Raw genomic sequence first — 144,179 nt, forward strand, 5'->3', positions numbered from 1 at the left:
CTCCCCTCTGAGAGGAAGTGGCCAAAGCTGTCATTGTGTCCATTACCTCCTAAGCATCTGTGCAGTGCTATGTATCTGGACTGGTGGTCAGTGCTCTAGAATAAAGTGACAAAGTGTCTTGAGATGGTGTGGCCATCCTCTGAGCTCTCCAGTGTAGCAGCAGCTCTGGTTTGTTCCTCATCTGCTGCTGTACCTGTTGGAGAGATGTGATTTCAGAGAAACAGCTGTTCCTTTAACCAAGCCCTGGTGCCGCCCCTTGGTCAGGTGCTTCCAGTGGTGTGAAAGGACCGTACAGACAACACAGGCCACGCTGTCTCAGGAATGTTGGGTGCAGTGATCGCTTTACTCATTCTCCACAGCTTCCACACCACTTTTGCCCTCAGCGTCAGGTGTTCCTACTGTGACCCATCCAATCTCCATGGTCTTTTCCCCTCATCAGATTCACCATGGCACTGAAAGGCACTCCACCTAAAGTTCGTTGATGATCTCTGGCATTTTGAGCGTGCTTCTCCTACAAGTACAGACATATCCAGTGTCACCTCTGTTTTGTGGCTTTTCTGTGGGCGACACTCTGAGGCACTGTAAACGTGCAACATAATGTTGCATAGATGGCTATGCAGCCATCACAATGCAGCAATCGCCCATGACTGAGCAAGGGGTTCGAGTTCGTGTGAACTGGGTGCCTCATTGTGGACGTTGGTATCTGGTGTTACCTCATACACCAATCTACCACCTGGCCTCATATTTCATGGGAGCCTTTTAATTTCTTCTGAGCTTCCAGTTTGCAATTCTAAATTCCACTCACCTTTCTAGAATGCAGCAGGTCATTAAGTCTCTTCCTGCACATGATCCAGGTTCTTGCAGCAGCCCCTGGTGTCTGTGGCTTCCAGCCATGCCTGCTTGGTGAGACTTGCTGGCCTCCTTCTCTCATCTGCTGGAAACAGAACATCTCTGCTTTCTCTACCTGCAGAAGCATCTTCGGAGATGCATCACTGATTCATGGAGCGACACTTCCTTGTGCTGAAGTCAATCCTCCACCGCCTCTTTCTGCGAATGTCTTCAGCCTGCCTGTCTGCTGCACGTGGCTTTAAAAGTGGTATCTCTGTCTGAGCTGCCTCCACCCACCCCCCCACCCCCCACCCCCTCCACCCCCTCCCCCCCTCCCCCCCATTAATGGGCTGACTCCCCCACGTGCCAGCTTTCAATTGGCTTTTACTTGTAAAATCGCACGGAACTTCCTGCCACCCACACTCGTGTGCTCCCAACCTGCATATCCCCCGACATCAAGTCATTGTCTGATCTCAGGCTAATGAATTTGTAACAAATTTTTTCATCCACTCATTTAACTGAAACATCAAGCTGACTAAATTAAACAGGTTAAACTAACCCTAACTCTTGGAAAGTGAAGACAGCAGGATTTGTTGTGAGGACTTTGACTGATGGCATTATACAGTGTAACACCTCACCTTAAGCATCAACTAAAATGTGTGAGCACAGCAAGATCCAATAATGTTGCAGTCCTGCCATAACATTACAATCATTCTTTAGGAGAATAAATTCATTTGGCTGTGATTATCTTTCCATTGTTCCACTTAAATCTGGTTCGGATATATTATTGATAGAATAAAATCTAATTACAGATATTTACCAGTTTATGTGACCAGTCTGCAACATACATTACAGATATGACTAGTTTACTGGTTTATAAGGTGAACAATTAGAGATCCAATTAGTATTACTGGGTGGTAATGTGACTGTTTATTGATATGATTGATTGATTAGTTTATAATATAACCAGTTTGTTATCGGTTATCCATTGATAAGCCAACCGGATGATAATTTCCTGATGTCCCAGTGCTGATTCCAGTTATAACTTTGTGATCATGTGTTTATGGAAGGTCACTGCTCCAAACCAATTCTGGTCAATTCTGCCTTAAAGTGTGTTGAGTATGAATTTATCAATGAATAAACTACTGAACTAAATTGGGAGATGAGCGGGACACAGCCTGCTTGATCAGCACCCCATCCACTACCATTCACTCCCTCCACCACCAGCGCACAGTAGCAGCAGTGTGTACAATCTACAAGTTACACTGCAGGAATTCACCAAGGCTCCTTCGACAGCACCTTCCAAATCCACGACCACTACCATCTAGAAGGACCAGAGCAGCAGATACATGTGAACACCACCACCTGGAAGTTCCTCTCCAAGTCACTCACCATCCTGACTTGGAAATATATCACCGTCCCTTCACTGTCGCTGGGTCAAAATCCTGGAACTCCCTTCCTAACAGCACTGTGGGTGTACCTACACCACTTGGACTGCAGCGGTTCGCGGAGGAAGCTCACCACCACCTTCTCAAGGGCAATTAGGGACGGGCAATAAATGCTGGCCTAGCCAGCGATGCTAACGAATAAAGAAAACAATGTAATCTTAAAACCCATGCATTGTGTTCCTGAGACTTCCACATGTGCCCTACTCATGTGTGTCCCTGCAAAGGCCCTTCCCACTACCCCCTCCACCTCACACCCCACATTCTCTGCCCCCTGCACCAGTTTGCTGATGTGATTTCTAGGCCTTATTGCCATTCATCATCATGGATCTAAACAATGTACTTGGTTCCCATGAAAACAGAGCCAGTGAGGTGCCCATTTCCTCAGGAGATGGGAGCAGAAATAGAAAGAAGACTTAGTCATTGCATTAACCTCTTTTACAGGAAACAAGGACTCGTGTGTCAGTCGCTGTGAGGATCATGTGAACCACAATTACAACTGTCAATGCAATCCTGCATGTGAGACACATGGAGACTGCTGCTCCGATTACAACCTGTGTCATGGTGTGTAAAGAACCAGTTATATTCTGAAAGCTAACAGGATTGTTCAAATACAGAAACATTGAATAGTAATAGTGGCTACAGCTCTCTCCCTGATCACTGTCTCAGACTGAATCTGACAGTCAACAACTTCAACTTCTATATGATCCTGAACTGAACTTCTGACCTCAGTCTTTCCATCACTGAGACCACATGTTTCCAGTAACATCGCCCGACTCTGGCCCTACCTCAGCTGAACGGAAACCCTCATTCACGCCTTTGCTACCTCCAGGCTCAATGGTTCCAACACACTGCTGGCTGGCCTCCCACATTCTACCTTCCGTAAACCTGCCAACCGTATTGTAACTCGCACTAATTCCCATTTATCCATCATCCCCCCTGCTCACGGAACTATTTCCTTTCCCAGTCTGGCAATTCCTCAATTTTAAAACTATCCTTTCTGTTTTCAAATACCTCCATGGCTTCATCCCTCCCCATCTCAGTAAACTCCTTCAATCTCACAATCCTCTGAAATCTTAGAGCTCTTCCATTTCCAGCCTCTGCACACACGAACACACACTGGGGCACCTTCACCCTCCCCTTCACTGGGGCATGCCTGATTGGCCAGTTGAGGCCACCCCATCTCTCTCTCTCTCACACCCAATTTCAACCCCTTACTACTTCAGTCTCTCCCTCTCTCGGCACCCTTTCTCTCTCTCTCTCTCTCTTTCTTTTTCTCTATCACTGTTTCTCTCTCCTTATCTCAGTCTCTCCCTATCATGGCCTCTTTAACGAAACTTTTGTTCACTTGTTCCAATATCTCCTGATGTAGTTTGATATTAACTGTTCTCTAACTGCACTCCTGTGAAGTGCCTGAGGATGCTTTTCCATTATAATGTTCTTCTATCTGGGACAGAGAGTCTCCCAGGTGTAGGAGCAGAGAGATCACATGATCAGACTGAAGCACTGACCATGATTCAGAATCACAACTAAACTTGCTTTTTTTCAGTCATTACAGTGGATTCGTCATGCAAGGGAAGGTGCAATGAAGCTTATAATCCCAGCAACCCCTGTCACTGCAACGCCAAGTGCAGCCAATACCACAACTGCTGCCAGGATTATTCCTCTCAGTGTGGGGGTAAGAGTGAACCACTCCGTTTTTGATTCCCTCCTTCTTGCATCATCCATCTTGCTGTCTCCCCGTTACTCCTCTTTCTCTCTCTGCCTCTCAGAATTCACCAAGGCTTCTTAGACAGCACCTTCCTAACCCATAACCACTACCATCTAGAAGGACAAGGGCAGCAGACACATGGGAACACCACACCTGGAAGTTCCCCTCCATTTCACTCACCATCCTGATTTGGAAATATATCACCGTTCCTTCACTGTCACTGGGTCAAAATCCTGGTACTCCCTCCCTAACAGCACTGTGGGTGTACCTACACCACATGGACTGCAGTGGTTCAAGAAGGCAGCTCACCACCACCTTCCCAAGGGCAATTAGGGATGGGCAATAAATGCTGGCCCAGCCAATGAAGCCCACATCCCATGAATGAATAAAAAATGTCACTTGCTCTGCCTCTCTTTCTCCCTGTCTCTCTCTGCCTAAAGTACTGTGAACAGTGAGGAGGATAGTGTAGGTAGTGTAGCAGTGTTTGAAAAAGGACATAGACAAGTTGGTGGCAGAAGAAATTTAATGTAGAGAAATGTGAAATAATTCATTTTAATAGGAAGTATAACATAAAGGGTTAACAGATGGGATATGCTAATGTATGACATAGATGATGATGTATCACTAAGATCAGTTGGTCATGTGTTGACACGAGAGAGAGAGAGAGAGAGAGAAAGGTTGGAACACCATTCTCAGAAGCTACAGGCATTCTCTGTAACCTGTTTAGATGTAGTATTAATAAACAAGTGTTAAGCAAGTACCAGGGTATGACTACAGTCTGTCCAGTAACGGAGTACCACATCTAGAGTCCACAAATAAAAAGGCCCATCTCAGAACAGGAAGAATGCGGAGGGGCAATATAAAATAAAGCATACAATTCTAAAGGATGAGCAAGAGCAGAGGGATGTGGATGTATGTGTACATGAATCATTGAAGGTGGTAGGGCAGGTTAAGAGCATGGTTAGTAAAGCATACAGTCTTTATTAACCGAGGCATAGAGTACAAAAGCATGGAAATTATGATGAATCTGTATAAAATGCTGGCTCAGCCTCAGCTGGATTATTGCGTCCAGTTCTGGGCACCACACTTTAGGGAGGATTTGAAGGCCTTAGAGAGAATGCAGAAAAGGTTCACAAGAATGGTTCCAGGGATGAGGAACTTCAGTTACGGAGATAGATTGGAGAAGTTGGAACTGTTTTTCTCGAGAAGAAAGGTTGAGAGGAGATTTGATAGAGGTGTTCAAAATCATGATGGGTCTGGACAGAAAAGGTGGGAGAAACTGTTCCCATTGGTGGAAGGATTGAGAATGGAAGGGCACAGGATTAAGGTAATTGGCAAAAGAACAACGGTGACATGAAGGAAAACTGTTTCACACAGCGAGTGATTAAGGTCTGGAATCTGCTGCCTGAGAATGTGATGGAGGCAGATTCAATCAAGGCATTCAAGAGGGAACGGGATTGCTATCTGAAAAGGAAGAATGTGCAGGGCTACAGTGAGAAGGCATGGAATGACACCAGTTCATTACTTCTTCAGTGAGCCAGCACAGACATGATGGGCCAAATGGCCTCCTTATGTGCCTTTCTCTTTCACTATTTCTTTCTTCCTCTGCCTAATTCTCTCCCTTTTATTTGCAGTCCCTCTCTTCTCTATAACTCACTCCCTCCCTCTCTCACTCTCTCTCCTACATCACTGTTTCTCACTGACTATGATTACAATCGCTCTCTCTCTCTCTGCGGATATTTGGAATTTCCATCGATCCCCAAATCTCCCTAACTCGGCCTCTATCCATCTTGTTCTCTTTCACTTTCTCTCTCTCTGACTATGTTTGCGGTTTCTTGTCTTGCTGCCTCTTTCTCTCTCTTTGTCACTGTCTTTCCTCCTCTTTCTCCCCTCTCCTTCACACATACTTTCACTCTATCTCCCTCTTGCTTTCACTCTATTTCTCTCTGTCTCTCCCACTCTGGAGACTCTTGTCTTAGTTTTTCTCTCCCTCTGCTGTCTCTCTCTCTCTCTCTTTCTCCCTCTCTTGTTCTCTCTTTCTGACCCCTTTCTCCGTTCCTTGCTGTACCTCTCTCTGTTTATCTGTGTGTCTGCCTCTCTTTCAGTCTGTCTCTCTCTGACTGAGTTTGCAGTCACAAGAACAAAAGAGGATCAGGAGTAGACCATATGGTCCTTTGAGCTGCTCTGCCATTAAAGGCAATCATGGATGATCTTCAACTTCAATTCCACTTTCCTGCTGGCTCCCCAAATCACGCTGATTCCCTAAGAGACCAAAAATATCCCAGTCTTAAATATATTCAGCAATGGGCCATCCACAACCCTCTGGGATAGAAAGTTCCAAAGATTTACAACCCTATGAGTGAAGAAATTTCTCCTCATTTCAGTCCTAAATGATCAGCCCCTTATCCTGAGACTGTGCCCCCATGTTCCAGATCCCCAGTCAGAGGAAACAACCTCTGTGCTCTACGCTGTCAACCACCTTCCGAATCCCAAATGTTTCAATCAGATCACCTCTCATTCTTCTAAACACCAGAGAATATAGACCCAATTTACTCAGCCTCCATTATAGGACATCCCTCTCATCCCAGGGATCAATCTGGTGAATATTCACTGTAATGTCTCCAGTGCAAGTATATCCTTCCTTAAGTATGGAGATCAAAATTACACACAGTATTCCAGATGTGATCTGACCAAAGTCCTGTACAATTGTAGCAAGTCTTATTTATTCCTGTGCTCCAATCGCCTTGCAATAAAGGCCAACATGCCCTTTGCCTCCCTACTTGCCTTCTGTACCTGCATTCCACTATCAGCACACCCAAGTGCCTTTGAACAACAACATTTACAAGTTTCTCACCTTTAAAAATATTCTGCTTTTCTATTCTTATGACCAAATGAATAATCTGACATTTCCCTAAATTATTCCCCATTTGTCATCTTATTGCCCACTCGCCTAACCTGTCTCTATCTCTTTGCAGCCTCTCTGTGTCCTCCTCACAGCTTACCTTCCCACCTAACTTTGTATCATCAGCAAACTTAGACACATTACTAGGCTGCAAAGAGATAGAGACAGGTTAGGTGAGTGGGCAACAAGATGACAAATGGGGAACAATATAGGGAAATGTCAGATTATTCCTTTGGTCATAAGAATAGAAAAGCAGAATATTTTTAAAGGTGAGAAACTTGTAAATGTTGTTGTTCAAAGGCACTTGGGTGTGCTGATGGTGGAATGCAGGTACAGAAGGCAAGTAGGGAGGCAAAGGGCATGTTGGCCTTTATTGCAAGGCGATTGGAGCACAGGAATAAACAAGTCTTGCTACAATTGTACAACTCTTCAAAGTTGTTAACATAGATAGTAAATAGCTGAGGGCCCAGTACTGACTCTGTGGTACACACAGCCTTGAGGATTGATCACGTGGCTCAGGTAACGATCCAGACATGATTACCTTTGATGTTCTGCATTTTAATTTAGACCCTAACTCCTTAAACTCTCTTAACAGAACATTATTCCGGGCCCTACCGATGTCATTGATTCCCATGTGGACCACGATAACTGGATCCTCCCCTCCAAGTTCCTCTCCAGCTGTGAGGAGGTGTCCTTAACCCTGGCACTGGACAGGCAACACAACCTTCAGAGTTCCTGGTCACAGCTACTGAGAACAGTATCTATTCCCCCGACTATACTGTCTCTTATCACTACCACATCCCTCTTTGCTTCCCCCACTTGAATGGCATCCTTCCCATGGTGCCATGGTCAGTCCACTCATCCAGGTTAGACCTGTAGCTGTTGGAGAAAGTCAGGGGCTGAGGCTCCTCCATCTCTACATGCAGATTCCCCATACCTGCCTGATTTGTAGTCACATCCTCCATTGACTAACTTTAAAGTTCTACCTAAGGTCACTTTCTGCTTTCAGGTCACTGAAAGTGGCAACGCAGATGGATAAGGTAGTCAGGAAGGCATATGGCATGCTTGCCTTTATCGGCAGGGGTATTGAGTATAAAAGCTGGGAAGTCATGCTGCAGCTGTATAGAACCTTGGTTAGGCCACACTTGGAATATTGCGTGCAATTCTGGTCGCCACATTACCAGAAGGATATGGAGGCGTTGGAGAAGGTGCAGAGGAGGTTTACCAGGATGCTGCCTGGTCTGAAGGTTATTAGACATGAGGAGAGGTTGGAGAAACTCGGATTGTTCTCACTGGAGCGATGGAGATTGAGGGGTGACTTGATAGAAGTTTACAAAATTATGAGTGGCATGGACAGAGTAGATAGTCAGAAGCTTTTTCCCAGGGTGGAAGAGTCAATTACTAGGGGACATAGATTTAAGGTGAGAGGAGAAAACTATAGAGGAGATGTGCGGGGCAAGTTTTTTACGCAGAGGGTAGTGAGTGTCTGGAATTCGCTGCCAGAGGAGGTGGTGGAAGCAGGTACGATAGTGGTGTTTAAGAGGCAGCTTAACAAGTACATGAATAGGATGGGAATAGAGGGATACGGACCCCGGAAATGCAAAATGTTTTAGTTGACAGGCAATATGATTGGCGCAGGCTTGGAGAGCCGAAGGGCCTGTTCCTGTGCTGTACTTTTCTTTGTTCTTTGTTCTTGTTCTAACCTAAGGGGTTTGATTACCTCCTGGAACAAAGTGCCCAGGTAACTCTCACCCTTCCTGATGTCCCGCAATATCCACAACTCAGACTCCAGTTTAACAACCCTGAAGCAAAGTCACCGGAGCTGCAGATATGGCTGTCCGGGATTGCAGTCCGGGATTCCCACGTGCTGCAATCACAGCACACCACCAACCTTGTTATAATCAAAGCAAAGTACTATGGATGCTGGAAATCTGTAATAAAAGCAGAATGTGTTGGAAAAGCTCAGCAAGTCTGACAGTATCTGTGGAGAGAGAAATGGAGTTAACGTTTCGAGTCCAATATGACTTCTTCGATACGTCCTTGCTATGTCTGTTGAACATTATTTACTTAATTAGTCAATTTGTTATTAATTTACACATCTAAAGCAATAGGAAGTCACACTCTCCTAGCTTGGTGGCAAATGAAGACTCATCAACTGCTGGAGGCTGAGAAAGATAGAGAAAGGAGGATCTCTTTTCCCCTCTCTCTCTCTCACCCTCTCGCTCTGTGGCTCAGTGTCACTTACTCCCTCTTTCCCCCTCTGTCTTATGCTCTCTGGATCACTCTCTCACTGACTGGGTTTGCAGTATAGAACATGGACAGTTCCTGGTGATGAGGATGTGAATTTGATTAACTTACAGGAAGCGATTCTGGAGCCAGTTTCACTGATCAGGAAATTCTCATCATTTCCGAGCAGCTTTACTCCCTGGACACCAACAGAGCAACAGAGAATGAGATTCATCTCAATCTTCAAGACTCCATTTCCAACTCCCAGACTGGAGCTAAGATCGATTACGCCCATCAGCGGTAGGTGCAGTCTTGAACTTGAGCTCATCCAAAACTCTGCTGTCCTAAGGTGAGACTGTGGAGGGATTTTATGACAAGAATGAGAGTTTTAAATCTGAGGCTTTGCCAGACTGGGAGCCAATGTAGGTCAGCTGACATTATATTATGATTTTCTAAGTGCCCTGTTAACACCTCCTTAATAATAGATTGCAGTGTTTTCCTGATGTTAGTCTAACTGGCCTGTTTTCTGTCTTGCTGCTTCCTTGAACAGTGATGTTGCAATCTACTCCGATCCACTGGGATCATTCCAGCATAATCACGATCACTGGAGTTCTCTCCTGGAATTCCTGGGTATAGGACATCAGCGGCAGGAAATCTATTAGCTTTCAGTCCCATCAATTTCTCCAGTACTTTTCCTTTACTAATTTTAATTATGTCATTAATAACACTAATAATTACATTATTAATAATGATTACATGAGGTTTCTCACTCTCGTTAGACCCTTGGTTCCCCATTAATTCTCCTATGTTTTTGTGTTTGTTTCTGTGATCAAGGACTCAAAGCATTTTCCATTAGAAGTCCTCCTGTCTCAGTATCTAAGGGACTCACATTTATTTTTTCCACTTTTTATTTTTTTACATACTTGTAAAAGTTTTACAATTTAAAAAAATATTTCTAATGTACTTTCATATTCCATTTTTCCTTCATCAAATTTTTGGTCAAACTTTGCTTATATCAAAACTCTACCAATCCTCAGACTTGCTATTCTTCCTGGTAATATCATAAACCTCTTCCTTTAACCTGACTTAACTCCTTTAGTTAGCCACAGAAGAGTCTCTTCTCCCTTGGAGTCTGTATTTTTCAACGGGATCATCGAGTTATAGAATGGTTACAGCACAGAGAAGGCCATTCAGCCCATTGTGTCTGTACTGCCTCTGTGGAGAAAAACAGAGTTAATGTTTCAAGTTGAATATGATTCTCCTTTGAAACTTATCTTGTAATAAGCGCTTCATACATTCAGATAAAACACCTTTTAATTTGAACTTTAACATTGCAATACTAAACCCTGAGGTTCTGATGCACTATTACTGTTAAATGTTTTGCCTGTCCTTGTCACTCTTTTCGTATTGTTACCTAATCGCTACACGGCTCAGTGGTCTTGACTTTTCTTTTCACTTGAATCCTCACCCTCCACTGTTTAGTTTAAAACACTATCTACTGCCTCAGTTATAACAGCACCAGGACACTATTCCTGCCCAATTTAATTGGAGTCCGTCCCAACAGAATAGCTCCCTCTTTCCTCAGTGTTGGTGCCAATGCCCCTTGAATCAAACCCCTATCTTCACACACCACTCTGAGCCACATATTCAGCTCAGTGATCTCTTTGTCCCTATGCAAATTTGCATGTGGCTCTGATAACAATCCAAACCTTTGAGGTTCAGCTTGTTTATTTGGATCTAGCTATCACAGCAGAACTTCATTCCTAGTTGTACTCATGTCATTGGTTCCAACAGGGCCCATGACGACTGGGTCTTCACTGTCCCACTCCAACCATGAGCAGGTTTCTTTAACCCTTGCACCAGGCAGGCACTCCCATTCATGGCTACAAGGACCAGTATCTATTCCCCAACTATAATCTCTCCAATTATGAGCACATTCCTTTTCACAGCCCCCACTCAATTGGTCTGAGAATCAAAGACTGGCTGCTAAACAATAGGAGGCCATTTGGTCCAGTATGTCCACCGAGAGCCACTCCTGCCTTTTCCCCACAGCCCTGTAAATCTTTCCTTTTCAGAGAATGATCCAATTCCCTTCTGAATTATTGAGTTTGCCTTCACCGCACTCCCAGACAGTGCATTCCAGATCCTAACCATTCATTTTTCCTCATGCTGCCATTGGGTTTTTTTTTGCCAATCACCTTAAATCTGTGCTCTCTGCTTCTCGATCCTTCCACCAATGGGAACAATTTATCTCTCTCTACTTGTTTGTCCTGACCCCTCATGATTTTGAATACCTCTATCAAATCTACTCTCAACCATCTCTCTCTTCAATGAGGAAAACAACCCAATCTTTTCCAATCTATCTACATAACTAATGTTCTGCAGCGTTCCTCATTCTTGTGAATTACCCTCTATAATGTCTTCACATCCTTCCTAAAGTGTGGTGCCCAAGGCTGGACACAATACTCCAGTTGGGGGTGAACCAGTGTTTTATACAAGTTTAGCATAATTTCCTTGTTTTTGTACTCTATGCTTCTATAGCCCAAGATGCTGTCTATGCTTTATTAACCACCCTCTCAACTGTTCTGCCACCTTTAATATTTTGTTCACATATAGCCCCAGGTCCCTTTATTTTATATTGTCTCTCCTCATTCTTCCTACAAAAAAGAATCACTTCACACTTCTCTGCATTAAATTCCATCCTCCACTTGCTTAGTGTTTCCACCAACCTGTTCATGTCTTTCTGACGTTTAACACTATCCTCATAGTTCACAATGCATCCAAATTTTATGTCATCTGCAAATTTTGAAATTGTGCCCTGTACAATGAGGTCTAGAAAATTAATACATTTCAGGAAGAGCAGGCATCATAACACTGACCCCTGGGGAACTCCACTATAAACCTTCCAACCATTCAAAAAACAACCATTAACTACTCTCTATTTCCTGTCACTCAGCCAATTTTACATCCATGTTGCTACTGTCAGTTTTATCCCATTAGCTCTAACATTGTTCACAAGTCTTTTGTGTGGCACTTTATCGAAAACCTTTTAGAATCACAGAATTATTATAGTGCAGAAGGAGGTCATTTGGCCCATCTTGTCTACACCAGCTCTCTGAATGAACAATCTATTCAGTGCCATTCTCCTTCCTTCTCAAATAACCATCTAATTCCCTTTTGAATGCCACAATTGAACCTGTATCCAGCACATTCTCAGGCAGTGCTTTCCAGACCTTAACCACTCACTGTTTTTCATGTCACCATTGATTCTTTTGACAATTACCTTAAATCTGTGCCCTCTCCTCCTTGATCCTTTCACGAGTGGGGAAGTTTTTCCTCTCTACTCTGTCCAGGCCCCTCATGATTTTGAACATCCATATTAAATCTCCCTGAGCCTTCTTTTCTCCAACAAAAATAGTCCCAACTTCTCCATCCTTTCTACGTAACTGAAATTCCTCATCCCTGAAACCATTTTCATGAATCTTTTCTGCACTCTCTCCAATACGTTCACATCCTTCCTGAAATGTGGCACCCAGAACTATACACGAAAATCAGCTGAGGTCCTATACAAGTTCAGCATAACTGCCTTGCTCTTGTACTCTATGCCACTACTAATAAAGCCCAGGATACTGTAGCTTTATTAACTGCTCTCTCCACCTGTCCTGCCATCTTCAATGACTTATTCAATTATACACCCAGGTCCCTCTGCTCCTGCACCTCCTTTGTACCCTTTATTTTATATTATCTCTCCATGTTCTTCCTGCCAAATTGAATAACTTCACATTTTTCCACATTAAATCTTATCTTCCACCTATCTGCCCACTCCACCAACTTGTCTATGTCCTTTTGAAGTTCTACACTGTCCTCCTCACAGTTAACAATGCTTCCAAGATTTGTATCACCAAAGATTTTGAAATTGTCCCCTGCACACCAAGATCTAGATCATTAATATATATCAAGAAAAGCGAGGGTCCCAATACTGATCCCTGGGAACTCCACTACAAACCATCCTCCGCCAGAAAAACATCTATTAACCATCACTCGCTGTTTCCGGTCACTCAGCCAGTTTCATATCCATGTTGCTACTATCCCTTTTAATCCATGAGTTAGAACTTTTCTAACAAGTCTGTTGTGTGGCACTGTATCAAATGTTTTTTGGAAGTCCATATACACCACATCAACAGCTTTACCCTCATCAATCCTGTTACCTTCTCAAAAAATGCTAGCAAGTTAGTTAAACATGATTTTCCCTCAAAAAATCTATGCTTAATTAACTCACATTTGTCTATATGATTATTAATTTTGTCCCAGAATTATTGTTTCCAGAAGTTTCCCCACCACCAAAGTTCAACTGACTGGTTTGTAGTTGCTGGGCTTATCCTTACGCCCTTAGTTGAACAAGGGTGTAACATTCACAATTCTCCAATCCTCTGGCACCACCCCTGTGTCTAAGGAAGACTGGAAAATTATGGCCAGTGCCTCTGCAATTTCAAAATACACTTCCCTCAGTATTCTGGATATATCTCATCCAGTCCTGATTCCTTATCAACTCTTAAGTGCAGACAACCTATCCAATACCTCCTCCTTATCAATTTTAAACCCTTCCTGTGTATTAATTACTTCCTCTTTCATGGTGACCTGTGCAACATCCTCTTCCTTGGTAAAGACAGATGTAGAATATTCATTTAACACCTCAGCTATTCCCTCTACTTCCATGCATAAATCCTCTTTTTGGTCCATAATCAGCCCTACTCCTCCCTTTACCACCATTTTACTATTTATGTACCTATAGAAAGCATTAAGCATTGGGGATTCCCCTTTATGTTAGCTGCCAGTCTCTCTGCATACTCTCTCTTTGCTTCTCTTATTTGCTTTCTCATCTTCCCTCTGAGCCTTCTATACCCAGTTTGGTTTTCAATTATATTTTCTACCTGACAACTGTCATAAGAACACTGTTTCTATCTTAATTTCTATCTTCTTTGCCATCCAGGGAGCTCTGGATTTGTTTGCTCTACCTTTCCCTTTTGAGGGATTATACCTGGACTGTGCCTGAACTATCTCTACTGCTCAAATATCATTTTTCCTGCCAACCTTTGACTCCAGTTTATTCGGCCCAGATGCATTCTTAGCCCATTGAAGTTGACTTTCCCCAATTATTCTTACTCTGGATTGTTCTTTGTCCTTTTCCACAGTCATCCTAAACCTTATGATATAATAATCACTGTCCCTTAAATGTTCTCCTACTGACATTTGATCCACTTTGCCCACCTCATTCCCAAGAACCAGGTCTAGGAGGGCCCTGTGTTTCATTGGACTGGACATATGCTATAGAAAAGTTTCCTGAACACACCCTAGGAACTCTTGCCCCTTCTGCCCTTTACACCATTACTATCCCAGTCTATATTTAGATGATTAAAGTTGCCCATTATAATTACTCCATTGATTTTGCATCTCTCTGTCATTTCCCTGCAGATTTGTTCCTCTACATCCTTCCCACTATTTGGTGGCCTATAGGCTACACCGAGCAATGTAATTGCACCCTTTTTGTTTCTTAGCTCTGGCCAAATTGATTCTGTGCTTACCCCTCTGGGACATCCTATTTCTCCAGCACTACAATGTTCCCCTTAATCAATACCACAACCCCTCCTCCTTTCCTTCCTTTCCTATCTTCCCTGAACACCCTGTACCAGGAATATTTAACACCCAGTTCTATCCTTTTTTGAGCCAGGTCTCCTTGATAGCCACATCATATTTCCACATAGAAATTTTTTTCCTTAACTCACCAATCATATTAACCACACTCTGTACATTCAGATGATGCACAGTGACCCTAATTTAGACTTTATTACTTTCTCCATTACTCTAACCCACACCCATTAACTTCCTGTTTTTTATTCTAATACTATACTATCTGTATCTCCCAGCATATTGTGCACCTTGGTATTCCTCTGGTATTTTTTCCTGCTTCCCAAATTCTTGCCATGTTAGCTTAAACCCTTCCCAACAGCACCAGCAAAACACCCCGTGTGGAACTCAGTTCCGGCTCTGTTCAGGTGCAGCCTGTACAGGTGCAGGTCCCATCTCCCTCAGAGCCAGTCCCAATGTCCCAAAAATCTAAAGCCCTGCCTCTTGCACCAACTTTCCAGCTCAATCCCACGTGGCACTGGGAGTAATCTGGAGATTACTACTTCTGAGGCCCTGCTTGCTCATTTCCTACCTAGCTCCCTAAATTCTGACTGCAGGACCATAATCCCTCTTTCTGCCTTTGTTGTAGGTACTGATGTGAACCACAACTGCTGGCTGTTCACCCTCCCCCTCCTCAGGGGGCTCTGCAGCCCCTCAGTGACATCCTTAACCCTGGCACCCAGGAGGCAACACACCAGCCTGGATTCATGTTTGTGGCCACAGAAACACTTCTCTATTCCCTTAACTATCGAATCTCCTATCACTATTGCTGTTCCAGTTTCTATGTGCCCTCTTTATGGCTGAGCCACCCATGATGCCATGCGCTCCCCAGATGAAACTCTTTCGAGTTATCAACAGTCACAGATTGCAACTCTTTCGAGTACAATCACAGTTCTTGGTTTCCGGGAGTGGGACATGAACCCACAACCCTCTGATTCAAAGGCGAGGGTGCTATGAACTGAGCCACAGCTGACACCTCTAAATACCAATTAAACTCTTTCGAGTTATCAACAGTCATAGATTGCAACTCTTTCGAGTACAATCAAAGTTCTTGGTTTCCGGGAGTGGGACATGAACCCACAACCCTCTGATTCAAAGGCGAGGGTGCTATGAACTGAGCCACAGCTGACACCTCAGCTCCCCAGATGAACCATCGCTCTCATCAGTATTCAGAACTGAATACTGGTTGGGGGGTGGGATGCACTCAGGAGGCTCCTGTGCTACTGGTCTGTTCCTTTTTGACTATCTGGTGATCACCCATTCCTGGAGCCTCATCAACTTTAAGCACAAACATCTTATTCCAATAACCTCTCATTTATCAATTTAAAACCAATCAAATGTCAGAATTACCTCTTTTTCACAATGATCTGGGCAGCATCTTCTTCCTTGGTAAATACAGATGGAAATATAATGTGGGATTTAAGCACATGGATTGCAAAAAGGTTTAAAAACAAGGTTCCTTATTCCACCTGCATAAGCTCTCAAGGCAAAGCGTAACTTCAAGAAACAAGCTGTTTGCAGGGAATATTCACTGCCGATGCTCCAGATCTCTGTCCTATTTGGGACTTTGGCTCCTCAATACAGTGACTCACTAGACGGCTACAGTCTTACCCTTTCCCTCTCCATGAGGCTCCTGGTCCCTCCTTCTCCTCCAGCCAGTCCTTCTCAGGCTCAAGCCCCGCCTCCAGCTTTTTTAGTCCCCACCCTGGCCTTAGGCTCCATGTCCAGTTTTCTTCAGGATTTCGGCCCAGGCGGACTGAATCCCCTGCCTGGCATCTTCCAAGGCCGATGAACCTCCACTGGCGGGGACCTAATTCCCTGCATTGAAAACCAGATATCGGAAAGCCGAGGGCCCACTCACCTCCATCATTACACAATGTTCACTTAGGGAGCTAGGTAGGAAATAACTCAGCTAATGCCCCGCCTCCATTCGTAAATCTGATTTTGGCCCCTTATTGACCCCACTCCTCCTTTTACCAACCATTATGGTTTATTTGCCTCTAGAAGACTTTCCTTGTGTTAGCTGCCAGTCTCTTCTCATACTCCCTCTTTGTTCCTCTTATTTGCTTTTACAGTTCCCCTCTGAATATTCTATATTCTACCTGGTTCTCAATTGTATTTTCAGCCTGACATCTGTCATAAGCACATTTTTTTCTGCTCCATTTTAATTTCTATCTCTTTCATCATCCAAGAAGCTCTGGGTTTGTTTGCCCTATGTTTCCCCTTCGAAGGAACGTACCTTGACTGTCTGAAATATCTCTTCTGAACAATGTGCTGCTTTTAAAGACCAGTTTTTCCTGCCAACCTTGGACTCCAATTTATCTGGCCCAGATCCATTCTTACTCCATTGAATTTGGCTTAATTATTCTTAAACTGGATTGTTCTTTGTGACTTTCCACAGTCCAGCTGAACCGCTATGATACAGTGACCATTGTCCCCTAAATATTACCCCACTGACACTTCATCCACTTGGCCCGCCTCATTCCCAGGAACCAGGTCCAGCAGGGCTTCCATTCTCATTGGAGAGGAAACACACCTTAGAAAATTCTCCTGAACACAATCTAGGAACTCTTCAACCCTCTGCCCTTAACGCTACTACTATCCCAACCTATATGCACGTTACACCTACTCCACAATTCTTGCACCAGCCTGTAATTTCCTTGCAAATTTGTTCCTCTACATCTTTTCAACTAGTTGGTGGCCTGTAGACTATACCAAGCAATGTAATTGTGCCAGTTGTACTCCTTAGTTCTAGCCAAATAGATACTATCCTTGACACCTATGGGACATCCTCTCTCTCCCCTAAATCATCATCATCTACAAGATACATTGCAACTCGCCAAGGCTTCTTCATCAGCATCTTCCAAACCCGCAACTACCATCTAGAAGGACAGTAGACAAATGGGAACTCCACCGCCTGGAAGTTCCCCTCCAAGCCACTCACCATCCTGACATGGAAATGTATCGGCCGTTCCTTCACTGTCACTGGGTCAAATCCTGGAACTCCCTTCCTAACAGCACTGTGGATGTACCTACACCACATGGACTGCAGCGGTTCAAGAAGGCAGCTCACCGCCACCTTCTCAAGGGAAAATAGGGCTGGGCAATAAATGTTGGCCCAGCCAGTGATACCCACATCCCATGAAAGTTTTTTTTTTCATTCTCCTTAATCAATTCTGCCGCCCCTTTGCTTTTTTTCCTTTCCTATCTTTCCTGAACACCCTGTATTCAGGAATATTTAATGCCCAGCTCTACCTTTCTTTGAGCCAGGTCACCATTATCACCACAATGTCACATTTGCAGGTGGCTATCTGTGCCTGCAGCTCATCAACCTTAGTTATCACACTCCATTACATTCACATATACGCACAGTAATCTTAATTTACATTTTACTACTTTCCCAGTGACTCCAATCTCACCTACTATTTTACTGTTTCTACTCTGTTGCTATCTATCTCTCCAGTATTCTTTGCACCTTGATATTCCTCTCTAGTATTCCCTCCTGGTCCCCACACTCCTGTCCAGTTCGTTTAAATTCTCCCAGTAGCACTAGGAAATTGTTCCCAGATCTGTTGCAACCAGTCCCAACTGTACAGGTCCCAACCCTCCTGCACAATCTTTCCAAACATGTATTCACCCATTTCTATATTCACTTCCACGTGCCACCACTCTCACTGTGTTCCCTCTCCTGGTCTCTCTCTTTATACTGCCGCCACTCTCACTGTGTTCCCTCTCCTGGTCTCTCTCTTTATAGTGCCGCCACTCTCACTGTGTTCCCTCTAAAGTCTCTCTCTTTATACTGCCGCCACTCTCACTGTGTTTCCTCTCCTGGTCTCTCTCTCTTTATACTGCCGCCACTCTCACTGTGTTCACTCTACTGGTCTCTCTCTCTTTATACTGCCGCCACTCTCACTGTGTTCCCTCTATAGTCTCTCTCTTTATACTGCCGCCACTCTCACTGTGTTCCCTCTATAGTCTCTCTCTTTATACTGCCGCCACTCTCACTGTGTTCCCTCTCCTGGTCTCTCTCTCTTTATACTGCCGCCACTCTCTCTGTGTTCCCTCTCCTGGTCTCTCTCTTTATACTGCCGCCACTCTCACTGTGTTCCCTCTATAGTCTCTCTCTTTATACTGCCGCCACTCTCTCTGTGTTCCCTCTCCTGGTCTCTCTCTTTATACTGCCGCCACTCTCACTGTGTTCCCTCTCCTGGTCTCTCTCTTTATACTGCCGCCACTCTCACTGTGTTCCCTCTCCTGGTCTCTCTCTTTATACTGCCACCTCTCTCACTGTGTTCCCTCTACTGGTCTCTCTCTTTATACTGCCACCTCTCTCACTGTGTTCCCTCTACTGGCCTCTCTCTTTATATTGCCGCCACTCTCACTGTGTTCCCTCTAAAGTCTCTCTCTTTATACTGCCGCCACTCTCTCTGTGTTCCCTCTCCTGGTCTCTCTCTTTATACTGCCGCCACTCTCTCTGTGTTCCCTCTCCTGGTCTCTCTCTTTATACTGCTGCCACTCTCACTGTGTTCCCTCTCCTGGTCTCTCTCTTTATACTGCCACCTCTCTCACTGTGTTCCCTCTACTGGTCTCTCTCTTTATACTGCCACCTCTCTCACTGTGTTCCCTCTACTGGCCTCTCTCTTTATACTGCCGCCACTCTCACTGTGTTCCCTCTCCTGGTCTCTCTCTTTATACTGCCACTACTCTCACTGTGTTCCCTCTACTGGTCTCTCTCTTTATACTGCCACCTCTCTCACTGTGCTCCCTCTACTGGCCTCTCTCTTTATACTGCCGCCACTCTCTCTGTGTTCCTTCTATTGTCACTCTCTTTATACTGCCGCCACTCTCTCTGTGTTCCTTCTATTGTCACTCTCTTTAAACTTCCTCCACTCTCTCTGTGTTCCCTCTATAGTCACTCTCTTTATACTGCCACCACTCTCACTGTGTTCCTTCTCCTGGTCTCTCTTTTTATACTGACACCTCTCTCATTGTGTTCCTGCTATTTTTCTCAGTCTTTATACTGTTGCCACTCTCAATGTATTCCTGCTACTGGTCTCTCTCTTTATACTTTTACGACTCACTGGGAATAGTGCGCTGTAATATCAAGACCCACTGTTCCCCGAGCAGCGACAAATGTGAAAAGTTTCACCAAACCACCAGATTTCACCAATTCTACCTAATTGTTTAATTTAGGTTAACAGAATACAAGCACCAGGTTTGTAAACGTAATAAGTAAATAGCTGTTTATTGAACAAATTGACTTTAACCAGTGGCAAAAGAAACAATATGAAAAGCTAACTTTTAATTATATAACCTAATCTCTACCCCTTTCTTAAATCCTTGTATACCCTCACACACAAGACACATAAGACACACAAAACATGGATTTTACGGGTGGGATAAAAACGTTCAATAGCACCAATCCAGGCTACAGGATTCGATGGGTTTAGGTGGATTGATGTCTTCCGAATTCCTTTTAGTTCTTTGTTCATGACATGAGATGGCTTTCTAGCACTTTCAATTTTGAGTTCACTGGTTGAGAACTTGCTTTTCAATGTCTCTAACAGTAGTTTTCCCCTTTTCCTTTTTACAGGGGTTTTCTCAGGGCAGGAGCAGGTTACAGAGATATGAGGAAAAGAGATTTTTAGGTGTTTTCTCTTTGCAGGCCAGGAGCTATTCTGCTCCACTGCTGCCACACAAACCCTGGTCAGGAGCAAATTAAAATGCTGTTTTCAGGCAGCTCCCTTGGTCCAGGACTCCTTTCTGGCACCATCCTCTCTTTCATGGCACACTCTATTCCAGGATTGCAACATTGTATATATCCGTAATCCTGTTCCAGAAGACATGTCTTTCAAACTGCAGCCATTGTAGTTTTAAATCCAAAGCCCAACAGAAATAGAGAAAAATAAAATAGGATATGTTCTTTACATGCCTCCACCCTTCAAAAACGTGTTTCATCACAACGTACATAACACATGGACAACAAAGCATGAGACTTACATCCATTCATCCTTCCTCCCCACTGCAATCTTCAGCATTTCTTGCCCCTTTAACTTATTTCAGTATTTTACACCCAGGACAATGCATCCGTGATCACATTATCTTTACCGGCAATGTGAACAATCTTTACATTGAATGGTTGAAACAATAGACTCCATGTAAACAGCTTCACATTTTTGAGTTTGAAACTTATCAATAAACGCCAGCCCCTTATGGTCAGTGTAGATTAGTGTTTCTTTGTTATCGTGTCGGACATAAACTTCAAAGTGTTGCGGAGACAGCAACAATGCTAGAGTTTCCTTTTCTACTGTAGAGCACTTCCTCTGATATTGGTTTAGTTTCTTGGGAAAGTACCTACCGGCTTCTCTATCCCTTTCCTTTGCTTTTGGAGTTTGCTCTTTTTTCTTGATCTTTACTCTTGTCCTGTTCTGCATCATTACTATTGGATTTAACCCAGTTTTCTTTGTGTTTTTGTTCCCTGCCTCTGCTTCTTGAGTTTGCATGTTTTTCTCTTTCTTTACTTTTTCTTTTACTCTATCTTTACTTCTAGATTTTCCCCTATCTTTGTCATTACTCAGTTCTCTGTCTCAGCTTTTAGATTTTGATCTGGCCGTTTCTTCTCGCTCTCTGCTTTTACTTCGCTCTCTACTTTTAGATTTTGATTTGGCCCGTTTTGCTCTGTCTTTGCTTTTACTCTGTTTACGATCTCTACTTCTGAATTTCACCTTTTTACCATCACTCTGCCCCCGATCACCTGTGCTGGATTTTCACTTAACTTGTTTCTCCAACTCTTTTCCAATAGTCTGCTCTTGTGCTGCTTTACATCTTTCTAGAAAGACTCACGGGGCGTGGACATGTAATCCCACATGGAGGATTCATCTTTCTGCTTTAGGAACTTTTCCTTAACCACTTTTAATGGACCTCCGATTTCATGACTATAGATCAATTCAAATGGACTGAATCCGGTGGATTCATTGGGAGAATCTCTGGGAGCAAATAGTCAGAAATCTAATCCCTTGTCCCAATCCTTTGGGTATTCGTGGCAATAGGTCTTAATCATGGTTTTGAGAGTCTGATGGTATCTCTCTAAAGCTCCCTGTGTCTGTGGATGATAGGCAGTAGGCTTTAGTTGTTTGATACCCAAACTGTTGATTATATCCTGAAAAATTTTAGACATGAAATTAGAACCTTGCTCAGGTTGTATTTCAATTGGTGGCCATAACAAGTGAAAAACTGAGTTAACTTTTCCACTATGACCTTAGCTGTAATTGACCTTAAAAGAATATCTTCTGGAAATTGGGTGGTCATATCCATGATTGTCAGGGTATCCTGATGTCCTGCTTTTGTTCTAGGTAATGGTCCTACACAATCTACTAATACCCGACTGAACAATTCTTCAAAGACTGGTATGGGTAGTTAAGGTGCTGGCTTGATTACATGTTGAAGTTTACCTACTACCTGACATGAATGACACATTTTACAAAATTGCACTACATCTTTATGAAGTCTTGGCCAAGTAAATGCCTGTTTATCGATACTTGGGTTTTCCGTATTCCTACATGCCCTGCCATGAGAATCTCATGTGCTACTTGCAATATCTCCTTACGATATTTGGGTGGTATCACTATCTGATGAACAACCATCCATTCCTCATCTGCAGCTCAGTGAGGGTGTCTCCACTTCCTCATCAGAACTTAGTCTTTAAAGTAATAGCACTCTAGAATTTCAGCCTCAGCTTCAGTGTGAGCTGACTGTGCTAACTTGTTTAACTCTGGATCTACTTTCTGAGCCTCAATTAATGAAGACCTGCCAAACGCTTCCTTTGAATTATCCTCATCCTTAAAGAAAGTTTCGGCTACTCTAACATCTGCTCGTGGCATTCCCTTGACCTCTGGTAACTTACTTTGTTTAGCCATTGCTCTGGTCACCACACATGATGGAAAAATACCAGGAACCTGTTCTTGTAACTGTTCCATCTCTTTAGCCTCTCTTGGACTTTCTGTAATTATGGGTGAAGCTATAACCTTCACTCCTGACAAATTCCCAGGAGCAAATCAACTCCATCCACGGGTAATTTATTAACCACTCCTACAACCACAATATAGACAACAATCCAATTGCACCTTGAACAATGGAGCTGGGATATACACTCCACTTATCCCATTTACCAATACTTTAGCTTTTATTGAACTCTCTGGAGAGAAAACTTGGTCCTTCTCCAGCAAAAGAGTTTGAGTAGCTGCTGTGTCCCTTAATATAATTATGGATTTAGCTGCATCATTTGATGAAAAAAGGGTTATCTTCCCTTTAGACAAAATTTTAAGGGTGGGATAAAACAGTTCAACAGCACCAGACCCGGAGCACAGGATTCGATGGGTTGATTTTGATCAATGTCTTCTAAATTCCTTTCAGTTCTTGTTGATGACACCGCTTGCTCATGGAAAGAATGTGACTGCCTCCTAGATCAAAATGTCCAGGCAACTTCCTGATGTCCTGTTTCGCAGTAGGAGAGGTCATGCCAAGTGCCCAGCCTGACAGCTTTCTCTATGTGACAGTGGTGACCCCCCCACTTAATGGGCCTCCTGGGCCCAATGGAGGCCCCCGCCCCAAGTATAAGCTGCCCCAAGTCTCCCCACCCTCCTTGGCCTTTCTACCCTGATCTCCACCACCTTCGTCCTCCAAACCACCCCATCCTCCTCATCAAGTCCTGCCAGCCTGGCCCCAGTGGGACCCCTACACTCACCTATGGTCCCAGCTCCAGTGCAGCACATCTTCCTGCAATACCAACTGCTCCTGATGGAATGGGAGAGTGTCGGCCTCAGAGGTGGGACTTCCTGTTGCTAAGGGGTGGGGATCCCACCCCAAGCCAATTAGCCTTTTAGCTTGGGGCAGGGGGAGGCAGGTGAAGAAATTCATAAGAACATAAGAAATGGAACCATGAGTAGGCCATTTGGCCCATCTAGTCAGCTCAAACATTCACTAAGGCCATGGCTGATCTGATTGAGGCCTCAGCTCTGCCTACCTGCCTACCCCCGTAACCTTTGAGTTCCTTGCCAATCTAGAATCTGTCTGACACAGCTTTGAATATATTCAATGACCCAGTCTCCACTGTTCTCTGGAGTAGAGAATTCCAAATTCCTTCTCATCTCTGTCTTAAATGGGAGATCCCTTATACTTAAAGTATTCCCCCTCATTCTAGATTTTCCCACAAGGGGAAAAATCCTCTCAACATCCACACCCTGTCAAACCCCCGCAGAATTTTATGTTTCAATAAGATCACCTCTCATTCTCCTAAACTCCAATGAGTATAGGCCCAACCTGCTCAACCTTTCCCCATAAGACAAACTCTTCATCCCAGGAATCAGCCGAGTGAACCTTCCCTGAGCTGCTTTCAGTGCGTGTCTGTCCCTCCTTAGGAGAGCAAAACTATATCGTTCTCCAGAGCTGTTTTCACCAATGCCCTGTAGAGCTGTAGCAAGACTTCCCTACTTTTATACTCATCCCCCTTGCAATAAAGGCCAACATTCCATTTGCTTTCCTAATTATTTGCTATACGGGTAGCACAGTGGTATTGTCACTGGACTGGTAATCTAGAGACCCAGGGTAACGCTTCGAGGACCAGGGTTTGAATCCCACCACAGCAGATGGTGAAATTTGAATTCATCTGATGGTGACCATAAAAACCCACCTGGTTCGCTAACGTCCTTTAGGCCTACATGTGACTCCAGGCCCACAGCAATGTGGTTGACTCTTAAAGTGCCTTCTGAACAAGGGTTCAGCTTGCACCCCACCCCCACACACACACAGGCAGTGCTCCTGCTCGTGTTTCAGGGTGAATTGTATTCCATGTCCCTTATCCTGGATTTGTGGGACTCAGCTCTTCCTGAATCGAATGATACCTGACATTCATGGCATCCTGACGAGCCCCACTCTGGGCTTGGCTACCTCCCTATGTAGATAGGGCAATGCAGTGTCCTGAATCCTCCTCCTTCACCTCATCCCCACTTCCAGTGATTTATCTGATCTCAGCATCCTTAAGGTCGGAACCTCTCTGGAGGGTCATATTGGAACAGAGACCTGGCTCAAAGAAGGGCAAGGCTGGGAATTAAATATTCCTGGATACAAGGTGTTCAGGAAATATAGAGAAGGAAGAAAAGGAGGAAGAGTGGCAGTATTGATTAAGTCAAACGTTGCAGTGCTGGAGAGATAAGATGTCTCAGGGATCAAGGATGGAATTAATTTGGCCAGAGCTAAGGAACAAAAAGGTGAAATGACGTTGCTTGGTGTAGCTGTAGGTCACCAACTAGTGGGAAACATATAGAGGAACAAATTTGCAAAAAATTACAGAGAAGCACAAGTATGGCAAAGTAATTATAAGGGACTTTATCCTAATATAGACTGGGATAACGGGAAAAGGCAAGGGGGAGGCTAGGATAATGGGAAAAGGCAGGGAATAGACTGCGATAATGGAAAAAGACAGGGTAGTGGGACTAGCTGAGTACCTCTTGCAGAGGTACAAGAGCAGGGAATTTATGATTAACTTATCTAAGACACTGGTTGGACCTCAGCTGGAGTATTGTATACAGTTCTGGGCGCCACACTATAGAAAGGGTGTGAACGCATTGGAGAGAGTGCAGAAGAGGTTTACAAAAATGGTTCCAGGGATGAGACAGTTCAGTTATGAGGAAAGATTGGAGAAGTTGGGACTGTTTTCCTTGGAGAGGAGAAGGCTAAGAGAAGACTTGATAGAAGTTTTCAAAATCATGAGGAGTCTGGACAGAGTAGATAGGGAGAAACTGTCCCCACTTGTAAATGGATCGAGAGCCAGGGGGCACAGTTTTAAAGTGTTTTACAAAAGAAGCAAACGTGAGCTGAGAAAAAACTTAGGGTTTGGAATGCACTGCCTGGAAGTGTGGTGGAGGCAGGTTCAATTGAGGCATTCAAGAGAGCATTGGATGATTATTTAAATAGAAACAATGTGCAGGGTTACGGGGAAAAGGCAGGAGATTGGCACTAAGTTAAAACACTCAGAGAGCCGGTGCAGACATGATGGGCCAAATGGCCTCCTTCTACACCGTAACAATTCTGTGATTCTGTGATTCAGACAGCTGGCATGGATATAATGGGCCAAATGGTCCCCTTCTGTCTAGCAACTATTTTATAATAAAAGCAAAATACTGCAGCTGCTGGAAATCTAGAACAAAAACAAAAATACCTGGAAAAATTCAGTAGGTCTGACAGCATCTGCGGAGAGGGATACAGTTGACGTTTCGAGTCCGTATGACCTTTCATCAGAACTAAGACATATAGAAATGAAATTAAATATAAGCTGGTAGAAGGGGGTGGGACAGGAGAGCTCGATAGGGAGCCAGTGACAGGTGGAAGCCAAGAAGAGACTGCCAAAGATGTCATAGACAAAAGGACAAAGGAGTGTTGACGGTGGTGGCATTATCTAAAGGTTATGCTAATGGGAACATTAAGGGTAGCAAGCAGGACAAGCTAGTGGCAGATGGCCCTAGTGCGGGTGGGGTGGGGGGAAGGGATCAAAATGGGCTAAAAGGTGGAGATGAAACAATAGATCGAAATAAATTTAAAAATAGGAGGGAAAAGAAAAAAGTATAGTGTTAAAAAAAATTATAAATTATTGGAAAAAGGGGGATTGGAAAGGCGGTGGGGATGGAGGAGAGAGTTCATGATCTGAAACTGTTGAACTCAATATTCAGTCCGGAAGGCTGTAAAGTGCCTAGTTGGAAGATGAGGTGCTGTTCCTCCAGTTTGCGTTGAGCTTCACTGGAACAATGCAGCAGGCCAAGGACGGACATGTGTGCATGAGAGCAGGGTGAAGTGTTGAAATGGCAAGCGACAGGGAGGTCTGGGTCACACTTGCGGACAGACCGCAGGTGTATTTTATAATGTTTTGGCTTGATTTTCGAGGAGCACATTAAAGATGTAGAATTATTAGAGAAGCTTCAGAGGAGAATTCCGGGACCGATTTCTGAGCTATGAGGGATATACTAGGAGTGAGGACTATCTACCTTAGGACTTTATTGTTTGGAAAAGAGGAGGATGAGGCTGAGATCCTTCAGATTTCCCAGAGTTTGGAGTACTCGATACATGGAAATCCATCTTTTCAGCTTAGGATCCAAGTGCTTGGAACACAGTTTAAAATTGATAGGAAAACACAAAATCTCAGCAACCTGTTAGAAGCAGGGAGCGAAGCATGTGACATCCTGGCCTTTCTCAACTGGAGGATAGAGTGCAAAAGCAAGGCAGTTATGTTAACCTTGTATAAAACACTGTTTCAGCCTCAACTGGAATATTGGATCCAGTTCTGGGCCACACACTTTAGGAAGAATGTGAAGGCATTAGAGAGAGTGCACAAAAGATTCATGAGAATGGCTCCAGGGAGGAGGAACTTTAGTTACATAGATTGGAGAAGTTGGAACAACTCTCCTCAGATATGAGAAGGTTGAGAGGAGATTTGATAAAGATATTGAAACTTATGAGGGGTCTGGACAGAGTAGATAGGGAGATGCTGTTCCCATTGATGGAAGGATCAAGAACCAGAGGGCACAGATAATTGGCAAAGTTAGTGACATGAGGAGAAACCTTTTCACCAAATAAATGGTTAGGATCTGGAATGCACTGACTCAGGGTGGTGAAGACATGTTCAATTGAGCCATTCAAGAGGAATTGGATTATTATCTGAAAAGGAAGAATGTGCAGGGTTATGGGGAGAAGGTGTGGGAGGGGCACTAGGCAAATTGTTCCTTCAGAGAGCCAGCACAGACATGATGGGCTGAATGGCCACTTTCTGTGCTGTAACAATTGTATGATTCTATTATTCTGTGATTACCAAAGGCCTAACACTGTGGAACTACAAGATACACTATAACCACCCTAAGCAGGAGCATGGGTATTAACCTCTACAAATTTCATTAAAACTTACAGAACTATCAGATTTAGCTCACAGAAAGTCCTCCTTTCTAATTTCACAGCTCCTCTTGCTTTTCCCATTTAGGCTTTACTCCTATGTGAATGAGGAGGTCCTGTTCTCAAGGCCAACATTCGCTAGATTCATTGCCCTCTTAAACAACTACCACCGAATGACAGACATCGTAGAAAAGTTCACAATGGAACAACTGGAAGAACAAGACATGTTTGTCACAGAGATTATGAAGACCTCTATCATGGACAAACTGTTTCGGGTCCTCCAGTCAAAGAGTAAGTGTCCTACATCATCACATTCTTTCAGCAGTGATGTAACTTTCTCTTCTCAAACTGTGACTCTGTCCTCATTAGCACAGTCAGAATATGGTGTATGAAACAGGCAGGTTAGATTCAACAGAGCTTCCAGCTGCACTTTCTACAGAGCTGATATTCCATTGTTCCCAATGGTCAAATCAGCACAGTGATGATTTTCAGGTTTGACTCCTGCTCTGTTAGTTGTCCTCAGTTGGCCAGGATGTCAACAGAGCAGCTATGACATGTGGCCGAGAAGGAAAACTCCAGCCTGAGAACCCACTCCACCACTGCCCCAAAGACATACACATGCCCAGGCTATATGTACAGATACTAAGCAGCGAGGAGGATAGTAACAGGGGAGCATGGATAGATTGATGAAATGGGCGGGCACATGAAAATGAAATTTAATGCAGAGAAACTTAAACTGATACATTTTGGTAGACAGAATAAGGAGATGTAATATAAAGGTTACAGTTTTAAAGATGTAAATATACACTGTTACAATCCTTTGCCAGGACGTGGGGGAGATCTGATTAGGGACCAGTAAAGTTTTGTTTAGGTAAAGGTTGAGATTCCAGGCACCTGCTTTTGAAATAAAGCCCACAAGATTCCACCGGTTTTAAACAAAAAAAACTTTACCCTCAAGTTCAGAAAGATAGAACAACCTAGAGTATCTTATACTGTAACATTCAGGGTAAGTGTGAGGTACACGTGAATTAACTGTGGTCGAACACACCACACTACAGATCAACCAAGACACAGTCCGTAGATTTCTCAAGAACCCATCCAGGCATCAAGTAAACACCAAGTCACCCATCTCATTGAAACTCTGTCTCACGAGGAATTCCCAGCCTTACTTTCAAAGGTCTCCCCTTGGAATTCTCTCCAAAAGTCACTCCCACTCAGACAGCTTTAACAATGGCCCACCTCACAGGGTTCCAGTCTCGCATTCCCAGATTCCTTTTCCCTAGATTCCTAATTCTGCATTTCAGCTTCTACTTCCTGGCATAATTTCAACTCTTTGCTAGACATAACTTCACTGAGCTGGTACTACCCCTGAGTTTCTCCAAACTCCTGCCTCCAGCTGTATATGACTATCAGGGCTTCCCCTGAACCCCCTGTGATTGCCAGGGCTTCCCCTGAGCCCTCTCTGATTGGCAGGGCTTTCCCTGAGCCCTCTCTGATTGGCAGGGCTTTCCCTGAGCCCTCTCTGATTGGCAGGGCTTTCCCTGAACCCTCTCTGATTGGCAGGGCTTTCCCTGAGCCCTCTCTGATTGGCAGGGCTTTCCCTGAGCCCTCTCTGATTGGCAGGGCTTTCCCTGAGCCCTCTCTGATTGGCAGGGCTTTCCCTGAGCCCTCTCTGATTGGCAGGGCTTTCCCTGAGCCCTCTCTGATTGGCAGGGCTTTCCCTGAGCCCTCTCTGATTGGCAGGGCTTTCCCTGAGCCCACTCTGATTGGCAGGGCTTTCCCTGAGCCCTCTCTGATTGGCAGGGCTTTCCCTGAGCCCTCTCTGATTGGCAGGGCTTTCCCTGAGCCCTCTCTGATTGGCAGGGCTTTCCCTGAGCCCACTCTGATTGGCAGGGCTTTCCCTGAGCCCACTCTGATTGGCAGGGCTTTCCCTGAGCCCTCTCTGATTGGCAGGGCTTTCCCTGAGCCCTCTCTGATTGGCAGGGCTTTCCCTGAGCCCTCTCTGATTGGCAGGGCTTTCCCTGAGCCCACTCTGATTGGCAGGGCTTTCCCTGAGCCCTCTCTGATTGGCAGGGCTTTCCCTGAGCCCTCTCTGATTGGCAGGGCTTTCCCTGAGCCCTCTCTGATTGGCAGGGCTTTCCCTGAGCCCTCTCTGATTGGCAGGGCTTTCCCTGAGCCCTCTCTGATTGGCAGGGCTTTCCCTGAGCCCTCTCTGATTGGCAGGGCTTTCCCTGAGCCCTGCTTGCAACACTTCTGGCCGACTCTCCCAAAAATGACTGCCTCAAGAAGAGGTGTTCACTGACCCTTGAACTGATCTGGGCATCTATCAAAACAATCCAAGAGGGTCCCACCCTTGTTAACTAGTCAGGAACCAATGTAACAAGCATTGGAACATCTTGTACCTTAAATGTTACAACCGCCACAGACTTTTAATTTAGCATGCAGGGACACAAAGATCGATAGATTTCATGACAACACAAATTGTTGAAGATGGCAGGACAAGTTAATAAAACTGTTAAAAGGGCAAACAGGATTCTGGGATTGATAAACAGAATCATAGAAAAGCAAGGAAGACATGCTAAACCTTTCCAAGTTACTGCTTAGGCACAGCTGGAATGTTGTGACCAATTCTGAGGTAAAGACATTAAGAATGCCAAGGCCTTAGAATGATGGAATCATAGATGGTTACAGCACAGAGGGAGGTCCTTTGAGCCATTGTGTTCATGCCAACTCTCTGTGAGAAACAACAGAGGCACAATTACACTACTGGGTGTAGTCTATAGGCCACAAAGTAGTGGGAAAGATATTAAGGAACCAATTTGCAAGGAAATTATAGAGAGGTGTAAAAACTGCAGAGTAGTTATAAAAGGAACTTTATTTAAATGTAGGCTGAGATAGTAATAGCAATATTCAGGCTTGGGCTGGTAAGTAGCAAGTAACATTCACATCACACAAGTGTCAGGCAATGACCATCTCCAACAAGAGAGGATCCAACCATCTCCCCTTGACATTCAATGGCATTACCATCACTGAATACCCCCACTATTGACAAAATGGGGGTTACCATCAACCAGAAACTGAACTGGACCAACCATATAAATACTAAGGCTATAAGACCAAGTCAGAGGCTGAGAAATCTGTAGCAGTAATTCACCTCCTGACTCCCTAAAGCCTGTCCACCATCTAAAAGGCACAAGTCAAGAGTGTGATGGAATACTTTCCACTTGCCTGGATGAGTGCAGCTCCTACAACAATCAAGAAGTTTCAACATCAGTCAAAACAAAACATTCACTCCCTCCACCACCAACACACAGTGTCATGCAGACAGTGAGATATACAGGATACACTGCAGGAACTCACCCAAGACTCCTTAGACAGCACCTTCCAAACCCACGAACATTACCACCTAGAAGGACAAGGGCAGCAGACATGTGAGAACAAAGAACAAAGAAAAGTACAGCACAGGAACAGGCCCTTCAGCCCTCCAAGCCTGCGCCGATCATATTGCCTGTCAAACTAAAACATTTTGCACTTCCGGGGTCCGTATCCCTCTATTCCCATCCTATTCATGTATTTGTCAAGCTGCCTCTTAAGCACCACTATCATACCTGCTTCCACCACCTCCTCTGGCAGCGAATTCCAGACACTCAATACCCTCTGCATAAAAAACTTGCCCCGCACATCTCCTCTATAGTTTTCTCCTCTCACCTTAAATCTATGTCCCCTAGTAATTGACTCTTCCACCCTGGGAAAAAGCTTCTGACTATCTACTCTGTCCATGCCACTCATAATTTTGTAAACTTCTATCAAGTCACCCCTCAATCTCCGTCGCTCTAGTGAGAACAATCCGAGTTTCTCCAACCTCTCCTCATTGTTAATAACCTCCAGACCAGGCAGCATCCTGGTAAACCTCCTCTGCACCCTCTCCAATGCCTCCATATCCTTCTGGTAATGTGGCGACCAGAATTGCACGCAATATTCCAAGTGTGGCCTAACCAAGGTTCTATACAGCTGCAGCATGACTTCCTAGCTTTTATACTCAATACCCCTGCCAATGAAGGCAAGCATGCCATATGCCTTCCTGACTACCTTATCCACCTGCATTGCCACTTTCAGTGACCTGTGGACCTGTATACCCAGATCCCTCTGCCCATCGATGCACTTAAGGGTTCTGCCATTTACTGTATAATTCCTACCTGTATTAGACCTTCCAAAATGCATTACCTCACATTTGTCCAGATTAAACTCCACCTGCCATTTCTCCGCCCAAGTCTCCAACCGATCTATATCCCGTTGTATCCTTTGACAATCCTCTTCACTATCTGCAACTCCTCCAACCTTAGTGTCATCTGCAAACTTACTAATTAGCCCAGTTACATTTTCCTCCAAATCATTTACCTATACTAAAAACAGCAAAGGTCCCAGCACTGATCCCTGCGGAACACCACTAGTCACAGCTCTCCTTTCAGAAAAACACCCTTCCACTGCTACCCTCTGTCTTCTATGACCAAGCCAATTCTGTATCCATCTTGCCAGCTCACCTCTGATCCTGTGCGACTTTACCTTCTGTACCAGTCTGCCATGAGGGACCTTGTCAAAGGCCTTACTGAAATCCATGTAGATAACATCCATTGCCCTTCCATCGTCGATCATCTTTGTCACTTCCTCAAAAAACTCGATCAAGTTAGTGAGACATGACCTCCCCTTCACAAAACCATGCTGCCTCTCAATAATACGCCCATTTGCTTCCAAATGGTAATAAATCCTGTCATGAAGAATCTTCTCCAATAATTTCCCTACCACTAACGTAAGGCTCACTGGCCTGTAATTTCCTACATTATTCCTGCTACCCTTCTTAAACAATGGAACAACATTCGCCATTCTCCAGTCCTCTGGGACCTCACCCATAGCCAGTGAGGATACAAAGATTTCTGTCAAGGCCCCAGCAATCTCCTCCCTTGCCTCCCTCAGTACTCAGGGGTAGATCCCATCTGGCCCTGGTGACTTATCCACCTTAATATTCTTCAAGATGCCTAACACCTCCTCTTTTTTGATCTCAACATGATCCAGACTATCTACACACTCTTCCCTAGACAAATCGACTGCTAAGTCCTTCTCTTTGGTGAATACTGATGAGAAGTATTCATTTAGTATCTCTCCCATTTCTTCTGGCTCCACACACAGATTCCCACCACTGTCCCTGAGTGGGCCTACCCTTTCCCTGGCTACCCTCTTGCTTTTTACATATGTTACATCTAGGAGGGGAACTTGCAGGTGGAACACCCACCACCCGCAAGTTCCCCTCCAAGTCACTCACCACCCTGGCTTGTAAACATTTCACCGTCCCTTCACTGCTCTGGTCCAAATCCTGGAACTCCCTTCCTAACAGCACAGTGGCTGTACCTAAACTACAAGGGCAATTAAGGGTGAGCAACAAATTCTAGCCTAGCCAGCAATGTTCACATCCTCTGAAACAATAAATAAAAGCATAAAGGACAGGGATTGGGAAGGATCTAAAGAGTGTTCAGGAGAATTTTCTACATCAGCGTGTCTCCAGCCCAACAAGGAATGAGGCATTGCTAGATCTGCTTCAGGAGAATGAGATGGAACAAGTGGACCAAGTGCCAGTTGGGGAACATTTAGGGGCAATGATCACATGTTATGGTACTATGATCATAAGTTTTATATATTGATATAGAAAAGGACAAGGGAGCAATCCAGAGTAAAAATAATTAACTGGGGGAGAGCCAATTTGAGGGTGTGAGAACAGATCAGGCCCAAGAGATTGGCAGGAAAAACTGGACTGGAACAATGGGCTGACTTTAAAGAGGAGATACAAAACCAAAACAAAAATACCTGGAAAAACTCAGCAGGTCTAACAGCATCTACGGAGAGGAATACAGTTAATGTTTCGAGTCCGAATGACTCTTCATCAGAACTAAAGAAAAATAGAAATGAGGTGGAATATAAGCTGGTTTAAGGGGGGGTGGGACAGGTAGGGCTGGATAGCGGGCCAGTGATAGGTGGAGGTAGACAAAAGGACAAAGAGGTGTTGACGGTAGTGATACTAGCTAAGAAACGTGCTAATGGTGACATTAAGGGTAGAAAGCAGGACGAGCAAGGTACAGATAGCCCTAGTGGGGGTGGGGTGGGGGGAAGTGATCGAAATAGACTAAAAGGTAGAGATAAAACAATGGATGGAAATACATTTAAAAATAATGGTAATAGGTGGGAAAAGAAAAACATATATAAGTTACTGGAAAAAAGGGGGATCGGAAAGAGGGTGGGGATGGAGGAGAGAGTTCATGATCTGAGGTTGTTGAACTCAGTGTTAAGTCTGGAAGGCTGTAAAGTGCCTAATTGGAAGATGAAGTGCTGTTCCTCCAGTTTGCGTTGAGCTTCACTAGAACATTGCAGTAGGCCAAGGACGGACATGTGGGCATGAGAGCAGGGCGGTGTGTTGAAATGGCAAGCAACAGGGAGGTCGATAATACAAGTCAGAACCAGGTTGCATACAGAAAATTCAGAGGGGAAATTGAAAAAGGAAATAAAAGCATCAAAGAGAAAGTATGAGAAGAGACTGGCCGATAACACAAAAGGAAATCAAAAGTCTTTTACAGGCATATAAAAGGGCGGTAAAAGGAGGAGTGGGGCTAATTAGGGACCAAAAAGAGGATCAACATGTAGAGGCAGAGGTATGGCCTACAAGTACTACATTAGTATTTTGCATCTGTCTTTACCCAAATGCTGCCAAAGTCATAGTGAAGATGAGATAGTTGAGACACTGGATGGGTTGAAAATTGGTAAAGAGGAAGTCTTGGAAAGGCTGCCTGTACTTAAAGTCGATAAGTCACCGAGACTGGATAAGATGGATTCGAGATACTGAGGTCAGTAAGAATGGAAATTGCAGAGGCGCTGGTCATAATCTTCCAGCTCCTTAGATATCTCCTTAGGTGCTGCCAGAGGACTGGAGAATTACAAATGTTACACCCTTGTTCAAAAGAAGAAAGTAAGGATAAGCCCAGTAACTACAGACCAGTCAATTTAACCTCAGTGCTGGGGAATTTTAGAGATGATAATCAGGACAAAATTAACAGTCACTCAGATCTATGTGGAATATTTAAAGCCAGCATGGATTTTTTAAGGGAAAATTGTGTTTAACTAAACTTGCTTAAGTTTTTTGATGAGTTTTTTGAGCATTGATAAGGGTAATGCTGTTGATGTGGTCTACATGCATTTCCAAAAAGCATTTGATATGGTGCTGTACAACAGACCTGTCAGCACAGTTAGAGCTCATGGAATAAAAGAGACAGAAGCAACATGGATACGAAATTGGCTCCGTGACAAGTTTGCGGTTGTTTTTTAACTGAAAGAAGGTTTATAGCCGTGTTCCCCAGGATTCGGTACTAAGACCATTGCTTTTCTCGACCATTATTAATGACTTAGACTTGGGTGTGTGGTGAATAATTTCAAAATTTGCAGATGACACAAAACTTGAAAGAAATCCCGACCAGAAAATGTTGACATCATTTGCATTCGACAGCATTCAATAGGCACCATTTGTGCTCATTTGTGATCATCTGCACTCGAAAACAATCATTTAACCATCATTTCACTTCCCAAGTAGCGATTAACCAACACCATTAGCCATCAACTGACATCCAATGAAGCCACACAGTGCTCAAACAAAATAATCTGCAATCATTCAGCATCATTTAATTACCTTCAAATCAGTCAGAAACAATTCAACTGACATCAAAAGTGATCAGGGATGGCTCGTGAGGAACAATTCAAAGTTCTACCTTCACAATAAAATGTGACCAAGGCCAGGATTTTCTGCTCCTGTTTGTGGCGGGTGTCAGAGTGGGTGGGAGTGGGAAATATCAGCAGATCACAAAAATCAGTTTCAGGGTGTTGTAAAACCAGTTTGCGATTGTCCGCAATGGCGGGTCATCTTCCTGCTGCCATATGGCAGGAACCGAATTTCAATGCTTTAACATCTTATTAAAAGCCCAAATGCACTTTGTTCAAGACTTTGAGGTTTGCTTCTCCACCTGTCTTTGGGCAGCACTCGCAGTCATCAGCATCAGGCTTCACAGGCAGCACCACATCACCTTCAAGGAGGCCCCCGGGCAGGTCACTACCTACCAGAGCAACCAGAAGACGAGGTGGCTTTTCAATGTAGCTGCAGTGCTAGGGCATGCTTGGGGAGGGGGTGATGGTATTCCAGGGTGTTGGTTGGGGCACATGTTGATCTATGCAAGTGGCCTCAAGTGGCCTCAAGATGGTGAGGGCCGTGTGTGAGAGAGTGAGTGGCAATGTCCCTTGAGCTGGCAGTGAGTGAGATGCCAGTGAATGTGTGATGGGCTTATGAGGGTTTTTTTTAATTCATTCACAGGATGTGGGCTTCGCTGGCTGGGCCAGCATTTATTGCCCATCCCTAGTTGCCCTTGAGAAGATGGTGGTGAGCTGCCTTCTTAAACAGCTGCAGGCATGTGGCATAGGTACACCCACAGTGCTGTTAGGGAGGGAGTTCTAGGATTTTGACCCAGCGACAGTGAAGGAATGGCGATATATTTCCAAGTCAGGATGGTGAGTTACTTGGAGGGGAACTTCTAGGTGGTGGTGTTCCCACCTGTCTGCTGCCCTTGTCCTTCTAGATGGTAGAGGATACAAGTCCGGAAGGATGCTTGACTAATTTCCTAATTGACTAATTACTAGGTGCATCTTGTTTATGGTAGACACTGCTATTACTGTGTGCTGATGGTGAGGGAGTGAATGTTTAAGGTTTTGAATGGGGTGCCACTCAAGCAGGCTGCTTTGTCCTGGATGATGTCGAGCTTCACTCATTCAGCCAAGTGGAGAGGATTCCCAGCCTCTGACCTGCTCTTATAGCCACAATATTTATATGACTGAAACAGTTAAACTTCTGGTCAATGGTAACCACCAGGATGTTGATGCTGTTGAAAACCAATGGGATGTGGTCAGATTTTCTCCTGTTGTAAATGGTCATTATGTTACTTGCCACTTATCAGCCCAAGCTTGTCCAGGTCCTGCTGCATATGGGCACGGACAACTTCAGTATGTGAGGAGTTGCAAATGGTGCTGAACATTGTGCAATCATCATCGAACATCCCCACTTCTCACCTTATGATGGAGAGAAGGTCATTGATGAAGCAGCTGAAGATGGTTGGGCCTAGGACGCTACCCTGAGGAACTCCTGCAGTGATGTCCTGGAGCTGAGATGACTGACCTCCAACAACCACAACCATCTTCCTTTGTGCTAGGTATGACTCCAACCAGCGGAGAGTTTTCCCCCCGACTCCCATTGACTCCAGTTTTGCTAGGGCCCCTTGATGCCATACTCGGTCAAATGCTGCCTTGATGTCAAGGGCAGTCACTCTCACCCCACCTCGGGAGTTCAGCTCTTTTGTCCATGTTTGAACCAAGGCTGTATTGAGGTCAGAAGCTGAGTGACCCTGGTGGATCCCAAACAGAGCATCAGTGAGCAGGTTATTGTTTGATAGCACTGTTGGTGTCCCCATCCAGCAGTTTACTGAGTGTGTGAGTTTAGAGCGATGAAATAGTTGCCTGACCCTGGTGGCACGGATGGGATCATTCATCCTCTTTCTGCACTGGATGGTCAACCTCTTCTGTGCAGCGTTGGCACTGACCAACACTGCCACCGCTTCCCAAGCCAGAGTGGTGAGACTGCTGGACATCCTGCAGCTAGGGCAGGGGTGGAGGACATCATGGTGAGTTTCTAAAAGGCATTCCAGGGATGGGTCACTGAGCTCCTCTTGGCCTTCAGGGCCATGTGTTCACTGGAGCAGTCCTGGGCTGCAAGCATTGAGAATTGTGGGCAGCTGCAGTTTAGATATGGCACCGTGAGGTAACGGTGTGGCGGGCGATTCAGAGACAGCGTGTTTCCTGTGGCTGCATAATTAATGAGGTGGGAAGCGGACGATACGGCACAAAACCCCGCCCTTGCAGCTGGCCGGAAAAACATCTTTTTTCATGACCGCCACGTCACTTAGTGTAATTCAGGAAAGGTTTTACCTTAAGTTGCAGACATCAGTTAACATCAACAATATCATGCAATAGATTTTTCCAAGTCCCAGCTGATGCACTCTGTCATGTAGGCATTGTGTAGATTGCACTCGTCCACTGAGGCACACCACAATTTCCGGGTTTTGGCGCAAGTGAGATCACTGGCAGTGCTATTGTGGCCGTCAATTGCAGCAAACATCTCAACGTTCACCAGGGAAAGAAAATCCAGGCCATTAACAAAGATACAGCCACAAAACTCTCCTATCTTCTACATACAGGTCTGCACACAGTCAACCACTAGGACCCGACCAATAGGATTGGACCAATGGGTCTGGACACAGTCAACTAATGGGAGTGGACCAATGGGTTTGGACACAGTCATCCAATAGGAATGGACCAATAGGACTGGACCAATGGATCTGGGCACAGTCAACCAATGGGAGTGGACCAATGGATTTCGACACAGTCATCCAATAGGAATGGGCCAATAGGAGTGGACCAATGGGTCTGAGCACAGTTACCAATAGGACTGTTAACTGCGGCAATAGCGGTGAGGATTTCATTACTGTTTACACATCTAGATCTTGTCAAAGGCTATAGTGCCAAGACCTAGTGTGCTACCCGGACAGTGCCATGGAACTTGCTTTATTCTGTGACACAGCCGCTCCTGGTCTAATTCACAAAGGATTGTCAGCAGCAATATGAGCATGGAAACAATTCAACTTTCCCAGGACATAGGCACAATAGACAACAAAAACATAATCCTTTCAGTCCCCAGAGAACTTCTTCACTGTTAAAGCTCAATAGAAAAGCTTTATACCATATGAGCACATCTCAGAAACATGCACAGGGATCATGGATTCCTCACAATGTTTGAACCAAAGCCACCTGACTTTAACTCGCTTTGTGTTTGAGAGATGCAAGACCATAAGACATAGGAGCAGAAATTAGGCCATTCGGCCCATTGAGTCTGCTCCGCCATTCAATCATGGTTGATAAGTTTCTCAACCCCATTCTCCCACCTTCTCCCCATAAGCTTTGATCCCCTTACCAATCAAGAACCTATCTATCTCGGTCTTAAGTACACTCAAAAACCTGGCCTCCACAGCCTTCTGTGGCAATGAATTCCATAAATTCACCACTCTCTGGCTAAAGAAGTTTCTCCTCATCTCTATTCTAAAAAGTCTTCCCTTTACTCTGAGGCTGTGCCCTCGGGTCCTAGTCTCTCTTACTAATGGAAACATCTTCCCCACGTCCACTCTATCAAGGCCTTTCAGTATTCTGTAAGTTTCAATCAGATCCCCCCTCATCCTTCTAAACTCCATCGAGTATAGACCCAGAGTCCTCAAACGTTCCTCATATGTTAAGCCTTTCATTCCTAGGATCATTCTCGTGAACCTCCTCTGGACCCTCTCCAGAGCCAGCACATCCTTCCTGAGATACGGGGCCCAAAATTGCTCACAATATTCTAAGTGTGGTCTGACAGAGCCTTATAAAGCCTCAGTAGCACATCCCTACTTTTATATACTAGTCCTCAAAAGACATTCAAAACCATGAGGGTCAGGTCAAAGTAGATAGAGCAAAACTGTTGCCATTGGTGGAAAGATCAAGAGCCAGAGGGCACAGATTTAAGATGAATGAAAAAGAACAAATGCTGACATGAGGGAAAACGTTCTTATGCATGTGTGGTAAGGATCTGAGAATGTGGTGGAGGCTGATTCAATCACGGTTTTAATGAGGAATTGAACAATTAGCTGAAGAGAGAGAATTCTCAGGACCACGGGGTAAATTGGATTGGGACGAACTGAGTGACTCTTGCAGAGGGCCAACATAGACAAGGTGGGACTAAGGGCCCCTTTTTCTGCTGTATTTATTCGATGATTCTATTATATTTAAAGAAACAGGCTCCCAACTTGCAGGTGAGATTATTTCTATTGCAGAGTTTGAAATCTCTCTGGAGTGTGAGTTGCTGAATTTGTCAGATTGCAATGCAGGATCCCAAAGATTCATCCAATACTGTAATCATATCTCAGGCTCTGTCGCTCTCTCAGTCATTTACACCAGCAGTTATACACTGTTACACACAATCTGACAACATATCACATCGTCTTTGTCTTTTGGAAATCTTTAGTGGTTTGTATTTCATATGTCTTGTTCCTGTTCACAGGGATGTACAAGTCCATCAGTGAGTTTGAGGAGGACCTGAAGGAGATGTGGTTCGGTCTATACTCCAGATCCAGCAACATCCTCGATTCCAGTGGCTTCGAGCATGTCTTTTCAGGCATGTAATGGTTTTGAAAAGTCTGACCAAACTCACAGACATTGCGCAAGGGAATTAGCAGCACCCGCGATCAGAAATCCCCACCACACCCCTAAATGTGTGTATTAACTGGGTCAATGCTGTAACATCCCTGAACCTTGTAATGGTGGCTTTCACCATTAGAGTCACCATCACACACTCACCATTAGTTTCCCCTTTCACTGGTTCATCATCAAAATCTCACTGACAGTCTCTTTATGATGGGCTCACCATCACACACTGACCATCAAACTCTCGCCATTAGTTTCACTGACACACATTCACCAAGAAACTCTCACTACCGCACTCTCACTGTCACACTCCACCAATAAACTCTCACTACCGCAATCTCAATGTCACACTCCACCAATAAACTCTCACTACCGCACTCTCACTGTCACACTCCACCAATAAACTCTCACTACCCACTCTCACTATCACACTCCACCAATAAACTCTCACTACCCCACTCTCACTGTCACACTCCACCAATAAACTCTCACTACAGCAATCTCAATGTCACACTCCACCAATAAACTCTCACTACCCCACTCACTGTCACACTCCACCAATAAACTCTCACTACCCCACTCTCACTGTCACACTCCACCAATAAGCTCTCACTACCCCACTCTCACTGTCACACTCCACCAATAAACTCTCACTACTGCACTCTCACTGTCACACTCCACTAATAAACTCTCACTACCGCACTCTCACTGTCACACTCCATCAATAAGCTCTCATTGGCTCTAGGAAGATAACACACCATCCTGGATTCATGCCTGTGCCTACAGAAACACCTTCCTATTCCAGTAATATCAAACCTCCATCACTATTGCTCTTCCAGTCTTCCTTGTACCCCACTGTGCAGCTGGGCTGCCCGTGGTGCCATGGACTTGGCTCTGGCTGCACCCCCCAGATGAACTATCACTCTCATCACTATTCAGAACTGAATGCTGGTTGGGGAGTGGGATGCACTTAGGGGATCCTGAATGACCTGCCAGTTTCTTCTTGATTGTTTGGTGGTCACTTCTCTCCCTGCATACTCTTAAGCTGCAGGGTGACCACGTCTATAAATGTGCTGCCCATGTAGCCCTCAGTCCCACTGATGCTCAGCTGTGACTCCAGCTGCTGCTCAAGTTCCGAAACCTGGAAATCAAGCGACTGCAACTGAGGACAATTCCTGCACAAATGGCTATCCAGGATATGGGAAGTACCCTACAGTTCTCTCATATCCCAATACTGGTGCCAGTGTCCCATACATACTACAGGAATAACCCTGTGATTATAAGCTTTGAAGTCCTGCCTTTTAATTTAGCTAATACTTCCTCAGCAAATTCTCCTCCTTGTTTTTGCCTATGTCATTTGCACCAACATGGACCATGATAGCCAAATCTTTCTCTTCCTTTCCAGGATCCTTTCCAGCACACTGAGACATTACTTACTCTGGCAACACACAGACAAAACACTCAGGCTCTCGATTGTGACTACAGAACATGTAATCTATTCCATCTCCAACAAGAGAGAATCTAACCATCTCCACTTGACATTCAATGGCATTACCATCGCAGAATCCCCCATTATCAACATCCTGGGGGTTACCCAGAGACTGAACTGGACCAGCTATATTAATACTGTGGCTACAAGAACACATAGAAAGCTGGGAATTCTGCAGTGAGTAACTCACCTCCTGGCTCCCCAAAGCCTGAGCACCATCTAAAAGGCACAAGTCAGGAGTGTGATGGAATACTCCCCATTTGCCTAGATGAGTGCAGCTCCCACAACACTCAAGAAGCTTGACACCATCCAGGACAAAGCAGCCCGCTTGATTGGCACCACATCCACAAACATTCATTCCCTCCATTACCAACACACAGTGGCAGCAGTGTGTACCATCTACAAGATGCGCTGCAGCAACTGACCAAGGCTCCTTAGACAGTACCTTCCAAACCCACGACCTCTACAAGGGCAGCAAACACATGGGAACACCATCACTTGGAAGCTCCCCTCCAAGCCACTCACCATCCTAACTTGGAAATATATCACCGTTCCTTCAATGTTGCTGGGTCAAAATCCTGGAACTCCCTCCCTAACAGCACAGTTGGTGTACCTGCACCACATAGACTGCAGCAGTTCAAGAAGGCAGCTCACCACCATCTTCTTGAGGACAGTTAGGGATGGGTAATAAATGCTGGCCCAAGCAGCGACACCCACATCCTAGGAAAGAATAAAAAAGAAAATTTCTCTTAATTGTTAAATCATTGATTCTGCTCCTCCTGCCCTCCAGTGTCCTGATCAATGTTGTCCTCCACAGCCTTGCTTCTTATTCTCACAGGTATCAAGCACATTGTATCTCTTTCAAATTCCCCTCCTACCCTAGAGTGTCTCTAACTGACACTCCAATTAGAGAGTCACAATCAGCAAATCTCCTGCAATGGCTTCTCTTCCTGCTAGTCACCTATCAATGACTGCATTTACATTGACTGATTATGTTTTATAAAACTGCTCTACAGTATTGTATGAAACAAGAAGATGGTACATACAGAAAACAGAAAGTGCTCCAAATACTGGGAAGGTCTGGCAGTATCTGTAAAGAGGGAAACAGAGCTAACATTTCAGGTCAATGACCTTTCATCAGATTTGGGAAAAATTGGAGATGTAACAGGTTCGAAGCAAATCCAGGGAAAGGGAAAGTGGGGGAGAGGAAAGAACGAAAGGGAAGTTCTCTGATGCAATAGAAAACAGGAATGATTAAATAACAAAAGAGACGATAGAGAAAAGAAAAGGAGATGGTAATGGGACAGGTAAAGACACAGATAATGGGTCCGGGGAGGTATAAATGGCAACAGCAGAATCGTTACCAGCATCTTCTACCCCCCAAAAAAATTGTGTAGAAGTTATGATGTGAATTATTGGACCCAGTGTTGAGTCCTGAAGGCTTTAAGGTGCTCCATCTTCAGCTTCTGTTGAGCTTTGTTGGAACAGTGCAGGGGACGAAGGACAGAGAGGTCAGAGTGGGAGTGGAGCAGAGAATTCAAATTACAAGTGATTGGAAGCTCAGGGCTACACTTGTGGACTGAAGAGGAGTCCTGCAAAGCAGCCACCCATAAGCAGCGAATACAGTATAAATTGTATATTCCTACACTCCTTCACCTGGCAAAGACAAGACTCCTGACTGGCTACTAAAGTTAGTCAGGCTCATATTTAAACTTCTGAGAGTTCATTGATTTTCTTTGTAATGTGACTGATTGTCAGGGCTGAAATGTAAATTTGTAAAGACAGCAAGGATTTCTGCTCCAACCTCACACTCACTCTCTGAACCCTCAGGGCTTCCCACATCCTCCATCACTCACGACTGACCAGCTGCTGATTGGTTGGTTTGAGTTCTGTTGCTATAGCTAATCCTGGGATTAATTTACTCTAAACAGGTGAAGTGAAGAAAGGGAAAGTGTCTGGATTCCACAGCTGGATCCATTTCTACCTGGCAGAAAAGAATGGCGAGTTGAATTATTACAGTTACAACTACAATGGACCGGTAAGTGTCTGGTAGAGACAGTGACAAAGACTGAGATGTAACACCATTTTACCACAATCCACCATCTTCACATTGCTCTCTCATCCCCACATCCCCTCCTCTCCCTTAACTGCCCCTGTGTGTATACTCACAACACTCAGCTCCAGCTCCACAGCCCATTTACTAACCTTTTCAATTCCTCTTATTGGCTGTTTGGCAGCCCGACCAGTCTCCAAGATTCCTGTGCTCCTCCAATTCTGGCACCTTCCATATTTCCGCTCCCCCCCCCCAACCTCCCCACCAACCCCCACCAACCCCCCCCACCACCCCCTGCCCCCCCACGTCACTCCACCCCACCACCAACCCCCCCACCTCTCTCCAACGCCCCCACCACCCCCTGCCCCCCACACCACACCCCACCCCCCAGCCTCCCACCCCCCCACCTCCCCGCGCCCCACCCCCCCACATCCCCCCACCTCCACCCCCCCCGCCACCCCACCGCCCCCTCCACCCCCCTATCCCCCCACCCCCCCACCACCCCACCGTTCCCCCACCACCCCCCAACCGGCCCCCTGCTCCACTATTGGCAGCCATACCTTCAGCTTTTTAGAGCCAAAGCTCAAATCCCAAGAATCCAATTGGTCGAATCAGTCATGTGGTTTTCTCAGGGGAAGGTGAGGCTTTCTCATATGAAAGGGAGAAGGTCTGAAACCCAGCCTATTGGGCGGAGCCTGTTTAAGTTGTGGCACTAATCCCTCCACCACCTCATGAAGGATGGAAAAATGAGTTCTGATATTCATCGGCCTGTGCTTTTAACTGGGACCATGTGGTCAAAATGCACTGCACCTTGGGCCTATGTCAGAGTGCCCATGGTTTGTGGACTGTGTCATTTGTGTGGCCTAGGCATAGCCCATCCCCCTCACTGATAGGATGATAGATCAGGAAATGGGGGGGGGGAAGACAGTTTGGAGATTTAACCCCAGCTTCTTACCAAAGTCCTGAAAACGGGTGCCTTCCATCACACTGACTGGAAACAGAGGTGACATGTGGTTAATACACTTTTCATCCTCCTGCCCAGGACCGGCCAGTTACAGAGCCTGGTCTGTGGGGACTCCCCGGGGTAACGCGAAAGGGGAATGGCCTAACCTCATGTTCTCTACACAAAGGTGCAGAGAGTCTGAGTGCTTAATTCTGGGAATTTGGTAAGTCATGAAATTCAATGCAGTGAGGAAGGAAGTACTGTTTTGTTCTTTTACAAAAAAAGAATTGGTTCAAGAGAGGGAACCAGAGACCTGACAGGTGAAGCCCGGAAGCATTGATTAGGTGAGCAGGTAGGTGATTGTTGGTGAGTTTTAAGTTTTCTTTCCCCACTCTAAATTGGGACAGTAGTTTAAACTGGTATTGGGGAGATATAAGTATTGCATTAAATTTATAGTGTAACTAGTAAAATTCCAAAATATAACCATAGATAATCCTTGAGTGATATTTATAAACTTGAAACATAATTAGTTAAACAAAATGATGATGTGTTGCAGCTGTAACATGTGGGAGCTGGTGGACACCATGTGATGCACGGGAACCACATCTGCAGGAAACACCTGCAGTTTGAGGAGTTGATGAGCTGGACCCTGAGCTTTGGATATTACAATGAAGCAGGGACACTTTGTTCTTGGAGGCAGTCACATCTTTTAGGCTAAGTACTTCAGGTTTGGTCCGTGATCAGGGACAGATGGATGTGACTGCAAGTGATGCAAGTATGGGCACCCAGAAGGTAGCAATGGAGGAGCCTCAGCCCCTGACATTGTCCAACAGATTTGATGTTCTTGAAACCTGTGTGCACGAGAGCAGGGACTACAGGGAGGATGAGCAAGCTGACCATAGCACAGTGATTCAATGGGTGTAAAAAGGAATGTAGTTATAGTACAGGACAGTATAATTCCGGTACGTTTTATGCAGCCAAGAGCGTAAACCCTGAACCATTTTGCTTCCCCAGTGCCAGGGTTAAGCACATCCCCTTGGGGCTGGAGAGGAAGTTGGAGTGGGAGGGGAAGGATCCAGTTGCTGTGGGCCTTGTGGATCCCAACGACATAGATAGGACTAAGAAATAGGTTCTGCTGAGGGAGTATGAGCAGCTAGGGTCAAAGTTGAAAAGCAGAACCACAGAAGTAAAAATCTCTGGATTACTACCTGAGCCACAAGCAAACTGGCATAGTGTTAATAAGATCAGAGAGTTGAATGCTTCGCTCAAAGATCGGTATGAGAGGAATGGGTTTCAATTCATGGGGCACTAGTACCAGTACTGGGGAAAGAGGGAGCTGTACTATTGGGATGGTCCACACCTGAACCATGTTGGCACCAGTGTCCTGATGAATCGCATAGCTATGGCTGTCGAGGGAGTTTTAAACTAAATGGCGGGGAGGAGGGTTCACATGAGGGGAAATGTGGGAAGTTAGCGAGAAAGGAAAAGAACAAAGAACAAAGAAAAGTACAGCACAGGAACAGGCCCTTCGGTCCTCCAAGCCTGCGCCAATCATATTGCCTGTCAAACTAAAACATTTTGCACTTCCGGGGTCCGTATCTCTCTATTCCCATCCTATTCATGTATTTGTCAAGTTGCCTCTTAAACACCACTATCGTACCTGCTTCCACCACCTCCTCTGGCAGCGAATTCCAGACACTCACTACCCTCTGCGTAAAAAACTTGCCCCGCACATCTCCTCTATAGTTTTTTCCTCTCACCTTAAATCTATGTCCCCTAGTAATTGACTATTCCACCCTGGGGAAAAAGCTTCTCATTATCTACTCTGTCCATGCCACTCATAATTTTGTAAACTTCTATCAAGTCGCCCCTCAATCTCCGGCGCTCTAGTGAGAACAATCCAAGTTTCTCCAACCTCTCCTCATAGCTAATAACCTCCAGACGAGGCAGCATCCTGGTAAACCTCCTCTGCACCCTCTCCAACACCTCCGTATCATTCTGGTAATGTGGCGACCAGAATTGCATGCAATATTCCAAGTGTGGTCTAACCAAGGTTCTATACAGCTGCAGCATGACTTCCCAGCTTTTATACTCAATACCCCTGCCAATGAAGGCAAGCATGCCATATGCCTTCCTTACTACCTTATCCACCTTCATTGCCACTTTCAGTGACCTGTGGACCTGTACACCCATATCCCTCTGCCCATCAATGCACTTAAGGGTTCTGCCATTTACTGTATAATTCCTACCTGTATTAGACCTTCCAAAATGCATTACCTCACATTTGTCCAGATTAAACTCCATCTGCCATTTCTCCGCCCATCTATATCCCGTTGTATCCTTTGACAATCCTCTTCACCATCTGCAACTCCTCCAACCTTAGTGTCATCTGCAAACTTACTAATTAGCCCAGTTACATTTTCCTCCAAATCATTTACATATACTACAAACAGCAAAGGTCCCAGCACTGATCCCTGCGGAACTCCACTAGTCACAGCTCTCCATTCAGAAAAGCACCCTTCCACTGCTACCCCTGTCTTCTATGACCAAGCCAATTCTGTATCCATCTTGCCAGCTCACCTCTGATCCTGTGCAACTTTACCTTCTGTACCAGTCTGCCATGAGGGACCTTGTCAAAGGCCTTACTGAAATCCATGTAGATAACATCCACTGCCCTTCCATCGTCGATCATCTTTGTCACTTCCTCGAAAAACTCAATCAAGTTAGTGAAACACGACCTCCCCTTTACAAAACCATGCTGCCTCTCACTAATACGCCCATTTGCTTCCAGATGGTAGTAAATCCTGTCACGAAGAATCTTCTCCAATAATTTCCCTACCGCTGACATAAGGCTCACCAGCCTGTAATTTCCTGGATTATCCCTGCTACTCTTCTTAAACAATGGAACAACATTGGCCATTCTCCAGTCCTCTGGGACCTCACCCGTAGCCAGTGAGGATACAAAGATTTCTGTCAAGGCCCCAGCAATCTCCTCCCTTGCCTCCCTCAGTACTCTGGGGTAGATCCCACCTGGCCCTGGTGACTTATCCACCTTAATATTCTTCAAGATGCCTAACACCTCCTCTTTTTTGATCTCAACATGATCCAGGCTATCTACACACTCTTCCCTAGACAAATCGACCGCTAAGTCCTACTCTTTGGTGAATACTGATGAGAAGTACTCATTTAGTATCTCTCCCATTTCATCTGGCTCCACACACAGATTCCCACCCTGAGTGGGCCTACCCTTTCCCTGGCTACCATCCTGCTTTTTACATATGTGAAAAAGGGGTTGGGATTGTCCTTAATCCTGGTTTCCAATGACTTTTCATGACCCCTTTTAGCCCTCCTGACTAAAAAGGCAATGGTGCAGGGTGGCGATGTGGGTAATGATAACCAGAGTGTGACACAAAGGGACAGAGTGCAAAAACAAAACAATGCACAAGCAAATAAGGTCAGAGAGGGGGAATATTGTAAAAAGACAGAATCAAAATCTCCTTCTCTGAATGTAAGCAGCATTCACAACACGATGGGTGAATTGATAGCACAATCAGAGATAAATGAATATGATATGATAGTCATGACAGAGATGTGGTTACAAGGTAACCAAGGCTGGGACCTGAATATTCAAAGGTATTTAAAATTATGCAAGGACAGGAGGAAAGGAAAAGGATGTGGGGTAGCTCTGTTAAGAAAGGATGAGATCAATACAATAGTGAAAAATTATTTTGGTTCAGAGGATCGAGATGTAGAATCAGTTTGGGTGAAGATAAGAAATAGCAAAGGAAAAAGTCACTGGTGGAAGTGGAAGTAGTTAATAGGCCCCCAGCCAGTATCTATTCTGTAAGGCACAGTGTTAATAAAGAAATAATGGAGGGTTGTAAGATAGGTTTGGCAATAATCAGAGATGGGGGACTTTAATCTTCATATAGATGGACAAAACAAAGGTAGTGTGGAGGGAAAGCTCAGATTGCATTGGGATGTCTACCTAGAACAATACATTCTGAAACCAACCAGACCTGGTAATGTGTAATGAGACAGGATTCATTAAGGACCTCATAGTAAAAGGATATTCTAGGCAAGAATGCTCATAACACAATAGAATTTTGTATTCGGTTTGAGGGTGAGAAATGTCGGACTGAAATTTAAAATGCAATTGTAAGGGTATAAAGATGGAGTTGGCCAAGGTGAACTAGGAAAATATGTTAAAAGGTTGGATGATAGAGAAGCTGTAACAAACATTTAAAGAGATTATTCATAACTCTCAACAAAGGTATATTCCATTGAGAAAGAAAGACACTATGAGAGGGATATACCATCCTTGGCAACTAAGGAAGTTAAGGATGGTATCAAATTAAAATAAATGATATACAATGTGGCAAAGATTATTGATAGCTCAGAAAGAAAATTGGGAAAATTTTCAAAACCAGCAAAGGATGACTAAAAAAAATAAATAAAGAGGGAGGAATTAGAGTATGAGAGAAAATGAGCAAGAAATAGAAAGACAGGCAGTAAAAACTTCGACAAGTGTATAAAAAGGGAAAGAATAGCTAAGGTGAACATTTGTCGCTTAGAGGGAATGAATAATGGGAAATGAGGAAATGGCAGAGGCTTTGAACAAGTATTTTGTGTCTGATTTCACACAGGAAGCACAAAAATATCCCAATAATAGTAGAAAATCAAGAAGCAAAAGGGAGGGAGGAACTTAAAACAATCACAATCACAAGAGGAAAAACTACTCGGAAAACCAATGGGACTAAAGGCTGCCAAGACCCCTGGACCAGGCAGCCTGCATTCTAGAGTCTTAAAAGGAGTGGCTGGAGAGATCGTGAATACACTGGTTGTAATCTTCTAAAATTCCCTAAATTCTAGAAAGGTCACAGTGGATTCGGAAACTGCAAATTTAACACCTCTGTTCAAGAAAGGACGGAGACAGAAGCTGGAAACTATAGGCCAGTTAGCCTAACATCTGTCATTGGGAAAATGCTAGAATCCATTATTAAGGAAGTAGTAGCAGGACGTTTAGAAAATCATAATACAATCAGGCAGAGTCAACATGGTTTTGTAAAAGGGAAATTGTGTTTGACAATCGATTAGAGTTCTTTGAGGATGTAATAAGCAAGGTGGATGAGGGGAAGTCTGTGAATGTGATGTCCTTGGATTTCCAGAATGCATTTGATAAAGGTGTCACATCAAAGGTTACTAAGCAGGATAAGATTACATGGTATAGGGGTAACGTATTAGCTTTGATAAAGGATTGGTTAGCTAACAGGAAGCAGAGAGTAGGGATAAAGGGTTCTTTTTCAGGTAGGCAAGCTGTAACTAGTGGAGTATCACATGGATCAGTGCTGGGACCTCAACTATTGACAATCAATATCAATGACTTGATGGAGGGGACTGACTGTATTGCAGCCAAATTTGCTGATGATACACAGATAGATGGGGAATCAAGTTGCAAGGAAGATAGAAAAAGTCTGAGAGGGGATATAGATTGGTTAGATCGGGATATAGATCGGTTCGATCGGGATATAGATATAGATATAGATCGGTTAGATCGGGATATAGATCGGGATATAGATTGGTTAAGTGAGGAGGCAAAGAATTGGCAGATGGAGTATAGTGTGGGAAAATGTGAGATTGTCCACTTTGACAGGACAGTTAGCAAATCAGAGTATTATTTAATTGGGGAGAGAAGGCAAAATGGTGCTGAGGGATCAGGATGCCCTTGTAGATGAATCACAAAAAAATAGCATTGCAGGTACAGCAAGTAATTAGAAAGGCCTTTTTTGCAAAGGGGATGGTGTATAAAAGTAGGGAAGTCTTGCTACAACTGTACAGGACATTGGTGAGACCACTATAGGACTATTGGTTATCTGATCTTGTTATCTGTAACTTAATTGATTGCAGCCACCCCAACTTGCCGTTTAATAAATTCTCTTTGGTTCAGCCAAGACTTTAACCAACTAAGGCAAAGGCAGAACTCTCTGGTATAGTAAATTTTAAAATAAGTTTACTAAGACAATGACTCTCTACAACTTCATGTAGGAGATCATTTTGTTGAAGCATAACCCTCAAGAACTCCTTCTTTGGCAGGTGTTCTCTAGGAAATCTGCCTCAGGGGATCTTCCGAACATTTACTTTATCCCCAAAATGACAATCACCTCATGCCAGAACTGGGCCTGTTGATACATGACAGTTGATCAATTTTGTCACTAGATTAATTTAATTGAATCCCCAACTTCTTACGCCACCAACTTTAGACAGGAATGCAATAGAACTGTTTGATACTATCTCTTCATCTGATTCTATATAATCTTTTATTTAGACAGTTTCAATTTTTTTCTTTTTTAAAACTCTTTTTATCGTTAATTTTTTAAAATGAAAAAAAATTAATAACTGTCATAATGAGTAACCGTACAAAAAAAAGCTCGCAGAACGACAGTGATTCAATACGCTTATATTTTGAAGAGAAAGAGAAAAAAAGGAAAAGAGAAGTAGGAGGAAAAAGAAAAATGGAAAAAGAAAAAAACCCCTCCCCAACCCCCCCCAAAAAATAAATAATAAGAAAATCACCAACAATCATAGGTCAGATATAGTCTCACCTGATATAATACATACAACCTAATTAGGGTCAGTTATTTAAAGTAGAGAGCTGTAGTTCCTCAAAGTAATCTAAGCCACATAAAATCCATCAGCGGAGCCTCTTAGAGTTACTTTATTTCTAAAGTTTAAAGGGCAGAATTTTCCCAGATTTGCACAAAGTGCAGTAGCGGGTGGTTAAAACCACGTATTACCTACCGGCCGTCATGGCGGGTTTTCACGCTGTATCATCCCAAACCCGCCTCATTATTTATGCAGTCCCAGGAAATACACCGCTTCCATGGCGAGTGGGCCGGCCATCACCCCACCACCACATCACGCCAGGCGCCATGTTTAAAGTCCAGCCACAAACACAACGCTCATTGCTTCCAGCTCACCACTGCTGCACAGAAGGTGTGTCCAACAAAGGAGAACAGACCACAGTCCCCCACTTCAACCATGGTCCCTCGAACGACTGCTGGATGCCATGGAAGCCCACCGGGATGTCCTGTACCCCCAGCTCTGGCTGCAGGATGGGCAGCAACATGACCAATCCAGCTAGGAGGGAGGCAGCGGCAGTGGTGGCCAGTGCCAACACCCTTCAGAAGAGGAACAGCCACCCAATGCCACAAGAGGATGAATGATCTCCTCCATTCCACCAGGCTAAGTCACTCTTCATCACTCTCAACTCACACACTCACAAACCTATCACACATCCACAGGGATCTCACTCACTGCCAGTGCAAGGAACATCACCATTCACTCTTTCACACACACCGTTATTGTCTTTATCCTGTCCATGACACCACTCACCACCCACACAGGCCAGTCACATTTATCAGTTGGCCTGACAGGCATCTTGCTTACACTCTCTCCATCTCTATTCATGCAGGACAAGCTGGCACACAACAAGAGGGAGAGGTCACAGACCGGTGGAAGAATGACCGAAATCAAGGTCCTCACGGACTTTGAAAACAGCCATCCAGCTGGCCGGCGATGACCGGGACCGGTCCTGTGCTGACGGTGAGGTCAGCGCTGCTCTACCAAGTGAGGATCCAGCAGTGCAACATCCATCAAACAACCATGCTGTGAGTGATGTGTCCTCTTACACAGGCCACTGCCAGGCACTAATTATCTCCTCTTGCTTTCTCAGGCCCGTCGCCAAACAGCCAACAGAGTCCATGACCCAGGGCCTCCAATCAAGCACCAAAGAAACCTCTGAAGAGAATTCTGAAGATACCCTCCCTGAAGTCCAATCACAGCATTCACCCACACTCTCCACCAGCGCAGAGACACACACCTCAGTGGGACCTAGCTTTAGGGTAGCCCCAGGATCGCAACCTGGTGACTACATTTGGCACTTCTGAATCTAACAAATGATCTGGGAGAATTGAATTAAAATTTACTGAGTTCTTCTTATATACTTCCTTTGGTCCTTTATCATCCATAACCTTATTAGAGGCTTTTTTGAGATGTGAAGGCAGACCCTTTAATCCTCTTGCAATGCCAATAGCTTCCCGGTACTTACATTTTGCCTTTTCTAATATTGCGATCTCATTGAAAGGGTGTATTACATATGCACATCGCACTTTCTGATCCACAGCAGGCAGCAGCAGGGACTTCCCATATCCCCAGCACTCGGAGGACTGCTGGAGGCCAAAACATTGCTGAGTCCGAGTTACATGATCAGCCTCTGGACTCAGTGATGTCTCAGTTGCTGGAGCTGCAAAGGCAAGCTCGGGAACATCAGGAAGGGATGTCCGCTGCACTCCTCAGATTGTAAGGCACGATGGGGGACTCTGTCCACCTTCACCCTGAGGTGATAGCGCCAGCATGCCAACGCACCAAGGTCAACAAGGGTAGGATGGCAGCCGCCATGGAGACCTTGGTCCTGCACTGCTGCACGGGCTGAACTCCATCGTTGATGCCATAGTTGGCCTTCAACAGTGTGTATGCGAGAGGGTTGCTGGGCAGCTCAATCTCACTCCGGCTACCCCTTCCCCTCAAGCAGTCAGCCAGGGGCCCATGAGCACCCATAGGGAGCAGGATCAGCAGGTGCACATTCCGGGCCCATCCAACCAAGTGACTCTGAGAGTATCCAGTCCATCGACTCCCCTCTTCCTGTCACCTCAGCAGCTCCAGCTCCACAGGCCGAGGAGGGTGCCACTGCCACACAGCAGGACCCTGAAAGCAGGCCGGAGTCTTCCAGATCTTGGCCCTCCAGAGGACATCTGCCAAAGTCATCAGAGACAGGGTGTCGCAGTCAGCAGGCTGCTCCACCTCCGCTGTGGATATCCGGGGAGCAACAAGACGGGGTTAGGACAAATAAGGAGAATTAGTTCCACAGCCTGGGCATGGGTCTTAATCATTTGTAAATACTGTTCATTATTGTCAATAAACTTCCAAGAATGTCTCCCTGCCTACGTCTCCTTGTTCTGATGAGCAGTGTTCTTGTCACTCAGATGTGAAACCTTTCTGCACAAGATAAAGGCAGGTGTCTCAGTCCAGGGCCTCTTCCCTGTGCTTTGTGCAGCCTTCAGATCACAGAGATGGCCCAGCCTCACACTCCCTGGAGATGTCACTGGTGCCTGCATCTCGGCATTTGATGAAGAGCAACATCTGGGACAGTATATTTTATTATTTTGAGTCAAACACCAGAAATAACTCTGGAGCTGATTCCCCTGTTAAGAAGTAGACAGTGTTGTGACAGGAGCCATTAGACGTATTTGGAAGAATTTGTACAGAAGCAGATTTTGCAGTTCTTTTCCAATTGACTCAATGGTTTGACGGTTTGTCCTGTCTTCACAGTGGACTGACTATCCAGATGTCCTGGCGTTGCAGTTTAACTGGAATGGATACTTCAAGCAAGTGGGCTCAGAATTCATTGGCTCCAGTCCAGAGTTTGATTTTGCTATTTATACTCTTTGCTTCATTGCAAAGCCAAATTCTCCGTAAGTATTGGTCAATTCCTGGTCAGAACTTTGAGTATGACCAGATATTTTCAATCAGTGCATATGAGAAGACACCAGGTCAAGGTGAGATTTAATAAGTGTTCAAAATTACACAGGACTTTGAACTGGAATGCATTGAATCATGGAATGGTCCATAGCAAAGAAGGAGGCCATTTAGCCCTTCATGACCATGGCAGCTCTCTGCAGGAGCAATTCACTGAATACTACTCCCCAACCCTTTCTCCACAGCCCTGCAATTTTTTCCCTTCAGGTGTTTATGCAATTCCCTTTTGGATGCCCCGAGTGTCTTCCAGATCCTAACCACTCGCTGCATGAAAAATGTTTTCTTCATGTCACATTTGGTTCTTTTGCCAATCACCTTAGATCAGTGACCCCTGGTTCTCAACTCTTCCAACAACAGAAACAATTTCTCCCTATCTACTCTGTCCAGACCCCTTATAATTTTGAATACCTTGATCAAATCTCCTCTCAAACTTCTCTTCTAAGGAAAATAACCAGAGTTTCTTCAATCTGTATCACTGAAGTCTCTCATTTCTTGAACCATGCTCATAAATCTATTCAGCACCCTCTCTAATGGCTTCACATCCTTCCTAAAGTGTGGGGCCCAGCACTGGACACAATACTCCAGTTGAGGCTGATCCAGTGTTTTATAAAAGTCCACCAGAATTTCCTTCTTTATAAATCCCAGGATCCACTACGCCTTATGAACAACTTTCTCAACCTGTCCTGCCACTTTCAACAATTTATTCTAGAAGCAGCTATAAAGCAGGAAGTGGAAGGGAGGGAGGAAGTCAGGAAAATTACAGAGAAGTGGTACTGAGTAAATTGTTGGAGCTGTGGGCGGACAAGAGCCCGTGTCCTGATGGACTTCATCCAAGGGTCTTAAAAAACATGTCTAGCTAGATATTTGATGCATTGGTTTTAATTTTCCAAAACTCCCTAGGCTCAAGGAAGGTCCCATTAGATTGGAAGATAGCAAATGTAACTCCATTATTCAAAAAGGGAGGGAGATAGAAAGTGGGAAACTACAGGACAGTTAGCTTAACATCTATTGTAGGGAAAATGTTAGAAGCTATTATTAAAGATTATAGCAGAGCACTTGGATAAGCTGAAGGACATCAGGCAGAGTCAACACGGTTTTGAGAAAAGGAAATCATGTTTATTGGAGCTCTTTAAGGAAGTAACAGTGCTGTGGATAAAGGGGAAACCAGTGGATGTTTCCAGAAGGCATTTGATAAAGTGCAACCAAGGTTATTGCGGAAAATAAAAGCTCATGGTGTAGAGGGTAACATATTAGCATGGATAGAAGATTGGCTGGCTAACAGGAAGCAGAGAGTAGGCATAAATGGGTCTTTTTCAGGTTGGCAAGATGTAACGAGTGGCATGCCGCAGAGATCAGTGCTAGAACCTCAACTGTTTACAATTCATATAAAAGACTTGTATAAAGGGATTGAAGGTACAGTTGCTAAGTTTGCTGATGACACAAAGATAGGTAGGAAAGTAAATTGTGAAGAGGACGTAAGGAGGCTACAAAAAGATATGGATAGGTGAAGTGAGTGTGTAAAGATCTGGCAAATGGACTATAATGTGGGAAAATGTGAAATTGTCCATTTTGGCAGGAAGAATAAAAGAGAAGCATATTATCTAAATGATGAGAGATTGCAAAGCTCTGAGGTGCAGAGGGATCTGGGTGTCCTAGTGCATGAATCACAAAAGGCTAGTAGGCAAGTAATGAGAAATTACAGCAAGTAATTAAGAAAGCTAATAGAATGTTATCATTTATTGTGAGGGGAATTGAATACAAAAGTAGGGAGGTTATGGTTCAGTTGTACAGAGCACCAGTGAGACCACATTTGGAGTACTGTGTACAGTATTGATCACCTTATTTAAGGGAGGATGTAAATGTGTTGGAACCAGTTCAGAGAAAGTTTACCAGACGAATACCTGGAAGGAATGGGTTGCCTTATGAGGAAAGGTTGGACAGACTAGGCTCGTATCTGCTGGAGTTCAGAAGAGTAAGAGGTGACTTGATTGAAACATATAAGATCCTGAGGGGTCTTGACAGGATGGATGTGGGGAGGATGTTTCCTCTTGTGGGAGAGTCTAGAAATAGTGGTTACTGTTTAAAAATAAGGGGTCGCCCATTTAAAATGGTGATGAGGCAAAAGTTTTTCACTCAGAGGGTTGAGAGTCTTTGGAACTCTTTTTCTGAAAAGGCGATGGGAGCAGAGTCTTTGAATATTTTTAAGGCAGAGGTGGATAGATTCTTGGTAAGCAAGGGGATGATAGTTATCAGGTGTAGGATGGATGCAGATTTCAGGTTACTATCAATTCAGCTTATCTTATTAAATTCAATTTATCTTATTAAATGGCGGAGCAGGCTGAGGGGCTGAATGGCCTACTCTTGCTCCATGTTCATATAGTCGTATGCACATAAACCCCCAAGGTCCCTCTGCCCCAGCACCCTGTTTTGAATTGTACCCTTTATTTTAAGTTGCCTCTCCATTCTTCGTCCCAAAATGAATCTCTTCACACTTCTCTGCATTAAATTTCATCTGCCTTATTTCCACCCATTCTACCTGCCTATTTCCTCTTGAAGTCTATCACTATCCTGCCCACTGTTCATTATATTTCCAAGACTAGTATGATTTGCAAACATTGGAATTGTGCCAGGCCAGGCAGTCTTGGGTGATGATGATGGTGATGTTGATATCAGGATCAACTATTGTCTTCTGCTGCTCCTGGCAGGTGTACCGTGAAGCTTGGCAGGAACACCATGAAAATTCAGACCTACACCTGGACCAAGTCCACGTATGGAAATGGCAAGAATTACATAGCATCAGCTTTCCCACTGACTCCGTGACAGGGGCTCAATTCTTTTGTCAATGCAGCCTGATAGGAAATAAAGGCGAGTGATCTGCAACATCTGTGTGATCGAGTGGATTTGATTAGATTCCGAGAATGGATTTTATCAGAGCTAACCTCCCATACCTCTGCCCACTCCATGGCTCCCATTCCACTGCACACTCTTATTTCACCTGCTGTACTGATGCTCAGTTTGGATCCTGCCAACATCACTCACTTCCTGAACTCACCACAACCTCAGTCCAGACATTGACACATCAGGCCAGGGGACATTAACCTGAACACTGTGTCCAGGGGGCAGTCACACCCCTTAGGACAGGGTCTTCTGAGTTAGTCAGGGACAGGAGGGTGAGACTGAGAGTGAGACAGGAATAGGGACCCAGAAGGTAGAAGTGGAAGAGCCTCAACCTTTGCAACCTGTATGGATGAAAAAGATGCTGCTTTGTCCTGGACAATGTCAAGTTTCTTGAGTGTTGTGGGAGCTGCACTCATCCAGGCTAGTGGGGAGTATTCCATCACACTCTTGACTTGTGCCTTGTAGATGGTGGACAGGCTTTGGGGAGTCAGGAGGTGAGTACTCGCTGCAGGATTCATAGCCTCTGACCTGCTCTTGTAGCCACAGTATTTATGTGTCTAGTCCAGTTCAGTTTCTGGTCAATGGTAACCCCCAGGATGTTGATAGTGGGGATATAGTGATGGCAATGCCATTGAACATCAAGGGGTGATGGTTGGATTCTCTCTTGTTGGAGATGGTCATTGTCTGACACTTGTGTGGTGCGAATGTTACTTGCCACTTGTCAGCCTAAGCCTGGATATTGTCCAGATCTTGCTGCATTTGGACATAGACTGCTTCAGTATCTGAGGAGTCGCAAATGGTACTGAACATTGTGCAATCATCAGTGAACATCCCCACTTCTGACCTTAAGGAAGGAAGGTCATTGATGAAGCAGCTGAAGATGGTTGGGCTGAGGACACTACCCTGAGGAACTGCTGCAGTGATGTCCTGGTGTTGAGTTGACTGACCTCCAACAACCACAACCATCTTCCTTTGTGCTAGGTGTGACTCCAACCAGCAGAGAGTTTCCCCCGATTCCCATTGGCTCCAGTTTTGCTAGGGCTCCTTGATGCCACACTCAGTCAAATGCTGTCTTGCTGTCAAGGGCAGTCACTCTCACCTCACCTCGGGAGTTCAGCTCTTTTGTCCATGTTTGAACCAAGGCTGTAATGAGGTCAGGAGCTGAGTGGCCCTGGCGGAACCCAAACTGGGCATCAGTGAGCAGGTTATTGCTAAGCAAGTGCCATTTGACAGCACTGTTGATGACCCCTTCCATTACTTTACTGATTATTGAAAGTAGACTGATGGGTCAGTAATTGGCTGGGTTGGATTTGTCCTGCTTTTTGTGTACAGGACATACCTGGGCATTTTTACACATAGCCGGGTAGATGTCAGTGTTGTAGCTGTACTGACACAGCTTGGCTAGGGGCGTGGCAAGTTCTGGAGCACAAGTCTTCAGTACTATTGCTGGAATATTGTCAGGGTCCACAGCCTTTGCAGTATCCAATGCCTTCAGCCATTTCTTGATATCATATGGACTGAATTGAATTGACTGAAGACTGGCATGTTGTGATGCTGGGGACCTCCGGAGGAGGCCGAGATAGTTCATCCACTTGGCACTTCTGGCTGAAGGTTGTTGCAAACGCTTCAGTCTTATCTTTTTCACTGCTGTGCTGGGCTCCTCCATCATTGAGGATGGGAACATTTGTGGAGACTCCTTCTCCAGTGAGTTGTTTAATTGTCCACCACCATTCATGACTGGATGTGGCAGGACTTCAGAGCTTAGATCTGATCCGTTGGTTGTGGAATCACTTAGCTCTGTCTATCACTTGCTGCTTATGCTGTTTGACACACAAGTAGTCCTGTTTTATAGCTTCACCAGGTTGACACCTCATTTTTAGGTGTGCCTGGTGCTGCTCCAGGCATGCTCCCCTGAACTCATTGAGCCAGGGTTGATCCCCTGGCTTGATGGTAATGGTAGAGTGGGGGGGATAAACCAGGCCACGAGGTTACAGATTGTACAATCCTGCTGCTGATGGTCCACAACGCTTCATGGATACCCAGTTTTAACTTGCTAGATCTGTTCAAAATTTATCCCATTTAGCACAGTGGTAGTGCCACACAACATGATTATTGCTATATCTTTCTCACGAACACCCACTATTTCTTCCTGTATACTCATCTTACAGTATGGTTACTATTAGGGGATCTATAAACCACTCCCGCAAGTGACTTCCCGTCTTAACTATTTCTTATCTCAACCCAAATTGATCCTACATCTTGTTCTTTATTTGTAACAAAACAAATGAATTTACAGCTTAAATAGAAATAAACATGCATGACCTGATAGCCATTACAGAGTCATGGCTGTTGGATGACACACGGTATATTCAAGGGTACATGACATTTCAGAAGGACAAGAAGTTAGGAAAAGGTGGAGAGGTAGCTCTGTTAATTAAGGGTGGCATACGTACAGTAAATAGAGATGACCTTTGTTCTAAAGATCAAGATGTAGAATCAGTTTGGGTTGAGATAAGACATAGTAAAGACAGGAAGTCACTTGTGGGAGTGGTTTATAGATCCCCTAATAGTAACCACACTGTAGGACAGAATATACAGGAAGAAATAATGGGGGTTTGTGAGGAAGGTACAGCAATAATCATGGATGATATTATTCTACATATAGATTGCCAATCAGATTTGACCAAAGATAGCCTGGAAAATGAGTTCAGAGTGTTTTGGGGACAATTTCTTAGAGCAGCACATGCCAGAGCCAAGCGGAAGGCAGCAGACCTCCCAGAGTTTACTTTGTTCCTACAACACAAAGCTGTGTTTTCTGGACCTCAATATTTATGAACCAAATAAACAAGCTATTAAAATTAAAATTGCTATAGACAATGAAGGCCTCTACAGACTAAACACTAAGTCTGTCAGGTGATAATCCTAAAAATCCAGGTAAAATATAGTCAACACTGAGGTAAATTGAGTGAAGTTCAACTTCCAAATACACAATTTGGAGTTCATGTCTTTTAGGAGACAACTGAGAGAAACCATTGATCAACTCAAATAGATGCAGAGACAAGGGGCACAATTCTGACTGGTTACGATGGGCAGACATGACATTACAATTTAACTAAACTATTTTAAGGTTACATTTAAAAATCTTGAACTGATTTAATACAAAACTGAATGGCTCCAAGCTAGGCAGCAGGGTCAGAACCGAATGTGTAAACCCATTTCAAACTTCATTGTGGAACCAATGCAGAATCATTATTCAGCAAACAAGTACAAAAAACCCTCCCCCATCATCAATCGTTGATACTCCCAGGAGTACGAGATTCATTAAAACAGGAAAAGATGAACAATGCCCATAACCGGCATGCAGGTGGTGAATCACCCAAACTGAACAAACATAGTCTGAGTGCAACACCCAACTGATGGCTCCCAGACTCCAGCAGAAAACATCAGCATACACCCAGAACCAATATGGTATCAAGTACATACACCAAATGGCATGAGTGATAAAACAAAAACCAAATCAGAGCAATACCACAACCAGAAACACCAAGTAATCCTATTACAAATAGGTCTACGGCAAACAAAGAATCTTTAACCAACATTCTGAATCCATACAGAAGCCCCAGTACCAAGATCATCCGAACTAAATCTGGATGGATAAACAAACCACTGACCTTTCAAACACATGTAAATTTATTGCATCTAAATAGACTGCAATATTGAGCAATGTTATTTTATTTTACTGTCATGTAAATTGTTTGATTCTCTAAGGGTAAAGTCTAGTTTAGAACAAAGGTGGGTGTTGTGATATGATGTACATGCATCTTTTAAGCAGATATCTTAACTGCTATCAATCACTACCAAGACAGGATATGAGCAGTAGTCCCATGCACACAACGGCAGCATGTAAAAGTCAGATATGCTTTCTCAGGCTTCCTGAGAAACTTTGTATGAATATTGATTTTACGAGAGGGAGCGAGCGGGAGAGAAACGGCAAGCGAAGGGGAAAAAAAGCGCAGAAGTTGTGCCAGTCTAGTTCAGTGTCAACAGGTAGGGTGAGGGATGGAGAGGGGTGGAGTGACTGGCAGGGAAACGGTGTGGTAGAGACCAAGACAATGGCTTAGGTTTCAATATTTAGTCAGAAAAAATTTCTGCTCTGGATAGCAGACAAGCGGCCTGATAATTTAAGTAGTGTGTTTGAGGGATGATGGTGGGTAAAGCTGAGTATCATACATGTGAAAACTGACGTGGCGCTTTCCGATGATATCACTAAGGATAGATTCTAGAAAAAGGACAGAGCAAGTTTCAGCAGAGTGGCATCCCCTCATTATACCCCCACAAATGGTGAAGGGAAAATTCTGGATTTTTGCATAGTTAAGACTGAAGTTGGCCTTTGATACCAAGGCAGCATTTGACTAAGTGTGCCATCAAAGGAGCCCCTAGCAAAAAAACTGGGGTAGGTGGGAATCAGGGGGAAAATTCTCCGTTGGTTGGAGTCACACCTAGCACAAAGGAAAATGGTTGTGGTTCTTGGTGGTCAAATCATTTCAGTCCAAGGTCATCACTGCAGGGTAGTGTCCTAGGCCCAACCATCTTCAGCCACTTCAATGACCTTCCTTTCATCAGAAGGTCCTCAGTGGGAATTGGGGGATTCGGGGAGGGGGTGGAGATGCACAGATGATTGTTCAATACCATACTCTGCTCCTCAGCTACTGAAATCAGTCCCTGTCCATATGCAGCAAGAGCTGGACAACTTTCAGCCAAGGCTCATAAGTGATATGTAATATTCATGTAACATGTAACAGCCAACCTCTGCAATCCAGCAGAAAACACTGCACTCATCAGGAACAGAGAGCCGTAACACAGTCAAACTAAATGAAGTCCTTCCAGCAGAACTGATTGTAAAATATCCTTTTATTACAACATTACAGAAACACATCAATCCAGACATTTGTCAAACTTCAGCATTCTGAAATCACTTCTTCCGAACAGCATTCAACTTGGGGTTTGTCAAGTTTTCCAGAACTTTTACTCTTGCAGCTTTAACTGATTCTCGATACATACTCAGTTGCTCCGCAGCAACTTTCTTCTACAAAAGATGAAAAAAATACAAATAAATAGAAGCTTTTCGGTATTCCACAGTCCAACAATCAAAGAACCACCAAGTCAGCACTCTCACCAGGGCTGACACATCATACATCAGGTGTGGAGTACCTTGCAGGCTGCTTTTGTACAGAGCTAGGTTCAAGAAAATACATTTCCCACTTTAACCATCTGAAGCTAATAGGTTCAATAAAAAGTAAAGCTCCCTCTACACTGTCCCCATCAAACACTCCCAGGACAGGTACAGCACGGGGTTAGGTAAAGCTTCTGCTACTCTGCATTCTATTTTAATCAAACCTCTGGACTACAAGATGGAGGCGAGTGAATCTCCTCCCATTTAGAGTTTTTTTCCCTTGAAGTAAAAGTGCACAGAAAAGGTTTAAATATCACCATGTACAACTTCAGCCGCTCCATTTCCAATCTGAAGAACTCTTCCACAGTCAGATCCAGTACATCAGCTTTCAAAGCAAGGAATGCACAAGCTGGAGAGTGACATTGATGCTCCAACCTGTTGCAAAATAGTCAAGGGGGAAAAAGGAAAAAATAAAGATCAGTTGGGGGACAGTCACAGTTGTTAAGTAATACTCTTACTCAGACCAGGAGAACACTGCTATCTGTGTTGCACAGGTATGACAAAGATTGTACTTTTCAATACTGATTCCAGCCCAGCGCCCGAGGATGTTGCTAAACTTAGATTTTTCATTGCATCCCATTTGTAACCATGTCTCAGCTAGACCCAGGGAAGAGGCAACATACCATTTGAACACACAAACAAACAAACACTCTCTAAAGGCCCCCATTCACCAAACCACATGACAAATTACCAGGCGTGCCTGTCAATACACACCTCAGTTCCAGATCTTTCCCCTTCTTGTACAAGCTGGTAAGTGATACACTTCCCAATTGCCCGAATTGTAGGCTTCTCTCCTTCATTGTGCCCAAGGGACTGTGGTGGGGTCTGTTGAGCAGCTTAAAGCCTCTCAGATACCAGCTCAATAATGTTCCTTCTATTGCAACATGGGCATACAGAAAAATTGAGACCATGCACAAACAACTTCCCCAAGCTTTGTGACTGCATAATTAATCTTAAAACAACCACACTGTGCTATTAATTGGCCATGGACAGGCAAGCTGAGACACAGGTACAGATGGAATGCAATCAAAAGTGCCAAGTTTACTAAGGTAATGGGATGCTGGTCCTGAGTCAATATTGGACATTGTACAGAACATTGTAGCTGAGCCCCTCTCTTGCAACTGCCCCAAACATTCAAATTCCAAAGGCAAAGGTCAAGCCTACCTCACTCCATTCTGCTCAAAATACACAACTGGAATCTCCATTGCAAAACTCTGACCACAAAGCCCTGGAGGCTTTTCCTGTAGTTCATACCTGGCTCCAGAAATCCCAAATTCCTCAGATTTTTAAGCACACAATACAGGAGGAAGGACATCAAACACATCACTATTCAGTAGCTCCAATTCTGACAGGGACCACGATTGCCCTAAGACAACAACAGGACCATTTGTTTCTGAACTAGTGACCATTGGATAATAACAATGGGATCGCTCCATACTCAGAAGGGAAAAAGTGGTGGCATTAATCTTGGCACTAACCCCTTAGTTTACCCAGTATCAGAATACAGACCAGGATAGTAAGGAGCGCAAAGGACAAAGAGGGAGTTCCTGAAATATGTACAAGAGAATTTGCTTGATGTGTGTTTCCAGCCCAGTGAGAAATGAAGCAATGCTTGGTCTAGTTCCTGGGAATGAACTGGGGAAAGAAAAGATTGTTTCAGTGGGAGAGAATTTGGGAAAGAGGGATCACAATAGTAGGTTGAGAAAAATCAGGGGAGGACAAGGTACAATCATTGTTAAGATACCCAGCTGAAGAGCAGGCATGAAAGAATGGAGGCAGAAAATTAGCCATGATCGTACTGAATAGCAGACCTGGCTTGAGGCACTCTACAGTCTACTCCTTTATCATGTTCTTAAAACTTCAGAGAGTTGAAAAGGGTGGACTGGAATGGAACACAGCAGACAAAGCAGCATTTGAAGAGGTGCAAAACAAAAATACCAGGAAAAACTCAGCAGGTCTGACAGCATCTGCGGAGAGGAGCACAGTTAACGTTTCGAATCTGAATGACCCTTCAACAGAACTAAGTAAAAATAGAAGAGAGGTGAAATATAAGCTGGTTTAAGGGCAGGGGGGGGAGGGGGAGGGGAGAAACAAGAAGAGCTGGATAGAGGGCCAGTGATAGGTGGAGATAACCAAAAGATGTCACAGACAAAAGGACGAAGAGGTGTTGAAGGTGGTGATATTATCTAAAGTAATGTGCAAATTAAGGGTGGAAAGCAGGACAAGCAAGGTACAGATAGCTCTAGTGGGGGTGGGGTGAAGGAATCGAAAAAGGCTAAAAGGTAGAGATAAAGCAATGGATGGAAATACATTTAAAAATAATGGAAATAGGTGGGAAAAGAAAAATCTATATAAATTATGGGAAAAAAAGTCGGGGGAGGGAAAATCGGAAAGGGGGTGGAGATGGAGGAGAGTGTTCATGATCTAAAATTGTTGAACTCAATATTCAGCCCGGAAGGCTGTAAAGTGCCTAGTTGGAAGATGAGGTGCTGTTCCTCCAGTTTGCGTTGAGCCTCACTGGAACAATGCAGCAAGCCAAGGACGGACATGTGGGCATGAGAGCAGGGTGGAGTGTTGAAATGGCAAGCGACATGGAGGTCTTGGTAATGCTTGCGGACAGACCGAAGGTGTTCCGCAAAGCGGTCACCCAGTCTGCGTTTGGTCTCTAATGTAGAGGAAACCACATTGGGAGCAAGGAATGCAGTAGACTAAATTGAGGGAAGTGCAAGTGAAATGCTGCTTCACTTGAAAGGAGTGTTTGGGCCCTTGGACGGTGAGGAGAGGGGAAGTGAAGGGGCAGGTGTTGCACCTTCTGCGGTTGCATGGGAAGGTGCCGTGGGAGGGGGTTGAGGAGTAGGGGTGATGGAGGAGTGGACCAGGGTGTCCTGGAGGGAACAATCCCTGCGGAACGCCGCCAGGGGGGTGAAGGGAAGATGTGTTTGGTGGTGGCATCATGCTGGAGTTGGCGGAAATGGCAGAGGATGATCCTTTGAATGCGGAGGCTGGTGGGGTGATAAGTGAAGAGGTGCCTTCAGAGGAGAAGTGCAGGCCAGGCCCATTCATTGAGGGGTAAAGGAAGGATACCCAAAGCTCTAGCTCCTTGGATGACTGAAGATAAATATGAAAATGAAACAGAAAAGGAGGCTTATTACAAATGTAAGGTTGATAATACAACTGGGACCCAAGCCGAATATACAAATTAGGAAATTTTAAAAACGGAATGGGGGTGGGGCAGAGTTCAGAATAAAATAACATGAGGGAACCCAAGAGATCACTCCTGAACATAAATCATAAAGCTTCTAAAAGAAGGATTGGGCCAATTGGGGGTGAGAAATCTTGGAGAGTGAGGGCATGGCTAAGGGTCTATATTATTTAAAAAATGCAAATCCCTGAAGACAAGCAAGAGCCTCCACATTTGCTGTGTTTAAAGCAATTATTCTGTCAGTCAGTTTTGTGGGGGCGGGCCGGGGGCGGGGCTGCGGCTCTAGCCGGGGGGTGGGGGGCTGCGGCTCTAGCCGGGGGGTGGGGGGGGGGGGGGGGGGGGCTGCGGCTCTAGCCGGGGGGGGGGGGGGGGGGGGGGGGGGGCGCTCTAGCTGGGGCGGCCGGGGAGTGTGGTGCTACTCTGTCTGGGATGCGGAGATGGAAGCCAGGCAGGTATGTTGAGCAGGTCATCATGGAGTGATGGTGAGTGAGGTACAACAGCTGGTTTCAACCAACTTGTACGGCTGTCAGTTGGTGGAGTGATATTTGCAAGGACAGGAAGCCAGGGGAGAGGTGTTAAGCAGAGTTCCAGTTATGATGCACATTGTTACACTTGATTCAATAAGTTTGGTTAATAGCTTGTTTCTGGTAATAAAATTTATACTTTACATCTGTCTTTATGAGAGAAGATGCAGCCAGTATTGCTATTGCATAGGATAAGACTAGATAGAGGCAAGTTAGGATCCAGAGGTAAAAAAGTCACCCAGTCCAACTGGGGGTAGGGTGCAAATCAGAGGGTCTGGCTACAAACATGTTGGGCACTGGAGTGGCACCAGAGGAATGCAAATATTCTACCCTGTTTAAAAATAGGACAAACTCTGCAAATAAGAGTCAGCTCAATGCAGTTCTGGAAAATTCTAGAGACAATAATTCAGGACAACATTAATTGTTATTCAGAAAAGTGAGAGAAAATAGTCAGCACAAAAGGGTAAGAGAGAGGCAATTGTGGACATTGGGCTGCTGGAAAATGACGCTGGAGAAGTAGTAGTGGGGAACAAAGAAATGGCAGAGGAACTGAATAAGTACTTTGCGTCAGTCTTCACAGTGGAAGACACGAGTGACATCCCCAAAGATCAAGAGAGTCGGGGGGCAGAGGTAAGTATGGTGGCCATTACCAAGGAGAAGGTGCTAGGAAAACTGAAAGGTCTGAAGGTGTATAAATCACCTGGACCAGATGGATTACACCCCAGAGTTCTGAAGGAGATAGCTGAAGAGATAGTGGAGGCATTAGTGGTGAACTTTCAGGAATCACTGGAGTCAGGGAGGGTTCCAGAGGACTGGAAAGTCGTTAATGTAACCCCCCTGTTTAAGAAGGGAGTGAGGCAAAAGACGGGAAATTACAGGCCGATTAGCCTGACCTCGGTCGTTGGTAAGATTTTAGAGTCCGTTATTAAGGATGAGATTTCAGAATACTTGGAGTGCATGGTAAAATAGGGAAAAGTCAGCATGGTTTCATCAAGGGGAGGTCATGCCTGACAAATCTGTTAGAATTCTTTGAGGAGGTAATGAGTAGGTTAGACAAAGGAGAGCCAATGGATGATATCTACTTGGACTTCCAGAAGACCTTTGACAAGGTGCAGCACAGGAGGCTGCTCAGTAAGATAAGAGCCCATGGTGTTAGAGGCAAGGTACTAGCATGGATAGAAGATTGGCTGTCTGGCAGGAGGCAGAGAGTGGGAATAAGGGGTTCCTTCTCAGGATGGCGGCCGGTGACCAGTGGAGTTCCGCAGGGGTCAGTGTTGGGACCACAACTTTTCACTTTATACATTCCTAGATGAAGGAACTGAGGGCATCCTGGCTAAGTTTGCAGATGATACAAAGATAGGTGGAGGGACAGGTAGTATTGAGGAGGCAGGGAGGCTGCAGAAGGATTTGGACAGGTTAGGAGAATGGGCAAAGAAGTGGCAGATGGAATACAACGTGGGGAAGTGTGAGGTCATGCACTTTGGTAGGAAGAATAGAGGCATAGACTATTTTCTAAATGGGGAGAGAATTCAGAAATCTGGAGTGCAAAGGGACTTGGAGTCCTTGTCCAGGATTTTCTTAAGGTTAACTTGCAGGTTGAGTCGGTAGTTAGGAAAGCAAATGCAATGTTGCCATTTATTTCGAGAGGACTAGAATATAAAAGCAGGGATGTGCTGCTCAGGCTTTATAAGGCTCTGGTCAGACCACATTTAGAATATTGTGAGCAATTTTGGGCCCCGTATCTCAGGAAGGATGTTCTGGCCCTGGAGAGGGTCCAGAGGAGGTTCGCGAGAATGATCCCAAGAATGAAAGACTTAACATATGAGGAACATTTGAGGACTCTGGGTCTATACTCGATGGAGTTTAGAAGGATGAGGGGGGATCTGATTGAAACTTACAGAATACTGAAAGGCCTGGATAGAGTGGACGTGGGGAAGATGTTTCCATTAGTAGGAGAGACTAGGACCCGAGGGCACAGCCTCAGAGTAAAAGAGAAGGCCTTTTAGAACAGAGATGAGGAGAAACTTCTTTAGCCAGAGAGTGGTGAATCTATGGAATTCATTGCCACAGAAGGCTGTGGAGGCCAGGTCATTGAGTGTATTTAAGACCAAGGTAGATCAGTTCTTGATTGGTAAGGGGATCAAAGGTTATGGGGAGAAGGCGGGAGAATGGGGCTGAGAAACTTATCAGCCATGATTGGATGGCAGAGCAGACTCGATGGGTCGAATGGCCTAATTTCTGCTCCTATGTCTTATGGTCTAAATCGCAACAAAGAGAACCACTTCAACCAGTGAGCCAGAGAGGCCCGGTGTAGTAATTGTAGCTTTAAAGGAGCGTAATGACTGTAGTTTTAAGGCTTAGTGTTGTATAGTATCACGTCACAGTGTGAACGAATCAGCTTTTAAGTGCAGGGAACCTTAAGAGTGAGAGTTCTTCTAGTTGTGGAGCTTGAGGGAAGCACGTAACTGCTGCCGCAGCCTGCAAATAAAACTCGATGTTTCTAATGAGAAACCAGTCTGGAAAATCAAGCCCATAACAAACTGGCGATGAGGATAAATTGGGTTTGGCATTGTCCAACGACCAAGTGTATCTTATTTAAGCAGAAGATATGCTCACCAGGCATGCTACATTTTGGTAGGATTGACCCTTTCAAACCATCCACAGAGGATTGGTGTTAAGATATAGATCACATCAGGTTCTATTTACAGGCAAATGAAATAAATGGGGGAGGAAAAGAGGGCGAACAATTTTAAGCATTTGCTAGAGTAAAACTATAATTTAATCTGAAGTTTGACTGCTCTGAACGCACACACCCCACCCCCCCAGCACATCTTCAGGGTACCTCCTGGGAAAAACACCTCGAGGTCAGTATACAGTGTTGTAGGGCCACTGTTCCTTTTGATATACACAATTCAAATGCAGTAAACAATAAAATGACAAGGAGGAGGATGTGGATAGATGTAAACTAGAAACAACATGCAGTGGTACAGGGAAAAGGGCAATGGTACTAGGTCATAATGCTCATTTGGAGAGCTGGTGCAGACACAATGGGCCAAATGGCCTCCTCCTGTGCTGTTAAATTTCATAGAATCGCAGAATTCTAACACAGGTGATACGTGAAGTGATGCATTTTGATAGGAAGGATGAGAAGGGGTATCGATGGTTCCAGCAATAGTACTGAAGACTTGTGCTCCAGAACTTGCCATGCCCCTAGCCAAGCTGTTCCAGTACAGCTACAACACTGGCATTTACCTGGCAATGTGGAAAATTGCCCAGGTATGTCCTGTACGCAAAAAGCAGGACAAATCCAACCCGGCCAATTACCGCCCCATCAGTCTACTCTCAGTCATCAGTAAAGTGACGGAAGGAGTCATCAACAGTGCTATCAAGCGGCACTTGTTTAGCAATAACCTGCTCACTTATGCCCAGTTTGAGTTCCACCAGGGCCACTCAGCTCCTGACCTCATTACAGCCTTGGTTCAAACATGGACAAAAGAGCTGAACTCCTGAGGTGAGGTGAGAGTGACTGCCCTTGACATCAAGGCAGCAATTGACCGAATGTGGTATCAAGGGGCCCTAGCAAAACTGGAGTCAATGGGAGTCAGGGGGGAAACTCTCCGCTGCTTGGAGTCATACACCTAGCACAAAGGAAGATCGTTGTGGTCATTGGAGGTCAGTCATCTCAGCTCCAAGACATCACTGCAGGAGTTCCTCAGGGTAGTGTCATCGGCCCAACCATTTTCAGCTGCTTCATCAATGACCTTCCATCCAACATAAGGTCAGAAGTGGGGATGTTCGTTGATGATTCTACAATGTTCAGCACCATTCATGGCTCCTCAGATACTGAAGCAGTCCATGTCCAAGTGCAGCAAGATCCAGACAATATCCAGGCTTGGGCTGACAAGTGGCATGTTACATTTGCGGCACACAAGTGTCAGGCAATGACCATCTCCCACAAGAGAGAATCTAACTATCGCTCCTTGACATTCAATGGCATTATCAACATCCTGGGAGTTACCATTGACCAGATACTGAACTGGACTCGCCATATAAATACCGTGGCTACAAGAGCAGGTCAGAGGCTAGGAATTGTGTGGTGAGTAACTCACCTCCTGACTCCCCAAAGTCTGTCCACCATCTATTTATAAAGCATAAGTCAGGAGTGTGATGGAATACTCTCCACTTGCCTGGATGAGTGCAGCTCCCACAACACTCAGGAAGCTGGACACCACCCAGGACAAAGCAGCCCACTTGATTAGCACCCCATCCACTCCCTCCATCACCGACGCACAGTAGCAGCAGTGTACACCATCTACAAGGTGCACTGCAGGAATTCACCAAGGCTCCTTAGACAGCATCTTCCAAACCCATGACCACTACCATCTAGAAGGACAAGGTTAGCAGACACATGGGAACACCACCACCTGGAAGTTCCCCTCCAAGTCACTCACCATCCTGACTTGGAAATATATCTCTGTTCCTTCACTGTTACTGGGTCAAAATCCTGGACCTCCCTCCCTAACAAGGTGGCTCACGACCACCTTCAAGGTCAATTAGGGTTGAGCAATAAATGCTGGCCTAGCCAGCGATGCCTATATCCTATAAATGAATAAAAGTAAAACTGTTAAAAGGGGGAGACCCGAGGGTGTACACAACTCCAAGGTCTTGGAGGACAGGACAAGTTGAGAAAACTCTTTCAGTGTGGATCCTTGGCCAGGAATTTAAGCCAAATCTTGATAAAACCCTGGTTAGGTCCCAGCTGGACAGTTGTGTCTAATTCTAGACATGGTTGTCAAGGAATTAGGGGAGGCATGATTTACCAGAAAGGTACCAGGGATGAGGTGTGCCAAGTTATCTGGAGAAGCTGGAATCGCTCCCCTTAAAGCAGAGAAGATTAAGTGAAGAATTTAAGTTTTAACAGCCCCTCCTTTTTTAAACTGTTTCCAGTGACAGCAGAGTCAGTAACCAGACAGCACAAATTTAAAGAATCAAAGGAAATGCAAGGACTTAAACCACAAGCGGGAATGCACTGCCCGAAAAGTGTGGGGCAGTTGATACCAATTCAATAGTAACCTTCAAAAGCAACAATGGATAAGTAATTGAAAGGAAGAGAGGACTACAGGGAAAGAATCACAATCTCAATTGTTACAGCACAGAAAGAGGCCATTCAGCCCATCACATCTGTGGCAGCTGTTTGTAAGGGCAATTTACTAGTGTCATTCTCCTGCCTTCCTGTAGCCCTGCAGAGATTTCCTCTTCAGATAATAATCCAATTCTCTCTTGGATGCCTCAATTGAACCTACTTCAGCCACACTCAGACAATGCATTCTAGATCCTAACCTCTCACTGTGTGAAGTTTTATCCTGTCTCCATTGCTTCTTTTGCCAATTACCTCAAATCTGTGGTCTCATTCTCAAATCCTTCCAATGGGAACATTTTTTCACCTATTTACTCTGTCCAGACCCCTCATGATTTTGAATACCTCTATCAAATCCTCTCAACCATCTCTTCTCCAAGGAAAATAGTCCCAACTTTTCCAAATCTACCTAACTGAAGTTTCTCATCCCTGGAACCATACTCATGAAACTTTTCTGAACTCTGTAATGCCTTCACATCCTTCCTAAAATCCGACGACCCAAACTGGACTCAATAATCCCGTTGAGGCTGAACCAGTGTTTTTACACAGGTTTAACATAGCGTTCTTACTTTTGTACTCTATCCCCTCCCCCCCTCATTAATAAAGCCGAGGATGCTTTAGATTCTATGAGCCACACTCTCAGCCTATCCTGCCACCTTCAATGACTTATGTACAACACATCCAGGTCCCTCTGCTCCTCCTTTATGTTATTGTCTCTCCAAGTTCTTCCTAACAATGAATCACTTCACACTTTTCCACCTTAAAATCCCATCTGTCACACATTTCACTAACTTGTCTATGTTCTTTTGAAGTTCTGCACTGTCCTCAGTTCACAATACTTTATCATTCACACATTTTGAAATTGTGCTCTGTACACCATGGTCTAGGTTATTAATATGTATTAGGAAGAGCAAGGGTCTCAACACTGACCCCAGGGGAACATCATTATAAACCTTCCTCCAGTCTGAAAAACATCCACTAATCACTACTGTTACCCGTCACTCAGCCAATTTTGCTGCCCTTTTATTCCATGAGCTCTAACTTGCTCACAAGTCTGTTGTGCAGTATTTTTAAATCAAATGTCTTCTGGAAGTCCATTTTACCACATCAACCCCCTCTGTTAACTCAAAAATCTTCAACAAGAGCACAGTAGGATTAATTGGATGCTCCAACATGACGACACAGGCAAGATGGACAAATGGCCTATACTATTCTATTGATTCTAACGCTTTAGCATGAGGCTCCCAGATAACCATAGCTCAGCACTACATCCCAGTTACCACACAACTTCAGTGTGACTCCAAGCAAGTTCATTCTAATAGAACTAAATGATAAATATATCCCCTCCCACTCCCCATCTACCAGGGTTCATCTTCAGGCTCCCAGCTTTCCAACTCCTTCAGACAGAAAAAGCAGGTGGCGATATCAGGTTCATTCTCAGTTGGGCAATGTAGAAATCCAGCCTCAGCCATCTGGAGAGAAACCATGAATCATCAATGCATCAACATCAGGACCAACGCAATCAAAAATCAACATGATCAGAACCAGCGCGAGTGCAGAGAAGCTTCAAAAAGTGATGACAGCAAAAAGGTGAGAGCTGATTGGTGAGTAGTGGGTAAGTGTTTTTCTCCAGTTTAAAACAGATTAAGCTAAAAAATAAAAGGTAAGGGTTCTAGTTTTTATTTAAAAGTACATAAATAATTTAACCTTTTTTTACTGTATTTAACTAAGAGGGGTTTTTTTCCAACTTGAGGCATGGCAGGGCAGCTCAGTCCCATGTTATGTACCGCCTGTAACATGTGGGAAGTCCTAGACACTCCTTGCGCTCTGATTGACCACGGTGCAGGAAGTGCCATCAGCTGCAGCTACTTGAGCCCTGGGTTTCAGAGCTTGAGCAGCAGCTGGAGGCACTGAGGCACATCCACGAAGCTGAGAGTTCCGTAGATAGCGCGTTTTTAGACGTGGTCACCCCACAGCTTACGGAAGTGCAGACAGAGAGGGAACGGGTGACCAGTCAGAAGAAAGGTGTCAGGCAGGTAGTCAGGAAATCCCCAGGGTGCATCTCACTTGAGAACCATTTTGCTGTGTTGTAAAACGGTGAGAGTGACGGTTCCTCTGGGGAGTGCAGCCACGCTCATGGCACTGTGAGTGGCTCAGCTGCACAGGGTGGGGAGGTGGTGGCGGGAGAGAAAAGAGGGGAAGTGCAATAGTGGTAGGAGACTCGAAGTAATTGGAACAGACAGGCGTTTCTGCAGCCATAGACGTGACTCCAGGATGGTTTGTTGCCTCCCTGGTGCCAGGGTCAAGGGTGTCACTGAACAGCTGCAAGGCATTCTAAAGGGGGAGGGCAAACAGACAGATCATGGTACATATTGGTATCAATAACATAGGTAGAAAGAAAGAGTGATGAGGTCCTGCAAGCAGAATTTAGTGAGCTAGGAAACAGATTAAAAAACAGGACCTCAAAAAGGTAGGAATCTCTGGATTACTTCCGATACCACGCGCTAGTGAGTATAGGAATAGGAGGTTAGTCCAGATGAATGTGTGGCTGGAGAGATGGTGCAGGAGGGAGGGCTTCAGATTTCTGGGACATTGGGACCGTTTCTGGGGGTGGTGGGACCTGTATCAGGCAGACGAGTTGCATCTGAACCGGAACAGGACCAACATCCTGGCGGGAAGGTTTGCTCATGCTGTTGGTAGGGGTTTAAACTAACTTGGCAGGGGGGATCAGATCTTGAGAGGAGGTTCAGCAAGGGGAGATGCACAGCCAAAATTAGGTGAGAGCGCAACTGAGTCTGGGAGGCATAGAAGTTATAGGCCAGTTAAGGCACAAGGGAGTTTGGCAAGCTTGGGTGGCATTTATTTTAATGCAAAAGAGCCTGACACATAAGGCAGATGAGTTGAGGGCACAAATTAACACATGGAAGTATGATGTCATTGGTGTCACAGAGACATGGCTGAGAAAGGGGCAGGATTGGCAGCTCAATGTTCCAGGATATAGGGTTTTCAGGTGAGACAGGGAAGGAGGTAAAAGAGGAGGGGGTATCGCAATATTGATCAAGGAATCAATTACAGCAGTAAGGAGGGATGACATCTTAGAAGGCTCCTCAAAGGAAGCCATATGAGTAGAACTTAAAAACAAAAAAGGAGCAATCATATTGCTGGGAGTGTACTATAGGCCCCCAAACAGTCAGAGAAATAGAAGAGCAGATATGTAGGCAAATTTCAGAGAAGTGTAAAAATAATAGGGTAGTAATAATGGGGGATTTCAACTTCCCCAACGTTAACTGGGTTAGTCATAGTGTGATAGGTTTAGAGGGAGCCGAATTCTTAAAATGCATCGAGGAGAGCTTTTTAAGCGAGTACATAGAAGGTGACAGAATCACAGTGCAGAAGAGGCCCTTTGGCCCATCGAGTCTGCACCAACACGTGAGAAACAGCTGGCCTACCTACCTAATGTCATTTACCAGCACTTAGCCCATAGCCTTGAATGTTATGCCGTGCCAAGTGCTCATCCAGGTACTTTTTAAAAGGATGTGAGGCAACCTGCCTCCACCACTCTCCCAGGCATCGCATTCCAGACCGTCACCACCCTCTGGGTAAAAAGGTTTTTCCTCACATCCCCCCTAAACCTCCTGCCCCTCACCTTGAACTTATGCCCCCTCATGACTGACCCTTCAGCTAAGGGGAACAGCTGATCCCCATCCACCCTGTTCATGCCCCTCATAATCTTGTACACCTCAATCACGTCCCCCCCCTGTCTTCACTGCTCCAATGAAAACAACCCACGTCTATCCAACCTCTCTTCATAACTTAAATGTTTCATCCCAGGCAACATCCTGGTGAATCTCCTCTGCACCCCCTCCAGTACAATCACATCCTTCCTATAATCTGGCGACCAGAACTGCACATATTACTCCAGCTGTGGCCTCACCAAAGTTCTATACAACTCCAACATGACCTCCCTATTTTTGTAATCTATGCCTCGATTGATATAGGCAAGTGTCCCTTTTTCACCACCCCATTAATGTGCCCCTCCGCCTTCAGAGATCTATGGACACACATGCCAAGGTCCCTTTGTTCCTCAGAACTTCCTAGTGTCATGCCATTCATTGAATACTTCCTTGTCAAATTACTCCTTCCAAAGTGTATCACCTCACACTTTTCAGGGTTAAATTCTATCTGCCACTTATCTGCCCATTTGACCATCCTGTCTATATCTTCCTGTAGCCCAAGACACTCAACCTCACTGTTAACCACCCGGCCAATCTTTGTGTCATCCACAAACTTACTAATCCTACCCCCCACATAGTCATCTATGTCGTTTACATAAATGACAAATAATAGGGGACCCAGTACAGATCCCTGTGGTACGCCACTGGACACGGGCTTCCAGTCACTAAAGCATCCATAGAACCATAGAAAAGTTACAGCACAGAAGTCGTCCATTCAGCCCATCTTGTCCATGCCAGCCTGAGGACACCCAGGTGCACTTTCTAATCCCACCTTCCTGCACCCAGCCCATAGCCCTGCAGCTTACAGCGCTTTAGGTGCAGATCCAGGTACTTTTTAAAAGAGTTTAGAGTTTCTGCCTCTACCACCAACTTGGGCAGCGAATTCCAGACACACACTACCCTCTGCGTAAAAAAGTTCTTCCTCATGCCCTCCCTACACCTTCTGCCACTTATCTTGAATCTATGTCCCCTGGTTCTAGAATTCTCCACCAAGGGAAACAATTTTATCCTATCCACTCTATCTATTCCCCTCATAATTCTGTACACCTCAATCAAGTCACCTCTCAGCCTTCTTTGTTCTAAGGAAAATAACCCCAACCTATCCAATCTCTCCTCATAGCTACACTTTTCTAACCCTGGCAACATTCTTGTAAACCTCCTCTGCACTCTCTCCAGAGCTATTACGTCCTTCCTGTAATGTGGTGACCAGAACTGCACACAATACTCCAGTTGTGGCCTCACCAACTGTTTTATACATTATATCCTTACTTTTATATTCTATACCTCTGCCAGTGAAGGAGAGCATTCCATATGCCTTCTTTACAACCTTGTCTACTTGAACTGCTGCCTTCAGGGACCTGTACGCCAAGATCTCTCACTTCATCTACCCCTCTTAGTATATTCCCATGTCATCACCCTCTGTCTCCTACAACTAAGCCAATTTTGAATCCACCTTATCAAATTACCTTGTATCCCATGAAAATTGGTGAGGTAGTAAATAGTGAGGAGGATAGCCTTAGATTATAGGAGAACATAGACAGGCTGGTCAGATGGGCTGATCAGCGGCAAATGGAATTTAATCTGGATATGTGAGAGGTGATGCACTTGGGCAGGACAAACAAGGTATGCAAATACACGATGAATGGTAGAACCCTGGGAAGTACCAAGGGTCAGGGGGACCTTGGTGTGCATATCCACTGGTCCCTTAAGGTAGCGGAACATGTAAATAAGGTGGTTAAGGCAGCATATGGGATACTTGCCTTTATTAGCCAAGGCTTAGAATATAAGAGCAAGGATGTTATGCTGGAAATGTATAAAATGCTGGTTAGGCCACAGCTAGAGTATTGCGTGCAGTTCTGGAATCTGCATTATAGGAAGGATGTGATTACACTAGAGAGAGTGCAGAGGGGATTTACCAGGATGCTGCCTGGGCTGGGAAGTTTTAGTTGGGAGGAGAGATTAGATAAACTGAGGTTATTTTCCCTGGAGCAGAGGAGGTTGAGGGGGAACATGATTGAGGTGTATAAAATTATGAGGAGCATAGATAGGGTAGACATGAGGGAACTGCTCCCCTTGGTGGAGGGGTTAATAACCAGGTGGCATAGATTTAAGGTAAGGGACAGGAGGTTTAGAGGATGTGAGGAAGAATTTTTTCACCCAGAGGGTGGTGGGAATCTGGAACTCTGCCTGAAAGGGTGGTAGAGGCAGAAACCCTCATAACATTTAAGAAGTATTTGGATGTGCACTTGTGATGCTATGGCATACAAGGCTATGGGCCTAGTGCTGGAAAATGTGATTAGAATAGTTAGGTACTTGTTTGACCATCGCAGACTTGATGGGCCGAAGGGACTTTTTCTGTGCTGTAGACTCTATGAATATGTGGAGAGAAACCATGAATCATCAATATAGCAACATCTGGAGAGAAACTGGCCGAGCTTTCACAGCCGATGATGAAGTTGCACATTCACCATGGAGCTCAAAGAAACCTGCCCACAAAGCTCTAGTGAGCTCCATATCCTTCCTCCTTGGGAAGGGATTTCATCCTGCGGAGAAACGGGGGGAGTTGGGGGGGTGGGGGTGTGGGGTGGTTTGTGGACAAAAGAGAGAAAAATCACCCCACAAAGGAGGGGGAAATTACTGGATTTTCAATTCTAACTACATTTGGGGATGTCGGAAGTTGCAGTTCATTTCAGAGGAATGACAGCAGACACTTGAATTTCCCTCAGTCACAAAACCCAGAGCACAGTAAATCCTCATCATCATTCATCTGGCAGTTTACTTTATGTATGGTCATCTCCCATTCAAAAATTCTAAACTGTTCAGAGGGAAAGAACTGTCATTTAATTATAGAATGAACTCTTCTTTGTTGTCCTGATCAATCCCTAATGCCTGCTCTCTGGAGGAGATATTCAAGTAGAATTTGTCCCAGACTCAACAGCTGGGCTCATTTTTTCCTCAAGGTGATGTCTAATTCCATGTGGAAAGTTATTATTGAATCTGTTTCCACCACCCTCATGCAGCACTGAAGGTTCCATGTAAAATAAATAACTTTTCAAAAAAAGAGTTGATTATATACTTGAAAAGTAAAAATTCAGGGCTATGGGGAAAGAGAAATGGGATTAATTTTGTAACCCTTTCAAACATCTGTACAGATGCAATGGGCTGAATCCCGGGATTCTCGGATTCTATAGCCGGATGACTCCCAACAAATCTGTGCACAAAAGTGTTTAAAATTGAGAAGCCTCGAATGGTAAAGGTTCTAGGGCAATGATATTTCAATTAAAAATATTTTTAAGTTAAAAAAGGTCCAAATTGGGAGATTTATAAGCTACATTACAATCAAGTAATTAGGCTTTTAGTCACCATAGAAATAGGTGGTCATGATCCCAAGGAGCACCATTAAACTCCTGAATAGAAGACAAGGCTAGAGATTCCCAAGAGATTAACAGTTGTAGAAATAATGATCTGGAACAGCTCAGGGGGTCCAAAAAGCAAAAGAAAAAAAAGAGGGAGAGCCATGAGCTTCCCAACAGGATTGGGAAAGGAAAAAGGTCCATTTAAACTCCTGCAACCCAAATTGAAGCAAAAGTTAGGCAGCTGTCAATTTTCAATTCAGCAAATTGTTTATTTAACCAATTTGGATATTTGAGCCACCTTCAGACAGAACTCATTAAGGCCCCTTAACTTTTTGGGGTTTAAAAATAAAACCTAATTGATTTTGCTTTGAGAGAAGGGCCACAGTCAATTTTTGATGGAGACAGGGTTAATTCTACTGTTTTTGACATTAAGGCAAGTCTTTGTTCAAGAATAGTCCTCGGACTAGAAAACCGCCATTGTCACCGTGTTATTTAAGGACAAATTATAAATTCATTAGTTAAGGGAAGCTACTAGAGTCAATTATGTCTAACAAACCTACATTGGAGGTAACCAACGTGGTAGGTAAAGCAGCCAGGAATTAAGAGGGCGAATCTAGGGCAGTGCCATGAGCTTCTTGTTGGTTTCACTCCTCCTTCCCCTCCACCCAAAAAAGAAACAGACAAGATGGGGGTGAGGGGGTGGTTGGAACCCCCCCCCGGGAAAGGAGGGAAACTAAGAGCAAGATAAAGATGACCCAGATATATTATCCTATCCTAGTCTTTAGTAACTGGCAGGTCACCTGACTAAACAATCATTCTTCTAATGAGTGCAGGTACATACTTGCAAACAAAATTTAATACTTCAGTTATTTAATACTTCTCAGTTTGTCTCTTCTCTTTGTAACTTATACTTACAGTAATTATTCAACCTATTCAATCAACAAGCTATAATACATCCAATATCCAGATAAATGTATTACCTCACACAAGGTCAAAAATCAGCAGTGGTAGTGCTGACCTCACCCTCCTGGTTTAAATTGGGTTGAAACTCCATTTGAGAGTCAACACAGACCTAGAAACATTTAGTATCACCTTAAAGAAAGACATTAGCCTCTAGTCTTGTGGAGAGGGGATTGCCTGGCCAGCTCCCACATCAGAGGAACTCCAAGCTCAGTTCCCTCCACCCTGTTATTCAGGGACGTACAAACTCCCGAGACAGTTTCTGATTTGTGCTGGGCAGTACAGAGGCACTTTAAACTCTCCCCTACACACAAATAGAAAACAGATCATCAGACAGTCTCACCACTTACTCTCATCACCATACACAATCCACTCAGACTGATAGTCAATTACATTCACACATTCCAATAGTTCCCATACTCACATTTTCTGGCGTACATCGGCAGTTCTCAGTAAATGGCCAGTTTTTGAACGTGGCCAGCCTGTTCTCATAGGAATACATTAACTTAGACTCCAACAGCCACCTACAGTGATCAACCATCTTACTCAAGAACAGCTCCTTCGAGCTCACCCTCCCTGCTACTGAGAGTAATCAGCTCCAGCTGATCAGTCACTAACCCTGTTAAAGGAATGAACCAATAAGACAGGGCCCTGTATTAAATGGGCTGGTGGTTCCATTAGTTTAAACCAAATGCTACTGAATAATCTTCAAGCACCCTCCTTTAACCAGTAAAATACAATTGGACAGAAGCTTGGTGGGACAACTGTTGTTCAATGATTAAGTAGAATCAATCGGTCTTTCCAAAGGTGCAGTTAGCACTTAGGCTAGAGAGAGAAACATCAGACAGAGGCCAGGCTTTTTCTTGCTCACTGGCATTGGGTGTTCAGTGGCATGAGCAGACAATATGGTGTAATCTGCCAAGCTGTCTTCAGTAACCCTGCGAATGGAGCGCAGCATAGATACATCTGGTCATGACTAGACAGGTCCATCAGTGCCAGGATAGACTTCCCGAGCTTTCAGTCAGATCCACCGACATCAAGCCGGTGTTCTTCTCTAACCACTGCCTCCTACTGGCTGACTGTCACTTACAGGAAGACCAGAGGGTTGGCAGGTGGACATGGAAGCTGAACATGAAACTACTGACCCCAGAGAACATCGAGGAACTTGTGAGGGATTGCAAAGGTTGGAGAACCGTGAAACCCCTCTTTGAGTCCCTGACATGCTGATGGGAAGCGATCAAGGGAAACATCAAGAGGTTTTTCATCCTCAAAGGTGTCCAGAAAGCTAGAAAGGAACAGAGGGAAATGTCCCGACTCCAGAAAAACATGCAGAACCTACTCTGGCTGCAGTCGATGGGGGTTGATGTCAAGGAGGAACTCCAAGAGGTGAAGAGCCAGCAAGCCTCGCTCTTTACCTCAGAGGCCTCCAGGATCATCTTCCGGTCCAGAGTCCGCTCCGTGGAGCAGGATGAGACGTGCTCACGTTTCTTCTTCCAAAAGGTACACAGAGAGAGCTCTGTGATCAGCAGCCTGAAGGAAGAAGACGGCTCAGTAAAGTCATTGCAGTCCGACATTTTAAGGATCAGCAAATCCTTTTATGCCGGATTGTATGATGTGAAGCCCACAGACAGCACGGCCTCCCAGTCCTTCCTGTCCTCTATCACGGAGGTCTTAGACGACAGTACACGGGAGAGCCTGGACAAACCACTAACTCCTGACGAACTGACTAAGGCCCTTGAGTCCTTTGAGAAAAGCGACGGCTTGCCGGCTGAGTTGTTTTCTGCTCTGTGGGACTTGATCGGCCCAGACCTGCTAGGGGTGTACGAGAGTATGTTCCTGGCCGGCAGCATGTCAGAATCCATGAGGAAAGGCATCATCACCCTCATCTACAAGCACAAGGGGGAAAGGGAGGAAATTAGAAATTGGTGACCCATTTCACTGTTGAACGTGGACTATAAGATTCTGTCTAAGGTCATCGCCAATCAGGTCAAGTCCGCTCTGGAATTGGTGATCCACCCTGACCAGACCTGCTCTGTTCCCGGCAGGAAGAAATCTGACAGCCTCACGCTGCTCAGGGATACGATTGCCTATGTGCAGGGCAGGGGTGTGGATACCTGCCTCATCAGCCTGGATCAGGAGAAGGCCTTTGACAGAATATCGCACATCTACATGGTGGATGTGCTCTCCAAAATGGAGCTTGGGGAGGGAATCTGCAACTGGATCCAACTGCTCTACCCTAACATCAGTAGTGCAGTTTCAATCAATGGGTGGGAATCAGAAAGCTTTCCTATTAAACCTGGAGTCAGGCAGGGCTGCCATCCCCTGTCCTGTTTGTGTGTTGCATAGAACCCTTTGCTAAGACCATCAGGAAGGATCCGGGCATAAGGGGAGTGTTGATCCCAGGCAGTGGAGGCAGTCAGGTTAAAGCTTCCCTGTACATGGACGATGTCGTTGTCTTCTGCTCCGATCCACTGTCGATGCGCAGACTGATCCACATGATTCAGAATGCTTCAGTGCAGAGGGATCTGGGTGTCCTCGTGCATGAATCGCTGAAAGCTAGTATGCAGGTTCAGCAGGTAATAAGGAAGGCAAATGGAATTTTAGCATTTATTGCTAAAGGGATAGAGTATAAAAATAGGGAAGTGTTGTTGCAACTGTACAAGGCATTGGTGAGACCGCACCCAGAGTACTGTGCACAGTCTTGGTCCCCTTACTTGTGGAAGGGGATGTAGTTGCACTGGAGATGGTTCAGAGGAGATTCACTAGATTGATTCCAGAGATGTGGGGCTTGTCTTATGAGGAGAGATTGAGCAGTTTAGGCCCATACTCGCTAGAGTTTAGAAGGATGAGAGGAGATCTAATTGAGGTATATAGGATGCTAAAGGGGATAGACAAAGTAGACGGATGTTTCCCCTTGTGGGGCATTCTAAAATGAGAGGCCATAGTTTTAGGCTAAGGGGTGGGAGATTTAAATCAGAGATGAGGAGGAATTACATTTCTCAAAGGGTCGTGAATCTGTGGAATTCACTACCTCAGAGTGCAGTGGATGCCGGAACGCTGAATAAATTTAAGGAGGACATAGACAGATTTTTAATTAGTAACGGGTTGAAATGTTATGGGGGGAGGGCGGGAAATTGGAGTTGAGGCCAAAATGAGATCAGCCATGTTCATATTGAATGGCGGGGCAGGCTCAAGGGGCTGAATTGCCCACTCCTGCTCCTAGTTCTTATGTTCTTATGTTGTTCTTATCTGCGACCAGTTTGAACTGGCCTCAGGAGGCAAGGCAAGAGCGAGGCCATGTTCTTTGGGAAATGGGCTGACCGATCCTTTATCCCCTTCACCATCAGGTCAGACGGCCTGAAGATGCTGGGGATATGGTTCGGAGGGACCAGGGCATGCGTTAGAAACTGGGAGGAGCGAGTGAAAAGAAAACTGGGCATGTGGGAGCGATGCTTCCTCTCCATTGCGGGTAAAAACCTGGTCATCAGGTGTGAGGCACTCTCGCTCTCACTGTTGCTGTACATGGCGCAGGTCTGGCCCATTCCTCACTCCTGCGCTGTGGCAATCACCGAAGCCATCTTTCGCTTTCTCTGGAGGTTGAAAACGGATTGTGTTCATAGGGACACGATGTACAAACCTCTAGATAAAGGGGGAAAAAATGTGCCCAACATCGCCCTCATCCTGATGGCCACCTTTGTGTGTGGCTGCAACAAGCTGTGTGTAGACCCTCGGTACGCAAATACCAAGTGTCACTACGTGCTGAGGTTCTACCTGTCCCCAGTGTTGCGAAGGATAGGTCTGGCCACATTGCCGTGGACGCTCCAAGTAGTTGGACCGTGCCATGCCACCTGTCTCTTGTGGAAAAATTTATACAGTGCAACATCTTTTACCACAAGTCCATCAGGCAGCGGTCGGCACGTAACGTCCTAGAGGTCCTGCAGGAAAAGGAGATGGTGGACCCTGTGGGATGGTTCCCCAAGCAGACTGTCAAAGTCATTTGGCAGAATGCCTCATTGCCAGAACTTTCCAACAAGCACCAAGACGTAGCTTGGCTGGTGGTGAGAAAGACCCTCCCCGTCAGATCCTTCCTACACGCCAGGAGTCTCACCCCCTCCTGCATGTTGCCCTCGAGGTGGCTGTGGTGGGGAAGAGACTATTGTTCACCTCCTTGTGGATTGTGCCTTTGCAAAGAAGGGCTGGAGAGAGATGCAGTGGTTTCTGTCGAGGTTCATCCCTAGCAGTTCTGTGACACAGGACTCTATACTCTACGGGCTGTTCCCAGGGACACACACCGAGACAAACATCAACTGCAGCTGGAGGATCAGCAACTCGGTGAAAGACGCTCTTTGATCTGCCCGAAACTTGTTGGTCTCCCAGCGCAAAGAGTTGTCCCCGACTGAGTCTTGCAGACTGGCACATTCCAAGGTCCAGCACTATGTGCTGAGGGACGCACTGAAGCTTGGGGCAGCCGCTGTAAAGGTGCAATGGGGAAATGTCTAAGACCTTTCAGCCATAGTACACCGGCGGTGGGGGGGCGGGCTGGGAATTGTATAGACCCCTCGGGCTGTATGACTCACATTGAATATATGCAGTGAATACTACGTGTGTCACAATTGGATTGAAGCTCCTCAGAGTGCAACATGATCTATGTCAATAACTTAAATACCATTGCACTGTCTATAATGACCATGTTGAAATGTCTGTAATGTTCATAGATTGTATTGAAGCGCCTCATGATCTATGCAGAAAACTGGAATCTGATTGCACTTTTTGTGATGGCCATTTTGAAATGTTATGTAATGTTCTTCCAGTTATTTTATGAATGAAATATATTTTTCCAAAAAAAAAGGACAATATGGAGCAATCAGTTTCATGTCGGTGTGAAACCAGTTTGAGATCGTCTGCTCAGACACAGGCCGTGTTTCCCGCCAATGGGCATTAGGAACCTCATTGTAACACATCTGCCCCCTGTCCGCTGGATCATTCGTCCATGTCGGAGGGAAAGCAGCAGATAAAAGGTGTGCACTTGGAGGGGAACTCGGGGTGGGGGGGGAAGTGTGGGTGGGACAAGGGCTACCTTGTGGTTGAGGCGACCTGTGGGAGGGGGCAGGGGTGGGCAAGGGCAGCCTCCTGCCATTGAGGTGAATTGTGGGATGGGGGACAAGGGCTGCCTTGTGGTTGAATATAGTGCAGAATGGTGGGGTAGGTTGGGCGAGGGAAGCAGCCATGCATTAGGGACACCTTATGTAAAGCCATTGATATGACTGGAGTCGAGCTTCAAGCTTATCTGCCCACTCAAGCAATGCAAAGGCGCCAAAATGCTACCAAGTGCTCCAGAGCTTTTCAACCCCCATTAGCACAGACTGCAAGCTTATGAGCATTTCAGTGGACTGCAGAGCAGTTGTACAGTTGCACATGTTATACAATCTCCTTGCTAAAGCTGGCCATGGAGCAGTCACTGGTGGAGGCGCTCACAGCCCCTTGCAATGTCAACATCCTGGTTTGGACCAGTCTCCCCGATGGTTCAAGCTAACAGTGCTGCCTTGTTAGGAGGTTAGGAGGGTGCCTGTGCATGAGCTGAGAGTAAAGCATGCAGTCCAATGGGCAGCAGCAGCCAATCATTTGGGTGGAGTGAGGCGGAGGTGGGTGGGGTCTCGGGCAGCCATGAGGCGCACCAATCTCTGGCCATCCAGCCAGCACTCTCTGTTTTGGATACTGTTGGGTGGGGGGTGGCCTATCAGGGGAAAACAACAGCAGTAGCCAGAGCAGTGGCACCACGGCTGTCTCTGTTGTTCAGCAGGTGGGGTCAAAGCACAGAAGAGCAATTGTCATAGGGGACTCTATAGTCAGGGGCTCAGACAGGCGCTTCTGTGGTCGTGAAAGAGACACCAGGATGGTATGTTGCCTCCCTGGTGCCAGGGTCCAGGATGCCTCTGATCGGGTACGGGACATTCTGAAGGGGGAGGGAGAACAGCCAGAGGTTGTGGTACACATTGGTACTAACAACATAGGCAGGAAGAGTGACGAGGTCCTGCAGCGAGAGATCAGGGAGCTAGGCAGAAAGTTAAAAAACAGGACCTCTAGGGTTGTAATCTCAGGATTACTCCCTGTGCCATGTGTCAGTAATTTCCCTGCTCTTCTTCAAAATCGTCTTATTGAATGGAGGAGTAGGCCTGAAGACCCCTGTTCCTATTTCTCATGTTCTGATATGGAACATCAGCCCAAGGCTCCATACTTGGACTTGCAGCTTCTCTCTAGAAACTTTTACTAGGCCTACAACATGTGAGGAAATCTGGGTTTAGAAGATATCTGGGAACTAGTCTGAAAGAATTAAAAATTGCAACCTTTCCTCGAAACAAATTCACCCTAACCTGCTATAATTGATAATGGGCATTTCCGGTCTAATAAGAATGCTGCTTTGTCCAACTTTACAACATCTTTAATTGGTTTATATTATTGAGCTTTGATAGGCTGCTTTTAATTTAATAACTTTTATTACCTCCAATTATGTTTGTTCTTATAGTTAAATTAGTGAAGACAATAAGGTATTGAGACCCGACAGCAGTCAGGAAGGACATGTATTTGCAGGCCTATAGGATAGGCCACTAGCCCAGAGACAATGGAAGCTTGTGGTGAGACTGGAGTCTGAGATAAGCGGGCATGAGGCACTCTCTGTGTCTGTACAGAGTGTCATGTGATTGGATAGATGAAGGGGAATATGGATGAAAATGTGATTGGATGGATTCTGCTGAAAGCTCCTGCTTTGAGGTTTGACCAGGGTTGGAACAACCTCCGTGAATATTCAACAGTGAGCAGCTGGAGTATAAACAAGGACGAACTGCAGAAGGAACGAAGAATAGGAGTCACAACATCTGCTAAAGAACACTGGGGTCATATAATTCTCAACGGCTAAAATGCTGTTTGTATTATACCAAATAAAAACCATCACAGTTAGTAATACGCTGTCAACTTAGGACAGTTAGAATCCAAAAGGGTTAGAACCTCAAACCAGTTTCCAGGGCCAGGGGTCATCATGAGTTCAGGGCACCACCTCACAATGATCCCAGAAAGATCCAGATGTTAGTGCGCTGAAAAAACTGCTGCAGCTCCAGGAGAAGGAGCAAGGAAACGTAAAAAATATCACAGAGTCTGAAGATTGTGACCTTTAGCAGGTAAACCATCAGGACCAACAGGAAGGAGAAGGGGACTGGGTTACACCCTCTCACTCATATTTGACCTCCAGCCAGCTCCACCTTGTAGTCCCAAGGAATAACAGGGGTTTTTTTTATTCGTTCAAGGGATTTGGGCGTCGCTGGCTGGGCCAGCATTTATTGCCCATCACTAGTTGCCCTTGAGAAGGTGGCACTGAGCTGCCTTCTTGAACCGCTGCAGTCCATGTGGTGTAGGTACACCCACAGTGCTGTTAAGAGGGAGTACCAGGATTTTAACCCAGCGACAGTAAAGGAACGGTGATATATTTCCAAGTCAGGATGGTGAGTGACTTGGAGAACTTCCAGGTGGTGGCGTTCCCATGTGTCTGCTGCCCTTGACCTTCTAGATGATAGTGGTCGTGGGTTTAGAAGGTGCTGTCTAAAGAGGCCTGTTGAGTTGGTGCAGTGCATCTTGTAGATGGTACACACTGCTGCTACTGTGTGTTGTCGGTAGTGGAGGGAGTAAATGTTTGTGGACTGCTTTGTCCTGGATGGTGTCAAGCTTCTTGAGTGTTGTGGGAGCTGCACTCATCCAGGCAAGTGGTCAGTATTCCATCACACTCCTGATTTGTGCCTTGTAGATGGTGGACAGGCTTTGGGGAGTCAGGAGGTGAGTTACTCGTCACACGATTCCTAGCCTCTGACCTGCTCTTGTAGCCACAGTATTTATATGGCTCGTCCAGTCCAGTTTCTAGTCAATGGTAACCCCCAGGGTGTTGTTAGTGGGAGATTCAGCAATGGTATGTCATGGGGCAATGATTAGATTCTCACTTGTTAGAGATGGTCATTGCCTGGCACTTGTGTGGTGCAAATGTTATTTGCCACTTGTCAGGCCAAGCCTAGACATTGTCCAGATCTTGCAGCATTTGGACATGGACTGCTTCAGTATCTGAGGAGTTGCGAATGGTGCTGAACATTGTGCAATCATCAGCGAACATCCTCACTTCTGACCTTACAATGGAAGGAAGGTCATTGATGAAGCAGCTGAAGATGGTTGGGCCAAGGACACTACCCTGAGGAACTCCTGCAGTGATGTCCTGGAGCTGAGATGATTGACCTCCAACAACCACAATCATCTTCCTTTGTGCTAGGTATGACTCCAACCAGCGGACAATTTTCTCCCTGATTCCCATTGACTCCAGTTTTGCTAGGGCTCATTAATGCCACACTCTGTCAAATGCTGCCTTGATGTCAAGGGCAGTCACTCTCACCTCAACTCGGGAGTTCAGCTCTTTTATCCATGTTTGAACCAAGGCTGTATTGAGGTCAGGAGCTGAGTGGCCCTGGCAAAACCCAAACTTGGTGTCAGTGAGCAGGTTATTGCTAAGCAAGTGCCCATGGCCCCTTCCATTATTTTACTGATGATGGAGAATAGACTGATGGGTGGTAACTGGCCGGGTTGGATTTGTCCTGCTTTTTGTGTACAGGACATACCTGGGCAATTGTCCACATAGCCGGGTAGATGCCAGTGTTGTAACTGTACTGGAACAGCTTGGCTGGGGGCGTGGCAAGTTCTGGAGCACAAGTCTTCAGTATAATTGCCGGAATGTTGTCAGGGTCCATAGCCTTTGCAGTGTCCAGTGGCTTCAGGTCTTTCTTGATATCGTGTGGGGTGAATTGAATTGGCTGAAGACTGGAAGTTGTGATGCTGGGGACCTCCGGAGGAGGCCGAGATGGATCATTGGCACTTCCGGCTGAGGATTGTAGTACATGCAACAGCCTTATCTTTTGCACTGATGTGCTGGGGTCCCCCATTATTGAGGATGGGGATATTTGTGGAGCCTCCTCCTCCAGTGAGTTGTTTAATTGTCCACCACCATTCACAACTGGATGTGGCAGGCCTGAAGAGCTTAGATCTGATCCAAAAACAAAAATAGCTGGAAAAATTCAGCAAGTCTGACAGCATCTGCAGAGAGGAATACAGTTAACGTTTCGAGTCCGTATGACTGATGAAGAGTTTTTCCAGCTATTTTTGTTTTTGTTTCAGATTTCCAGCATCCGCAGTATTTTGCTTTTATCTTAGATCTGGTTCATTGTTTGTGAGATTACTTAGCTTCGCCTATCACTTGCTGCTTATGATGTTTAGCACACAAGTAGTCCTATGTTGACAACTCATTTTTAGGTATGCCTGGTGCTGCTCCTGGCATGCCCTCCTGCACTCTTCATTGAACCAGGGTTGATCCCCTGGCTTGATGGTAATGGTAGAGTGGGGGACATGCCGGGCCATGAGGTTACAGATTGTGTTCGAGTACAATTCTGCTGCTGCTGATGGCCCACAGCGCCTCATGGATGCCCAGTCTTGAGTTGCTAGATCTGTTTGAAATCTATCCCATTTAGCACAGTGGTAGAGCCACACAACACGATGGAGGGTATCCTCAATGTGAAGGCGGGACTTTGTCTCAACAATGACTGTGCGGTGGTCATTCCTACTGATACTGTCATGGACAGATGCATCTGCGGCAGGCAGGTTGGTGAGGATGAGGTCAAGTATATTTTTCCCTCTTGTTGGTTCCATCACCACCTACCACAGACCCAGACTAGCAGTTATGTCCTTTAGGGATCGGTCAGTAGTGATGCTGCCGAGCCACTCTTAGTGATGGACATTGAAGTCCCCCACCCAGAGCACATTCCATGCTCTTGCCACTCTCGGTGCTTCCTCCAAGTGGTGTTCAACATGGAGGAGCACTGATTCATCAGCTGAGGGAGGGCGGTACGTGGTAATCAGCAGGAGGCTTACTTGCCCATGTTTGACCTGATGCCATGAGACTTCATGGGGTCTGGAGGTGATGTTGAGGACTCCCAGGGCAACTCCCTCCTGACTGTATACCACTGTGCCACCACCTCTGCTGGGTCTGTCCTGCCGGTGGGACAGGACATACCCAGGGATGGTGATGGTGGTGTCTGGGACATTGTCTGTAAAGTATGATTCCGTGAGAGAGGTTGACAGGGGGAAATGGAATTAGAAATATGGACCCAGTCAGCATCAGTGTGCGGCCTTTGAAATGGAACAGAGAGAAGTGGTCCCAGCAAGGGAAGCTGAGGGAAATCCAGGCCTCATTGCCCTCGGGAAGCTGACTGCTTATTGAAGCCATAGCCAGAGAATCTCCTACAATGAGAAATTTATACTCTAATAGATGTGGCAGCATCTTTGGAGAAAGAAAAAGAGTTAGAAACTGAGTATTTCCAGAATGCTCTGTTTTTATTTCAGATTTCCAGCAGCTGCAGCATTTTGCTTTTGTACATATAGGCAAGATATTGTGGCTTAAATCTGAAAATATCGTGATGGTTAACAGAAACTCTCTAGTTCTTTGCAATACAACAGAGACAGGGATAGACTGTGGCATATAATTTGGTAAATGGCAGAGTAAATAGTTAATCCAAAATAATCCTTCAAACCCAGACAGGACTGTGACAAAAAGAAAGTTGGTGCAGATTAGTAAAATGTAAATTTAGCACTAATGTCAGATAATTCTTCAAACAAAGGCTGGTCAGCATTTGGAATGATATCCTCGAATGGGGGGAAAGTGCTCCAGGATTTTGATCCAGTGATGAAGAAGGAACGACGATATATTTCCAAGTCAGGATGATGTGTGCTTTGGAGGGGAACTTGCAGATGGTGGTGTTCCCATGCATCTGCTGCCCTTGTCCTTCTAGATGGTAGTGGTCGTGGGTTTGGAAGATGCTTTCGAAGGAGCCTTGGTGAATTCCTGCAGTGCATTTTGTAGACGGTACACACTGCTCTTCGGTGGTGGAGGGAGTGAATGTTTAAGGTGGTGGTTGGGGGTGTCAGTCAAGCAGGTAACTCTGTCCCAGATGGTGTCAAGTTTCTTGAATGTTATTGGAGCTGCACACATCCAGCTGGAGAGTATTCTATCTCATCCTTTGCAGATGTTGGACAATCTTCAAGGAACCAGGAGATGAGTTTCTGCATTCTCCCACGGGCCTTCATATCCTTCCTAAAGTGTGGTAACCAGAACTGGACGCAATACTCCAATTGAGGCCAAACCAGTGTTTTATACAATTTTAACATAACTGCCTTGCTTTTGTACTCTTTACCCCTTTAAAAAAGCCCAGGATACCGTCTGCTTTATCAATCACTCCCTCAACCTGCCCTACCAGCCTGTACATTATTCTTACAAAAATGATTCACTTCACACTTCTCTGCATAAAGACTCATCCGCCACTTGTCTGCCCATTCTACCCGCCTGTCTATGTCTTTTTGAAGATCTGCACTATCTTCCTCACTGTTACTTTTAAGTTTTGTATTGTCTGGAAACTTTGAAATTGTTCCCTGTACACAAAGGCCGAGGTCACTAATACATCAGGAAAGAGCAAGGGTCATAACACCAACCTTTGGGAAAACTCCACTATAAACCTTCCTCCTGTCCAAAACACAACAATTCACCATTACTCTGTTCCCTGTCACTCAGACAATTTCATAACCATGTTGTCACTATCCTTTTTACTCCATGAGCTATAACTTTGCTCACAAGTCTGTTGTGATGCACTGTATCAAATGCCTTTTGGAAGTCCAAGTACAACAACATTATCCTCATCAACCCTCTCTGTTACCCCATCAAAAAACTCCAAGTTAGTTAACTAAATATGTGAATGCAGTCCCTGAGGCGGGGCTACCTTTTTTATGGAAATCTGGAGACCCCTTCACTTCTGCCCAGCTGCACTTTGTGTGGGGATCGAGCCACATGAGGTCTGTTGTTGGTGTTTTGCTTGACCAGGTGTCTCCCCCATTCAGCAGGAGGTGCCATCAGTGGAAACATCCCATTGCCACGAGATTCCATCAAAGGCACCTTTGGAAGAGAACCAGCCTCAGGTGAGTTCTGAGCTCCAACATTCTTTCATTGAGGGTTCCAATCCTTAACCTTGAACTTGTGTCCTTGACACAATGCCATGAATTAGAGGCAGGGAAACAGGATTCAGATTTCACGTGGGTGCAGTGTGCTGGTTTTGCTGGATTAGTATGGGGTAAAGAGAATGGGTCTCGGGGAGGTCCGAATTGGTCCTGGTGCTGGTTGAAGTAGAGGGTGAACCATTGATGGTGCCTGGTAAATGGCGGGAGCTGCAGCCGGTCGCAGAGACAGCGAGGGTGAGACTGTTGTCATGACAGAAGCCAACGGACTGGGCAGGAACCTGGCTGCTACTGACTCCTGGAACTCATTCTGCAAGGGCAGCAACATCTGGTGAAATAAGAAAAGCTCTTTAATGGAATATCTCCCAATCTTTGTAAATGTTGAACAACAAAATGCAAGTTTTCACTTTGAATTATCTAGTTTGTTCACAATCACCCTCATCACAGCTGACTCACTAGAGAATTGTGTCTGATTCTGAGGGACATGCTTCAGGAAGGAATGACGGAATTATGCAGAAGAGATTTACTAGAATGGTACCAGGGATGGGGGACTTCCATTCTGTGAAATGTCTAAAGAAGCTGGACTTGATCTGCTCAAAGAGAATGTTAAGAGGAGGTTTAACAGAGATGTTCAAAATCACAAATTGTTTTGATAGGGTAAAGAAGAAGAAACTGTTTCCAGTGACAGGAGGGTCAGTAACCAGAGGGACACAGGTATAAGGTGATTGGCAAAACAACCAAAGAAAAGTTGAGGGGAATTTATTTTACACGGTGGGTTATGATGTGCTGCCTGAAAAGGTGGTGGAAACAGATTCAATAGTAACTTTCAAAAGGGAATTAGATAAATTCTTGAAAGGGAGAAAATTCCAGGGCTATGGGAAAAGCAAGGGTAATTTAATCGCTCTTTCAAAGGGCTGGCACAGGCTGGATAGGCTGAATGGTCTCGTTCTTTGTGATTCTCTGATTCTCTGAAATGACTGAATGTCAGCTGGCAAAATTTACCGATAGCAGTGACTGGGAGTGCAGGAATAGATTCCCAGCATGAGTTTCATCAGTTACACAATTAGGCAGGCACAGAGCAACAACAACAACTTATATTTATATGGCACCTTTAACGTTATAAAATGAGTATTGCTGAAAGAAGACACGTTGTCGAAGCTTTTTGTCTTGCACTCATCAGAGTATTCTTTTTTAAATTCATTCACAGGATGTGGGTGTCACTGGCTGGACCAGCATTTATTACCCATCCCTAATTGCCCTTGGGAAGGTGGTGGTGAGCTGGCTTCTTGAACCCCTGCAGTCCATGTGGTGTAGATCCACCTACAGTGTTGTTAGGGAGGGAGTTCCAGGATTTTGACCCAGCAATAATGAAGGAAGGGTGAAATATTTCCAAGTAAGGATGGTGAGTGACTTGGTGGGGAACTTTCATGTGGAGGCGTTCCCAAGTGTCTGCTGCCCTTATCCTTCTGGATGGTAGCAGTATGAGTTTGGAAGGTGCTGTCTAAGGAGCCTTGGAGAATGGCTTAGGTGCATCTTGTAGATGGTGCACACTGCTGTTACTGTGCGTCGGTGGTGGAGGTGTTTGTGGATGTGGTGCAAATCAAGCGGGCTATTTTGTCCTGGATGGTGTCAAGCTTCTTGAGTGTTGTGGGAGCTGCACTCATCCAGGCAAGTGGGGAGTATTCCATCACACTCCTGACTTGTAGATGTGAACAGGCTTTGGAGAGTCAGGAGGTGAGTTACTTGCTGCAGGATTCCTAGCCTCTGACCCGCTCTTGTAGCCACAGTATTTATATGGCTAGTCCAGTTCAGTTTCTGGTCAATGGTAACCCCCAAGATGTTGATAGTGGGGGATTCAGCCATGGTAATGCCATTTAACATCAAGGAGCAATGGTTAGATTCTCTCTTGTTGGAGGTGGACATTGCCCGGCACTTGTGTGACAAATGTTACTTGCCACTTATCAGCCCAAGCTTGGACATTAGCCTAGAGCTTGCTTCAGTATCTGAGAAGTCACGAATTGTGCTGAAATTGTGCAATCATCAGCGACCATCCCCACTCTTCTGACCTTACATTTGAAGGAAGGTCATTGATGAAGCAACTAAAGATGGTTGGGCCGAGGACACTACCCTGGGGAACTCCTGCAGTGATGTCCTGGAGCTGAGATGACTGACCTTCAACAACCACAATCATCTTCCTTTGTGTTAGGTATGAATCTAGCCAGTGGAGAGTTTTCCCCCTGATTCCCATTGACTCCAGTTTTGCTAGGGCTCCTTGATGCCACACTCAGTCAAATGCTGCCTGATGTCAAGGGCAGTCACTCTCACCTCACCTCGGGAGTTCAGCTCTTTCGTCCATGTTTGAACCAAGACTGCAATGAGATCAGAAGCTAAGTGGCCCTGGCGGAACCCAAACTGGGCATCAGTGAGCAGATTATTGCTAAGCAAGGGCCACTTGATAGCACTGTTAATGACCCCTTCCAGCACTTTACTGATGATCGGGAGTAGACCGATGGGGCGGTATTTGGTTGGGTTGGATTTGTCCTGCTTTTTGTGTACAGGACATAACTGGGCAATTTTCTACATTGCCAGGTAAATGCCAGGTTTTGTTCACAGAATATCAAATGTAAAGGGAACAACAATTTATACTTCATGAGAAGAGAATACTGATTAGTTAGCAAATGTTAAGAATAAATTGGATAGCTATATGGATGGGAGAGGTCTGGAGGGTTATGGACTGGGTGCAGGTCAATGGGACTAGCGGAATAATATTTCGGCACAGACTAGAAGGGCCGAATGGCCTGTTTTTCTGTGCTGTAGTGTTCTATGGTTCTATGGTTCTCTGACTGGTACAGGCATTGCCATGGGGAATGCACCAGTTAACTTATGACTGATGGTAAACTGCCAAGCTTTGTTTAAATTCAAACCAGGCAGGTTGACTCTGATTGGTCAAGGTATTGCTCTGGGGAATGAACGAGAGAATGGCTGCCACCTATTTTGTTTCATTGAAACAGGCGCAATGCGTGTACATGTTCTTTCTGCCTGGAAAGGACAGGGCCCTGTCTATGTAGCTTCTAACATGTATAAGTGATCCACACTGCAAGCCTGACTGACAATCTTAAATTGGTTGTCAGTCTAATTCTTAACACACTGAGGATTATTTAGCAAATGTTGTCCAATCACGGAATCACATCTAATGTTGGACACTGTGTTTTGCATCTTGCAAGCTCTCTCAACCTGTCCTTCCACATTCAATGAATTATGCACATATGCACCCAGATTCCTCTGCTCCTGCATCACTTCAGAACTGCAGCCTTTGTTTTATATTGTCTCTGCATTCTTTCTACCAAAATGAATCACTTCACATTTTACTGCACTGAATTTCATTTGCCACTTGTCTGTCCATTCCACCAACCTGTCTATGCCCTTTTAAAGTTCTGCACTAACCCCCTCACTGTAGAAAATGGTTCCAAGTTTCATATCATCCGCAAAGTTTAAAATTGTTCCCTGTACACCAAGGCCTAGGTTATTAATATATATCAGGAAGTGTGGGGTCCTAACGCCATCCCCTGGGGAGCTCCATTATAAACCTTCCTCCAGTTTTAAAAACCATTAATCAAAACTCTGTTTCCTGCCACCTAGCCAATTTTGTTTCCATGTTGCTACTCTCCCTTTTAGTCCATGAGTTCTAACTTTGCCTGTAACTCTCTTGTGCAGCACATTATCAAATGCCTTTTGGAAGTCGTCATATCAAAAGCATTGCCCTCAAAAAACCTCCCCATTGCCTCATCAAAATAATCCAGCAAGCTAGCTAACCACAATTCGAGCTTAATGAATCCATGCTGGCTTCTCTTAATTAACCCGCATTTGCCCAAGTGACTGTTAATTGTAGCCCAAATTATGATTTCTAGAAGCTTCCCCACCACTGAGAGTAAATTGACTGGACTGCAGTTGCTGGGCTTTTCTTTACACCCTTTTTTTGAACAAGGGTGTAACATTTGCAATCCTCCAATCCTCTACCACCACCCCAAAGCCTGAGGAAGATTGAAAGGATATGGGGAAATGTCAAGAAACAATAATTCAGGGTAAAATTAATGGTCACTTGGACAAATGCAGGTGAATTAAGGAAAGCCAGCATGGATTTGTTAAGGGGAAATTATGTTGGACTAACTTGCTGGAGGTTTTGGAAGAGCTAACAAAGAGAGTTGTTGAGGGTAATGATGTTGATGTGATGTTCTTGGGTTTCCAAAAGGCATTTGATACAGTGCCACACGACAGACTTATGGGTAAAGTTAGAGCTCATGGAATAAAAGGGATAGTAGCAACATGGATATGAAATTGGCTGAGTGACAGGAAACAGAGTAATGGTTAATGGATGTTTCTCAGGCTGGAGAAGGTTTGTAGTGGAGCTCCCCAGGGGTCAGGGTTGGGACTCTTGTTTTTCCTGATATATATATTAATGATCCAGATCTTGGTGTGCAGAACACAGTTTCAAAATTTGCAGATGATATGAAACTTGGAAGCATTGTGAACTGTGAGGAGGACAGTGTAGAACTTCAAAAGGACATAGGAATGTTGGTAGAATGGGCGGACAATATGAAGATGAAATTTAATGCAGAGAAATCTGGGGTGATTCATTTTGGCATGAAGAGCATGGAGAGACAACATAAAATAAAGCGTGAAGGAGCTGGTGTATGTGTGTATAAATGATTGAAGGTGGCAGGACAGGTTGAGAGCGTGGTTATCCTGGGCTTTATTAATCGGGCCATAGAGTACAAGAGCAAAGTGATGTTGAACTTGCATAGGACACTAATTCAGCCTCAGCTGGAGAATTGCCTCCAGTTCTGGGTGTCACACTTTAGGAAGGATGTGAAGGCATTGGAAAGGGTGCAGAAAAGATTCACGAGAATGGCTCAAGAGATGAGGAACTTCAGTTATGAAGATATCATGGAGGAGTTGGGACTGTTTTGCTTGGAGAGGAGAAGGCTGAGAGGTGTTCAAAATCATGAGGGGTCTGGACAGAGTAGATAGGGAGAAACTGTTCCCATTTGTGAAAGGATCAAGATGAGAGGGCATCGAATTAAAGTAATTAGCAAAATAAGCAATGGCAGCATGAGAAAAATCTTTCTCACATTGTGAGTGTTTGGGATTGGGAATGCACTGCCTGAAGTGGAGGCAGGTTCAATTGAGGCATTCAAGAGGGAATTAGACTGTTATCTAAAAAGGGAGAATGTGCAGAGACACGGGGAGAATGCAGGGCAATGGCACTAGGTAAATTGCTCATTTGGAGAGCTGGTGCAGACACAATGGGCTGAATGGCCTCCTTCTGTGCTGTAACAATTCTGTGATTCTATGAAGTACGGTCAGCCTTTCTCAGTTCATGCTCCTCCTTATTGATTTTAAACCCTTCAAGTGTCTGAATTACCTCCTATTTCACCATGGTCTGTGCAGCATCTTCATCCTTGGTAAAGATAGATGCAAAGCATTCATTTAATACTTCAGCCATGTCCCTGCCTCCAGGCATAAATCCCTATTTTTGGTCCTTAATCAGTCCCGCTCCTCCTCCTAACACCCTTCTACTATCTATACGCCTATAGAAAGCTTTTATATTCCTTTGTATGTTAGCTGCTAGTCTCTTCTCATACTCATCTTTGCTTCTATTGTTTGCTTTTTCAATTCTCCTCTGAGCACTTATTAAATTCTTTCATGGGGTATGGACATCGCTGGCTGAGCCAGCATTTATTGCCCATCCCCAATTGTCTTTGAGAAGGTGGTGGTGAACTGCCTTCTTGAACCGCTGCAGTCCATGTGGTGTAGCTACACCCACAGTGCTGTTAGGGAGGGAGTTCCAGGATTTTGACTCAGTGGCAGTGAAGGAATGGTGATATATTTCCAAGTCAGGATGGTGAGTGGCTTGAAGGGGAACTTGTAGGTGGTGGTGTTCCCATGCATCTGCTGCTCTCTTCCTTCTAAGTGGTAGAGATTGTGGGTTTGGAAGGTGTTGTTGAAGGAGCCTCAGTGAATTACTGCAGTGCATTTTGTAGATGGTACACACTGCTGCCACTGTGCGCCGGTGGTGGAGGGAATGAATGTTTAAGGTGGTGGGTGGGGTGCCAAGCAAGTGGGCTACTTTGTCCTGGGTGGTGTCAAGTTTCTTGATTGTTGTTGGAGCTGCACTCATCCAGGCAAGTGGGGAGTATTCCATCACACTCCTGTTCGACCTGACTCCACTCTTCCACCCACCCCCAACCCCCAGGTCTCTGCCTCCATGCTGACTCCTCCCATCTATGGGATTCCTTTCAACCCAAGGATTCCCCCAGCCCCACCCTCCACCACCCTCCTCCCACTCCCCAAGCCAGACTCAACACTCACCCCAACACCTACCAAGGCCCAACACAACCTGACAACACTCTTCCAAGGCCCAACCCAACCAAACAGCAGCCCCTCCAGGCTCTGGCCAACCCTCACCCGCCCCACCAGCCATAATCTGACCCACCGCTCCAGGCCCGACCCAACCAAACCTAACACCCTTAACCCACACCACCCGTCCTTCCCCTCCACCACCGCCCCCCCCACAACCACCGAGGCCTGACCACCCCTGAGGCTCGTCCCAACCACTCCCATACCAAGGCCTGACCCCCACCCCTCCCCCGGGCCTGACCCAACCCCTGCCCCCCCACCATGTCCGACCTGAGCCCCGCTCTCCAGGCCCGAACCAAACCGACCCCCGGCCAAAATCCAGCACCCCCAAGGCCTGACCCAAAACCACCCAAACTCCCCCCTCACTCCCTCCAAAATCCATCCACCCCCTTCCCACAAATCCTACCCACTTACCTTATATACTTACCTTCTCCCTGGCCTGTCAAGGGCATTTAAACTCGGCTGGACCTTTAATTTACTTGTTTTACACCAGCTAGTGCTGTAAAAGAGGGGGTGTGACCTCCTGACAGTGCTTCCCTTCAATGCTAGGCCATGTGGACGCACTACACTGCCCGGATCTCGCCCGGCCTGATTTGCAAGGCTGAGCGAGATAGGATCAAAAAAATTGAGGTAAAAGGCTTGAACAGAATGGCAATCAATTCTGATTGCTGCTCCGAGGGAGTTTAAGCCCATTAATTTCCTTACTTTCCTCACTCATTTTAGCACCTCGGTTACTGTCTGTTTTTGGAATATAACTTGTGTCTTCTCCTGTGAAAACAGATACAAAACCTTTGTTCAGTGTCTCTGTCATTTCCTTATTCCCCATGATAATTTCTCCTGTCTCTGCTCCTAAGGGATTAACATTTACTTTAGCTACTCCCTTCCTTTTTATATGTATTGTAAAAGCTCCTGCAATCTGTTTTCATATTTGTTCTAATGCTATTTTTTTCCCATTTTATCAACTTTCTGGTGGCCCTTTGCTGATTTCTAAACCATTCTCAATCCTCACTAGCTACTTGTCTTTGCAACTTTCTAAGCCTCTCCATTTCATCTAATGCAATCCTTACCTTCCTGAGCAAGTCTTTCTTGCTGAATTTTTGCTTTTCAACAGAATGTATTTTTGTTGAATGTTTTTTAATTATTTCGTTAAATGCCTCCCACTGTTTACTCACACCCATAGTTTTTATTTACTCAACCAATCTCAGCCAGTTCTCCCCTCATACCTATCCCGCGCATCCTCCCTCACGCCTTCTCCTCCTTCCCAGAAACATGATAGGGTCCCCCTTGTCCTCACTTATCACCCCACCAGCCTCCGCATTCAAAGGATCATCCTCCGCCATTTCCGCCAACTCCAGCATGATGCCACCACCAAACACATCTTCCCTTCACCCCCCTTGACGGCATTCCGTAGGGATCGTTCCCTCCGGGACACCCTGGTCCACTCCTCCATCACCCCCTACTCCTCAACCCCCACTTATGGCACCTCCCCATGCCCACGCAGAAGATGCAACACCTGCCCCTTCACTTCCTCTCTCCTCACCGTCCAAGGGCCCAAACACTCCTTTCAAGTGAAGCAGCATTTCACTTGCATTTCCCCTAACTTAGTCTACTGCATTCGTTGCTCCCAATGCGGTCTCCTCTACATTGGAGAGACCAAACGCAAACTGGGTGACCGTTTTGCGGAACACCTGCGGTCTGTCCGCAAGAAAGACCCAAACCTCCCTGTCGCTTGCCATTTTAACACTCCACCCTGTTCTCTTGCCAACATGTCTGTCCTTGGTTTGCTGCATTGTTCCAGTGAAGCCCAACGCAAACTGGAGGAACAGCACCTCATCTTCCGACTAGGCACTTTACAGCCCTCTGGGCTGAATATTGAATTCAACAACTTTAGATCTTAAACTCCCCCTCCCCCCATCCCCACCCCGTTTCTTTTCCCCCCCACCCGCTTTTTTTTCAATAATTTATATAGATTCTTCTTTCCCCACCTATTTCCATTATTTTTAAATCTAAAACTAAAACCTTTAGTCTTTCCACCCCACCCCCACTAGAGCTGTACTTTGAATATCCTGTTTTCCATTCTTAATTAGCACTTTTCTCAGACAAAGACCACCACCTTCAACACCTCTTTGACCCTTTTGTCTGTGACATCTTTTGATTATCTGCTCACACCACACCCTCAATGTGTCTCTTCCCCCCCCCCACCCACCTTAAACCAATTTATATTTCTCCCTTGTTGAAACTATGCTGCAGTTCTGCCGAAGGGCCATGAAGGCTCAAAACGTTAACTGATTTCTTCTCTGCCGATGCTGCCAGACTTGCTGAGTTTTTCCAGGTAATTCTGTTTTTGTTTTGGATTTCCAGCATCCGCAGTAGCTTTTAGCTTTTTGTTTTTACCTATATAATTGGCTTTGGTTAAGTTAAAGATCCTGGATTGTAATTAGAGTATGCCACTTTCAAACTAAACATGGAATTCAATTCTATTATGATCGTTATTTCCCAGAAGATCTTTTACTATGAGATTACTAATTAGCTCTGCCTCATTCTACAATACCAGATTTAAAAAAACTTTATCTCTAGTTGGTTCCATAATGTATTGCTCCAGGAAGCAATCACAAAAACATTCTACAAACTCACTTTCTTGAACACCTTTGTCGATTTGATTGGTCCAGTCTATATAAAGATTAAAGTCTCCCACAATTATTACATTGCCTTTGTTACATCCTTCAAAGATTTCTTCAGAACTGAAGGAGAAACATATGGACTCGAAACGTTAACTCTGTTTTTCTCTCTCCACAGATGCTGCCAGACCTGCTGAGTTTTTCCAGCACTTTCTGTTTTTATCTCTTTATTTCTAGTATAACTACTGTTTGGGGGATCTATAAACTACTCACAGCAACTTTGCTATTCCTAATTTCCACCCAGATTGATTGCACTTCATGATCTTTAAAGATTCTTTCTCCTGTCTTTCTTATGTCATCCTTTACTATCAGGGTTACCCTTTCTCCTTTGCCATTCTGTTTGTCTTTTTGAAATGTTATGTACCCTGGAATATTTAATTCTCAACCTTGGTCATTATTTAACCTTGTCTCTGTTATGGTAATTAGATCTAAGTCATTTATCTCTATTTGTACCAACAGTTCAGCTATCTTATTATGAATGCATCATGCACTCAGATGAAGAACCTTTCAAGTCATTTTTTACTGCTTACTCACTGATGCATAATTATTGTTAAAATTTCCATCCCTTCCTCTCCCACTCTGCCTGTTTTTAACTGAAGTCCGTACAGTTCTGTCACCTCCACTTTTTTCTTTGGATTTCTAAATCTCTCTTCACCCAAACTCTCTCCCCACCTCCCCTTCCACCCCCATTAGTTTAAAGCCCTATCCACAGCCCTAGCTGTACAATTGGCCAGGACACAGGTCCCAGTCTGGTTCAAGTGGAGCCCATCCCAATGTAATAGTTCCCTCTTCCCTGAGTACTGATAGCAGTGCCCCAAGAATCGAAACCCCTTCTTCCCACTCCACTCTTTCATCCACGTGTTTAATTCTATGATCTACTTGACCCTATATCAATTTGCACATGGCTCAGTTAACAATCCTGCGTTTTAATTTGGACCTTAAGCTTTTCAAATCTATTCAGCTGAACGTCATTCCTGGTTCTACCAATGTTGTTGGTCCTACATGGACCATGCAAGCTGGATCCTTCCCTTCTCACTCCAAGTTCATCTCCAGTATTGTCCTTAACCCTGACACCGAATTCCCACCTGTACCAAATACCCAACTTAGCACTCATTCCTCATCGCACTCTGTGTTCCCACTCAGTGAGGTTGCAAAACCTGTCTGCTTTTGTAGAAAGCTGATAGCTCACTCCCAAGTTGCAACAGTCACCTTCCTGCTATAATAATTAACGTCTATCCAGGCAACCATTTTCAGTTGATTGACATATAACTGCCACTGCCAGGCAGTTTCCGTTAACCAGGTTTTTTTAACTAGCTTACAACTTTAAAGCTCTAAGTCTGACTGTTAATCTAAATTATAGCTTGAGAAAAACTTACCAGAGACATCCCACCGAGAACAAATTCCCGACTTCACACTCGTTCCTTGTCTCTGTGCTCCCGCTCATTGAAGTTGGCTTTCCCATGGTTAATTATTCTTACTCAGGACTGTTCTTTATCCTTCTCCATAGCCAACCTAAACCTTATGGTGCAATAATTACTGTCCCCTAAATGTTCCCCCACTGTCGGTTGATCCACTTGGCCCATCTCATTCCCATGAACCAGGTCGAGCAATGCCCACTAGTTTGTTGGGCTGGAAACATACGGCTGTCGAACATTTTCCTGAACGCATTCTAGGAACTATTGCCCCTCTCTGCACTTTACACTAACACTATCCCAGTCTATATTTGGATAATTAATGTTCCCAATTATAATGCTCTATAATTCTTGCACTTCTCTATAATTTCCTTGCAGATTTATTCTTCTACATCTTTCCAACTATTTTGTGGCCTATAGACTACATCAAGCAATGTCATTCTATTTTTCCTTCATTCCTTAGCTGTAGCCAAATAGATTCTGTCCTTGACCCCTCCGGGGTACCTTCTTTCTCAATTTTCACATTTGCTTCTGTTTAATTTTACTTCTTTTGAACTTGATTTGTATTTTATAGCCTGAGGACTCAGAATGCTTTTTGTGCATCAGCAAGAGGAACCAGGTCAAGGTGTCTCCTCGTACTCCCAGCGAGCTAGTCAGCAGCATCTGGCTCCTGGGTCACCCTCGAATGCGGCATTATCAGACACTTGCTGTTTTGGTTGCAGTCTACTGTACCAGACACAAGGGAAAGTACATGGGAAGAGCTGGAATTGGAACAGAGTCCTCTTTTCTCCTTAGACTTACCGCTGGTGCTTGAACATTGAGCCGTAGCTTGTTGTGTGGACTGAGTTTGGGCTTTGGAGACTTTCCTGCAGCTCTGTCCTTGTGCCTCCGGCTGGATATGTGCTACAGACAGAAAAAATATTAAATCTTTCGCAATGGCAAAGAATCAGCCCCTAAAACCCCCTGCTGCTAAAACAGGGCCCGCCCACACACCCTCCCCCAAACTCAACACCTTCACTGCCACTGATTAACCCTCCTCACCCACCCAAATGCGCACATCAGTGAGAGTGAGGCAGGGACAGACAGTGTGAGTGAGGCAGATACAGGCAGTATGAGCGGGGCAGGGACAGACAGTGTGAGTGGGGCAGATACAGGCAGTATGAGCGGAGCAGGGACAGGCAGAGTGAGTGAGGCAGATACAGGCAGTATGAGCGGGGCGGGGACAGGCAGTGTGAGTGGGGCAGATACAGGCAGTATGAGTGGGGCGGGGACAGGCAGTATGAGTGGGGCAGATACAGGCAGCAAGAGCGGGGTGGGGACAAGCATTGTGAGTGGGGCAAATACAGGCAGTGAGAGTCGGGCAGGGACAGGCAGTGAGAGTGGGACAGGTACAGGCAGCAAGTGTGTGGCAGGTACAGTCAGTAAACGTGGAGAGGGTACAGGCAGTTAGTGTGGAGCAGATACAGGCAGTGCGAGTGGGGTAGGTACGGGGAGTGCGAGTAGGGCAGCTGCAGGCAGTGAGTGTGAGGAAAGTACAGGTGGTGAGAGTGGGGCACACACAGGCAGTGAGTGTGAGGCAGGTATAGATGGTTGAGTGGGGCAGGTACAGTCAGTGAGTGTAAAACAGGCACTGGTAATGAGTGCGAGACTGGCAAGTAATTAGGAAAGCTAATAGAATGTTAGCATTATTGTGAGGGTAATTGAATGCAAAAGTAGGGAGGTTATGCTTCAGGTATACAGGGCATTGGTGAGACCATATCTGGAGAACAATGTACAGTATTGGTCTCCTTACTTAAGGAAGGATGTAAATGCATTGGAAGCAGATCAGAGAAGGTTGACTAGACTAATATCTGGAATGGGTGGGTTATCTCATGAGGAAAGGTTAGACAGGCTAGGCTTGTATCCAGAGGAGTTTAGAAGAGTAAGAGGTGACTTGATTGAGATCCTGAGGGGTCTTGATAGGGTGGATGTGGAGGGGATGTTTCCTCTTGTGGAAGATTCTAGAACTCGGGGTTACTGTTTAAAAATAAGGGGTCGTCCATTTAAGACAGAGATGAGGAGAAATGTTTTCTCTCAGAGGATTATGAGTCTTTGGAACTCTCTTCCTCAAAATACAGTGGAAACAGAGTCTTTGAATATTTTTATCGCAGAGGTAATTAGGAAGTGAAAGGTTATTGGGGGGTAGGTGAGAATGTGGAGTTGAGGTTACAATTATATCAGCCATGATCTTATTGAATGGTGGAGCAGGCTCAAGGGACTGAGTGGTCTATTCCTGCTCCTAATTCATATATTCATGTGGGCAGGTACATGGAGTGGGTTTGGGGCATGTACAGGCAGTGAAAGTGGGGCAGATACAGGCAGCGAAAGTCGGGCAGTTGCAGGCAGCGACAGTGGAGCAGGTACAGGCAGCTGGAATGGGGTAGAGCAGGCCAGTGAGAATGGGGTAGGTACAGGCAGTGGGTTTGGGGCATTTACAGGCAGTGAGAGTGTGGCAGATACAGGTAGTGGGCATAGGGCAGGTACAAGCAGTGAGTATGGGACAGGTAGAAGCAGTGGGTATGGGGCAGAGGCAAGCAGTGAGAATGGGGTTGGTACAGGCAGCAGGTGTTGGGCAGGCACAGGCAGCAGGTGCGGGACAGGTACAGGCAGCCATGTGGGGGTGGTACAGGCAGCGAGAATGGGGCAGGTACAGGCAGTGGGCGTGGAGCAGGTACTGTCAGTGAGAGCATAGCAGGTAAAGGCAGCGAGATTAGGGCGGTTACAGGCAGTGAGTGTGGGGCAGGTACAGGCAGCAGGCATGGGGCAAGGTCAGGCAGTGAGAGTGGGGCAGTTACAGGCAGTGACAGTGGGGCAGGTAAAGGCAGTGAGAGTAGGGCAGGTCCATGCAGTGGGTGTGGGCAGGTACAGGCAGTGAGAGTGGAGCAGGTACATGGAGTGGGTCTGGAGCAGGTACAGGCAACGAGTGCATGGTATGTACTAGCAGTGGCTGTGGGGCAGGTACAGGCAGTGTGTGTGGGGCAGGTACAGGCAGTGGGTGTGGAGCAGGTACAGGCAGTGAGTGTGAGGCAGGTACAGGGAGTGGCTGTGGGGCAGATACAGGGAGTGGGTGTGGGGCAGTTACAGACAGTGGGTGTAGGGCAGGTACAGACAGTGGGTGTAGGGCAGGTACAAGCAGTGAGAGTAGGGCAGGTCCATGCAGTGGGTGTGGGGCAGGTACAGGCAGTGACAGGCAGTGAGAATGGGGCAGGTACAAGCAGTGAGTGTGGGGCAGGTACAGGCAGTGAGAGTGGAGCAGGTACATGGAGTGGGTCTGGAGCAGGTACAGGCAACGAGTGCATGGTATGTACTAGCAGTGGCTGTGGGGCAGGTACAGGCAGTGTGTGTGGGGCAGGTACAGACAGTGGGTGTAGGGCAGGTACAAGCAGTGAGAGTAGGGCAGGTCCATGCAGTGGGTGTGGGCAGGTACAGGCAGTGAGAGTGGAGCAGGTACATGGAGTGGGTCTGGAGCAGGTACAGGCAACGAGTGCATGGTATGTACTAGCAGTGGCTGTGGGGCAGGTACAGGCAGTGTGTGTGGGGCAGGTACAGACAGTGGGTGTAGGGCAGGTACAAGCAGTGAGAGTAGGGCAGGTCCATGCAGTGGGTGTGGGGCAGGTACAGGCAGTGACAGGCAGTGAGAATGGGGCAGGTACAAGCAGTGAGTGTGGGGCAGGTACAGGCAGTGGGTGTGGGGCAGGTACAGGCACTGACGGGCAGTGAGAATGGGGCAGGTACAAGCAGTGAGAGTGGGGCAAGTACAGGCAGTGGGTGTGGGGCAGGTACAGGCAGTGACGGGCAGTGAGAGTGGGGCAGATACAGGCAGTGAGATTGAGGGAGAAGCGAATAACACCAAAGTGCTACACAGCCAATGAAATACTCTTTTTAATGTCGTTACTGTTCTGGTGCTGGAAAAGCAGTAACTATTTTTTGCAGAGCTAAACACCACAACCAGTAACTAGACAGTGACCAGATCATCTTTTATAGGTGTTAGTTGAGCGATAAATATTGCCCAGGGCTCCTGGCAGAATTTCCCTACTCTTCTTCCAAAGGTTTATGGCACCCTCCACATTCAGCTCATGAGGCAGGCTGGGCCTAGGCTTAATGGCTCATTCAAAAGTAAAGGGACGGTAAAAGGAAGAGTGGAGCCAATTTGGAACCAAAAAGGGGATTTACACATAAAGACAGGGCATGTCTGAGGTATTAAATAAATACTTTGCATCTGCCTTTACCAAAGAGGAAGATGCTGCCTAGGTCATGGTGAAAAAGGAGGCGATTCAGACTCTAGGAGGGTTTAAAATTGATAAGGATGAGGTATTGGATAGGCTGTTTGTACTTTGAGTTGATAAGGCACCAGGACCAGATAAGATGGATCCAAGGATACTGAGGAAAGTGAGAGTGGAATTTGCAGAGGCCGAGCAATAATTTTCCAATCTTCCTTAGAGTCAGGGGTAATGCCAGAGGACTGGAGAATTGCAAACATTGCAAATAACTCCAGCAAGCTAGTTAAACATAATTTTCCCTTAACAAATCCATGCTGACATTCCTGCATTTGCCCAAGAGACTTTCAATTTTGCCCCAAATTATTGTTTCTAGAAGTTCGAAAAAGGGTGTAAAGAAAAGCCCAGCAACTACATACAAGTCAGTTTAACCTTGTTGGTTGGGAAGCTTCTAGAAACAATAATTTGGGACAAAGTTGAAAGTCTCTTGGGCAAATGCGGGTTAATTAAGGAATGTCAGCATGAATTTGTTAAGGGAAAATCATGTTTAACTAACTTGCTGGAGTTATTTGAAGAGGTAACAGAGAGAGGGTTGTTGAGGTCGATGTTGTTGATGTGGTGTACATGGACTTCCAAAAGACATTAGATATAGTGCCACACAATAGACTTCTGGGTAAATTTAGAGCTCATGGAATAAAAGGGACAGCAGCAAATGAATGTGAAACTGGCCGAATGACAGGAAACAGAGAGCAGTGGTTCATGGTTGTTTCTCAGACAGGAGGAAGGTTTATAGTGGAGCTCCCCAGGGGTCAGTGCCAGGATCACTGCTCTTCCTGATGTATATTAATAACCTAGACCTTGGTGTACAGGGCACAATTTCAAAATTTGCAGAGGATACGAAACTTGAAGGCATTGTGAACTGTGAGGTGGACAGTGTAGAGCTTCAAAAGGACATTAGACAGGTTGGTGGCAAGTGGCAAATGAAAATTAATGCAGATATATGTGAAGTCATACATTTTGGTAGGAAGAACATACAGAGACAATATAAAATAAGGGATTCAGTTCTAAAGCGGGTGCAGGAGCAGGGAGATCTGAATGTATATGTGCATAAATCACTGATGGTTGAGAGTGTGGTTAATAAAGTATACAGCATCCTGGGCTTTATCAACAGGGGGGAAGAGTACAAAAGCAGGGAAGTTATGTTAAATCTGTATAAAACTCTGGATCAGCCTCAACAGGAGCACTGTGTCCAGTTCTGGGTGCCACACTTTAGGAAGGATGTGAAGGTATTAGGGAAGAAAAGATGAAGAAAAGATTGATGAGAATGTTTCCAGGGGTAAGGGACTTCAGCTATGAGGTAGATTCACAGAATCACAGAATCACAGGATCACAGTGCAGAAGAGCCCTTTGGCCCATCGAGTCTGCACCAACACGTGAGAAACACCTGACCTACCTACCTAATCCCATTTACCTGCACTTGCCTCATAGCCTTGAATGTTATGACGTGCCAAGTGCTCATCCAGGTACTTTTTAAAGGATGTGAGGCAACCCGCCTCCATCACCCTCCCAGGCAGCGCATTCCAGACCATCATCACCCCCTGGGTAAAAAAGTTTTTCCTCACATCCCCCCTAAACCTCCTGCCCCTCACCTTGAACTTATGCCCCCTTGTGACTGACCCTTCAACGAAGGGGAACAGCTGCTCCCTATCCACCCTGTCCATGCCCCTCATAATCTTGTACACCTCGATCAGGTCGCCCTTCAGTCTTCTCTGCTCCAACAAAAACAACCCAAGTCTATCCAACTGCTCTTCATAACTTAAATGTTTCATCCCAGGCAACATCCTGGTGAATCTCCTCTGCACCCCCTCCAGTGCAATCACATCCTTCCTATAATGTGGCGACCAGAACTGCACACAGTACTCCAGCTGTGGCCTCACCAAGGTTCTATACAACTCCAACATGACCTCCCTACTTTTGTAATCTATGTCTCGATTGATAAAGGCAAGTGTCCCATATGCCTTTTTCACCACCTCACTAATATGCCCCTCCACCTTCAGAGATCTATGGACACACACACCAAGGTCCCTTTGTTCCTCAGAACTTCCTAGTGCCTTGCCGTTCATTAAATACTTCCTTGTCAAATTACTCCTTCCAAAGTGTATCACCTCACACTTTTCAGGGTTAAATTCCATCTGCCACTTATCTGCCCATTTGACCATCCCGTCTATATCTTCCTGTAGCCCAAGACACTCAACCTCACTGTTAACCACCCGGCCAATCTTTGTGTCATCCGCAAACTTACTAATCCTACCCCCACATAGTCATCTATGTCATTTATATAAATGACAAATAATAGGGGACCCAGCACAGATCCCTGTGGTACACCACTGGACACTGGCTTCCAGTCACTAAAGCATCCTTCTGTCATCACCCTCTGCCTCCTACAACTAAGCCAATTTTGAATCCACCTTATCAAATTACCCTGTATCCCAATTGCCTTTGCCTTCTTTAAAAGTCTGCCATGTGGGACCTTGTCAAAGGCTTTGCTGAAATCCATATAAACTACATCAACTGCACTACCCTCATCTACACACCTGGTCACCTCCTCAAAAAATTTAATCAAATTTGTTAGGCATGACCTCCCTCTGACAAAGCCATGCTGAGTATCCCTGATCAAACCTTGCCTCTCCAAGTGGAGATAGATACTCTCCTTCAGAACTTTCTCCAATAGTTTCCCTACCACTGACGTGAGACTCACAGGCCTGTAGTTCCCTGGCTTATCTCTAAAATCATTCTTAAATAGCGGAGCCACATTAGCTGTTCTCCAGTCCTCTGGCACCTCCCCCGTGGCCAGGGAGGAATTAAAAATTTGGGTCAGAGCCCCTGCGATCTCCTCCCTTGCCTCCCTCAGCAGTCTGGGACACAAATATTCCGGACCTGGAGATTTGTCCACTTTTAAGCCTGCCAACACCTCCAATACCTTGTTACTCCCAATATCAATTTGCTTAAGAACCACGCAGTCTCTCTCCCCAAGTTCGATACTTTCATCCTCATTCTCTTGGGTAAAGATGGACGTGGAGTATTCATTCAACACTCTACCGATGTCCTCTGGCTCCACACATAGATTGCCCCCTTGGTCCCTTATGGGCCCTATTCTTTCCCTGGTTATCCTCTTCCCATTGATATACTTGTAGAATATCTTGGGATTTTCCCTACTTTTACCAGCCAGAGCTTTCTCATATCCCCTTTTTGCTCTCCTAATTGCTTTCTTAAGCTCCACCCTGCACTTTCTGTACTCCACTAATGCCTCTGCTGATTTGCTTCCCTTGTACCTGCTAAAAGCCTCTCTTATCCTTCTCATCGTAACCTGAATATCTCTGGTCATCCATGGTTCTCTGGGCTTGTTACTCCTTCCTATCACCCTAGAGGGAATATGTTGAGCCTGTACCCTCCCCATTTCCTTTTTGAACACCCCCCACTGTTCCTCTGTAGATTTCCCCACAAGTAACTGTTCCCAGTCTATCTTGGCCAGATCCTGCCTTATTTTACTAAAATCCACTCTTCCCCAATCCAAAACATTTTTTCGCAACTTGCCAATTTTTTTGTCCATAACAAACTTAAACTGTACCATGTTGTGGTCGCTATCGCTAAAATGCTCCCCCACCACCACCTCAGTCACCTGTCCGGCTTCATTCCCCAGAATTAGGTCCAGCACTGCGCCGTCCCTTGTTGGACCCTCTACATATTGACCTAAAAAGTTCTCCTGTACACATTTCAAGAAATCCACTCCATCAAAGCCCTTAACACTATGTTTATCCCAATTAATGTTGGGAAAGATTGGAGAATGTTGGGACTGTTTTCATTGGAGAAAAGAAGATTGAGAGGAGATTTGATAGAGGTGTTCAAAATCATGAGGGGTCAGGACAGAAAAGGTGGGAGAAACTGTTCCCATTGGTGGAAGGATTGAGAATGGAAGGACATAGGATTAAGGTAATTGGCAAAAGAACAACGGTGACATGAGGAAAAACTGTTTCACACAGCGAGTGATTAGGGTCTGGAATCTGCTGCCTGAGAATGTGATGGAGGCAGATTCAATCGAGGCATTCAAGAGGGAACGGGATTACTATCTGAAAAGGAAGAATGTGCAGGGCTAGGAGGGGAGGAGGTGTGGGAGTGACACTACATAAATTGGTCCTTCAGAGAGCCAGCACAGACATGATGGGCTGAATGGCCTCCTTCCCTGCTCTAACTGGTGTCTGGTGTTTTAAAGGTGGCCGCCCAGCAGCGTCCATTCATTTCCATCTGAGATTGCAAAAAAATGCAGTCTGCCAATCCCCATGCCTCCACTTTTACCTCCTGGTCTTACCCTTCTCGCACACCCACCAGCCCAGCACAAACACTTGTACTTTCGCCAGGAGAGTGATGGAAGCCCCAGAGAAACATACAGCAGGAGAGTGGGAGAATCCCTCTAGAAATTCAAACAAGAGCAATATTTATTTAATTCAGGGCCATCTTCAGAAAATGTTTTTTTTTACAAATTCAGATCTATTATGAAATGGAAAGGTTATGTAAGTAGTGCCTGCCAGATGACAGATGCCGCATATCTATAAAAGTTGTTAAACAATCTTTAAAAACCAGAAAAGCCCCCATTCCATAGTGCCAGCATTTCACAGCCAAACACAGCTGCCCCCTCATTAACCTCAAAATCTCATAGACCACTTTACCACAGGGTGAGCTTGTCATGTGGTTTTAAAGAGACAGGCTGCGTTAAACACAACACTATTGTAGAATCACAGACTGAGGCCATTCGACCCATCAGATCCATGTCAGATCTCATGCAAGTTGCACTTCCTCACCCTTCCCCGTAGTCTGCATTATTTTTCTCTTATCCAGTTCTCATTTTAAACCCCAATTAAAACTGCTTCCACAACACTCTAATGTAACAGTTAAACACTGCACAAATGGTCTAGCCTATCAGTGAACAGCGCAGAAGAAAATCCACTCCATTTTATTTATTTTTTGTTCTGTAACTAGAGTTCAATCTAAGCACATGAAAACTGGAATTATCATCCAGCTGATTTCCACTGATGTTTAAATTAATCCCGGGCTCTTCCGTTCTGACCAATCTCTACTCAGGAGTTAGCACTTAGTCAGGATGGCTTATATCTCCTCCCATTACACATGTCTTTGGACCAACAGCTCTCTTATCTGATCAGACCGGATACTGGGGAGAGGGTGAATAACATTGCACCTGCTTCAGCTGGATGTCTGAGTTAACACAAACATCACACAGCTGACAGTGGAAAATCTTGTCCTGTAATTCAGAGCAGGGCCTTGTCTGTCCATGGAGTTTGAAACGTGGTTTCGGATAAACCTTTATGGGACCCAAACCATTTCGAGCCGCAATCATTGTCTTGTGTTTGGTGCCTGAATTGGAAACAAAGAGAAGGTATTTAATCTTCAACTCTTTCAAACATCACTCAGATTTTCACCCCTTTTCTTAAGAAATTGGTGGCAGGTTGGCTCACACAAACCTTGACCATTCACCAACATGTCACATCATATGTTTATTCCCCAAATGTATAGTTACAGTAGCATCACAACTAAAAACCATCCAGTCACTGGGCACAGGTCAGGAGCTGGATCCTGAAAAATTTATACCATTCATAACTTTAACTTTACTGACCCCATCACCCCAGAGACCGACCTTACTGACCCCATCACCCTGGAGACATAACTTACTGACCCCATCACTCTGGAGACCAAACTTACTGACCCCATCACCCTGAAGACCAAACTTACTGACCCAATCACCCTGAAGACCAAACTTACTGACCCCATCACCCTGAAGACCAAACTTACTGACCCAATCACCCTGAAGAACAAACTTACTGACCCCATCACCCCAGAGACCGACCTTACTGACCCCATCACCCTGGAGACCAAACTTACCGACTCCATCACCCTGAGACCAACCTTTCTGACTCCATCACCCTGGAGACCAAACTTACTGACCCCATCACTCTGGAGACCAAACTTACTGACCCAATCACCCTGGAGACCGACCTTACTGACCCCACCACCCTGGAGACTGAACTTACTGACCTCATCACCCTGGACCCCATCACCCCGTAGACCAACCTTACTGACCCCATCACCCCGGAGACTGACGTTACTGACCCCATCACCCTGGATACCAAACTTACAGACCCCCATCACACCCTGAGATTGGCTTTACTGACTCTATCACCCTGGAGACCAACCTTACTAACCCCATCACCCCGGAGACCGACCTTACTGACCCCATCACCCTGGAGACCAAACTTACTGACCCCATCACCCTGGAGACCGAACTTACTGACCCCACCATCCTGGAGACTGACCTTACTGACCCCACCGCCCTGGAGACCGACCTTACTGGTCCCATCACCCTGGAGACTGACCTTACTGACCTCATCACCACAGTAAGATTGACCTTACTGTTGCCTCAAGAATAACACAGAGCATGGCCTGCAGGAGAAATTCTCCTGCAGCATCTTTTCGTGTTTGATTGGAGGTGGAGAGACACCTCTGAAAGATGAAAGGAAACCTGTAGCTGTCACTTACCGCTATTGTGAGCCTGTAGTTGGGAAAATGAGTTCACAACAACTTTGCACAGTGAGCAATATCGCAGCTTCATTACCGACTCCTCATCAGATAGGCTATCAACAATTCCTGCAGCAATGGCTGTCATTCCATCCACCTCAGAATCTCCTCTCACTAGAGTTAGACTCAAAGTACTGTCAGTTGATGCAATTAGGTCAGTGGATGGTTGAAAGTGAGTAGGGAGCAATGAGGGAACAGATTGGAGAGCTTCTGGATGGACTGCATTGGAAATAACCTCCACGTCATCGTCTATTGAAGAAACAAGATGAATATATTAAACTCCTGACGCATGAAGCCAGACATATTAAACTCTGCTTAATTAAGCTCAGTCCTCCCCATGACTGTGTTTTAGTGGAAACATGGACTTCTACATGTCTTGTCCTGACCTACTGCTGGGAGATTGTCGATAACAGTGTCAACACATTTCTGCAGGGTTCCCCAGAACTCTGCCCACAGATAGGATAGGAGACTGGACAATCAAATGCAGAAATCTACAGCCAGATAAAAGCCCATTGATAATTCTAATCTGAAAGCAAAACAGAAAATGCTGGGAAAACTCAGCAGGTCTGACAGCGTCTGTGGAGAAACAGAGTTGACGTTTCGAGTCCTTATGAAACGTTAACTCTGTTTCTCTCTTCACAGAGGCTGTCAGACCTGCTGAGTTTTTCTAGCATTTTCTGTTTTGCTTTCAGATTTCCAGCACCTGCAGTATTTTGCTTTTATTTTAGCCATTCTAATCTGTTGAGACAAATTTCCCTAAACATAAAACGTATAAAGCTCCAAAATTTTAAACTTCTGATCTACATCCTTGCTCTCCCTGGCCCAGTAATTTCAGAAAGGTTACAATACACACAGTATGTGACAATCTCTCTCTCCTGTGACAGAGAAAGGGAGACCTAATGAGGGTTTCAAGGTTACTAACAGCTTTGACAGGCTACATAGTGAGAGATTGTTGTCACTGATTTGTGAATGAATGAGCACAGATTGCAAATTAGCACTGCAGGACTGGAGAGGGAATAAGAAGAAATGTTTTCACAATGAAGGTTATTTGAGATCAAATGAGTTACCTCAAAGGTGTCTGAAGCAGAAACTGTAACTTAATTTGATTGAAAGAAGAATGGAAAATATCCAGGGAAAGGACCGGGAGATGGGATTATAGGATTATAGGACATAATCTGGAGAGAGTGCAGAGGAGATTTACAAGAATGTTGCCAGGGTTAGAAAAGTGTAGCTATGAGGAGAGATTGGATAGGTTGGGGTTATTTTCCTTGGAACAAAGAAGGCTGAGAGGTGACTTGATTGAGATGTATAAAATTATGAGGGGAATAGATAGAGTGGACAGGATAAAATTGTTTCCCTTGGTGGAGAATTCTAGAACCAGGGGACATAGATTCAAGATAAGTGGCAGAAGGTGTAGGGGGGGCATGAGGAAGAACTTTTTTACGCAGAAGGTAGTGTGTGTCTGGAATTCGCTGCCCAAGTTGGTGATAGAGGCAGAAACTTTAAACTCTTTTAAAAAGTACCTGGATCTGCACCTAAAGTGCTGTAAACTGCAGGGCTATGGGCCGGGTGCAGGAAGGTGGGATTAGAAAGGGCACCTGGGTGTCCTCGGGTTGGCATGGACAAGATGGGCCGAATGGCCTCCTTCTGTGCTGTAACTTTTCTATGGTTCTATGGAAACAGCTTGAGCTGAAAACCTGTTAAATCCCCCTTTGGTTTTCTGGAGCAATGTTACAATTTTTCAAGCTTTTCTTCATAACTATAACATCATGTTTGAGCTTTCATTCTGATGAAACTTCACTGTACCTTTCTAATGAGTGTATAGACACAAACCTACTGAGAGGGATTTAGGGGGAGGCTGTGACATAGTGGTATTTTCACTGGACTAGTAATCCAGAGACCCAGGGTAATGCTCTGGGGGACCCAGGTTCAAATCCCACCACAGCAGAATATCTAGAATTAAAAGTCTGATGATGACTGTGAAACCATTGTTGATTGTTATAAAAACCCATCTGGTTCATTAATGTCTGCTGTCCATAACCTCACCTACATGTGGCTCTTAAAAATGCCCTCTGAACAAAGACATTTAGGGATGGGAAATAAATGCTGGTCTAGCTGTGACACCCACATCCCAATTTTATTTTAAATGATTGAGGTGGATTTGACACCAAAACAGAAAATGCAGATCTGGCAGCATCTAGGGAGAGAGGAACAAAGTTAATGCTTTGAGTTGAATATGACTCCTCTTTGGAACTTAGTGTGGGGTGGATTTGATGACGCAGTAGGTTTTCCATGGTCTGTGCTTTGTGTTTATTGGATGTGGAGTGTAGGATATGGTGATTTGTACAAGGATTGTGAACAGACAGGAGATGGGTGAATAGAACAAAAAGTGGGGTAGAGTGTATGGAAGCAGATTAAATGGGTTGGTAAAGTTCATGATTCAGTAGAGTGTACAGTGGGCTAGGGGCAGAGAAGGGAGGGATAAGTAGAAGCTTGATAATGTAGAGTGCACATGCATTATTATAGGAGGAGATTAAATAGTTGGGTAGAGTCCATAGCATGGTGGAATATACATGTGCTGTGGAGTACAATTAAATGGGAGAGTAGAATCTATGATAGGTTCATATGCGCCTGGGCTATAGGAGGAGACTAATGGATGGTTAGTATCCAAATAAGGTAGAGTGTGGACCGGGTGGCACCGAGAGTCCTCATAAGTTAGAGTTGTGACAGAAGATTCAAACAGTGGGTGAGTGTCCATCATCAGGTACATTGTTCATGTGCTGTGTGCTGAGATTAAATGGGTGGGTATATTCCATGTAAGGTTAGAGTGTGTTCATGGGTTGTGGGAGGAGATTAGATGTTGAGTGGAGAAATGAGGTACATTCCTCAGCAGATCTGAGTGGGCAGGTTGATATGACATGTTCCATACATGGAATACAAAGTTACAACCTCACTTTGGACCATTCCTCATCTTCCACTTATGAAGCAGGTGGCTGCATTGTGCATGCTCTGTATGGATTTAGTTGAGATGGTCTTTGAGGGAGCTTGGAGTCAGGGAGCTGTGCTGTTAGCTCAGTGATGTGAGGTTGATTCTTTATGCTATATTTGCTATTCTGGATTCTGTCCATCTGGATTGTGGGTTGATATTAGCTGCATAAATATGAGATATTGTTTCCCAGGATGGACAACATAAACAAACACTTTCTTGGTCAGTGGTAGGGAAATTATTGGAGAAGATTCTTTGTGACAGGATTTACTACCATTTGGAAGCAAATGGGCGTATTAGTGAGAGGCAGCATGGTTTTGTGAAGGGGAGGTCATGTCTCACTAACTTGATCGAGTTTTCTGAGGAAGTGACAAAGATGATCGACGATGGAAGGGCAGTGGATGTTATCTACATGGATTTCAGTAAGGCCTTTGACAAGGTCCCTCATGGCAGACTGGTACAGAAGGTAAAGTCGCACGGGATCAGAGGTGAGCTGGCAAGATGGACACAGAATTGGCTTGGTCATAGAAGACAGAGGGTAGCAGTGGAAGGGTGCTTTTCTGAATGGAGAGCTGTGACTAGTGGAGTTCCGCAGGGATCAGTGCTGGGACCTTTGCTGTTTGTAGTATACGTAAATGATTTGGAGGAAAATGTAACTGGACTAATTAGTAAGTTTGCAGATGACACTAAGGTTGGAGGAGTTGCAGATAGTGAAGAGGATTGTCAAAGGATACAACGGGATATAGATCGGTTGGAGACTTGGGCGGAGAAATGGCAGATGGAGTTTAATCTGGACAAATGCGAGGTAATGCATTTTGGAAGGTCTAATATAGGTAGGAATTATACAGTAAATGGCAGGACCCTTAAGTGCATCGACGGGCAGAGGGATCTGGGTGTACAGGTCCACAGGCAAAAGTGGCAACGCAGGTGGATAAGGTAGTCAGGAAGGCATATGGCATGCTTGCCTTCATTGGCAGGGGTATTGAGTATAAAAGCTGGGAAGTCATGCTGCAGCTGTATAGAACCTTGTTTAGACCACACTTGGAATATTGCGTGCAATTCTGGTCACCACATTACCAGAAGGATATGGAGGCATTGGAGAGGGTGCAGAGGAGGTTTACCAGGATGCTGCCTGGTCTGGAGGTTATTAGCTATGAGGAGAGGTTGGAGAAACTCGGATTGTTCTCACTGGAGCGACGGAGATTGAGGGGCGACTTGATAGAAGTTTACAAAATTATGAGTAGCATGGACAGAGTTGATAGTCAGAAGCTTTCTCCCAGGGTGGAAGAGTCAATTACTAGGGGACTTGGATTTAAGGTGAGAGGAGAAAACTATAGAGGAGATGTGCGTGGCAAGTTTTTTACGCAGAGGGTAGTGAGTGTCTGGAATTCGCTGCCAGAGGAGGTGGAGGAAGCAGGTACGATAGTGGTGTTTAAGAGGCAGCTTGACAAATACATGAATATGATGGGAATAGAGGGATACGAACCCCGGAAGTGCAAAATGTTTTAGTTTGACAGTCAATATGATCGGCGCAGGCTTGGAGGGCCGAAGGGCCTGTTCCTGTGCTATACTTTTCTTTGTTATTTGTTCTTTGGTGTTGCTTTTGACTTCTTCCAACTTATTTTCTATTCATTTACGGGATGTGGGCTTCGCTGGCTGGGCCAGCATTTATTGCCCATCCCTAATTGGTCCTGAACCGCTGCAGTCCATGTGGTGTAGGTACACCCACAGTGCTGTTAGGGAGGGAGTTCCAGGATTTTGACCCAGTGACAGTGAAGGAACGGCGATATATTTCCAAGTCAGGATGGGGAGTGACTTGGAGGGGAACTTGCAGGTGGTGGTGTTCCCATCTATCTGCTGCCCTTGTCCACCTAGATGGTAGTGGTCGTGGGTTTGTTGAAGGAGCCTTGAGAATTCCTGTAGTGCATTTTGTAGATGGTACACACTGTGTACTGTGCGTCTGCGGTGAAGGGAGTGCATGTGTAAGGTGGTCTCTAAGATGGGGTGCTGATTAAGCGGGCTGCTTTCTCCTTTTTCTATTTCACCCAGAGCCACCTGTTGGAGTGGAGCTAATTATCCGTGACACTGTCCACATGGAAGCAAATAGCACATCCACCATCTTTGTGTGGCAGCTGCAAGACAGTGCAAGAGAGTAATATTCCACAGCAGAATAGGACCACTGTTATGGTGCAAAGTGTTTGGGGGAATTAATCACAGCACACATCTGGTCTTCCTGTATGCGCTAGTTCATCAAAAACTTGTCAGCTAATGTCATCAACAAGACCAAACACCCAAAAGTGGCTTCTCGTTTTGAAAAGAATGATAGAGCTGAGGTGAGAGTGACTGCTTTTGACATCAAGGCAGCATTTGACTGAGTGTGGCATCAAGGAGCCCCAGCAAAACTGGAGTCAATAGGAATGCCTAGCACAAAGGACTGAAGAAGAGTCATACGGAGTCATACAGACTCAAAACGTTAACTCCATTTCTCTCTCCACAGATGCTGCCAAACCTGCTGAGTTTTTCCAGCATTTTCTGTTTTAATTTCAGATTCCAGAATCCGTGGTATTTTGCTTTGATTACAAAGGAAGATGGTTTTGGTTGTTGGAAGTCGATCAATCTCAGTCCCAGGACATTGCTGCAGGAGTTCCTCAGAGTAGTGTCCTCAGCCCAATTATCTTCAGCTGGTTTCTCAATTACCTTCCCTCCATCATAAGGTCGGAAGTGGTGATGTGCAATCCTCAGTAAACAATGTTCCATGCATGCTCAGATACTGAAGCAGTCTGTGCCCAAATGCAGCAAGACCTGGACAACATTTATGCTTGAGCTGATAAGTAACATTTGCACTACACAAGTGTCAGGCAATTCTCTCCAACAAGAGAGACTATAACCATCTCCCCTCGACATTCAATGGCACCACCATTGCTGAATCCCCCACCATCAACATTCTGGGTGTTACAACTGATCAGAAACTAAACTGGAAAATTCACCTAAATACTATGGCTATAAGGGCAGTTCAGGTGCTGGGAATTCTGTGGTGAGTAACTCACCTCCTGACTCCCCAAAGCCTGCCCACCATCTACAAGGCACAAGTCAGGAGTGTGATGGAATACTCCCCACTAGCCTGGATGAGTGCAGCTCCCACAACACTCAAGAAGCCATCCAGGACAAAGCAGCCCATTTGATTGGCACCCCATCCACCATCTTAAACACTCATTTCTTCCACCATTGGTGAGCAGTGGCAGCAGTGTGTACCATCGACAAAATTCTCTGTGGAACTCTCCAAGACTCTTTTGGCAGCACCTTCCGATCCCCTGAACTCTATTGCCCAGAAGAACAGGGCAGTAAGTGCACTGAAGCTGGCTTGGAGCTATATCTCCTTTCCTTCATCATTGTTGGGTGAAAATCCTGGAACTCCCTCCCTAATAGCACCAGATAGACTGAAGTATTTCAAGGCTCACCACCACCTTCTCAAGGGCAATTAGTACTGGGCAATAAACGATAACCTTGACAGCCACACCCACACATCCCATGTACGAATAAAAAATAGGTGGTAAGAGTCAATTCTCGGGTATTAAGTAGATGGGCTATCGAAAAAGAATAATTAGACGGGTAGAGTCCACAATAGGGTAGTTTATTCATGGAATGTGGGACAAGATTAAATGTTTGGTTTGTGTTGATGCAGGGGCCTATGGTCCTTGGCAGTGTGGGGGCATTAACTGGTTGGCTAGAGTCCGTAGTCAAGTGTGGATGGACTGCAGGAGGAGGTTTAATGGGTGGGAAGAGTCCAGCACCATTTCTCACTCCTCCAGGTTTCCTGCAGCCTCTGAAATATGTAGGGAAACCCCATCAGTGATGATTGCAGCACACATTATCCAGCAAGCAAGTTTTTCTTAAAGACTTAAAGGAGCACTGCACAAAAATATTACTGCAATATAACTTATTGCAAAGTGAACATCAGGGCAGACAGAAGGATTCAAAGGCTGATTGAGTAAATAATCCGTGGGAAACATTTAAAGAAACAATTCGAAATTTTCAACAAAAAATTAGTGAGAAAGAATACGAGGGAAGTTAAGGATAGTATTAGGTTAAAAGATGTTAGAAAACTGGACTCGTTAGCCATCACATGCGAATCCTTTATTTCCCTCATGATAAACCTAACTCTAAACAGTGTTTAAAAGATCTGTTCAAGCCAAAAGCAGCCTTTCCCCATGCTCCCTGTGGGTTAGTGCATGAGGAATGGATGAGGAAAATGATAATCTGTAGCCCCACTAGCAGAGAAAGATGTACAGGGTGAATAGGGTATGTACAACAAGGGTCTACTGTTAGAACTATACAGAACACGCTGATGAAACACACATAAAATATACTGGAGAACCTGCTGTCTTAATGTTCTTTTCAGTGACACCTGTAGGTGAGGTGTAGGTGGTCCTGGAGATGGTAGAATTTGCATTGTCCCTGGTAGGAGGCCCTTTCTGCTTAATTTTGTTGGACTCCAGCCCCTTGACCATCCTGGCATGCTTGTTGCCTTTGTAGTGGGCTTCAGCTTGGCTCTAACAAAGGAAAACAAATGAACTGTGTAATCAGATTCATTCACACATATCTCTGTACTAGATACAATACAGCACAGTTCACCCACCAGTCCCCAATCATGTGTTTGGTTGAGAGATAAGCTTAGTGGGGTCAGATATTGTGATTATTACCTAATCAATACCAGTGAGATATGTATCTCCACTATATTTTCCTACTGGTAGAATATTCTTAACCCAACTGTGTCTTTGGGTCTCTTTGAATAGTTTGGTGTTCCCTCAGTGTCACTACCACAACCTGAAATGATGATGTGGCATTGCTGTTTAGTATTTGTAAAGATGCCTGAACAATCATAATGGACGATTAATTAAACTGTATTCAATTAAACCTATACCGGGCAAAATTATTCACTGTGTTTCTGGAAGTTATTAAAGCTACGGCTTTATAAAAAATGTGGATTGTTAATGCAGCTTTCCATTGTTCTCAGGATTCTTATTGCAGCTCAAGGGGGAATTATAGCTCTGTCCAGTTATTAAAGTTGTCGATTATTATTACTGCTCTGCACAGTTATTATGGATCTAGATTATTATTGCAAGGAAGCTTTACGTCTCTGGACAGTTCTAAATGGGTCTGGTTTGGTATTACACACCCGTCTTAGCAAACTACCAATCTCCCTTTCCTCCCAAAGTCCTAGAATACGTCATCAACACCCAAATCTGTGCTCATCTTTCCAAGATCTCGATATTTAAATTCCTCTAATCAGGTTTCCACATCACCACAGTACTGAAACAGTTCTTATCAAAGTCACAAATGGCATCCTATAAGACCGGGACAAAGGCAAACTGTCCGTCCTGATCCTTCCCAAGCAGTCCGCAGCCTTTGACACAGTTGACCACACCATCCTCTTCCGATGCCTCTCCACCATCATCCAGCTGTGGGACTGCTCTCATCTGGTTCTATTCTTATCGATTTAATCATAGCCAGGATATCAGCTGTAATGGTTTCTGTTCTCGCCCCTGCAATCAGTCCTCTCAATTGTTATTATACCCACTGCATAGGTACTTGGGGCCTGGACTGTTACTACAGATAAGTATTTTTATTACATTTATGGATTTTTTTATGGGTTGTGGGTATCACTGGAATGTCGAGCAAATATTTCCCATCCCTAATTGCCCTTGAAAAAGTGGTGATGAGCCTCCTTATTGAACCATTACAGCCCATCTGATGCAGGTACACCCATCTTCTTCTTAGGCAATCTCTCAGGTTCAAGGATGACCCACTTCCACTCCAGTTTGATGTGTTCTGAGATGGCTGATGAGTCCAATGTGTGATCTGCAGACTCTGCCACAAGCAGAGATGGTGTTTGAAGCGTTGAGTAGATGGGTTGTTTGGAGGTTAGTGCGCTGTCTCTGACACTGCGACTTCACCCCAGCCCGTTCCTGACGAAGTCTCTCATTGTGTTCAGTGTCTTCCTGAATGAACCTTCTGCATTTTGTCAGTCACAAGCCAGGGTCTCCCATGAGTCAGTGGGGCTGTCTGACCTCTTCAGAGATGCTTTGAGGACATCCCTAAAGTGTTTCCACTGTCCTCCTGGGAGTCTCCAGCCATGACCGAGTTTCGTGTAGAGCAGTTGCTTTGGGAATCCAGTGTCAGGAATACGAACATGTCCTCCCAGCCGTGCTGGTTTTGAGTGATTTGCACCTCAATGCTGGGAAAGCTGGCCTGGGAGAGGACGCTGCTGTTGGATCGCCCTTCTTACCATCGGTTTGGGAAGATCTTATGAAGGCCTTGCTGCTGATACTTCTCCAGTGCTTTGAGCTGCCTGCTGTAGGTTGTCCAAGTCTCTGAAGGATATAGGAGCACGGGAATCACTGCTGCCTGGTGAACCTTGGCCTTGGTCCCAGGATTGAGACCCTGGTCCTCAAATGCTCATTTCCTCAGTCGGCTGAAGGTCGAGCTGGCACATTGGAGGCGATGAAGAATTTTATCATCTATGTCTGTCTTTGTCAAGAAGAGGTTCCCAAGATACGGAAAATAGTCCACATTTTCCAGGATCTCACCGTTAATCTTAATTGACAGGGGGAGGTGTTGTGCTGTGGGAACTGGTTGGAAGAGGACCTTGGTTTCCAGGCGTTTAGTTGTTTTTGGGTCTGGTTCCAATTAAGCGGGGCTGCTTTGTCCTGGACAGTGTCAAGCCTCTTGAGTGTTGTGTGAGTTGCACTCATCCAGGCAAGTGGGGAGTATTCCATCACACTCCTGACCTGTGCCTTGTAGATGGTGGACAGGCTTTGGGGAGTCAGGAAGTGAGTTATCCACCACAGGATTCTAGCCTCTTACCTGCTCTTGTAGCCACAGTACTTATATGGCTCGTCCAGTTCAGTTTCTGGTCAATGGTAACCCCTTGATGTTGATAGTGGGGGATTCAGCAATGGTAATGCCATTGAATGTCAAGGAGCGATGGCTAGATTCTCTCTCGTTGGAGATGGTTATTGCCTGAAATGTTACTTGTCACTTGTCAGCCCAAGCCTGGATATTGTCCAGGACTTGCTGCATTAGGACATGGACTGTTTCAGTATCTGAGGAGTCGCGAATGGTGTTGAACATTGTGCAATCATCAGCGAACATCCCCACTTCTGACCTTATGATGGAAGGAAGGTCATTGATGAAGCAGCTGAAGATGATTGGGCCAAGGACACTACCCTGAAGAACTCCTGCAGTGATGTCCTGGAGCTGAGATGACTGACCTCCAGCAAACACAACCATCTTCCTTTGTGCTAGGTATGACTCCAGCCAGTGGAGAGTTTTCCCACGATTCCCATTGGCTCCAGTTTTGCTAGGGCTCCTTGATGCCACACTCGATCAAATGCTGCCTTGATGTCAAGGGCAGTCACTCTCATCTCACCTCGGAAGTTCAGCTCTTTTGTCCATGTTTGAACCAAGACTGCAATGAGGTCAGGAGCTGAGTGGCCCTGGCAGAACCCAACTGAGCATCAGTGAGCAGGTTATTGCTAAGCAAGTGCCGCTTGATAGCACTGTTGATGACCACTTCCATTACTTTACTGATGATCGAGAGTAGACTGATGGGGCAGTAATTGGCCGGGTTGGATTTGTCCTGCTTTTGTGTACAGGACATACCTGGGCAATTGTCCACATAGCTGGGTAGATGCCGGTGTTGTAGCTGTGCTGGAACAGCTTGGCTAGAGGCGCGGCGAGTTCTGGAACACAAGTCTTCACTGAGGTGTCAACCTGATGAAGCTATAAAACCGGACTACTCACATGCCACACAACATATTGCTGGAATGCTGTCAGGGCCCATAGCCTTTGCAGCATCCAGTGCCTTCTTGATATCACGGAGAGTGAATCGAATTGGCTGAAAAATGGCATCCGTGATGCTGGTGACGTCCGGAGGACGCCAACTTGGATCATCCACTCGGCACTTCTGGCTGAAGTTTGTTGCAAATGCTTCAGCCTTATCTTTTGCACTGATATGCTGGGCTCCCCCATCATTGAGGATGGGGGTATATGTGGAGCCTCCTCTTCCAGTGAGTTGTTTAATTGTCCACAACCATTCATGACTGGATGTGGCAGGACTGCAGAGCTTAGATTTGATCCATTGGTTGTAGGATCACTTAGCTCTATCTATCACTTGCTGCTTATGCTGTTTAGCACGTAAGTAGTCCTGTTTTATAGCTTCACCAGGTTGACACCTCATTTTTAGGTATGCCTGGTGCTGCTCCTGGCATGCCCTCCTGCACTCTTCATTGAACCAGGGTTGATCCCCTGACTTGATGGCAATGGTAGAGTGGGGGATATGCCAGGCCATGAGGTTACAGATTATGTTCAAGTACACCTCTACTGCTGATGATGGCCCACAGCGCCTCATGGATGCCCAGTCTCGAGTTGCTGGATCTGTTTAAAATCTATCCCATTTAGCACGGTGGTAGTGCCACACAACACGATGGAGGGTATCCTCAATGTGAAGATGGGACTTTATCTCCACAATGACTGTGCGGTGGTCACTCCTACCGATACTGTCATGGACAGATGCATCTGCGACAGGCAGGTTGGTGAGGATGAGGTCAAGTGTGTTTTTCCCTCTTGTTGGTTCCCTCACCGCCTGCCGCAGACCCAGACTATCAGCTATGTCCTTTAGGGCTCGGCCAGCTCGGTCAGTAGTGGTGCTACCGAGCCACTCTTGGTGTTGGACATTGAAGTCTCCCACCCAGGGTACATTCTGCGCCCTTGCCACCTTCAGTGCTTCCTCCAAGTGGTGTTCGACATGGAGGAGCACTGATTCATAAGCTGAGGGAGGGCGGTACATGGTAATCAGCAGTACCGTGTTTGCCCATGTTTGACCTGATGCCATGAGACTTCATGGGGTCCAGAGTCAATGTTGAGGATTCCCAGGGCAACTCTCTCCTGACTGTATACCACTGTGCCGCCACCTCTGCTGGGTCTGTCCTGTCAGTGGGATAGGTCATACCCAGGGATGATGATGGTGGCGCCTGGGACATTATCTATAAGGTATGATTCCGTGAGGATGACTATGTCAGGCTGTTGCTTGACTAGTCTGTGAGACAGCTCTCCCAATTTTGGCACTCACTCTCAGATGTTAGTAAGGAGGACTTTGCAGGGTCAACAGGGCTGAGTTTGTCGTTGTCATTTATGGTGCATAGATCGATGCCGGGTGGTCCGTCCAGTTCCATTCATTTTGACTTTTTAACGGATTGTTACAACTGAGTGGCTTGCTAGGCCATTTCAGAGGGCAGTTAAGAGTCAACCACATTACTGTGGGTCTGGGGTCACATGTAGGCCAGACCAGGTAAGGACGACAGATTTCCTTCCCTAAAGGGTATTAGTGAACTAGTTGGATTTTTATGACAATCGGCAATAGTTTCATGGTCATCATCAGACTTCTAATTCCAGATTCTTATTGAATTCAAATTCCACCATCTGCCGTGGTGGGATTCGAACCCGAGTCCCCAGAGCATTACCCTGGGGTCCTTAAATTACTCGTCCAGCAACAATACCAATATGCCACTGCCTGCCCCTGTTGTCTCCGCTGTTTGGGGATCAGGTTGATGAAGATAGTAGATTGGATAATGTGGTGGTTGGTCCAGCAGTCGTCAATACCTGTCATGATGGTCTTGAATGATGACATAGTTGAGCAAGTGCCAGTTTGGATTAGAATAGGTGTCGATTATGACAGGATCATGTTCTACACATTTTGTCATTGGAGGCTTCCATTAGAGTTTGCTTTCCCTACTCCTTCCTTGCCTATCACGCCCTTCCAGGGATTTTGTCCTTCCTCACTCTGGTGTTGAAATCTCCAAGGGAGACTAGTTTGTTGCCGGCAGGGAGTCAGGCTAGAGATTGTTTAAGCTCGGTGTAGAATCCCTCCGTGCCTCAGGTGTAGGAGCATGTTTGCTGATGACAGCGGCAATGTTGATCCTTCGTTAGGGTGAGCTGGGAATGTGAGGTGCTCGCTTATCCCACAGGAAGAGTCGCTGAGGCACCGGACAAGTTCACTTTTGATGGTGAAGCCCACCCCATGGAGGCATTGTTCCTCTTCTGGAAAGCCCTTCCAGAAAAAGGTGCACCCTCTGCCTTGTTCCTTCAGTTGACCTTCTCCTGCACGTCGTGTCTCATTCCGGCCACAATGTCGATGTCGACACACCCGAGTTCCCAGGTTATGATGACGGTATAGGTCTATTAAACTCTCGTGGGGTTGTCCAAGAGGGTCCTAATGTTCCAGGTCCCAAACCTCATTTTGACAAGTGGAAGATGCCTGTACACCTACAGTGCTACAGGAAGAAAGTCCTTGGATTTTAACCAGCGACAACGAAGGAACGGCAATAGTTGCAAGTCAGGATGGTGAGTGACTTTTGGAGGGGAACTTGCAGGTGGTTGTGACCTCATGTATTTGCTGCCTTCATCCTTTTAGGCGGTAGAGGTTGGAAGTTTGCAAGGTGCAAGTGAAGATACTTTGGTGAATTCCTGCAGTGCACCTTGTAGGTGGTACACACCGCTGCCAGTGTTCACCGGTGGTGGGGGGAGTGAATGTTGAAGGCAGTGAATGTGGTGCCAATCAAGTGGGCTGATTTGTCATGGATGGTGTTGAGCTTCTTGAGTGTTCTTGGAGCTTTACTGATCCAGGCAAGTTGGGGGTATTCCATTGTGCTTTGTAGATGGTGGACAGGCTTTGGGGAGTCAGGAGGTGAGTTACTCACCACAGGATTCCCAGCCTCAGGCCTGCTCTTGTAGCCACAGTATTTATATGGCTAGTCCAGTTCAGTTTCTGGTCAGTGATAACCCCAAGGATGTTGATAGTGGGGGATTCAGTGATGGTAATGCCATTGAATGTCATGGGGCGATGGTTAGATTATCTCTTGTTGAAGATGGTCATTGCCTGACACTTGTGTTACTTGCCACTTGTCAGTCCAAACCTGAATGTCATCCGGATCTTGTTGCATGCAGCCAAGTGCATCTTCAGTATCTGAGGAGTTGCAAATGGTACCAAACACTATGCAAATATTAAGCGAACATCCCCACAACCACTTTCCTTTGTAGGACTCCAACAAGCCGAGAGTTTTCCCCCTGATTCCCATTGACTCCAGTTTTGCTAGGGCTCCTTGATGTCACACTCAGTCAAATGCAGCCTTGATGTCAAGGACAGTCATTCTCACCTCACCTCGGGAGTTCAGCTCTTTTGTCCATGTTTGAACCAAGGCTGTAATGAGGTCAGGAGCTGAGTGGCCCTGGCGGAACCCAAACTGGGCATCAGTGAGCAGGTTATTGCTGAGTAAGTGCTGCTTGATAACACTGTTACAACACTTTCCATCACTTTCCTGATGATTGATAGTAGACACATGTGGCAGTAAAATGGCCGGTTTGTAATTGATTTTAATCCAGATGTTGCAGCTCTGGAAAATTAGCAAATCTCAAGATCTGCAATGTGTTATTTTTCCCACTCTGTATTTTCCAGGATGTAGCTGAGTTGGTTACATTCTCTAAATTACAAGGTTCCAGCTTCAAGTCCCACACTGGGTTTAAGCACAAAAATCAATGTTGACACTCTAGTGCAGTACTGCAGGAGCACCACACTGTCGGAGACTGCTTTTTGGATGAGCCATTAAACCGAGATCCCACCTACCTGCTCGGGTGGATGTAAACAATCCCATGGGATTATTTCAAAGACGAGAAGGGCACTTCTCCCCAGTGTCCTGGTCAATATTTATCCCTCATCCAAAATCACAGAAACAGATTATCTGACCATTATAACATTGCTGTTTGTGGGAGCTTGCTGTGCACATATAGGCTGCCACATTTCCTACATTACAACACTGACTGCACTTCAGCAAGTACTTCATTGGCTTTAAAGACATCCGGTAGTTGTGAAAATTTCTACATAAATACAAGTCTTTACTTTCTTTTACCTTATTATCAAGGCCTTTTGATTTCTTTGCAGTGGTTCAGCCAGATACATGCTGTTTTCACTGCGAGAAGCTCTCGAGGTTTAAAGTTTAACATCTAAACATTCTGCCCTAATCTCTGGGAGAACACCATGGGTGCTACACACCCTCTGGGCAGAATTTTCTGCCTGTCGGGCGGGCAGGCCTGACCCAATCTCCGGCAGGCGGGGAGCCGATCCCCGCCAGTGAAGCGGGCCCCGCTGCCATTTTACTTGGGTGGGCCAATTAGGGCTCGCCCAGCGTGATGTCCGGCTGGAAGTGCTATGCGCTCCCTGTGCAGGCGGGCGGGGTTCCCTAAAAGCGAGCGTGCACACCTTCACGCATGCACACGACAGAGCGCACATCCCCTTGACGCTAAGTGCTGTCTCAGGGAGATCGCTTCCACTTTGAAAAATATTAAAAATGGAAAAAAAAATCCCTAACATGTCCCCTTCATGTGACAATGTTACATGAGTTGGGACATGTTCATAATTTACAGAATAACTTTAGTAAACTTTTTAAAGCCCTGCACGAAACCTCATCCCACCTGTGAACGATGTTTCATGTTTTCTCTATTTGCCGCCAGGGCTCCTGGCCGACCCGCTAACCTTAAGCTTGGACGGGCAGGTCCTTTAATTGTATAATTGATCCTGTCAATGGCCTCAACTGGCCATTGACAGATCGACGGGCCCACAGCTGGTTTTGCTGTCCGCCCACGTTCCTGAAAATTTAAATGGGGCGGGGTGACATCTGGGGTTCCGCCTGACATCATCCTGCATCATTTTACACGTCGGCGAGTGGGCCCCGCCCCCTGCTCACCAACGGCAAAATTCTGCCCTCTGGTTACTCTCCTAACTGTCCAATCTTCATGTCTGAAGATAAATAATGAATATTGTAATGACTAAACCCCAAGACAGTTCCAAATCCCACACACATACATTCCGTCAGGGGTCGCCAGATAACAGTCAAGATTGGCAATCCTGGATGGCTCTTCCTGTTACTATCACAAGGACATTCAGGTCAAATGCTTCATCCTCACCACTGCAGCTGTTGTGATCAGTGCAGTTAAAGCTCGGCATAGATGATGCTGGAGACTTGTTGGTCTGTATGGATTAATGATGCAGTTACCTAAAGGGCCACTGGGGAGAGCTCCACACCTAAACTAAAGACAGGAGAACATCAGCAGCCCATTAAGCAATGGTGGCAATTTGTCTGGCTGCTCTTGTTCCAATATTAGGATCCACAAACAATACATTTATGTAAAAGTTTAAAGCACAGTCCAGAACATTCACCATCTAAATAATAGATTAGCAATCTCTGCTGGGGAGATTCTATCCGATATTACAAAGCAATGTTGTGATGTGCATAATGAAGGTTCATCATTAAGTCTTTATTGGCTGATGAGGTGTTATTGTGTCATTAGAAGTTGGTATTGCAGCAGAAATGAACAATATTGTGATCTGGTTCTTGCTATGAAAATAATCTCACAGCACGGCCCTGAACACAATCCCACAACACGGCCCTGAACACAATCCCACAGCACGGCCCTGAACACAATCCCACAGCACGGCCCTGAACACAATCCCACAACACGGCCCTGAACACAATCCCACAGCACGGCCCTGAACACAATCCCACAACACGGCCCTGAACACAATCCCACAACACGGCCCTGAACACAATCCCACAGCACGGCCCTGAACACAATCCCGCAACACGGCCCTGAACACAATCCCGCAACACGGCCCTGAACACAATCCCGCAACACGGCCCTGAACACAATCCCACAACACGGCCCTGAACACAATCCCGCAACACGGCCCCGAACACAATCCCGCAACACGGCCCCGAACACAATCCCACAACACGGCCCTGAACACAATCCCGCAACACGGCCCCGAACACAATCCCGCAACACGGCCCCGAACACAATCCCACAACACGGCCCTGAACACAATCCCACAGCACGGCCCTGAACACAATCCCACAGCACGGCCCTGAACACAATCCCACAACACGGCCCTGAACACAATCCCGCAACACGGCCCTGAACACAATCCCGCAACACGGCCCTGAACACAATCCCGCAACACGGCCCTGAACACAATCCCGCAACACGACCCTGAACACAATCCTGCAACACGGCCCTGAACACAATCCTGCACCACAGTCCTGAACACAATCCCACAACACGGCCCTGAACACAATCCCACAGCACGGCCCTGAACACAATCCCACAGCACAGCCCTGAACACAATCCTGCAACACGGCCCTGAACATAATCCTGCACCACAGTCCTGAACACAATCCCACAACACAGGTTGGGGAAAGTGTCTGGGGAAGAGGAAGGGTGTGTGTTTGAGGCTAAAGTGGTGTCGACTGTGGGGTTCTGGTGGGGGGAACTCAGGGTAACTGTGGTAGGAGGGAACAGTGACAGTCAGAGGGTGAAGTGGGATGCACTAGGGTGGGAGGTTCAGGGTGTGCATCTGGCAAGTGTAGGTGTCACCGGGTAGGTCATGGAGGGGACAAGAAAGGTGGCACGAATAACAGGAGGGGGCAGGGTCAGGGTGGGCATGGGGACGGTAACGAGTGTGGGCTCGGAGGGGAGGAAAGGCATGTGGAGGTGGATATTGATATGGTCCAGGGTAACACAGGGAGTTTCAAGGGTGACAGAGGGGGGAGTAAGAGCTGACATTGGGTAGGTCAATGGTGGTGGGGGGGAAGTTGGTGGGTGACAGGGGGAGGGTAAAAGTTGATGGAGCGAGTTTGGAATGATATGTAAACTATTTTTCCAGCAGCAGCTAGACATTGCATTCGATATAAATACCTCCAAGTGGACGGAGGGTGTTCCCAGCTGGGTGGAGTTCAAGGTCAGCTCATTTGGCCAACTAGAGGGACACCCTAATAATCATGAGGAGATTGTGTGAGAACAATGCTCAGTTGTGACCTTCACTGTAAGGTGAAGACCACACAGCAGCAGGTTTATCCCAGAATCATGGGTCTCAGGACATTGAGATCCCAGCAACATGTGGAGCTGCTGTTCAGTCTGAGCCATTTGCCATTGGCTGCAGTCAGAGGCAGGGAGGGTGGGAGGTGAATGAGTGGTGGCCTACACAAATAGGGAACCCACTTAGTACTAAAAGGATTAATGGAGAAATTGAATTAAATGCATAGGCCTAAGAGAAAAATACTGTAACCTTGAAGAACAATACCATCTTGTCTGACCACAGTTGTAGGATGAGCCCTGAGACATTCCATGTCTCTCTCTCTCTCTCAGGCCGAATGTAATCAAAGTTGTGATAACCAAGTGTGTAGGCACCGCACCTGTTGTGGTGGGAATGGAAATTAACTAAAACATGGATTGGTCAGTTAACGTATGCAAATAAGCAGATTGAGATGTGCAAAATTTACTGATTGGTTGTAAAATGCTTTTAAGCAAGTGTTTGTGTATTCTGCTTTGAGAAGGTACAATAGCTCTCGTATTATTTTCCCTTGCGCACAAGTAATAAATGGGGTTTCTACGTACAAAATGATGCCTCGGTGTGATTAATCTCTGACAGTTTCTGGAGGTCCCACCGAGATGACTAACCCCTGGGGTTGAGTCACGGAGCGCCAGCGTTAGGACCTCGTGGTTCAAGGACTCCTCAGTCCACGGCAGCCCCATTTGGGCTTCTGGGGTTCGTTGACATGCGATCTGCCTTCGCCTGCCTGTGGCTGACTCTTAGGGTAAGTCATCTATTTAAGTACTTAGGAGATTAGTCTGGCCTGTAATTTAGTGTACCCAGGGGTTTGAGTCCCCAGAGTTGAAAAGTAGTAGTAGTATACCAAGGGGTTCGAGTCCCCTGGAGGTGAAAAGGAAGTCATTTCTGGGTTTTTTGTGTACATTATTAAGTAAAAATGGGAAATATGGCATCAAAGAAACCCCAGGTTCCCCCTTTGAAGGGAACCCCAAATACTTATATGTATGTCCGTTACGGTCCTGAAATTGTCCAATATATTTCTGATTGGGTTAAATGGACTCAAGGTAAAGGAGAGAGCTTCCCATCAGATGGAACTTTTAATCGGGACAGAATTGAGCGCTTATAATATGTTTTAAGGGAGGTAGATAGTCCGCTACTAAATTTTCTGTAACTTAAAAAAAATGAATTGATCTAAATTACAGGATCTGTTTGTGGTGAAAAGAGAGAGAGAGAGAGAGAAAGGGTACCCCTCGGGGGTTAATGAGCAATTGACAAGCAGCAGAGAAAATGTGAGCTTTCGTCAGTTTGAAGGTCCCTATAGGTGGAGCCTTCAAGATCCCTTTATTCCCCCCACTGCTACTCGAAGCTTCGTTTAGAGTTAAGTTCAATATTATAGGAGTATCGATACCTACCTTTATCTATGTGTTTGTTTGTGTGCAATGAAGCATTTGTATGTGAGCTTTAATGTGTTTTCTTCCCTGAATTGTTTTTTGTGTGTGTAGTTGAGCACTTTAGAGTTGAAAGCCCCATATTAGATTAAAGGAAAAGTTTATTCAAATATTTCAAAATTTTGAGTAGAAGGTTTGAGTTGAGATTTCTGGCAAAAATCGTAATTTGAAGGTAGTGTAAAGATAAAACAGGGCTTGCCTTTGTTTGAGATGAACCAACCCTTGTCCCACCCCCTTGCAGACTAGTAGGGAATAACCCTCATCATCAGTTTCCAAGATGATTAGGATTAATACATACGAGTTAGTATTCTAAAATTCTGAGGGAAAAAATTACTTGAAATTCAGCAAGATTCTAGGAAAACCAAAAAACATAAACACAAGATCTAGGTGGGTCCAATGGATAAAAAGGGGTTTCTTATGAAGAGATGAATTATAAATATTAAAGGAAATCTGCTTTCCAAAAGCACTGGAATTTGAATTTGGGGCAATCTTGAGATGTAAAGTGCAGTGTAAATTAACAGGTTACTTTGAATAACGAGGATGCTGTCTAAGATAAAGACTTTGTCGATAAACATATGGAAATTATAACTTGGATACAAATCATTATACATGAGAAAGAGGTTGTTTTAATTTTGATAATATAAATTACAGTTCTTACAAAGTTTAAAAATTTGAGGTTCTTGATAATTTCTCAAAGGGAATTTTCATTTTAAAAGGCTTTTTGACAACAATTGGCACTAATTCAAATGCTGCAAGCTTTTGTGTTTGTAAAATCTGTTCCCAAAATACGAAGCTAAGCTCAAGACCTTGACAAAGTTTGGCAGAAATCCATTTTTTGGCCGAGTTAATGAACCTGGGATAATGCAAAAAAAAAGTCAGACATAATTTAGGGGGACAATAAGATGTTGTTTGAGAAGAAGATAAGGAAGCAAAACATGTCAATGCTTGATTTCTGTTTTAAAACTGTTATGAGAATACTTTATTGGACTGTAAAGTCTCTCCAGACAACCTGAACAAGATAAGATGGTAGCTGTTGCATGTGTAAACTGGTATGAGGAAAGTAGGAGAAAGAGTTAGGGAAAGAGGACATAATGTACAAACTGTTTTAAGGGAAATGAATTTGATAATCTGGCCATCAACTGAGGCATTGGAACTGCACAGGGGGAGATAAGCAAAGATCTAGAGACAGAGATCCCCGTTGAAATGGAATAGTTAATATGGCCTAAAGAGTAAGGAAACATTTTAAACAATCAGGACAATATAGAAACTGACTTCAAGAGAATCAAAATGATCGTGGTCAGGGAAAAAAAAACCTGAGAGGTAAAATTATTCAGTGTCTGTAGTTGAGGCAATTGAAGGGCACGGAGAAATAAAACTTAACAATTTACCACAAGATAGACACAAGTAAAGGGAAAGCTGGGAAAAGGCAAAATAGATGTATACTGACTATATTAATGTGCCTGTGAGCTACAAAGAGTAAAACCACAGGATTAACACCTTGATGACAGGCAGAGTTAAGAGGTTCCCAGAGAGAACCATCACTGGAAGTGAAGATACTGAGCCATTGAAAGATAGGGTAAAAAAGGTGCACTGTAGAGTTGTTTAAGGAATTGAGGTCTGACATGAGACAGCAGCAGGAGAGAGTAAACTGGAAGGAGTGGGGGTGCCTACCCAAATGGATTCAGATCAGGGAACTAATTTCACAGGGAGAGTCATTAAAGAAATGTGTAATCTTATGGGGATTAAACAGAAATTTCATATTCTTTACCACCCCCAGAGTCCAGGGATGGTGGAAAGGATGAACTGAACTATAAAAACATCTATAGCCTAAGCAATTCAGGAGACAGGCAACAACTGGGCCACAGTATTGCCCAGCATTCTAATGCGCCTTAGGGCTACACCAAATAGGACTACCATGTTCACCGCATTGAATTGATAACAGGAAGGGCCATGCAATTACCTGAAGGCATTTTAGTAGGAGGTCTAGGGCCACTGAAAGGAAAAATACAGGACAATGTAAGGGAATTAAGTAGGCAATTACATGAGTTGAGAGAGGAAGTTAGAGACTGACAGATGATTAAGGATATAGAAACAGGCAAATCCAAAGAGCAACAACGGACCCCCCCCCCAAAGTGGGGAATAAGGTGATGGTCAGGGTGAGCTCAGAACGAACAGGCATGGACCATACGAGGTAATTATGACATGTCTTACATGTGCACTTGTAGATATGAGGACGAGAGCCGATGTTAATGTCTCCACAGATCTACGATCCTGGTCGTGGGCGTATCAGTACTGGCAACAAGGTCGGGGATCATCATTGCTCATCCCACACCGCAGGAGGAACTTTGGTACAGCACGGACAGTGCCGAATGCGACATGCAACGGGGAATGATAAATGTAACAGTAGGAGAACAAGTGCTTTCAAATTGTTGTAAGGGTTTGCTTCAGATCGGGCATGGGAGGTCCGCCACTACCCAGCCACCTCCCACCTCTACTTTCACAGTCCAAGTAGAGATAATTGAAGACCCTCAAACCACACTGACTGACCCACCTTGTCCGACTATGCACCCAGGACCAACGAAAGATTTGGTACTGGTTAATCAGAAGTTTTGTATGATAATGTACACCATGAGCTGGTACCTGTAGGCTTGAACATATCTGGAATCGTCCTGCCCCAGTGGTGCTCAACCCATACCCAAGCACTCTATACGGCTCTGACGCACCAATTGATGACTGAAGCAGTTCAGTTCAATGGCGAGATGGGATCAGGTTTGGGAGGGAACCGCGTTAAGCGCAGCCTGATAAATGATGCCGCTACGATATTCAATATAGGGACATCATTGGTTAATCCAAAGCCTGGCTACCGTGCTCGGAAGTCATGCGGGGACTATCAATAAATTAATTGAAATAGGGAAAGATATTTCAGACGAAGCAAGCAGAAATGATGTATGCAGCACCTATGGATCTTGGGCACTGGAACAAGCCCGAGAAAATTTAAGGCAGATTAAAGAAGGGGTAGTCCCTTAATGAGTAACTAATGAGCATTTATTGAATCTCTCACGACACAAGAATCATGACTTGACCGGTTGCCAGCTCAGAGGTTCAACACGTGTATATAGAATGAATGTTGTATGTATAGTGAATAGTAATATGCTAATAGGCATTGTATTAGTAATACCTGTCATACCTATGTTAATGACATAACCCAGGCAAGACGCCCACAGTGACTGCTGGTACGGGACCCCAGCCATGGGGCCCATTTGTACACCCACAAATGGACTTTATACAAATGCCTAAATGTATGGGATATAATTATGTTTTAGTTATAGTACGTTTGTTCTCACGATGGGTGGAGGCGTATCCCACCGGACAAAATGATGCTGTTATTGTTGTAAAATTGTTGTTACGTGAATACATACCCAGGTTTGGGATACCAGAGATCTTATCAAGTGATAATGGACCTCATTTTACCGCTAAAGTGATAAAAGAACTATTGAAGGCCTCACAATGCAACCATCACCTTTCCTGCCCATACCACCCCCTGTCTACTGGGGCGGTGGAAAGACAAAACGGTATTCTGAAAAAACAAACTAGCTAAATTATGTGAAGAAACCGGTTTGAAATGGCCTGAAGCTCTATCCTTGGCGCTCATGACTATGTGCTCTCACCCTAACCGTACCACCTCCCTCTCTCCTTATGAAGTTGTAATGGGATGTCCTATGCGCCTCCCAGTGGCCCCACCTTTGTCTGCTAGGGAAATGGACATCCACGGTATGGATGAGGGAATGATTACATACTGTATAGCGCTCACTAATTCTCTCAAGAGCTTGTATATACAGGTAGTAGAAACTCAGAAAAAGCCCACCATTGAAGGTTGCCATCAATACCAGCCCGGGGACCTAGTCCTGGTAAAGACCTTCAGGAGAAAGAACTGTTTGGAACCTTGATGGGAGGGGCCTTTCCAAGTCCTGCTCACCACCCATACGGCCATGAAGGTTGAAGGACGTTCCTTGTAGATCCATTCATCGCACATCAAGTGGACGCTGACCTCGGACGGAAGTGCTTGTGCGGGAACTCTAACTGAGCCATCAGAATGCTGACTCTGATTTGGATCCTGTCCTGCGTGGTCCTTGTGGGGGGCATGGAATACCAATTCTGCGGTTCAACGAATGCAGGCCGTAGCCTCGCAAGTTAATCGGACTAAATGTTGGATTTGTACTCATTTTCCTGTTAACTCCTCCTCCTCAGAGATGCATTTTCTGGCTTTCCCCTCAGATTCCGCATGGTCTGTAGGTAATACAGGGGCACTCATTCAGCAAACGCCCATTTGGAGACGGGAGCCCACCTTTGTGTTTGTTAAGGGGGAGGCCTGGTTATGCGTCAGGAGAAATTATACCAAGGGAGCACTCAGGTGGATGAGCTGCCATTGGGTTCCTGTGCCTACCTTGCTGATTCAAGCCAGCTATCTATTCCCTCCCTACCTCCCTATCCTCTGGAATCAGGATTCCACTGAGGAAGAAGCTCGGCGACTAGGATACATAGAACTTGGCTAAGGGTGGTGGATTGTCCTTTTAGGACATAAGGGGGGAAATGTGGTGGCCTAGGCAAATAGGGAACCCACTTAGTACTGAAAGGGTTAATGGAGAAATTGAATTAAATGCCTAGGCCTAAGAGAAAAATACTGTAACCTTGAAGAACAATACCATCTTGTCTGACCACTGTTGTAGGATGAGCCCTGAGACATTCCATGTGTCTCTCTCTCAGGCCGAATGTAATCAAAGTTGTGATAACCAAGTGCGTAGGCACCGCATCTGTTGTGGTGGGAATGGAAATTAACTAAAACATGGATTGGTCAGTTAACGTATGCAAATAAGCGGATTGAGATGTGCAAAATTTACTGATTGGCTGTAAAATGCTTTTAAGCAAGTGTTTGTGTATTCTGCTTTGAGACGGTACAATAGCTCTCGTTGTATTGTTCTCTCTCGTGCACAAGTAATAAATGGGGTTTCTACGTCCGAAATGATTCCTCGGCGTGATTAATCTCCGACAAATGGCTACAAGGGGCACGGCTGGTGGTGGCCATCCAACTCGCAACTCCAAACCTCTATCCTCCTGGGTGAGTGGTGTTGGCTGACAAGGGATCATGCAGTTGGTATTCTATGATTCCGAAGCAATGGTCTGTCTGTAGAGTTTGAAGGGTGGTGGAGGCAAGTGGAGAAGTTTCTGCGTCAGGCTTCTTGAACATGGCTCTCATCGCCCTGGTCAAAGAGCATTGTCTCCATACACATTCATATGTGAATGGGAGGAACACCCATCTCTCCAGGATGTCCTTTACCTTTCCAGGGTGACAACAGCAGGATGATCAACAAACCTGATGAGCGATTCTCCCGCACCAAAATGATGTCTGCCTGGGATTTGAGGGTGATAGGTGTATTGTCCAGCCATCATGGTCACATATTATGTGGCGTTGCTGATGGTGCAGGATAAAGCCTACTCACTGGGGTCGGGTTGTGTGGGAATCAGTGCAACTGAAGTTCCAAATGGAGATCTTTGTTGGGGGCTGGTGAAATGTTTGACCCCTGAATGCACGCAGAATGTTACATCACATGAATATCCATTGAATCAATGAGACTTGGGAAAGGAATAAAGCAGAATATATATTCTGTGGGATACAGGGGAAGGTGGCAGGTTGGATACAAAATTGGCTCAGTGACAGGAAACAAAGGGTAATGGTCAATAGATGCTTTAGCGAATGGAAAACGGTTTCCAGTGGTGTTCCACAGGGCTCAGTGTTGGGTTTCTTGCTGTTTGTTGTATATATTAATGATTTAGACTTAAACATGGGAGGCATGATTGGGAAATTTACAGATGACACAAAAATTGGCCATGTAGTTGATAGTGAAGAGGATAGTTGTCGACTCCAGAATGATATCAATGGTTTGGTTGAGTGGGCAGAGAAGTGGCGAATGGAATTCAATCTGGAAAAGTGTGAGGTAATGCATTTGGGGAAGGCAAACAAAGCAAAATAATACTCAATAAACGGGAAGTTATTGGGAGGGGTAGAGGAAGTGAGGGACCTAGGAGTGCATGTCCACAGGTCCCTGAAGGTGGCAGGACAGGTGGGTAAGGTGGTAAAGAAAGCATATGGACAAGGCATTGAATACAAAAGCAGGGATGTAATGCTGGAACTGTATAAAATGCTGGTTAGGCCACAGCTGGAATTATGTTTACAGCTGTAGTCACCACATTACAGGACAGACATAATTGCTCTGGAGAGAGTGCAGAGGAGATTTACAAGAATGTTGCCAGGACTTGAAAATTGCAGCTATGAGGAGAGATTGGATAGGCTGGAGTTGTTTTCCTTGGAACTGAGGAGACTGAAGGGTGACCTGATTGAGGTGTACAGATTATGGAGGGCTTAGATAAAGTAGACATGGATGCCCTGTTTCCCCTAGCAGAGAGGTCAAACAGAGGCACAGATTTAAGGTGATTGGTAGAAGGATTAGCGGGAACATGAGGAAAAACTTTGTCATTCAGAGGGCGGTGGGTGTTTGGAATTCACGGCCTAGTTTGGTGGTGGAGGCAGAAACCCTCAACCCATTTAAAAGGCACCTTGATCTGCACCTAAAGTGTTATAACCTGCAAGGCTATGGACCAGGTGCTGGAAGGTGGGATTAAAATGGGTAGTTAGGTTTTTAATTTTTCATTTCCAGCAGGCACAGACAGGATGGGCTGAATGACCGCTTTCTGCACAGTAACTATCCTATGGTTCTATATTTATAAAAGTGCAAAGTCTATACACTGAGTGAACACCCATGCCACCAGTGTGCACCCAATACTTATTCATTTATCAAACCTTACTGCTACGTCTAGATGTAGCCCCAACATCCACAGGAAGGATGGAGGCAGCTGCTGACTACTATGCCCTGAGACGCCTGAAATGAGTTTGATGGGTGTCCTGTGGAAGCCAGAGGCCTTGAAGGCCCTGGCATGCTAAGGGTCTCCTGCTCTGGGGCAGGTGCATCCCCCTCAGCATGGCCTGCTGGAGGTGGCATGGTCACTGGCAGAGGGAAGTTGGAGGGGCAGGGCATCCTTGGAGTGTCCTGGGTGGATACCCTCGGGATGCCTGGCTGGCATTCCTCCTCCCTGTGGGTGCCCAATGGCTCCTATCTGACTCCTTGAGGAAAAGGGCCACTAGGAGGTGGTCGAGGTGCCCCATCCCCCTCTCGCCCAGCCACTGCTGGATGCCATTCATGGCCAGATTGATGGAGTGCAGCTCCAAGCATAAACCCAGCAGAAATTGCTGACCTTGGGCCTCCCAGGTGACTTTGATGCTGGAGCCATTGACATCCACCTCCGACAACCCTGCCTGTTGTCCCCCTGCCTGTCTCTGCATGCGCTAGGGCCGATTCCAGAGGCTCATCATCGGACTCAGACTCTGCAAGGGCCTGGTCTCCAGCAGTCCTCTCAGTGTCAGAGACCCTGGCTGTCACTGCCTCTGCCTGGTGCGGACCCATGTCTGTGCGGTGACCATCAGATTGTGAACCCGAGCCTACTCTAGAACCAGGTCCCACCGAGGTGTGTGTATCTGCATCGGGTGGAGCGTGAAGGTGAGCACAGTGATGGCTATACAGGTGCAAGACCCTCCTCTGCTGCATTTGAGGTGGCCTAGGGACTGGGGCTTCCTCTTGTGGAGGACAATGTCCTCCCTCTCTTCTTTCTGGTACCTGGAACGGAGAGAAAAGAGAATTAGTGATTGACCAGGCAGGCTCAAACATGACACATCACTCACAGTCATTGTTGCGTGTTGTTGCTGTGTAATGGATGCTTCCTGGGGGAGGCCGACCTCGTCTTCTGTACAGACACAATCAGTGTCCTCGCCAACCAGCTCTGCAACCTGCTCCTCGAATGGAGCGAGGCTCCTGAGCCCCGGGGTCCCGCCACTGGCCAGGGGTCTCTCTCTCCTGTGGGCAATCTTGTCCTGCACAAAGACAGATGGATTGACTGTGATCACTGTGGATGGGAGAGCAGTTCTGAAGCTTGTGTGCTTGCTGTGTGTACTGAACCCTCTGCAATAAGGGATTAAGATGCTATTTCATGCAGGAACTTACATGAGACGGTGAGCTTTAAGTGGCTATGATAGATTGAGCGCTGATGAGCCATCTGCAGTCCGTGTGTGAAATCCCTGTAACTGTGACCCTTGGACCACCAGATGCCCTTATGGGAGTATGAGTTTGCAGTGAGTAGTTAAGTTTCATTCACCCTGCGCTCTGCAGGCCATTCATCCATGTCTTACACTGCAGGGCAGTTCTTCTTTGGACCCCATGGGCACCTCCCAGGTGACCTCTTCCCAGGCCGATGTGGTCAGGCAGGAGGGGCTCCTGCTCCCATCCATCAGAAAGAGGAGATCCCACCTTCCCTCGACCGCCTGGTTGAGAATCTCAGGGAGGCATCGCTGATCCGTGGGGCTGAAAGTTACTGTCTCCTGGACATTGTTTTCAGGTGATGCAGAGGTCCTGGCCTGCAGTGAGTGAATGGCTGTCCAGGTACTGTTTAAATACGGTGCCTGGCCATTGAAGCCTATGAGGTGATGGCAGGGCTGATGAATCAGTGCCCACCCCTCCTGAGATACAATACGCCGCTCGCATAATTAATGAGCTGAAAGGCAGACGATGGGGTGTGAAAACCTGCCCCACCGCCCAGCAGGAAAAACACTGAGTTCCCTGCCCGCCACATTCCATCTCCAAAACAGGAACCTCCGCCCTAGATTCCAGTTTAATGACCTCTCAGTTTAGCTTTAACGTGAGCTGAAATTTAAATGACTTGTGAAGAAATGTCATTTTGTTTCCGGTTCTGATTGGATGTAAGGTAGGTTTTGATGGAAACGATTTTGACTAGTGACACACAAGAGAAACAGTGCATACGTATCGAAAAACACCCATCACTGTAACACGACACATCTCAGTGAAAAGCAAAACTGAACAAATGGCATCTATGATGTTAATGGAAATGTAATCATGAGCACATGGCGAAAAATAGGCGGCCAGTTTCACCGTACAAAATCATCAAAACCAGCAGGTTAGTGAGCAAAGGAACCAAATGCCAATGTCCAAATCCTGCCTCTGAGTTCAAACCTTAGCGGTAATCGGGAGTGTGAAGTCAGAGAGTTTGCAGGTTGTTCAGTGCGAACTGGCAGCTGAGATCCCAGCACCGGGTACACCTGAGGTCTGTTCGGAAAAGATGATACAATGGGGGGAGAGATGGAATTTGGCGTGGGGAGTGAGCTGGTGTGTGATCAGGAGGGAGTATGGTTGTGAGAGATTTGAGTTTGGGAATCGGGATTGATAAGAAGGGAGTTTAATGAGTCATTGGGAGAGGGGCTGAGCAGAAGCCAGTAATCATTCCATATTATGGTAAAGTTGGTCAGAGTCACGTGGCCCATTTACCTATCCCAGTTTCCCTCGTGTTTTTTTTTTACATACCCCTATCCCATGTTTCTGTTTATATAAATACAAGAGCTAGTTTTCCCTCTTTCAGTGCAGCCTAATCTCAGGAAACTGTCCTGAAACAGACTTTAAGTTTTAAATTTGGAGATGGGATTAGTGTAGTGTAGTCAGATCTTTGTTGACCAATGCAGATGTGATGGGCTGAATGGCCTCCTTCTGTGCTGTAAATGTCTGAGTCTAAAACAAATCTTCAAGTTAATCTTGACCAATGGAAAGAGAAACAGAAATTTAATTTGAGCAGGATTTTTCACAACCTCAGGATTTCAAAAAGAACCAAAAGATTTAAGTAATTTTATGTTGTTGACCCTGTTGTAATTTGGGGAAAGAGGCAGCCTAAATATGCAAAGCATGATCCCAGCAACAAGTATAAATATTGCATTATCTGATTTAGTGATGTTGGTCAGTTTTGGAGAACTCTTTTTCAAAATGGAGCTTTTCCACCTAAGGGTTTATCATCTTATCAAACACATCATGTCTGACAGTGCAGCACACCCCTTGTACTGGGAGTATCGGCCTAGATTGTGTGCTCAAGTCCTGCAGCAGGCTTGAAGCAATAACCTTGTGACTCGGGTAAGAATGTTCCGACTGAGATAAACTGACACTTTTCTAGGATCTAAGCAATTCCATTCACTGTCAAACACCAAACATCGTTCATCGTTCCTCTATCTGTTATTGTGGCTGTTTAAAGTTATTTAAAATGAACACAACATCATTGTTCAGCGTTTGATTTACTCAGGTACATTCCACCTTTCCTTGTGAATGCACAGGAGGAATAGAAACAATGCAAATCTGGGGGTTAAACCTCGGCTGAAATGCTTTTCACAAGGAAGGCAGTTTGGTACAAGATATATTTGAAGTGCCTATAGACTGAAATGCGAGCAGCATTCGTTACTGCAATACCAGGGAGATTATATTAAAAGATCAGTTTCTTCTTCAATAGATTCAGGCATCCTAGACCAGTGATCAAACTCAGCACCGAGCGCTGACGGTTAGAATTACAATTAGTACAGGGGCAGGGTACAGGATACTGATGCTAATCCCAATCCAACAGGAAGAGGAAATGCACTAAGTGTAGAATGACAGAAACTGCCTTCAGGTAAATCAATCAATCACAGAATCTTTTACATCCTCCTGAGGGACAGATTGGGCCCTGCGCGATTTTACATTTCATCTGAAAGGCCAGGCCTGGGGCAGCAGTTCAAGGAAAACTAAGGACGGGCAATAAAAGTGCTGGCCCAGCCAATGAAGCCCACAACCTGTGAATGAATAAAAAAAAAAGTTCCTCAGTAATGCTGCCCCTTCAATTCAGTACTGCCCCTCCAACAGTGCAGCACTCCCTCAGTACTGCCCCTCCAACAGTGCAGCACTCCCTCAGTACTGCCCCTCCAACAGTGCAGCACTCCCTCAGTACTGCCCCTCCAACAGTGCAGCACTCCCTCAGTACTGCCCCTCCAACAGTGCAGCACTCCCTCAGTACTGCCCCTCCAACAGTGCAGCACTCCCTCAGTACTGCCCCTCCAACAGTGCAGCACTCCCTCAGTACTGCCCCTCCAACAGTGCAGCACACCCTTAGTATTTTTTTAAAATTCATTCATGAGATGTGGGCTTCGCAGGCTGGGCCTCCAACAGTGCAGCACTCCCTCAGTACTGCCCCTCCCAACAGTGCAGCACTCTCTCAGTACTGACTCTCCAACAGTTCAGCACTCTCTCTGTACTGACCCTCCAACAGTGGAGTGCTCCCTCAGTACTGACCCTCCAACAGTGCAGCACTCTCTCAGTACTGATCCTCCAACAATACAGTGCTCCCTCCGTACTGACCATCCAACAGTGCAGTACCCCCTCAGTACTGACCCTCCAACACCACAGCGCTCCCTCAGTACTGACCCTCCAACAGCATAGCGCTCCCTCAGTACTGACCCTCCATCAGTACAGCGCTCCCTTGGTACTGACCCTCTGACAGCGCAGCTCTTCCTCGGTACTGACCCTCCAACAGTACAGTATTTGCTTAGTACTGACCCTCCAACAGTACAGCGCTCTCTCTACTGACCCTCCAACAGTAGAGTGCTCCCCAATACTGTCCCTCTAACAATGCAGCACTGCCTAAGTGCTGGCTCTCCAACAGTTGAGTGCTCCCTCAGCATTGTCTCTCCAACAATTCAGCGCTCCCTCAATACTGACCCTCTAACAGTACAGCACTCACTCAGTACTCACCCTCCAACAGTGCAGCATTCCCTTAGTACTGCTCCTACAACAGGACATCGTTCCCACAGTACTGACCCTCCAACAGTACAGCGCTCCCTCAGTACTTCCCGTCCGACAGTGTAGCACTCCCTCAGTACTGACCCTCCAACAGTGTAGCTCCATCCGCACTGACTGTTCAACAGTACAGCGCTCCCTCAGTACTGACTCTCCAACAGTGCATTACCCCCTCAGTACTGACCCTCCAACACTACAGCGCTCACACTCAGTACTGACCCTCCAACAGTACAGCGCTCACACTCAGTACTGTCCCTCCAACAGTACAGCGCTCCCTCAGTACTGACCCCCCAACAGTACAGCGCTCCCTCAGTAATGACCCTCCAATAGTGCAGCACTCCCTCAG

At 45.5% G+C, this 144,179-nt stretch overlaps 3 protein-coding genes across 3 annotated transcripts in view; 1 reads left to right on the forward strand and 2 right to left on the reverse strand.

Moving 5' to 3' along the window:
- Nucleotides 1–628: 628 nt before the first annotated feature.
- On the forward strand, nucleotides 629–56,989 carry endou (endonuclease, polyU-specific). The gene is made up of 9 exons (XM_078557102.1): nucleotides 629–695; nucleotides 2,718–2,837; nucleotides 3,832–3,951; nucleotides 9,247–9,412; nucleotides 27,819–28,021; nucleotides 39,948–40,061; nucleotides 43,511–43,617; nucleotides 53,963–54,105; nucleotides 56,875–56,989. Exons 1-9 carry the CDS (start codon nucleotides 629–631, stop codon nucleotides 56,987–56,989), a joined length of 1,155 nt encoding a protein of 384 aa, XP_078413228.1.
- Nucleotides 56,990–62,039: 5,050 nt separating this feature from the next.
- Nucleotides 62,040–79,715, reverse strand: LOC144689746 (baculoviral IAP repeat-containing protein 5.1-like). Its single transcript, XM_078557116.1, has 4 exons — nucleotides 79,638–79,715; nucleotides 72,526–72,635; nucleotides 62,558–62,675; nucleotides 62,040–62,153 (listed from the first exon to the last, which is right to left on the reverse strand). Exons 1-4 carry the CDS (start codon nucleotides 79,713–79,715, stop codon nucleotides 62,040–62,042), a joined length of 420 nt encoding a protein of 139 aa, XP_078413242.1.
- A 10,496-nt stretch (nucleotides 79,716–90,211) lies between these two features.
- Nucleotides 90,212–144,179, reverse strand: part of LOC144690847 (zinc finger protein 385D-like) — a 72,739-nt gene continuing 18,771 nt past the window's right edge. The window contains exons 2-6 of the mRNA XM_078558695.1: nucleotides 120,061–120,235; nucleotides 112,661–112,948; nucleotides 111,306–111,481; nucleotides 102,600–102,701; nucleotides 90,212–91,619 (exon numbers count right to left, since the gene is read on the reverse strand). Coding sequence (XP_078414821.1) covers nucleotides 91,398–91,619; nucleotides 102,600–102,701; nucleotides 111,306–111,481; nucleotides 112,661–112,948; nucleotides 120,061–120,193 — 921 coding nt within the window. The 5' untranslated portion in view covers nucleotides 120,194–120,235 and the 3' untranslated portion in view covers nucleotides 90,212–91,397. The remainder of the gene's footprint in view (nucleotides 91,620–102,599; nucleotides 102,702–111,305; nucleotides 111,482–112,660; nucleotides 112,949–120,060; nucleotides 120,236–144,179) is intronic.

This window comes from Cetorhinus maximus, chromosome 2 (genome assembly GCF_964194155.1).
Source record: "Cetorhinus maximus chromosome 2, sCetMax3.hap1.1, whole genome shotgun sequence".
Classification (NCBI taxonomy): domain Eukaryota; kingdom Metazoa; phylum Chordata; class Chondrichthyes; order Lamniformes; family Cetorhinidae; genus Cetorhinus; species Cetorhinus maximus.

What these genes read in the sequence shown, in the direction of transcription:
- endou (XM_078557102.1), top strand. Translation starts at nt 629, where the DNA reads ATGCAGCAATCGCCCATGACTGAGCAAGGGGTTCGAGTTCGTGTGAAC. An exon ending in TCGGGTCCTCCAGTCAAAGA is followed by an intron (nt 28,022 to 39,947) that starts GTAAGTGTCCTA and finishes TCCTGTTCACAG; the next exon opens with GGATGTACAAGTCCATCAGT. An exon ending in ATTGCAAAGCCAAATTCTCC is followed by an intron (nt 54,106 to 56,874) that starts GTAAGTATTGGT and finishes TGCTCCTGGCAG; the next exon opens with GTGTACCGTGAAGCTTGGCA.
- LOC144689746 (XM_078557116.1), bottom strand. Translation starts at nt 79,715, where the DNA reads ATGTATTCCTATGAGAACAGGCTGGCCACGTTCAAAAACTGGCCATTT. An exon ending in GCCGATGTACGCCAGAAAAT is followed by an intron (nt 72,636 to 79,637) that starts GTGAGTATGGGA and finishes GTTTCTCTCCAG; the next exon opens with ATGGCTGAGGCTGGATTTCT. An exon ending in GAGCCTGAAGATGAACCCTG is followed by an intron (nt 62,676 to 72,525) that starts GTAGATGGGGAG and finishes ATTTTGCAACAG; the next exon opens with GTTGGAGCATCAATGTCACT.